The following is a 144,179-nucleotide window of genomic DNA, read 5'->3' as shown; positions in this document are numbered from 1 at the left end:
GAGCCAGGTGAGTCCATAATTTTTGCCAGGAGTTGTAGTCTGTGATGGAGGGATTACCGTTGGGATGCAGGACCGAAGAAGCAGCCAATAACTGGACGACACAGGGACTGTAGTTTCCTTTACCCTTTTACTTGGTAGTGGATGGTGCAGGCCAGGGAAACTAGTTCAGATGTTAACAGAGGCCCGAGCAGCCTGGAAGCAGTTGGGGATCCACCTCACCAGGTGGGTTCGGAGGCCTTCCTTCTGCGCTGTCCCATGTAGGCCCCTGCTGCTTAAAGCTATGCTGCGGCCCTCTTCCTAGTGTTGGTACTGTTTCTCACCCATATGACAGGTAGCGCAGCCTTTTACAGGTGCCTCTCCTTTGGTAATGGCTCTGGGCTCTAATATGCTGCTGTGCCGATGGGCGTTTTGTGTGGCCAGAAGACATGCAGTCTCCTGCCCTCCAGCTGCCGGGACTTCAGTACCCGAACAATCACGGACTCCAGCATCCTGTCTCTAGCGCTCTGCCCTGGGGTGAGCTCCGTTACTGCTCCCCTCCCCAGGCTCTTTCTCCAGAGACTATCTGCTTGATTCTGCTCTGTTCTTCTCCTCCCTGTTAAACCAGGTTCTTGCGCTCCCCCTTCTGGTCTGGAGTCAGGAAAGTGATGACTACTGGTGCTACCTAGCGTGGGGGACCCCCTTCTTGCTTCCAGGCATAACATTACCCCCTGTGAGGAAGGCAACGCTACTATGGCACCCAGACCACTGGGATGCCACATAGCTATTTAATAATGTATGCAACTTTTATTGGAAAATCTGACCACAGATCCACTTTAGCCAATATAACCTTTTAATCATGAGTATTGTACATGTACAGCACTCATCGAAAGCAAGTGTATGGAGTGCGCTCAGCTATCAGCTGCCTCTGACAGCCACAGGTGTTAACCTGTTAAATATTTCTGATAGTCGCACTTACAGTACGCACCTTGGGAGTGCACCTTTCCTTGCTCTCATCCGTCCCCCACCATGGTTTGGCCATGGCAGCCGGGGGCATCTGATGAAAACCCCCATGTCTGCCATAACAGATAACGGTGCTCTTATGAAGACCACCAACCTTTGGCTGGCGTTTATAGAAGATAATAACTTGTACTATATACTGCACTAGGCTAACAACAACAAAATTCCTAAAACTTACACTTTTATTAAATATACATTAAAAAGACACTATAAGTGGATGTGATTGTTAAAAAAACTCCATTAAAAGGTAACCAACAAGTCAAGGAACCACAAAAATATAGGGAGTAGATGAAAAAAGTAGGCATATGAGATGTACAGAACATTTAGGGCCCTAAAAAGTGTCCTTAGAAGCCTGACCCTACTTTGTAGTGGAGGTCAGCACCCTAGGATGACGCAAATTGCGCCCCTGCTCACCGTAGAGTCATCCTTCAAATTCCTATAGGAATCCCTGAGCTAGAACCTGCCGGTACAAAAAAAATCCACACACACCAGTTTGGCCACACTCATCCCGGTTTTAAACTGGTGTAGTCCGCATGACCGGAAGTCTGGGTCTTCTGGTCCATGTGCAATGAGCCAAAAACCAGCGGTGGCAGCAGAGAGGTGCCTCTGACGCAGCGCATTCATTAGCATGTTAGTACACCCACAGGGGCGTACTAAAATGCTAAGGGAGCTGACTAGCCAAGGGAAATAACGCCCTTGCGACTAGTCCCTGTGCTCATTAGCATATCATAAAGGATCTTTAGAAATACTTTTTCTAAAGATCTCTTTATCTATGCTAGTGTATACAGGGACAGATAGGCAGGTATTAGCAATATGCACCCAGAACTGCTCGTGGTTCTGGGTGCATATTGACCCTGACAGGTTCCCTTTAAAGGCAGGTAGGGTGCATTAAGATATAGGTGTAAAATATCAGAGGCGCAGCCTGACTCAGGAGCTGCCTGTCATATCCATGCGTCTTCTAATGCAGTCAGCAGAGCGCTGACAGTTTCCTGCTGATAACACAGAAACCGGCGGCAATAATGTGGCATCTGCTCCCTTTAATGAGATAGATGTGTAGGTTAGATAAAACGTGATGGAGCAGATGCCAGATTTTAGCTGTTCCCTTCATCCAGTCACCAGATTATATAACCTGAGCATCGTCGGCTGACGGGGAAAGTAAGCAACTTATTGACCACTGTACATCAGGGACTAGGGGCGGCCAATGCACGAGAGGGCACCAGGCATCATGAAACTGGAAACTAAGGAGTAAGGAGGGTATATGCACATGTTAAGTGTTTGCTGCAGAAATTTCTGCACTATTTTTGCATCTCTTGGTAAGAAACAAAACGCAGTGTTAAAAGCGTGTTTTTTGACATGTCTTGCTGCTTTTTTTTTGTTTTACCATCCCTTTTTTGGTGCAGATTTTAGGGCACTCATTAGTGATGCGCCCACGGAGTCATGGGGGTTACTTGTCACCGGGCCGGTGGAGGAGAAGGGTTGGGATGTCTGAGTGGCCTGGTCCGATTCCGTGACCCTGGCGGTGTCAATTAAATGGGCATAGTGGTTATTCATTACGCTATCTGTGGTATGCGGCTACAATGGGAGCCGCCGCTGCAAAAGGTTCAGTAGTTCCCTGCTGCTGCGCAGCTATCGCACGGGAAGGAGTGGACGACATAGGTGTTGCAATTTAAGTTCTTTACACACTGAGATGTCACCGCCTTTGGACTGCAGGATTTCGCTGTGATTGGCTCCAGCCGATTCCGGATAGTTTGGATGTCAGAACCAGTGTTTCTTTCTGTAAGTCCTTCCTCCCTGGGCTGTGTTGTGTGAGTCCCTGCGGCTTGAAGCTACACTGGGACCCGAGTTCTGGGAATGGTTCCGTTCCCATCCCGTATAGCAGGCAGCGCGAGTCCGTTACTGGTGCTGCTCTTTGGTTACAACTCCTGGCTCTATATGCCGCTGTGCCCCGGGCATTGTGTGTGGGCCAGAAGACTAGAAATCCTCAGCCCGGCAGATTCTGTTGGCAGGACTTTCAGTGCCCACCAGCCTAGGGCTCCGCACCCTGTTCTGTGTACACTCGGTCCTTAGGGAGCTATGGCGCAGCTCTCCCCTCAGCAACCGTGTTATCCTACCTACGTCTCACTTGTTCCCTGATTGTCACTGTTCTGTTTGAGTGAGTGAGTGAGTGTGTGTGTGTGTGTGTGTGTGTGTGTGTCGACTTACTCCCCCGATCAGTCGCTCCACCCCCCAGGTTGCTGAACTAGTGGGTGGTAAGTCCAATACCTTGTGGTGACCGTCCTAATGACCCTACCCTAACCCAGTCCCAATGAGAGGGCAACTAATTGTGTGTTTTGGTGGATTGTGGTTGTTTACCGGCCATGACCTACTCCTTACCAGTGAAGAATACTGCACCTCTGGTGAGGTGCAGTACCCTGTGGCGACTGAAGCCTCAGGGGCGCCTCATTAGTATGGGTGAAATCTGCAGTAAAAACTCTGAAAGATGCAAATCTGCAAGTAAAAAATAAGAAACATGTGCATGAGGTTTCAGGAATCTCATTCACTTTGCTGGGACGAGGAAATCGTTAAGGTTTTGTGATAAATGTGCCCGAGGGAAAAAAGCAATAAAATCGCAAAGTGACTGAGACTCCTGAAGTCTCATGCACACGTTGCAGCAGATTTAGTTATTTGAGTGTTTTTGATGCAAATTTCACCCATAATAATGAGTGGTGAAAAGTTTGCAACAAATACACGTTAAAAAAACACATTTTGTACACTACGATTTTCCTACCAAGAGATACAGAAATGGTGCAGAAATGTCTGCTGCAAATGCTTGTGCACACATGCCCTATACTCCTATATCATTCACCATTATCATCTATTGCTGGCTACACCACAAAATCCATGTCTTCTATCTTATCACTCAACACCAGGATCCGTCTGCTTTCCCTAGAGCACTCAGTTCCGGTGCTGGTGAAGACCCCTAGAGGTAGCACGGTGTATGCAAAGCAGGGAAACTGCAGAACTAGAACATCTCGGAAACTGTTCCATTAGACAAGAGGTCAGATGAGGCCGGCGTGATGGGTTATTCTTGTGTGAGCTAAACCCATATCTCAATTAGGCTTAGTAGCCTCGTTAAACATCCCAATGAGTGCATTGCGTTTCTAGATCTCATTATAAGACATACTAGGTTATTCCAATACCGATCATTGATAAGTTACCATCTTCTTCAATTCGGAACACAATCTATGGTCATTATCTGGGGGGTTATAGACTCTATTTGGTAGAAATGTGGTCCAAAAATAATCTTAACCAAATAAATGATACCAGATCCATCTATGAAGTCAATATGGAAGCTCTGAGAATGGCTCCTATGACAGCCCCTATGCTTTTGCTCTTCCCATGGGAGAAATGGTGGCTCTATTCCTTATTAATGGTGTCGACAAGCGGCTGGTGGGTTATGTGCAAGTACTATTGTTCATATTCTCTACTTGAATAGTATTCAATTTCCTTAAAGGTGTTTTTCTCTTCTGGGGGCCCAACCAATGACTTGAATTGATTTTTAAGCCCCCTATTACGCCTCGGGGTACAACTGCAGTGAGGAGAACTTTAAATACAATGATGGTTGTACTTGTGCGGTGCTACAAAGACAATGGGATTGACCAAGGGCAATGTCACGATGTGACTGCAGGTCTCACACCAGGTGCGGGAGGACTCCCAGTGATTGGCGCAACACAGAGTTACTAGTACCAGGGTAGAAATACAGTACGTCGTACCATGAGCGACACAACACAGAGTTCCCGGGTACTAGTACCAGGGTAGAAATACAACTGAAGGCCCTGGCACTAGGGAGAGGAGAACAAGTTCACTTTAAAATTCACCTGAAGCTGATCACTAAACTCCCTAACATCCCTAGATGGGTCCTTCCCACCATGCGCCATCATGTGCCGAGGCCCTTGCTGGCATTGAACTCACCCTGAATAGTAAAGTCCAGCGAGGCGGTAGTCCCACCACTGCAATAAGACAACACAAGGAAGTTAAGACAAATGGGTGGGGAAAGAGACAACAAAAAGCACTCCTTGGTTTCTTCAAAAGGAAACTTTGCAGCCGCAACAGAAACAACACCACAGCTATACAATGACGAACTCCTTCAACATGGACAGCATAGGTATGAGCTACAGCTGACATAGGGATTTATAACAGAAGGGAGTGGCTGCAGCGGAGGTTACTAGATCACTGCAGGATAGAAATGAACCGTAACCCCAATTAAATATGCACTAACTCAGGTTAAACGATAAGTGGGCAAAAAGCCGATCAGCGATCAAGAATATGCTTCTAATCCCAGATCCCTTCGAGATCACATCAGGCCGTGACAGACAAGCGGCAAGTATATCACTCGGCTATCTCCGTCAGCCCTATAGACTCTGACAATAGGACCCCACTTCTATTTGTCATAGGGGTAACAGCAGAGGGGCCACAGCAATCAGACATTTATCACCGATAGGTCAGTAATAAATGTCCATTATGAAAAAAATTTATGGGGTAACTTTTTCCAAAAAAGACTATAAAGTGAGTCTAAAAGAAAGGTAAAGTGATTAGTGTCACAGACAGGCCTCTGCGCAGGGAGTACACGGGTGTTAAATACCAACTAAGATATTTAGATTTTCATTTTACTTGCCTATGGTGGGTGTATAGACTTTGCACAGAAAATGCCAAGGTCTCCAAAAGCAACAGCTGACGGCTTGCACATGTTATTTTAAAGCAAGTTACAATATTGTAAGATTGAAGCAGAGTCCAAGGTCAGGGACAGCAGAGTTTATACAATGTGGGGATACATCCATGGGTTATGGCAGGTGGCGGTCAAATGACAAAGCTACAAAACAGTCGAGTCAGTCCAAATGCCCAAATATACATCATGGCCTTAAAAGAACCAGTAAGGTTTAGATGGCAGATATAACTTTCAATAAAGGCAGAAATTCAGTCTAAAGCATTGTTCAGACAACTGTTTTTGATGTACTAGTTGTATATCGTGTTTTTCACTAATAGAACCTGTACCCATTGTAGTGTGTGAGGCTGTGCACACGTGCATGGAAAATAAAAATTAGAACTGTGACATATCCGAATTACGGATCAATGTTGTTGCTGATTCAACTCAATGGGTTTGTAAAAAAAACAAAAACATCTGTGCGTTATCCCAGAGCTGAATAGAAATGGACTCAAAAACCAAAATGGGTGAATATTGTAACTGTCTCCTTTTTTTATGTACAAGCAAAATACTGATGTCCAGGCTTTAGCTTGAGCAAAAACTTCCATTACTGCCAGCTATAGTTTATCTTAGCTGGTCTGGTGAGGTGTTGTGATCCAGACTAACTGCTGGTTGTAGTACTTGTTCTTGTGTGCGGTTGTGGAGTTAACGTTTGTTGTCTTTGTCACTACCTTCCTGCTCTTCCTTTTCTTCTCTTTGTCACTACCTTCCTGCTCTTCCTTTTCTTCTCTTTGTCACTACCTTCCTGCTCTTCCTTTTCTTCTGAGTCTCTCATTGTTGGTTCCTGTGTGTGCAGTGTGTCAGAATTTTGGATTTCCCCAGTCTGTTTTTATCCGTGATTCTTTCTCTCCTGCCTCTTCCTGATCCTGGTGGGAGGGTGGAATAAGATCAGTTCTGGTCAGGAGCTTAGCCAGGAATGGGACTCAGGCCTCTCCACCATTAGAGGTAATTCTGAGGTTAGGGATAACCTAAGGACACCTTGCATGAGAGACAGCATAGGAGCCCCTGACCCTCAATTTGCTACAGTGACATTATAAAACCCTGGGGGTCGAGGGGTTTTCACCTGACTCGTAGCCAGGCCGAGGGTGCAGATCCCCTGTGTTGTCACGGGCTGGCCTAGCCTGGTTTCGTGACCCCGAGGCGTACAGAAGGGAGGGAAGGCGGTGGTCGGGAAGAAGGATGGAGGATGGGGTACTAGTGACGGTAAGGAAAGTCTTAGATCGTGACGCCACCTGTGGTCCGCGGCTAGAGATTGGCCGCCGCTGCTGGTGCTGCTCTCTGGGGCTGATGGTGAAGGTCACAGCCGGGATGGTGTCACTCCCCACAGGTGAAGCGGGGTTACCCAGGGGAGGATGACTGAGGACGGATGTGTGTGGTGGTAGTCTCTGTTGGCGCCGCAGCGCTGGGTGACGGCGCTGGTAAATGAGAGGCAGTGGCAGGGGCTGCGGTTCCAGGTCTTTTGCTCACTGGTAGTTCAGGCGCTGCCTCAGAGTACCGATCTCTGCCATGATGGGCTCCAGCCGATTCCGAATCCGTGGAAGGTCAGTTCCGGTGTGTGTCAGCCTACGAGCCCTTCCTCTTTTGATGCGCTTAGTATCGGATCCCCGTGGTGTGAAGCACTTGGGGATCCCGGTGGCAGTAAAATGTCCCATTCTGTGTGCTGATAGCGCGGTTCCGATTTGGGGCTAGCCAAAGACCTCAGCCCCGGATCCTATATGCTGTTAGACTCCAGGATTGGTGGGACAGGTCCGGTGACTTTTCTAGCCGTTCCCGCGCCCCTTGCAGACTTGGTAGACAACGTGAAGTATGCCTGCCCTAGGGTTCTGCACCCCGACCCCCGATAGTTCCGGTCCTGTGGAAGCAGCCGCCTGCTTCTCCCCAGTGACCACGTAAAAAATGCCTTGGCCCACAGAGTTGCCTCGCAGCACGTTACCTCTGCCCTGTGTCTGTAGCTGTTCTCCCCTGTTGTAGTTGTGTTGTGTGTTCTAAGCTGTTGCCCCCAGCTGCTGCCCCCAGCCGCTGCACTACTCTCACTAGGTTAACCTGCTTTTCCCACTGGTGCTCATCACTCCCCCTGGTGGTCGCCTCTCCCTGACCCCGAGTCCCAGCTCCAATGGATCGGGGAGCCCCCTGTGCGGTGGTGTCCTATAAACCCACCGCTGTTGTGACCCCCTTCCGTGACCCGACCCTGGCCCGGTCCTTATTGGGGAGGGCAACACTCTGTATATGTGCATGTATGTTGGTGGAACCGGTACCGACCTTCCTTGGACCCAGGATAAGTACTACACCCTAAAGGAGGTGCAGTACCCTGTATCGCCTGAAGCCTCAGGGGGGACACAACGTCGTGACAACGAATTCGGTCCGCAAAAGCTTCTCCCTTATGGTGCAGCCCTTGCTTCCTGACTTTGTCTCTGCTGTCAATGAAGAAGTGTGGATGGCACCAGCAGTGAGAAGTTGAAGAGGAGTCTTAAGGCCGCTTTACACGCAACGACATCGCTAACGAGAGGTCGTTGGGGTCACGGAATTCATGACGCACATCCGGCCTCGTTAGCGACGTCGTTGCGTGTGAAACGCAGGAACGACCGTTAACGATCAAAATTACTCACCTTATCGTTGATCGTTGATGCGTTGTTCCTTTCCCGAATATCGTTGCTGTTGCAGGACGCAGGTTCTTAGTCGTTCCTGCGGAGCACACATCACTATGTGTGACACCACAGGAACGAGGAACTACATCGTACCTGCGGCCGCCGGCAATGAGGAAGGAAGGAGGTGGGTGGGATATTCCGCCCGCTCATCTCCGCCCCTCCGCTTCTATGGGACGGCTGCCGTGTGACATCGCTGTGACGCCGAACGAACCGCCCCCTTTGAAAGGAGGCGGTTTGCCGGCTTCAGCGACGTCGCAGGGAAGGTAAGTCCGTGTGACGGGTGTAAGCGATGTTGTGCGCCATGGGCAGCGATTTGCCCGTGACGCACAACCGACGGGGGCAGGTACGCTCGCTAGCGATATCGATAGCGACACTGCAGCGTGTAAAGTGCCCTTAAGACTGAATGTGTACTGATTCACCCCCCAGTGTGCTTGTGAACCCAATTTGCATATCGATTATAGCCGAATTTGACTGGCACAGCGGATGGCGCTATAAGAGATATCAATCATATTGATTTACAATGAGCTATCACACACTACCTTTGCTTGTGGGATAGGGAAGGTTCCCTTTAAGAGGTTTTACAACTGCCGTATTCACAGTCTGGGAATATCTGCATGTAGATATTTTTCTTGTAACATAATATTGTTCAATACCAACCTCCCGTTCACTGTTCTCCCTCATAAGCCGATATCAAATTGACTCTTTTCTCACCCAGAAAAATATAACCCTTTTGAGTGATTGTGATTGTGTATAATAATCAATATGGCGCTGTATATGCCGAGATCAGGACAAAGATTGCTCCTTAGGATAATGTGAACATTGCTCTATTATAAAGCTAATTAGTAAATGAATGCACAGCAGAGGCTCGGGCTATAGGATCCATTATTTGCATCTTTTAATGAATTCTTCTCATTTGTTTAGCAGTTTGTTCTTACCGGGGTCTATTACCTATTTACTTCTTCTGATTTGGCAATTACTGGATGGAGTTTTCTATCTTTTTCCATGAGAAAATTCTGCATTAAAATTCCTCTATTATTGTATATATGGAATAATGAAACACAATACTACTCCAGCATCATCTCTACATACTCACGACCCTCCAGGATCCCCTTACTACGACTCATTTGGCTCAATGTATGACAATTATCAATGGTGTACTTTTTAATAGTTCTTGAAATCAGTTCTACTATCTTCCTGGAGAGCTTGGGAAGGGCTTGTGGTTATAGGCCAAAGCCAATCTGAAGAGGCCGAGCTGCAGGAGAGGCAGAGGTGGAGAGAGCAGCATAACCTATAGGTCCTAAATCACATATCAGTTTCAAGCTCAAAGCTGTATAATCGCTTTAAAAGGGTTGTCTAACTTAATACAAGATTTTTAAAAATGCAGGGAATGTTACAACATGATAAGGCAATAACATGCGCGAAGTGTCTCAATTTTTACATTTATTTCCTGAGCAGTAATTCATGTCCAATTTCCTATATTCCATGTTAGCATGCCTTAGCGTCTATATTTGTTAGTTCAGTTCACACCTTGTAACACCCATACCGGCGCCCCCGCACTTTCTTACCTCCCTTCCCCAGCTCCTTCTTCCTTGTATACTGCTGTATCCCAGGGACTGTGAATGCAACAGAGGTCTCCTGGGAATGCTCGTAGGGTGCGCGAGCGGACACACCACTTTTTTTTAAAGGACCAGCACACCCTAACCTAGAAGTGCTTCTCAGCTTGGCTGAGAGACATCAGGTATTTAAGGCACCTTCCCCTTAAGCTAGGTGCCTGGACAACATTTTTTTACATTTTGCTAGTTCTCAGGTCCCTTGTGCTGCCACTGCTGCTGTTACTCTGCTGTTGCTGATTCTTATCTATGGTTCAGTGCATGACAAACCGCTTCTGACACCTCCTACTATATGCACTGCTGCAAGTATCCACACCGGCCACCGGCTACAAAATCCACTGCTGCATCCATTCATCCATCATGGCCGAACCAAAAACAACTACTGCTGCTGATTCAACAACCAGAGACTGTTTGTATCCGTGGAGCCAGCTGCTGAGGTACCCTTGGGGCTGCCCTCTGTCAGCTACCTACCAGCGAATTTACCCATTGCTACCTCCAGTGGCTTTAGTGAAGACTCGGTGGCTGATCCAGTTCGCTCCTCCAGGCCAGTGATCTGTACCTTCGGTCCAGTGGATCCACTAACCCCATGCTCGCCTGGTGAGCATCACACACCTGTTCACATTTGTCTGTTAGGAAATGCCGTCCATTTTCTTACTTTAACATAATAAAAGAAGATATAGCCACTTTCTCTAACTCACTCCAGCACAGGACTTTGCCTTAGTTTCCACCATTAAAAAAAGTAATGACTCCCGTGACTGGGTGCATTGATTTGGTGATTTGGAACAAGACGCTGAATATTTCTTCGATGATGTCCTGCTCTAGTCCTGTGACCGCTGCAGCCAGTCAAAGGCTTGAGCAGTCATGTGACTGAAAAAAAGTTGATATAGCGTCCTTTCCCTGCAATAACAGCTTCCTTTCCTTGAATAATCTGATAAGTTTGCTGACGTAACATAATTTTGCATGCTTTAGCATCTTGAAGGAGTGCAGCTGTATACAGTATATGTTAGAGTATGTTTCATGTTCAGTTTGCACCTGTTCACATTTGTCTGTTAGGAAAGACAAATGATCATTCCAATTGCTTGCTGTCCTCTATTTTCAGGAATTTACTGTATCTCCCATGGTATTTTTTAATGCGTCACTACCAGCCATAAGGTACTACCTGCTTAGTGGAAACAGCTCTTGTTTAATTCAATAGAAGCCGAGCTGCCATACCCAGGAACAAACACTAAAGAGTATACAGAGCTGTGCTTTATCAACCTTGTAATAACAGCTGATTTTTGGGAGTGCTGGGTGTTGGCTCCTCACCGATCTGACATTAATAAATAATATTGAAGTACTGGACAAACTGTTTAACGCATTACAAAGAATTTGAATCATCTGAGCATGCTCTGCGCAAGCACAGAACAAGACAGGGATGCTAGAAGATATCAGATCAGCAGAATTATGAATGCAGCTCTGAATCAATGTACACAATCAATTCAAGATGTGTTTACAAAGTTACTCTGTGATTTCTGTAGAGGATGTAAATGGTGCTGACAACCTCACGGATGCTAAATCCACATTGGCAATACAGGGGCACAAGAGCAATATAGCAGTAACCTGTGTGAGGATTTTTTTAACCAATATGGAATATTAATAGCCGAGTTCTATTATTTGATTACTGTGTATTTGGAATTTGCCTTTAGATCTAATCTTTAAAATATTAGATGAAGAATGTAAAGACTATAACGTTCCTGAAGAGAGCACTTAGTGTAACTAAATAATGCATATATACATCTCAGAGCGCAGCGCCTGGTGTGATTAGTCAAGATCTGCTCTCAGCTGTCATTACAATCCCTCCCTACTGCGGAGTAATAGCTGGAGTCGGAGAGTACGGCACAGATTGCCTTCTACCTAGTTATGAATCAGAGATAAAAGAGAATCCCTGCCACTTCACAGATTATCAGGCCCAGACATTGCGCTATATTATCATACCATGGGCGCAACCACTATCGGATGCCCCACCAGTAACACTGACTCTGAGGGGCCACTGCACAGCTACATATAAACATTACATGACCCTCATTCACAGCTCACCTGTACTTCTATATAATAACATGAGGTGATGCTGTATGCTGCCTCTGTCTGTACATAGTGAATCAACTGTAACAGCTGCTGCTCATATATGAGGGCTGGGGGCCCCTCCAGCACAGGGGCCCACTCCAGCACAGGGGCCCACTCCAGCACAGGGGCCTACACCTGCACAGGGGCCTACTCCTGCACAGGGGCCTACACCTGCACAGGGGCCCACTCCAGCACAGGGGCCCACTCCAGCACAGGGGCCTACACCTGCACAGGGGCCTACTCCTGCACAGGGGCCTACACCAGCACAGGGGCCCACTCCAGCACAGGGGCCCACTCCAGCACAGGGGCCTACACCTGCACAGGGGCCTACTCCTGCACAGGGGCCCACTCCAGCACAGGGGCCCACTCCAGCACAGGGGCCCACTCCAGCACAGGGGCCCACTCCAGCACAGGGGCCTACACCTGCACAGGGGCCTACACCTGCACAGGGGCCCACTCCTGCACAGGGGCCTACACCTGCACAGGGGCCCACTCCTGCACAGTTGCCACACTTGCACAGGGGCCTACTCCTGCACAGTGGCCCACTCCTGCACAGGGGCCCACACCTGCACAGGGGCCCACTCCAGCACAGGGGCCCACTCCAGCACAGGGGCCCACTCCAGCACAGGGGCCTACACCTGCACAGGGGCCCACTCCTGCACAGTTGCCACACTTGCACAGGGGCCTACTCCTGCACAGTGGCCCACTCCTGCAAAGTGGCCCACTCCTGCACAGGGGCCCACTCCTGCAGATGGGAAACTCCTGCACAGGGGCCCACTCCTGCACAGGGGCCCACTCCTGCAGATGGGAAACTCCTGCACAGGGGCCCACTCCTGCACAGGGGCCCACTCCTGCAGAGTGGCCCACTCCAGCACAGGGGCCTACTCCTGCACAGGGGCCCAGTCCTATACAGTTGCCACTCCTGCAGATGGGAAACTCCTGCACAGTGGCCCACTCCAGCACAGGTGCAACTTCTGTAAAGTTGCGACTCCTGCACAAGGGCGTACACCTGCACAGGGGCCCACTGCTGCACAGGGACCCTCTTCTGCACAGGGACCCTCTCCTGGACAGGGGCCCACTCCTGCATGCGGGCCACTCCTGCACAGGGACCCTCTCCTGCACACGTGTCAATCCTTCATAGGGCCCCACTCCTGCACAAGGGCCAACTAGGGGATTCACCTGTTCTCTTATGGGTCACTAAGCTTCTATGGGACTCATTTCTCATCAAATAAAATATGCAGCTTGTGATGACTGCAGACAATGGAAGGAAGATGGGAAATGGATGCTGCCATATTATAAGTTTTAATATGAAGCCTCATGGTTACTTGCCCTGTGCGTGTTATCAGTATTTCTTTTTACAGCAATAGTTTTGCACTAAGTACTATGACTTCTCTGTATTTATTATCTACAGTGAGGAAAATAAATAGTTGATACACTAACGATTTTGCAAGTTTTTCCACCTACAAAGAATGGAGAGGGCTGTAATTTTTATCATAGGTACACTTCAACTGTGACAGACAGACTAAAATAATCCAGAAAATCCAATTGTATTATTTTTGAATAATTAATTTACATTTAATTGCATGAAATAAGTGTTTGATACAATAGAGAAACAGAACTTAATATTTGGTAGAAACCTTTGTTTGTAATTACAGAGGTCAGACGTTCCCTGTAGTTCTTGACCAGGTGTGCACACACTGCAGCGGGGAGTTTGGCTCACTCCTCCATACAGATCTTCTCCAGATCTTTCAGGTTTTGGGGCTGTCACTGGGCAACAATGAGTTTCAGCTCCCTCCAAAGATTTTCTATTGGGTTGAGGTCTGGAGACTGGCTAGGCCACTCCAGGACCTTGAAAGGCTTCTTATGGAGTCTTTTCCTTAGTTGCCCTGGCTGCGTGTTTGAGGTCATTGTCATGCTGGACAAGTACTGTGACTTCGCTTTGGGCAGTAACTTTATATTATAGCCCTATGTAACAATCCTTATATGGGAGCACATTAATACATATCAGCAAAAACACCAAAAAGAGGAAAAATGCAAGCCTATAATATAATTTTATTAGAATGTATTAAAAAGAATATAATAAAACTAGAAATTTCAACAAGGACAAATGGAAGAAATTTGGAAGACTTGAATGAAGCATTTAATTTGTGAAACACGCGTTGGGTGCGGGGGGTCCCTGTCCCTGTCTTATGAACTTTGACTGACACCGCCTTTTGCTATGTGGGTATTCTGTGATACTATGCTGTGGATTCATACATAGACAAACTGGTGTCTTTATGTTTACCACAATTACTCACTATTTTTTCGCCCTGCCATACTCCTATGTGGGATTGGGTACTTGCATTGCGCCCACATACCTGTACTTAGTGCATGAGCGTGCCCCTGTGCTGGCACTGCATTACTCTACAGGGTGCTTTCCTGGATACGATTTACCTGACCAGTTAATCTAAATTTTATTTTCACCATTACTTATTTATTCATCTATTTATTATGAATTTCTTGGTATATAATGTATTTATCTATTTATTATTTAATGGTATGTATTCACAGTTTCTCCTATACCTCTTGATTTATTATATATTTATTTTTTTTTACATCTTACCCAGCATTATATATTTTCTCATCACTGTGTCCAAGGTATCCCCCCATGTCTTCCACTTGTCCTTTTTATTGACGTTTCTGGTTTTATTATATTCTTTTTAATACATTCCAATTATTTTATAGGCTTGCATTTAATTTTTTTTCCTTTTTTTGGCATTTTTGCATTATTTTTATATTGTGACGTCACTGTGAACTTTATCCCTGTACTATGATGTAACTTTTTTCATTATCCATATACTGTGACATCATTGTGTACATAACACAGCATTGTGTACATTCTCTGTACTGTGACATCACAGTGTGCAGTATCATTGTACGGTTATATCACAGTGTGCATTACCCCTGTACTGTGATATCATTGTCCACATTATCCATATACTGTAATAGGAATGTGTACATTCTCTTTACTGTGGCATATCAGTGTGCAGTATCCCTGTACTGTAACATTACTTTGTACATTATCCTTGTACTGTGTGAATTGTCTAAATTATCTATGTACTGTCACATCACTGTGTGCAGTACCTCTGTACTATGACATTACAGTGTGCATTATCTCTGTACTGTGTTATCTGTGAAACTAGCCACTACACAACAAGCCATGTGGCAGAATAGTCAAATGTTCCGGGATCAGATACCAGGAGAACTGGGCAAGATAAAGGGAATATGCAGTGGCGTAGTCAGGTCACAGGTTGGAGTCAGAATACCTGAAGGGTAGCGGATTAGAGAAGAGGAACAAGGCAAACTGGTCAAACTAAGTGAGAGGTCAGGCAGCAAAAGATCAATTCCCAGAGCACATATACAAGAGGCCAACTAGCACAACTGAGCAGGAGACCAAGACTGGCAGTGTTCTGGGACTGACTGCTCTGCTTAATAGCTGGACAATCAATCCGAACAGGACACTCAGAACAACCCAGTCTCAGATTGGATGGCTGACCTGAGACAGAAAACATGAAAGGCTCAGCACACCCCTGCACCAGATTCAGGGCCACCACTAGGAATTTCTGGGATCCATGCTGGCAAAATTTTGGGGCCCCCATGAGACTCCGCCCAGACTTCATCCCAGCTCTGCCTCCACCCCTCAGAAAAATGTGTATGTATATATATATATGTAATTATATATATATATATATATATATATATATATTATACACACACACACACACACACACACACACACTCCTGATGTGTATATATCCCCCTCCTGGGCACATTCTGGTATAATGTTCCCATCCTGGTTTTCATCCACTTCCTGGTGTATATGACCTCCATATTATATATATGTCCCCTTCCAGGGCCCCTCTTGGTGTATACATACCCCCCTCTTGGGCACATTCTGGTATAATTTCCCCATCCTGGTTGTTGTCCCCTTCCTGCTATATATGTCCTCCTTCTTGTATATGTCCCCTTCCAGGATCTCTCCTTGTATGTTTGTTTGCCGCAAAAAGAAAAAAAAACAAACATTTTACTCATCCTCCTCAGCTCCAATGTCGTGCGGCGCCCTATGAGCTGCGATGCATTTCAGCTAGATGAGCCCCCCCAGCACCCCCGGGGATCTTCAGCTCAAAGAGCGCCTACCATTCCCTGCCGAATGCAGTGTCCTCGCCACCTCCGCGTTGCCCGCAGCACGGTCGGCCGCGATATGATGAGCCACCTCCCTGCTCTGCTCCACTCGCGTTGCTTTCGGCCACATGGCTAATTTGCATGCAATGCCTTAGCAGGGCTTCGCATGCAATTTAGTCGTGTGTGCAGTGGCTGAAGCAACACTGACGGACCCCTCTGCTGCAGCTATGACTGGGGCCCAGTGAAGAGGGGGGCCGAGGCTTCATAAAGCTAAGTAATTACCGCAGGCTCAGCCGGTTCCCCCCTTTTTGCCGGGCCCAGTACACCAGTCATGATTGTAATGCCCTGATGGCGGCACTAACCAGATTGGACACCTAAGCTGTCAATCAGCAAACCGACATCAACGCACACCCAGAATCTATAGTGCAGCAGTCACCCATTGCGTCCAAAATGCACAGGAAAAATTGTGAAAATATCAACGTCTACATTATTCCTGTACTGTGATATCAATGTGTACATAGTTCCTGTACTGTGATGATACATTGTACATTAAATCGTTAATCTCCGACAACGTCCCTTTTTTAAAAGCTGTTATAGTATCTGCCATTACTACCTCTTGTGGTCGGCATTCCACAGTCTGACTGCTCTAACTGTAAAGAACCCTTTCCTATTTAGCTGTCGGAATCGCTTTTCTTCCACTCGCAGTGAGTGCCCCCTGGTCCTTAGTATTGTCTTTGGAAGAAATAAGTCATGTGCCAGTCCTTTATATTGGCCACACATGTATTTATACATATAAATGAGATCTCCGAGACGTCTTTTTTCTAAGCTAAACATATCTAACTTTTTCATCCTGTCATCATATGGGAGGCCTTCCATTCCTTGTAGTAGTCTAGTTAGCCGCCTTTGAACTGACTCTAACTTCTGAATCTCGTTTTTAAAATGTGGAGCCCAAAACTGGATCCCATATTCCAGATGTGGCCTTACGAGTGATTTCTAGAGGGGTAACAATACGTTGGGATCACGGGATCTAATCTCTCTTTTTATACACCCTAGAATCTTGTTTGCTTTTGCAGCTGCTGCTTGACATTGAGTGCTGCTACTCAGCTTATTTGTAATGAGAATACCCAAGTCCTTCTCCTGTTCTGTAGTCCCGAGTTTACATCCATTTAATGTATACGTAGCTATAGGATTACTCCGTCCTAGGTGCATTAGTTTACATTTATCAACAGAAAATCTCATTTGCCAAGTATCTGTCCATTATGACATCTTATCCAGATCTTTTTGTAATATTGTACTATCAAGGTCAGTTTTTGATATTCTACATAGTTTGGTGTCATCAGCAAAGATTGATACTTTACTATCAATCCCAACCACAAGGTCGTTAATCAAGTGATTGAAAAGAAATGCACTTTGTGGATTATGGGACATGAATGTGTACATTCTCTGTACTATTACATCGCTGAGTACATTGTGACTTTATTGTGGCATCTCTGTGTGCATTATCCCTGCACTTTGACCTCACTGTGAACAATATCCTTGTACTGTGACATTCCTGTCTGCATTACCACTGTCCTGTGTGCGGCAATACTGGTCAGGCCTCTTTGTCCACCTCCTCATTTCCAGATGCTTGGCTAATGTTTTTTTTTTATTATTATTTATTTTTACCTATGTTGATGTCCTAATTACAGTGTTTTATTTACTTTTTTTTTTCTTCCATGTATGATTTTTTTATCTTGACCAATATTATATACTGCTACACACATTAAGCGAATTCTTTTTTTCCTATTTTTAATTATCCCTTTTAGACTCTTTAAACATTAAAACATTTAAACATTTATTGTTCTAATAAAGTTTTTGATTTGCATTACATTATTATTAGTTTTTTTAGTTTTCTATGTTCCATTTAGTGACAGAGAATGTATGATGGTGGAGAAAGGTTGGACTTGATGGACCTAAGTCTTTTTTTTAACCTATGTAACTTTACACCTTTACCCACTATGTTAGTTGGAGGATGTGGTCTGTTTTTGCTCATCATTTTCCTGGGATGAGATATGTTATCATACACATCTTTGGTGTTTTTAATGGTCTTTAATTGTTGTGTTGTATTTGTTCTCTTTTTTTTTCCCCTAGAATAAATTCTCATCATTTTGGATGTGCAGTCGTCCTTTACATATAGTTTTTGTTTAAACATTTCCACTGTCCTGTGACGTCACTGTGTGCATTACAACTGTCCTTTGGTATGCCATCATACAATATCTTTGTTAATTATGGAGGGTAAAAAATAAATCATTTTTTCTTTCTTTCTTTCTTTTAATGGCCTTTAGCTCAATCTCGAGCCATGGCGACTTGATGGATGAACACTGTAGGAAGATTGATGTTGTGTAGTCTAGATGGGTCCACCAGGGTCTTCTTCACCATTACCTTGATTGTATTACTCCATCAACTTGCTGGTCTTCCTCTTCACCTTATTCCCTATATTCTTCCAACCATGATGTCCTTCTCCAGTAATTGCTCTCTTCGTATGACATGTCCAAAGTAGGCAAGTCGTAGCTTGGTGATCCTTGTTTCCAGTGACATGTCTGGCTTGATTTGTTCCAAAATTGATTTGTTTGTTCTTCTTGCCATCGATGGTATTGATAACATCCTTCACCAGCACCACATTTCAAATACTTTTTGTCACATTATAAAATTGCTTATGTCCATGATTATGGTTAAGTAAGACACCTGTCCAAGTTTTGCTCATGTGCCCCATATGCCCCATATTTCCTTTAATGTAGTTCATCGGTCGTAATTATTAGGGATGAAGTCTTAAGGGGGCTTTACACGCTGCGACATCGCTAATGCGGAGTCGTTGGGGTCACGGAATTTGTGACGCACATCCGGCCGCATTAGCGATGCCGTTGCGTGTGACACCGATAAGCGATTTTGCATCGTTGCAAAAACGTGCAAAATCGCTAATCGGTGACATGGGGGTCCATTCTTAAAAATCGTTACTGCAGCAGTAACGAAGTTGTTCCTCGTTCCTGCGGCAGCACACATCGCTCCGTGTGACACCGCAGGAACGAGGAAGCTCTCCTTACCTGCCTCCCGGCTGCTATGCGGAAGGAAGGAGGTGGGCGGGATGTTACGTCCCGCTCATCTCCGCCCCTCCGCTGCTATTGGGCGGCGGTTCAGTGACGCTTCAGTGACGTCGCTGTGACGCCACACGGACCGCCCCCTTAGAAAGGAGGCGGTTCGCCGGTCACAGCGACATCGCCGGACAGGTAAGTATGTGTGACGGGTCTGGGCGATGTTGTGCGGCACAGGCAGCGATTTGCCCGTGTCGCGCAACAGATGGGGGCGGGTACCCACACTAGCGATATCGGGACCGATATCGCAGTGTGTAAAGTAGCCTTTAGAAACAGTCCAACTAAAAACAACACTAATGGGAGACATGGTCATTGGGGCACATCTTCAAAAGGGTATTTGTGTCAACAGTATATTGATAAAAATCATGTAAACTAAGTGAGACATGCACCAAATAAATGGGTTTTCCTGTACAATTCTATTATTTGGTCTGTGAGATCCGAGGCTTTTATCAGAATAATTGGACCCTGGTAATATGCAGATTTTGCTGTGGTCTCACCCTGAATTTTACTCCTGCTACATTGAAAGTAGTGAAACCCCCCAGTGAATATCAACCCTATAGGACAAATTAAATAAGGGAACAGAACATACAGTTCAATGGAACAAGTGAAGAGGCCAATAAACAAGCATCGATCCACTTGTACAGTGTCAAGCGAAAGGGTAACAATATTTTGAACTTTGACTTTCAGGCTCTATGTCTCACCATTACTGCCTCACTACCTTCATTTTATAGAGAAGCATCTTGGCTATCTCTTACATAAATTTGACTTGCAGCTATTTCGTATATGATTAGTTTGGCAGATTCTTGTCATGTCACTGCATTGTTACTATTTTACTTCTGGTGCTTGAAAAATCTTTTTCTTCCTGTATACTACAAGTTACAACCTGTTCTCACATTCTCTAATAGAGCCGTGTGTTACTGATTGACTCCCAAGCAAAAAAGTCACTGGTTTGAATCCATGAACATTTACCAAGAAAAGAGAAATAACATAATCTAGCTTGTCAATAGAGGTCTCTCGACCAAGAAAACTGCCAGACTGCATCATGTGAGCGCCATGATAGTTGGATGAATAGGAAGTGAAGTCCATTTATCCATTCAAAAGCCAAGAAGTGACGTCCAGGAGAAATTTTGGGGTCAATAAGTTGTCTCATCACAAGGTTTATCAGTACTAGCACGACAAACACGGCAGTGGAGGCGGCTCGTATGCTTTGTAATAGTGAGATTACAGACGTCCATGCAAGCACCGTGTCATGCACATTACACAAGTCTGATATGGTGGCCTGAATAAAGGTGAAGCCTGAACTTTCAATATCATCATAAGAAGTGTCAGCTCGTGTTTGCAAAAAAATATAAAAAATGGAAAGTATAAGATTGAAAATGGGTGATTTGGAGCAATGAGATGAAAGTCAATAGACGGCTCTGTTGGGTCGAAAGGGTTCTGGAAGAAACAAGGAAAAAAGGGGCTAACGGATCGAGACATTGAAGGAAATGTCAAGTTCAGTGGAGGAAGCCTGATGATATGAGGGTGTTTCACAGCTGAAGGCATAGAATACTTGACCGGATTGATGGTGGTCTCAATACTGAGCTATATGTGAGTATCCTACAAGATGAGTTACTTTATACACTTGAGTACTATGGGTATGAAAAAGGACAAAATAGTCTCCTTTATAGGCATAGGGCACGGTGAGGAACCAGATATTATAGGCAGTCGGCATGATAAGGGGTTGGATGTTATAAGCAGACGGCATGGCAAGGGCAGGATGTTATAGGCAGACGGCATGGCAAGGGGCAGGATGTTATAGGCAGACGGCATGGCAAGGGCAGGATGTTATAGGCAGACGGCATGGCGAGGGCAGGATGTTATAGGCAGACGGCATGACAAGGGCAGGATGTTATAGGCAGACCACATGGTGAGGGGCGGATGTTATAGGCAGACGGCATGGTGAAGGGCAGGATGTTATAGGCAGACGGCATGGCGAGGGGCAGATGTTATTAGCAGACGGCATGACAAGGGCAGGATGTTATAGGCAGACCACATGGTGAGGGGCGGATGTTATAGGTAGACGGCATGGCGAGAGGTGGGATGTTATAGGTAGACGGCATGGCGAGGGGCGAATGTTATAGGTAGACGGCAGAGCCGGACTGGAACTAAAATTCAGCCCTGGTATTTGAAGGTGCACAGGCCCACTTTTCGAGTAGTGAATGTGTAATATCTTTGTGCACTTGTAGATTGTGTAACACGACCATATAACATGCAGTCACGGTTGCATCCAGTATTTCAGCTCAGGCCTATTTATTGCTCTTAGTAGCAGGATCTGGTGAAGCCAGTATTGTCCCTACAGATCTGAGTCTCGCAGATAATGAAGAGGATGCTGCTCTCCACATAATGCTGCGGTCATATAGCTGATGGGCAGGGATGCAAAATCACATCCCCCTGAACTAATATTGATGACCTATTCTACAGATAGGTGATCAGGGAAGCTGTTGTTGTCACTGGTGATAATTTTGGACACATACCACTTAGGGAATGTGCAATGACATTTTTTGGTGGCAGATCCCACCATGGAAACTACTATGAAAAATCCTGGAATGACCCTCTGCATCTCCTCGCTGTGCACAGGTTCAGGCTTTTGAGCATCTTTTACCAACTTCAGGTTTCTAAAACAACCAAGTGATTAAAAGAAGTGACCGCTCCATTCTTCTGGCGTTTTCCACTCGGAAAACGCTCTGTATTTTACAATGCAAATCAATGGGAAGGCTCGGAAGATGCCCGGAATCTACAACTCCCAGCTTGTCCTTAACAATGGTGAGGAGATGCTGGGAGTTGTTGTTATCAGACTGCGGGCCATACAGGAACCACAATACTTATAAGACGCAGGCAATATCACAAATAATCATTTACATCCAGGTACCTTTATAGGTGACATCTTCTGTGTTGATCCCATCCCTTTTGTCTCCACGCAGTGCAGACGCCATGATGAGGTTTCGTGCCCACTGCTCGTCTCTGAAGCCCTCCATCTTTATTCTTCAGCAGCACTTCCCCACACAGCACCTTTAAAAATAAAAGTATCATTATACTGCCCCATAAATATAAATATCCCCCATGCTGTGCCCCTGAATAAATAATTGCTGTGCTTCCTTCACAAAATATCCCCCCACACTGCCCTTATCCAAAATACCTCCCACACTGCCTCTCTCAATATACCCCACGCTGCCTCTTTCCATAATGTCCCCATACACAGCTTCTCTTCATAATGTCCCCTCCACACAGCTCTCTTTATAATATACCCCCACACTGCCTCTCTCCATAATATCCCCCCATATTGTCCCTTTATTTATTTATATATTCCCCCCAAACTGCTCGTGTAATCCCCACACACACAATACAATGCACCCTCCATTAACCTCCCACACACACCCACACACAATACAATGCACCCTCCATTACCCCTACACACACACACACACACACACACACACACACTAGAATGCACCCCCTACACACACACACAATACACTCCCCATCACCCCCTCCCCACATACACTCCCCATCACCCCCTCCCCACATACACAATATAATGCACCTCCCATTACCCCCTCCCCACACACACAATACAATGCACCCTCCATTACCCCTCCACCCCCTCCCCACACACAATACAATGTACCACCCATCATCCCCACCCCACACACAATACAATGCACCACCCATCACCCCCTCTCCACACAGACACACACACACACACACACTACAATGCACAACCCATACACACACACACACACAATAAAATGCACCCCCCATCACCCCCTACAGAGACACTCATACAATACAATGCAACCTCTATTACCCCCTCCCCAGACATAATACAATGCACCCCCCATCACCCCCTACACACAAACGCAAAATAAACTACCGCATCACTATACACTCCTGCCTCCCCCCCTCAGAACACAGTAACCAACCCCTGCCTGTCACAAAGCTGTGTTATTTCACAAATATTCCCCCATTATGTGTCCTCAGCCCCTCCCCTTCATCTTCGGCTCCTCTATGGAGCGCTTACTGCTGCTTGATGTTATTCTGTGTGGCGCCTGCAGCACTGTGATGTCGTCAGCAAGGTTCTGATTTCATCACGTTGCTGCACGTCAGGGGCAGGGCCCAGTCCCGGCGTTACATTGTTCAAATGTATTTAAGTCTGAAAGACGCAAATACATTTGAATAGGAAGGAGGAAGCTGCGTTCACCGGTACTGCCACCGCCGCGCTCCTCAGCAGTGTGTGCATGCCAGGCACACTATCACAGCAGGGTCGGCACAGCACAGCGCGCTGCCTCCTGGTCCTGCTGCAGCTAGTGTGTGCATGGCAAATAATGCTGCCCGGCCTGTACACTGCTGAACAGAGCAGCGGTGACCCGGCCCTGTGGCGGGCGTGTCATTATACACTGGGGACAATTAGGCTGCATGAAAAACCTGAATTCACAGATTAAGATGTGTCCTAATACTTTTCTCCATATAGTGTTTAATAGATTTGGTCTATAAAACTTATATAATACACTAAATCTGCAGATATAATGCATTCCCTTTCTAGACATGGCGGTATATTAATTCCCTTCATAGGCTACAATACAAGGTTACCAGAAGATTCCCTTCGGGGAAGTGACATGGAAACATGAAGGTTTTTGCACAGCTGGATGGTTTGTGTCATTGTAGTAAATACAGTGTAGTGGGGAGATGGCGATGAAGGGCAGATTGTACGGAGCGCATTCCTCCCACACTGCGTCTCATCCCGGAGGCAGACACGTGCTATCTGTAGGCATGGAAAGCCTTTGTATTAATGTTATGTAACAGTCACATTACTGCCACACAACTTATTGCTTCCCATTTTAAAGGCAAATAATCCTCGAATGCCAATCCTTCTTATAAAGATTCTATTGTGGATATTACATGTTAAGACTAATGTGTCAGCGGAGCGCAGCAGTCACCGAGTCTCCTCTTACACCACAGTGTTAAAGGGGTTATCCGGCTTATTTTGACTTTTTTTGTCATTTCACTATTGGGCTGTACCGTCCTGAGAGGGGCTCGGCTGCTCCCTGCCGGGCCGAGCCGCTTGAGGTCCGGGCTCGGGTTGTCGATGGCTCGAGCGCCTCCGGACCGGGGGCCACGTCGCTCTGTTAAGGGGAGGCATTGGGGGCTGGCGGTGTAGGACGGGTTCGCAGCCGGGGGCCGCGTTGTTGTTGGATGAGTCGTGACGCCACCCACGGGTCGTGGTGACGGGATGCACCACCGCTGCGGCTGGAGTGAAGGGGGCTCCCAGGAGCAGTGTTGGGGCCGCAGCCTAGATGTTAGCCCCTCCGTGGGTAGGGGCGGTGTGTCCCGGGGCCCGGTGGGGGAAGGCGATGATGTCGGGTACAGGGTGCCGTGCTGCGGTGCCGTGCTGCGGTGCCGTGCCATGACCGGATGACACTGGTGTACTCACTATTAATTCACACTCAGAGTCACTGGTAAACCAAAGTTCCGGGATGGTCGGGTCCCGCAGTCGGCTGCTTGTGTCCCTTGTGAGGTTGATGGTGGTCCCTTTCCCTTGCACCTTCTGTTTCTTGGTTGTTGGCTCCCCTGCCTGAGCAGTGGTAGCCCGCTCCCCGGCATTTAGATGCCGGAGGAGCCCTCGGTTGCCCGCAGGCGCTGGCCCTCGGATGTTTGGCCCTTGGCGGTGGCACTCACCCGGTATCGGTGGGCTTTTGCCTTCTTTCAGGACTTTGGGTGAGAATGAACCCGTGAGGTCCAGACTGCAATCAGTGAATTTGCCTAAACTCAGTGGCATCTAAGCTAGGACAGGGTCGGAGTACCCGGTTACTGGTGCTCCGGATAGCTGTTGACTCCCCGGTTCAAGTCCGGCGGGATCCAACCCTGACCCGGTCCTTACGGTTCCGCCGGTCACTACACCGGTACTCCTGCAGGCGGCCACCACCGTCTGCCTGCCTGACGTTACGGGGATCCCAGGCTCCAACCCGGGTCCCTCACTGCTTTATTCCTTCACTTCACTTCACCTAACCACAAACTCACTGTATTTCCTGCCTCAGGACAGTAGTCTCCTCGGTGGGCGTGCCTTTCCACCTGACTCCGCTCACCTGGTGTGCCCCACTGGCCCTGAGGGAGGCATCAGGTCTCCCTTTCGGGTGACGGGTGTGTCCTCACAAGGGATGGGGGAGTGTGTGTGATGTGGTAGGTGTTGTAACCTGTGACCCCTGGGGTCCAGGGCGTCACAGGGCTACATTGGGGCAGGTAAGTAGATAGCAACTCCCTACCTGCCCTTCTGTCAGCCCCTCTCCCCAGGCTCAGAGCGGTTATGTGACCACTCCTGCCGGGATTTTGCTGCTTCCTGTGATGTCACGTCGACAGGGGCAGGAACTTATGCTCGCCTTGTAGACGGGCATCACAGCTGAAGTTATGTAGCCGCCCTGCTGGGCAGGTACAGTGCATGGCGTCCCTGACCCCCTTCTCTGCACCCTCCCACACATCCCATAGTGCAGTCGTCTCGCTGCCTGTACGCTGCACGCAGCCCCCTATGCTGCTTGCAGCGCGCAGGCCCGTGGCCCCCTTGCTGTACGCTGCCTGTGCAGGGGGCCGTGCAGTCAGTACTGTATATCAGATGACTGATTCCAGGCCGTTGCGCAGATGGAAGCGCTGTATACAGCTATGATCAGCCACTGGCCAATCAGAGGCCAGCAGTGGATCATTGCAGTAGTAGGTCCCCTCACCATTCTGTCTGCCTATAACATCCGGACCCTCACCATTCTGTCTGCCTATAACATCCGGCCCCCTCACCATTCTTGTCAGCCTATAACATCCGGCCCCCTCACCATTCTGTCTGCCTATAACATCCGGCCCCCTCACCATTCTGTCTGCCTATAACATCCGGCCCTCTCACCATTCTGTCTGCCTATAACATCCGGCCCCCTCACCATTCTGTCTGCCTATAACATCCGGCCCCCTCACCATTCTGTCTGCCTATAACATCCGGCCCCCTCACCATTCTGTCTGCCTATAACATCCGGCCCTCTCACCATTCTGTCTGCCTATAACATCCGGCCCCCTCACCATTCTTGTCTGCCTATAACATCCGGCCCCCTCACCATTCTGTCTGCCTATAACATCCGGCCCCCTCACCATTCTTGTCAGCCTATAACATCCGGCCCCCTCACCATTCTGTCTGCCTATAACATCCGGCCCTCTCACCATTCTGTCTGCCTATAACATCCGGCCCCCTCACCATTCTGTCTGCCTATAACATCCGGCCCTCTCACCATTCTGTCTGCCTATAACATCCGGCCCCCTCACCATTCTGTCTGCCTATAACATCCGGCCCTCTCACCATTTTGTCTGCCTATAACATCCGGCCCCCTCACCATTCTGTCTGCCTATAACATCCGGCCCCCTCACCATTCTGTCTGCCTATAACATCCGGCCCTCTCACCATTCTGTCTGCCTATAACATCCGGCCCCCTCACCATTCTGTCTGCCTATAACATCCGGCCCTTTCACCATTTTGTCTGCCTATAACATCCGGCCCCCTCACCATTCTGTCTGCCTATAACATCCGGCCCCCTCACCATTCTTGTCTGCCTATAACATCCGGACCCTCACCATTCTGTCTGCCTATAACATCCGGCCCCCTCACCATTCTGTCTGCCTATAACATCCGGCCCCCTCACCATTCTGTCTGCCTATAACATCCGGCCCCCTCACCATTCTTGTCAGCCTATAACATCCGGCCCCCTCACCATTCTGTCTGCCTATAACATCCGGCCCCCTCACCATTCTGTCTGCCTATAACATCCGGCCCCCTCACCATTCTGTCTGCCTATAACATCCGGCCCCCTCACCATTCTGTCTGCCTATAACATCCGGCCCTCTCACCATTCTGTCTGCCTATAACATCCGGCCCCCTCACCATTCTGTCTGCCTATAACATCCGGCCCCCTCACCATTCTGTCTGCCTATAACATCCGGCCCCCTCACCATTCTGTCTGCCTATAACATCCGGCCCTCTCACCATTCTGTCTGCCTATAACATCCGGCCCCCTCACCATTCTGTCTGCCTATAACATCCGGCCCTCTCACCATTTTGTCTGCCTATAACATCCGGCCCCCTCACCATTCTGTCTGCCTATAACATCCGGCCCCCTCACCATTCTTGTCTGCCTATAACATCCGGACCCTCACCATTCTGTCTGCCTATAACATCCGGCCCCCTCACCATTCTGTCTGCCTATAACATCCGGCCCCCTCACCATTCTGTCTGCCTATAACATCCAGACCCTCACCATTCTGTCTGCCTATAACATCCGGCCCCCTCACCATTCTGTCTGCCTATAACATCCGGCCCCCTCACCATTCTGTCTGCCTATAACATCCGGCCCCCTCACCATTCTGTCTGCCTATAACATCCGGCCCCCTCACCATTCTGTCTGCCTATAACATCCGGCTCTCTCACCATTTTGTCTGCCTATAACATCCGGCCCCCTCACCATTTTGTCTGCCTATAACATCCGGCCCCCTCACCATTCTGTTTGCCTATAACATCCGGCCCCCTCACCATTCTGTCTGCCTATAACATCCGGCCCCCTCACCATTCTGTCTGCCTATAACATCCGGCCCCCTCACCATTCTGTCTGTCTATAACATCCGGCCCCCTCACCATTCTGTCTGCCTATAACATCCGGCCCCTCACTATTCTGTCTGCCTATAACATCCGGACCCTCACCATTCTGTCTGCCTATAACATCCGGCCCCCTCACTGTGCCGTCTGCTTTTACTAATGTGTGACAGAACTGCTTGTTCTAAAGAGCTCACTGATACCAGTGCAGCCCTGGAATAGGAGCCACCAATGTAACAAGTCAGTTCATGACATTTCTTCCCTCCTAAATATTCAACCATCACCTGTGAGTGGTATTAATGAAAAGAAAGTTGTACCACCAAAGTAAGATATTTGGTAAGAATTAACCTTTTAATAATTTTTCATTAAAACCTAATTGTGTAAGGTGCCTCAATCACATTTAAATACCAAGGGATTGGCCCTACGATGAATACACAAACAGTGTCGCCCAGGACAAAAAACTCTTACATCAAAATGAACCAGATAATCAATCCAGCTCAGGACAGATGTCCCCTAGGGCAAGGTCATTAAGAGACAGACCAAAATTATGTTGTAAACAAATATGACTAGGAACCACCACTAGTAATAGTTGGTACTATGCAGATATTGTTCATATATTCAGGACAGTGGTCCTAGAATATTTGCTATGAAATAGACCAACTGGGAATTATCCTGCAGCTTATCTAATCACAGTACATTTTTTAGCAAGCCATATGCAGTACAAATCCCCCATGTCCATTAACAACATATTAAATGGCAGATATAGGAAAGATCTCATCCATTTAGATGATCTTACTGCCCGTCACAGCATTTTTTTTTGACAGGCGGAGTCACAAGGAGGCTTCATTCATACCTATCTTGCCCTGACCCCAAATGACTCCCGCCCTTACAAGGACGGTCCACACCTGGTTACCGTCCCCTCAAAAAGCCCCTTATGTCTCCCGACGCGTTTCATCACCAGTCGTTACTCATCAGGGAAATGAGGTACTCCAAAATAGGGCTAAAGCTGGTGGAATACTATCCAGTCAAGAAACCAGTTGCAGATAACGATGACGAATTGGTGGAAAATGAAAACATATAAGGATCTTGGCTAACATAGCCTTAAAGATTCATTCTTATATTCACATCTACACTTTTTTCAACCAAACTGTGGAGTGAGCAACGAGCACAGTGAGCGATATTGCAGCTATGGAGAAAAGTTATCAAGTAAAATTGAATCCATCAATAGAAAAAGCTGAAAAGATCCAGCTCCATGTGCTCAGTAAAATTTCCAAGGGTTTATTACAAGAATCAATAAAATCCAAAAAGGCAGACTTACAAAGTAAAATAAAAAATCTCAAGGCGGGCAAGTAATCATAGAAACCAGCAACGCGTTTCAGACAGTTCTTGTCCTTAGGCTGCTTTCACACTACTTTTTTTTAACATGCGCCATGAACGTTTTTTTTTTTTTGCTGCAAAAGCGGATCCTGCTTTTACAGCAAAAAAAACGCATGCAAACGCATGTGTTATTTTACAGGATCCTGTCACTGGATGTTTAGGGGCGGGCATTGGGGTCATGTGATTGGGAGTGAGGGGAACTGAACATCACAGACTGGGAGCCTGCATCTGACAGCTGCAGAGGCTCATAACCAAGGTAAACATCGGGTAACTTGCTTGGATACCCGATATTTACCTTGGTTACGAGCGTCTGCACACGTAACCAATATAAACATCGGGTAACTAAGCGAAGTGCTTTGCTTGGTTACCCGATATTTACGTTGGTTACGAGTGTCCGCAGCTCTCAGACGGGGGAGAAAGAGAGGAGAGGGAGGGGGAGAGAGACCGAGAGGGAAGGAGAGAGAGAGGCTGATCACGGAAGTCTGGTTTCTGGGCATGCTCAGTAAAGCAAGCAGGATCCTGTATCAGCATGCCAGCGTTCACATACCTTTGCATGCAGCATAGTGAGAATCCAGCAATTTGCAGTATTTGGACGCAGCAAAAAAACACTACAAGTAGCGTTTTTGAAACATGTTAAAAAAATGCAGGTCGCTGGATCCTCACTATAACGCACGCAAACGCATGTTGACGCGAGTCCATTGCAAATGCATTGAAATGAAAACGCATTTGCAATGGATCCGTTTTTCCATTAAAAAAACGTACAGCACGCATGTTAAAAAAACGTAGTGTGAAAGCCGCCTTATCGAAGCGGTTACTGCTTGAATCCATCAATGATTGCTGATTACTACTGGGCAATTTTAAGAGATGATGTGATGCAGGAGTACAAGAGACCAACAAAAGATTTGTCACTGAATGAGGACCAAATGTGTATGGCAAATTCTGTAACTGCTTACAATGCTCAATAGTATTTAGACGTGATTCAGTTATTTGAATTGTTGCCATCTCTAAAAGATTAGAAAATTGTCATAAAATATTCTGCAGCTTTATATTTGCAAAAATAATAATGTTTTAAAGTACTGAAACTTTTATGCATTAATTATATGTAGCAGTAAAAAGTAAACCCTTTGATATCCTAAAAACAAGAGCCAACAAAAAAATGCTCATTTTCAGATTTGAATTCAGGAGGTCAAAATCATTAGGAAATGGGCCATTTTATAAGTCAACCTGCCAACTCTTAAAGGGAACCGGTCACCACTTTTTTGGCATATAAGCTGCGGCCACCACCACCGGGCTCTTATATACAGCATTCTAACATGCTGTATATAAAAGCCCAGGCCGCTGTGACAACATAAAAAACATTTTATAATACTTACCTAACGGTCGCTCTGCGGTGGAATAGGGCCTCCTCCGCCGCTATTGGCCGCCTGCCGTGTGACGTCACTATGACGCCGCACGACCCGCCCCCTTAGGAAGGAGGCGGTTCGCCGGCCAGAGCGATGGTCGCAGGGTAGGTGAGTGCATGTGAAGCTGGCGTAGCGACAATGTCCGCTACGCCAGCTATCACAAGATATCGTACCTGCGACGGGGGCGGGGACTATCGCGCTCGGCATCGCAGCATCGGCTTGCGATGTCATAATGTGCAAAGCCCGCCTAACACTTCTGTGCAAATTGTCTCTTCAGAACAGTTTGGAGAAGGCCTTTTTCTGTTCCAGCACGATTGTGACCAGTGCACAAAGCAAGGTCTATAAAGACATGGTTGGAAGAGTTCGGTGGAAAAACATGATCAGCCTCACAAAGTCCTGAGCTCAACCCCATCCATCCAACACCTTTGGGATGTACTAAAATGTAGATTATGAGCTTGGCCTTCTCCCCAACATCAGTGTCTGATCTCACAAATGCTCTTCTGGATAAATGGATAAGCATTGCCACAGATACCTCCAAAATCTTGTAGAAAACCTTCCCAGAGGAGCAAGAGCTGATATAGCTGCAGGGGAACCAACTCCATATTAAAGGGAACCTGTCACCAGATTTGGTAACTAAAAGCTGCGGCCACCACCAGTGGGCTCTTATATACAGCATGTTAGAATACTGTATATAAGAGCCCAGGCCGCTGTGTAGAACATAAAAATCACTTTATAATACTCACCTAAAAAGTTGCTGCAGTGGAGTTGGGTCATATGAGCGTCTCCGTTCTCCGATGCCTCCTCTTTCGGCCATATTTCTCATCCTTCTTCTGAAGCCGGGGTGCATGACACGTCCTACGTCATGCACACGCGCCAGCATTGAGGTCCCGCGCAGGGCAGACCAAAGTATTGTACTGCGCCTGCACGGGACCAGCAAGTGTGTATGACGTAGGACACGTCATGCACACAGGTTTCAGAAGGAGGACGAAGATGGCCGAAAGACGAGGCACCGGAGAACGGAGAAGCCCATATGACCCAACTCCACTGCAGCGACCGTTTAGGTGAGTATTATAAAGTGATTTTTATGTTGTACACAGCGGCCTGGGCTCTTTATATACAGTATGCTAGAATGCTGTATATAAGATCCCACTGGTGGTGGCCGCAGCTTATAGGCCCCAAATCTGGTGACAGGTTCCCTTTAATAGCTACAGAATTAGAATGAGTGGTCACAAAGCTCCTGTAGGTGAAATGTGTAGGTGTCCTAATACTTTTATCCACATATTGTATCAATGGAGTTAGTGTATTATATCTTATCTATGAACAGGGCCGTATTTGCCATTAGGCACTTGAGGGCACGTGCCTAGGGCGGCGCCTTCCAGGGGGGCGGCGCCCAAACCAAAATTTAAAAAAAAAAAAAAAAAAATTTTTTTAAATCTTCCTCCCTCCTCCAAACTCTTTATTAAATCCGGCGCCTTTTTGGAGGAGGGAGGGAGCGCACAGTCATTTATAGTCGCGTCTATAACACGCGACTATAAATGAAACTGTGAGCGTGCCGGCACTTACTTCCGGGGTCAGAGGAGCTGTAATCAGCTCCCCGCCCCGACGTGCTGCCGTGCGCTCACTGTGCAGAGGTCACAGGAGCGTGAGGCAGCGCCGCGCAGAGGAGAACGGGAAATGGAGCCGCCGCCGCCGAGGAAGATGAGATGATCCTGCCACCACCACCGCGGAGAACGGGAGGTGCAGCCGCCGGAGATGCCGCCTGGAGCAGGTAAGCGCTTTACAGCCGAAGACAGCGCCGAACAAGCAACCCGGGGGGGGGGATGCCGGAGGATGTGGGGGCGCAACATGGAGGATGGGGGGATGGAACATGATATGGGGGCGCAACATGGAGGATGGGGGGATGGAACATGATATGGGGGCGCAACATGGAGGATGGGGGGATGCAGCATGATGTGGGGGCGCAACATGGAGGCTGGGGGGGGATGCCGCATGATGTGGGGGCGCAACATGGGGGATGGAACATGATATGGGGGCGCAACATGGAGGATGGGGGGGATGGAACATGATGTGGGGGTTCAACATGGAGGATGAGGGGGATGGAACATGATGTGGGGGCGCAACATGGAGGATGGGGGGGATGGAACATGATGTGGGGGCGCAACATGGAGGATGGGGGGGATGGAACATGATGTGGGGGCGCAACATGGAGGATGGGGGGGATGGAACATGATGTGGGGGCGCAACATGGAGGATGGGGGGATGGAACATGATGTGGGGGCGCAACATGGAGGATGGGGGGATGGAACATGATGTGGGGGCGCAACATGGAGGATGGGGGGGATGCCGCATGATGTGGGGGTGCAACATGGAGGATGGGGGGATGGAACATGATGTGGGGGCGCAACATGGAGGATGGGGGGGATGAAGCATGATGTGGGGGCGGAGGATGGGGGGATGAAGCATGATGTGGGGGCGCAGCATGGAGGATGGGGGGGATGAAGCATGATGTGGGGGCGCAGCATGGAGGATGGGGGGGATGAAGCATGATGTGGGGGCGCAACATGGAGGATGGGGGGGATGAAGCATGATGTGGGGGCGCAACATGGAGGATGGGGGGGATGAAGCATGATGTGGGGGCGCAACATGGAGGATGGGGGGGATGAAGCATGATGTGGGGGCGCAACATGGAGGATGGGGGGGATGAAGCATGATGTGGGGGCGCAACATGGAGGATGGGGGGGATGAAGCATGATGTGGGGGCGCAACATGGAGGATGGGGGGGGATGAAGCATGATGTGGGGGCGCAACATGGAGGATGGGGGGGATGAAGCATGATGTGGGGGCGCAACATGGAGGATGGGGGGGATGAAGCATGATGTGGGGGCGCAACATGGAGGATGGGGGGGGATGAAGCATGATGTGGGGGCGCAACATGGAGGATGGGGGGGATGAAGCATGATCTGGGGGCGCAACATGGAGGATGGGGGGGATGAAGCATGATGTGGGGGCGCAACATGGAGGATGGGGGGGCGCAACATGGGGATGGAGCAGAACGGCAAAATGGGGGGGGGAGGGAAAATGGGCTGCTTAGTGTAGTTTTGATAACATCACTGTTTAATCAGCAGTAGTTATCATTACAGGACTACTTGGTGTGCTGCAGGTAGTCCAGCATATTCATGAGCTCTGTATAACTGCGAGATCTGCAGCAGAGAAAATGACAGCAAACAGCTCAGTAAGTGACACATCGCTGGAATCAGGGGCTCTGTCTCTACATTATGCTGCTCTCAGATGGGGGAGCAAAACCTGGTGACAGATTCCCTATACGGGCACCATTGCAGTGTTTGCTGCAGCAGACCAAATAAGAGGGGAGTCTTGGGAGACGCAGGACAATGTGTTGCTAAGAGCTTACTTTTACTCCCAAAATGGCAATTAATCTGCAGACACATTTATATAGGGGACGTCGCTCTGGCATGTACAGTTTTAACTTAATATTTTATTATATATATGCAGACGGTTCTGTCCCCCCTGGTGCGGCCGATGTCTTGGTGCAGATGTGCACCCTCCTATTTGCATATTAAAGACAGTCCCTCGCCCTTAGGTGAGAGTCAGTGCTGTCTAAAATCACTTAGCATTTCTGCACGTGTCCTGACACTGGAGGAGCAGAGTAGCACGCCAAGTGTCAGTGTGGGTGCGCCTGCAGTGTGACTGCAGTGTCTGCGTGGGTACGCCTGCAGTGTGACTGCAGTATCTGCGTGGGTACGCCTGCAGTGTGACTGCAGTGTCTGCGTGGGTACGCCTGCAGTGTGACTGCAGTGTCTGCGTGGGTACGCCTGCAGTGTGACTGCAGTGTCTGCGTGGGTACGCCTGCAGTGTGACTGCAGTGTCTGCGTGGGTACGCCTGCAGTGTGACTGCAGTATCTGCGTGGGTACGCCTGCAGTGTGACTGCAGTGTCTGCGTGGGTACGCCTGCAGTGTGACTGCAGTGTCTGCGTGGGTGCGCCTGCAGTGTGACTGCAGTGTCTGCGTGGGTACGCCTGCAGTGTGACTGCAGTGTCTGCATGGGTACGCCTGCAGTGTGACTGCAGTGTCCGCGTGGGTGTGCATGCAATGTGATGCAGGTACGTTCTGACACCTGGTTGCTGCCTGTATTTGACTGCTGATTCAATGAGGAAGGTTGTTGAAATGAGCAGACAGCACATCACAGCGCCGTGTCCCCCTCCTCACTGTGCTCCTCCTGTGTTGGATGCACACATGCACTGACGCTTGGAGTGTGCCACTGTGCTCCTTCTGTGTTGTGTGCACACCCGCACTGACGCTTGGAGTGTGCCGCTGTGCTCCTTCTGTGTTGTGTGCACACCCGCACTGACGCTTGGAGTGTGCCGCTGTGCTCCTCCTGTGTTGGATGCACACCCGCACTGACGCTTGGAGTGTGCCGCTGTGCTCCTCCTGTGTTGTGTGCACACCCGCACTGACGCTTGGAGTGTGCCGCTGTGCTCCTCCTGTGTTGTGTGCACACATGCACTGACGCTTGGCGTGTGCCGCTGTGCTCCTTCTGTGTTGTGTGCACACCCGCACTGACGCTTGGAGTGTGCCACAGTGTTGGGTGCGGTGCAGTCAGGAGATTTGGTGTTATGGTGCTCACTCTCACCAATGGATCACTATTAATCAAGACAAGGGCCTGGCTAGTATTCTCCTATATTCGGTGGTAATGGTGCACCAGGCTTAGGCCGCGCAGAAATGTCCTCATTTTCATATCAAATGTGGCTTTTTCAGTGAACATTAAAGGGAACCTGTTACACCCTTTTTCAATTTTAAACTGCCCCCAATGTCTTGTAGGTGACGCAACGTTAAGTGATGCACATTTTCTGACTAACAAGACAATGGAGCAGTTTAATATTAAAGGTCGTGACCAGTTCCTTTTAAGCTGAACTATATGGGTGGGTTTATTTCTCCACAGATCATGTCCCCCATATAAATATTTCCGCAGTCTAGGTGTCATTTTGGGGTGACAGATTCCCTTTAAGTCAGCTTAAAAATCATCTCACCTGACGAATTAAAGTTTTTTGCTCGTGCATCGGGTGATGGACACTGTTTAGATAAATCAGTTTCCCATCTTTGGCTGCAGTGTGAATGCTGCTTTTAAAGGGGTTTTCTCACATTGGGAATTTACCCCCTATCCTTGGGATGGGGAATAACTTTCCAATCGCTGGGGGTCCGACTACCGTGGCCCCGAGTGTTTCCCAGAACCAGAACATGCAGACAGAATGGATTCCGGGAGTAAAATTTCATAGTCCTGTCTCCTGAGCTGTGCACTTAAGAAGAGGTCTTTTGAGCAATTGGTGGGGGTCTCAAGTCCCACCCCATGATGCCCCTTCTCCCTACTGAGCCCACCTCTGCCCTACTAATCTCCTCAGAATTAATGGACCTAAACCTATAAGATCTCGTCCAAAAGTTAAGTCTACTGCCTGGGACTAATCAGTATTGTGGTTCTTATATGGTCCACAGTCTAATGATGGCTGGTAACAACTACCAGCATCTCCTTACCATTGTTAAGGACATACTGAGAGTTGTACGTTAATGCAATACATAGATGTATATGGGTCTAACCTGACACTGCACTTGATTGATGTGTGAAGTTGGCAATGTATTCATGTACTGATGGTGGTTTTGGCGATGTATTGTCTTCAGGGTGGGTTTGGTGATGTATTATTGTATTTAGGGTGGTTTTGGTGATATTACTGTATTGACAGTAGTTCTGTTGATGTATTACTGTACTAACTGTGGTTTTGGTTACGTATTCTTGTATGTAGTGTGGTTTTAGTTATGTATTACTGTACTGATGGTGGTTCTGGTGATAGTCATGTGGCTGTTGTAATCTTTACTTATCAGTCTTGATCCAAAACATAGGGTCAGCGTGCTGGACTAAAAATACAGCTATCTGCATGTCTGTCAGCCGAAAAAGTAATAGCCTAAAGCCCCCATACACTATAGTCTGATTTTTAGGCCGGCAGCTATCTTGCTCGGCTCTCCCATATACAGGAGCACTCATTCTGCCAAGTGTTTCTGTGTTCTTTATTAGAGCCGCTGCTGGACATCTCCGACAGCAGCTTATCATTTAGAGGATAATAGGATCTACACTCCGTAATTGGACATTCTGGATCCTTATTCCCCCGACAATCAGAAGTTAGAGCCCCCATTCACATTGGGCTATCAGCAGAACCTGTCGATATTGGCGGGTTTAGACAACTTTAGGTTAATGTGTATGGAGGTCTTAACTACTATCTGAAGGCTCTGGGCTCTATCAGGGAATGTGCACACGTCTTGTAGTGGTCTGTAAACCCCCGGAATTATTCAGACAGAAAACACTTCAGGACAGTCATCATTTTATCCTGAAGCAAATATTTATTTTTTTTTTTGCTGTGGCTTCTTGGTTGTTTTTTCCAACATCTTTTAGCTACTGGATTTTACTTATTTTTTTAAATGAAGTAGTAAGCGGCATCCAAGCAGCAGCCGCCATATAATGGACCGGTCACAACTAGTAAGCGGCATCCAAGCAGCAGCCGCCATATAATGGACCGGTCACAACTAGTAAGCGGCATCCAAGCAGCAGGCGCCATATAATGGCCGGTCACAACTAGTAAGCGGCATCCAAGCAGCAGCCGCCATATAATGGCCGGTCACAACTAGTAAGCAGCATCCAAGCAGCAGCCGCCATATAATGGACCGGTCACAACTAGTAAGCAGCATCCAAGCAGCAGCCGCCATATAATGGACCGGTCACAACTAGTAAGCGGCATCCAAGCAGCAGGCGCCATATAATGGACCGGTCACAACTAGTAAGCGGCGTCCAAGCAGCAGGCGCCATATAATGGACCGGTCACAACTAGTAACCAGCATCCAAGCAGAAGCCGCCATATAATGGCCGGTCACAACTAGTAACCAGCATCCAAGCAGAAGCCGCCATATAATGGCCGGTCACAACTAGTAACCAGCATCCAAGCAGCAGCCGCCATATAATGGCCGGTCACAACTAGTAACCAGCATCCAAGCAGCAGCCGCCATATAATGGCCGGTCACAACTAGTAACCAGCATCCAAGCAGCAGCCGCCATATAATGGCCGGTCACAACTAGTAACCAGCATCCAAGCAGCAGCCGCCATATAATGGCCGGTCACAACTAGTAAGCGGCGTCCAAGCAGCAGGCGCCATATAATGGACCGGTCACAACTACCGTGTTTCCCCGAAAGTAAGGCCCTGTCTTACATTAATTTTACCCCCAAAAGTCCCACCCTGCCTTACTTTCGGGGGAGGCCTTACATTGGAAAAAAAATGACAATCCTCCCCCCTGCAGCCTCCCCATTGTTTGGGATCAGGCATCCACCCCTTCCTCCCCCCTGCAGCCTCCCCATGGTTTGGGATCAGGCATCCACCCCTTCCTCCCCCCTGCAGCCTCCCCATTGTTTGGGATCAGCCATCCACCCCTTCCTCCCCCCTGCAGCCTCCCCATTGTTTGGGATCAGCCATCCACCCCTTCCTCCCCCCTGCAGCCTCCCCATTGTTTGGGATCAGGCATCCACCCCATCCTCCCCCCTGCAGCCTCCCCATACAGTGGTTCTGCCCCCCACTCTGCCACCACACACACTGACACATACGGTACCGGTACAGCCCCACACGGCACCCACACATATCGTACCGGTACCGTACACACACACACACACACACACACTGACACATACAGCCCCATACAGCACCCATACACATACCGTACACACACACACACACACACACACACACACACACACACACACACACACAGACACAGTTTCGGAACTTACCGTTACTTGTGCCGGGCTGACGATTCGGATTCCGGGGACGCTGGACCAATCGGAGCAAGCCTGCAGGCGGTGACGTCGCGGCTGATTTCGGCCAATCAGCTGCGAGCCGGCTGATTCGGCCAATCAGCTGCGAGCCGGCTGACTGGCCAATCGCAGCTCGAGCTGAGGGCCAATCAGCTGCGAGCCGGCTGACTGGCCAATCACAGCTCGAGCTGATGGCCAGCAGGGAGCCTTGCGGGGGCCATTCACCGGAGGCGGACCACGGGTGGCACGAGACTGGAGAAGGCCTGGATGGAGCGAGGGAACAGCGGTAAGTTCCTGTACTTTCCCCAGGGACCCCCACCCATAGGCGGCCTTACATTCCCCGGCCCCCCCCCGCTACCCTGCCTTACAATCGGGGGGTGCCCTACATTGGCGGACCCCCCCGAAACCCCCACCCTGCCTTACTTTCGGGGGGGTCCTACTTTCGGGGAAACACGGTAGTAACCAGCATCCAAGCAGCAGCCGCCATATAATGGACCGGTCACTGTCAGCCGCTTCATGTGTGAGGAAACCTGACGCGCTTAAAAAAACTCCAAAGACTGAACATATGGACAGCAAGTCGTTTTACACTGCAGTGTATGAGTTCATTTCTTTAATATTTAGAGTTTGGGTTGTTTGGGCGGGTTATAGGGCGGATCTGTCTGGGAAAAAAAAAAAAAAAGCTGTGTGCACATACCTGTAATCTGACTGATCAGAAGGGGGCGCCACCACTGACAGTGCCTAGGGCAGCAAAAACCCCAAATACAGCCCTGTCTATGAAGAGTGTATTACATAACGCCCCTCTGTATAATGAGTATTGTGTTACACAGGATACATTCTGTACAGCAAAAGAAACAATAGAGATTGTATATTTATAAATACGGAGGGAAGAAATGGGATACATTGCTGCATTATCAGCTTTGTATTCAGCTGACCTCATATCTTCCAAGGTAATATTTTACATCTAAACCACATGTATTTGCTACAAAAATAAATCATGATTCTACCTACAAAAGCAACATTTCCATTAGGATTTATATAGGGTTATGTGTATAATCTTGCATTTGAGATCGGAAACTCAAACGTTGCAAATAGTTCTATCCCAGGCATGAGGACCAACTGGTTCTGACACTTTCCTACTTGCTTGTCACCATTGCACTACCTAATGGGGGTCAATGTCACCCCATTCTCCTGCATTGCCCTCAGGGTTGCCAACTTGACTTGTTACTTTTTCTGGACGGCTTACCAAAAATTCACAAAACAGGCAATATTTATTACGGAGACATTGGAAAGCATAATAAATCATTCTGAGTATAAGTGATACATGTCTACAGCCCATAATTCTGCTATGAAGACATCAGCTAAATTCAATGTAAAATGTTGAAAATTACAGTCAAAATATTCTTCATAAGGATTTTCAGCTTTAAAAAATAAAAAAATCAAAAAATCAAGGACACCTTAAATTTTTTTATGGACAGGGAAAAAAAAAAACCGTCCTATTTTTACGGACTGTCCAGGAATTTCTGGATGGATTACCCTGTGATGTAGCAGCCATATGGAGTGATATCTGACCGAGCAATCTGTGCCGTAACAGAAATCACCATGTAGCCCATCCTAGTACAATAGTAGCCACATAAGCAAAACAGCAAGGGGTAAATGGAGGATCCAGGTCAGGGAGTAACAACACGGTAGTTAGTCAACACGGCACCCAAGAATAAAGAAATTATATCAGCTCCCTACTTATTCAGCTCTAACATCTCAGCGTTTGGTTGACTGAATTAGTGTAAGGTAGGGTAGCCCCTTTGATGGAGCAGCAACTAATGTCCCGACTGAGGAGCGCAGCAAAAACTGTCCTAAGGAGCGCAGCAAATAATGTCCCAGCTGAGGAGCGCAGCAAATAATGTCCCGACTGAGGAGCGCAGCAAATAATGTCCCAGCTGAGGAGCGCAGCAAATAATGTCCAGACTGAGGAGCGCAGCAAATAATGTCCAGACTAAGGAGCGCAGCAATTAATGTCCCGACTGAGGAGCGCAGCAAATAATGTCCAGACTGAGGAGCGCAGCAAATAATGTCCAGACTGAGGAGCGCAGCAAATAATGTCCAGACTAAGGAGCGCAGCAATTAATGTCCCGACTGAGGAGCGCAGCAAATAATGTCCCAGCTGAGGAGCGCAGCAAATAATGTCCCAGCTGAGGAGCGCAGCAAATAATGTGCAGACTGAGGAGCGCAGCAAATAATGTCCAGACTAAGGAGCGCAGCAATTAATGTCCCGACTGAGGAGCGCAGCAAATAATGTCCCAGCTGAGGAGCGCAGCAAATAATGTCCCAGCTGAGGAGCGCAGCAAATAATGTCCAGACTGAGGAGCGCAGCAAATAATGTCCCGACTGAGGAGCGCAGCAAATAATGTCCCGACTGAGGAGCGCAGCAATTAATGTCCAGACTGAGGAGCGCAGCAAATAATGTCCAGACTGAGGAGCGCAGCAAATAATGTCCCGACTGAGGAGCGCAGCAAAAACTGTCCTAAGCAGCGCAGCAAATAATGTCCCAGCTGAGGAGCGCAGCAACTAATGTCCCGACTGAGGAGCGCAGCAAATAATGTCCCAGCTGAGGAGCGCAGCAAATAATGTCCCGACTGAGGAGCGCAGCAAATAATGTCCCGACTGAGGAGCACAGCAAATAATGTCCTGACTGAGGAGCGCAGCAAATAATGTCCCGACTGAGGAGCGCAGCAAATAATGTCCCGACTGAGGAGCGCAGCAAATAATGTCCAGACTGGGGAGCGCAGCAAATAATGTCCAGACTGAGGAGCGCAGCAAATAATGTCCAGACTGGAGAGCGCAGCAAATAATGTCCTGACTGAGGAGCGCAGCAAATAATGCCCAGACTGAGGAGCGCAGCAAATAATGTCCAGACTGAGGAGCGCAGCAAATAATGTCCAGACTGAGGAGCGCAGCAAATAATGTTCCAACTGAGGAGCGCTCCGGATGGTATTTGGGAGAGAATTCCAAGTGATGTCATCCGATTTACTCGTACCTTGGAGAAATTTTAAAAAAATCAAAAAAAAATCTCCATCTTCTCAATTCTGACACCCCTTGAAACTCAGAACGCATTCAGATGTCATCTAATTTTTTTTAAGGATTCATTGACTTGCATTGACAAGTTTGACCCAACCCTTCGATCAAAAATCGGACATGCCTCTGCGCCTTTCTGCAGAACTCTCGGTCCACGAAAAATCATGGACATGTGAATGGTTCCATAGATTATTACAGCCACGGGTGCTATCTGTAAAAAACACAGATGCATGTATGGGGTACTTTACACGCTGCGCTATCGGTAACGATATATCGTCGGGGTGACGTCGTTAGTGACGCACATCCGGCGTCGTTACCGACATCGCAGCGTGTGACACAAATGAGCAACGATCAACGAGCACAAAATCGTTCAAAAACGGTGATCGTTAACACGTCGCTCATTTCCTTAATATCGCTGCAACCACCAGTACGATGTTGTTCGTCGTCCCTGCAGCACCACACATCGCTGTCTGACACCGCAGGAACAACGAACATCTCCTTACCTGCCTCCACCGGCAATGAGGAAGGAAGGAGGTGGGCGGGATGTTACGTTCCGCTCATCTCCGCCCCTCCGCTTCTATTGGCCGGCCGCTTAGTGACACTGCTGTGATGTCGCTATGATGCCGAACGCACCTCCCCCTTGAGGGAGGGATTGTTCGGCAGTCACAGCGATGTCGCTAAGCAGGTATGTGCATGTTACGCTGCCGTAGCGATAATGTTCGCAACGGCAGCGATCACCACATATCGGCCGTACGACGGGGACGGGTGCTATCGCGCTCGACATTGCCAGCAAATGATAGCGATGTCGCAGCGTGTAAAGCGGCCTTATGAGAACATCGGATGTAGGAAGGAAGTGAACCTCATTATCATTGAATACGGCAGTGTAATATCCAGCACTATTTATTTTTTCATGTCAATTTATGCTGCAGTTTTTCACTGCAATGCATGGAATAAGATCTGAAAAAAATGCTTATCAAAATTCACAATTAAAACACAAATGCAAATTTAGATACAGATTTATTGTGGATCAGCATCAAAATCCACAGCACAAAATCTGAACGTGGGAATTTATGACACGGTGGGGTCGTGATGACGGATTATAATCTTAGCAGTGATAAGGAATTTTAATGGGGTGTAAATAACAAAGTTGCATGAAAACAAGTTTTTTAAATAAAGTTTCTGGACAGTCTATGTAAATTTCATAGGATGGAGCACCGTCTCCAATTCAGGTGTGCCACTAACAAGTAGTGCTAGGGGGGAAAAGGTCGGAAGATTATCTGGGGGTTATTACGGCAGATTCGGAGTGACTGTGCCTGACTGTTTCAGTAACTAGCTGAGGTGCTTTGCATAAGATATTATGTTAAAAAGTGATTTGTGCAAGTTTGCATTTTAATATACTGGTGGCAAACAATAGGAGAAAATCTTGCTGACCAAATTTATTTTCAAGAAGCTTTTCAAAATAACCAGTTTTGTGCATTTAAATGATGAATAAAACTGATTTTGTCCATTACGTGACCAGTATTCCGCATTCTCATCAGTACAGCACACAGAGAGGGATTCTTGCTCTTCATTAGTTTTGTAACACACAAAAACAAAGAACATCAACATGGAGGATATTATTCAGCAGTGATGAGCTGTCTGGATGTTAATCAGCTTTGTGATGAGGTAAAAGACTTGTGAGAAAGCTCAGCACAATCTGTTTATGTATCCATCTGCTTGTTTCTTCTCCTTATTTTACAATCCTTCTGGGAGCTGGGTGAGGAGACTAGCTTTAGTGATATCTCTCATACACAGTACAGCACACAGAGAGGGATTCTTGCTCATTAATTTTGTAACACACGAAAACTAAGAACAACATCATGGAGGATATTATTTAGCAGTGATGACCTGTCTGGATGTTAATCAGCTTTGTGATGAGGTAAAAGACTTGTGAAAAAACTCAGCATGATCTGATTATGTATGCCTCTGCTTGTTTCTTCTCCTTACTCTACAATCCTTCTGGGAGCTGGGTGAGGAGACTAGCTTTAGTGATATCTCTCATACACAGTACAGCACACAGAGAGGGATTCTTGCTCTTAATTAATTTTGGAACATACAAAGACAAAGAACAGCAACATGGAGGATATTATTCAGCAGTGCTGAGCTGTATGGATGTGAATCAGCTCTGGGGTGAGGTAAAAGACTTGCGAGAAAGCTCAGCACAATCTTTTTATGTATCCCTCTGCTGGTTTATTCTCCTTACTCCACGATCCTTCTAGGAGCTGGGTGAGGAGACACACAGTACAGCACACAGAGAGGGATACTTGCTCTTCATTAATTTTGTAACACACAAAGAACAGCAACATGGTGGATGTTATTGAGCAGTGCTGAGCTGTCTGGATGCGAATCAGCTCAGGGATGAGGTAAAAGACTTGTAAGAAAACTCAACACGATCTTTTTATGCCTGTTTCTTCTCCATATTCTACAATCAGTCTTCATTGAGAATAATGGCCTTTGTGATATGACACCACAAGTTATTCTGACAAGAAATGGATTTGAGCTTTTCTTCAGAGTGACTGACAAAATCAGGAGGAAGGGTGGAAAGGAAAAAGTGGCTGACAAGTGGGAAAGGCAGCTGATTTTTCTGATAACATATATTACAAGGTTTCTTACATGCATCTGTACTATTGAATTATATAAGGTTTGAAAATACAGTTCATATAGTTTAGATAGATATTACCATGAGCAGATCAATGAGAAACGCAAGAAGCTAAAGAGCAACAGTTGTTCAAGTTGTCAAAGGGTAGAATAGAAAATAAAACACAAAAACAGAGTACAATATCTGGGGTCATAAACATTTTTTTGCTTTAAGGTTTCGTTCTCCCCCGAAAACAAATGTCTCGTCTATAATTAAATTGTCACATTGGAGACAGCTCAGTCAGACACGAAATGCAGCGCTATTATCTAATCACAGACATCTATTCTCTAAGAGCATTAGATCGAGTAAAGGAAATCTTATAAATCAAGTCGTAAAATTATCATGTCATCCTACACATCAATTTATAAAAGAAGGAAAGCGTTAAGTGTCTGCCATTGTCTCAGGGTCAGCCCTTTTTTTGAGTTGGGTTGCACATTAACATAAATCCACATATGTACATATGGTTATATTGGTTTACTTTTTTATATTTGTACATTTGCATCTGTTTAGATGTTATTTACAAAAAATAACACCATCAATATTCAATTTAATCTTATTGCACATCTGCAGGAATTTGTATGCAATGTTCGTTCTATAAGACTCTTAAAAGGAATCTGTCCTGGTTTTTGCCACCTCATCTGAGAGGAGCATGATGTAGGGACAGAGATCCTGAATCCAACAATGTATCACTTAGATTACTGGCTGCAGCCGTTCTGACACAATCAGAATTTTTAGATTTAGCCATGTAGCAGAGCTGAGAGAGCTGTCCCCGTCCACACCAGGCTCTCTATAGAGATTGCACATTGACAGTGAAGTGTCAATCAGAGGAGGGGGTGTGCCGGACTACCGTGGCCGTGACTTATTAGTCTGAGCAATGAGAAGTTCTGCTGCTTAAACAATAGCTTGTACTTTGACAAGACAGGCATCCCTGAGTTTTCAGGGTTAACCCCTGCAGCATGCAGTCTTCAAATTACATAGCAAAAACCTGCTGACAGATTCTCTTTAAGAGTCACAAAAGAGTCCACAAAAGCAGACAAATTTACTGTAGGCTAAATGCATTTGCTGCATTCCTACTTTTATAGTTTAGGCTTTTTCCCAAAATTAACAATTAGGGAAGGAGCCAATTTTGACCTTAATGACCAGGCCAAATTTTAGAATTCTGACCAGTGTTCCAATAACTCTGGATCGCTTCAATGGATCCCATTTATTCTGAGATTGTTTTTGTGTTATATTGTACTTTCATGTTAGTGCTAAATTTAGGAAGATATTTTTTGTGTTTATTGTGAAAAACTCAGATATTTGAAGAAAATTTAGAAAATTTAGCAATTTTTAAACTTTAAAAGAGTTTGTATGCCCTTAAAACAGAGAGGTATATCACACAAAATGGTTAATAAGTAATGCGGGCTTTACACGAGACGAGCTATCGTGCGTTGCATCGTCGGGGTCACGGTCTTCGTGACGCACATCCGGCATCGTTCACGACGTCGTCTCGTGTAACACCTCCGAGCGACGCAGAATCGGTCACAAATCGTGAGTCGTGTACTTAAGTTTTAAAAAATTATTTATTTAACATGGCGCCGGTTGTTCATCGTACCCGGGGTAGCACACGCCGCTCCGTGTGACACCCCGGGAACGATGAACACAGCTTACCTCCGTCCCGCGGCACCCGCCGGCTATGCGGAAGGAAGTAGGTGGGCGGGATGTTTACGTCCCCACTCATCTCCGCCCCTCCGCTTCTATTGGGCGGCTGCCGTGTGACGTCGCTGTCACGCCGAACGTCCCTCACCCGTCAGGAAGAGGATGGTCGCTCAGCAGGTAAGTACGTGGGACGGCGGTTTAATGACTTTGTGCAACACGGGCAGCGATTTGCCCATGACGCAGAAACAACGGGGGCGGGTACGATCGCTTGTGAAATCGTACGATAGATCGTAACAAGTAAAGCCCGCATAACACTGCCTACATGTCTACTTTACATCACCACCATGTTTGAAACAATATTTTTAGGAAGTTAGAAGGGTTCAAAGTTTATCAGCAATTTCTCATTTTTCCAACAAAATTTACAAAACCATTCTTTTAGGGACCACATCACATTTGAAGTGACTGAGAGGCCTAGGTGACAGAAAGTACCCAAAAGTGATCCCCATTCTAAAATCTACATCCCTCAAAGTGCTCAAAACCACATCCAAGAAGTTTATTAACCCTTCAGGTGCTTCAGAGAAATTAAAACAATGTGCAAGGAAAAAACAAAAATGTTACTTCAGCCTCAAAATTTGGCATGGGTAACAGGAGAAAATGTACCATACTATTCGTTGTGCAATTGCTTCTGAATACAATGATACCCCATATGTAGTGGAAATCTACTGTTTGAGCGCATGGCAAGGCTTAGAAGGGAAGGAGCGCCATTTGCCTTTTAAAAAGTTAAATGGTCTGGAATTGAGAGCAGACGCCATGTCGCGTTTGCAGAGCTCTTAAAGTGCCTAAATAGTGGAAACCCCCACAAGTGACACCATTTTGGAAAATAAATCCCTAAGGAATTAATCTAGATGTTTGGTGAATAATACCTTTAACCCCCAGGTGCTCCACAGAATTTTCTAACGTTGCGCAGTGAAAATAAAAAACACATTTTTCCTACAAAAGTTTTGCTTTAGGCCAATTTTATTTCACAAGAGTAACAGGAGAAAATGCACTATTCAATTTGTTCTGCAATTTCACCTACACCCCATATGTGGTGCAAAACTACTGTTTGGGTGCACGACAGGCCTCAAAAGGGAAGAAGCACCATTTTGGCTGGAATAGATCGCTAACACCATGCCACATTTGAAGACCCCTCACATGCTAAAACAGTAGAAACGCCGAAAACAGACACCATTTCGGAAACTGCACCTCTCGAGGAATTCACCTAGGGGATTAAAGGGAATCTGTCACCAGGTTTTTGCCACCTAATCTGAGAGCAGGCGGCATGATGAAGGAAAAGAAACCCTGATTCCTGCAATGTGTCACTTACTGGGCTTCGTAGTGTAGCTGTTATAAAGTCAATGTTTAGTTAGCTGGAGATTATCATTAGAGGACTACTTGGTGTGCTAGATGCATGAACGTATTATAGCCCTGTTCTACATTCAATTAACTGCTAAATCTGCAGCAGAGAAAATATTGATTTTATCAAAATGATAGCAATCAGCTCAGGAACTGACATCACTGGAATCAGGGTCTCTGTCCCTACATTATGCTGCTCTCAGATGGAGGAGCAAAAACTTGGTGACAGATTCCCTTTAATTAGCATTTTTAACCCTCAGGCGATTCACAGAATTGTATAACTTTGGGCTGAGTAAAAGAAAATTACTATTTTTTCCACTAAAATGTTGCTTTGGCCACAAATTTTTAATTTTCAAAAAATGGTAATGTGAGAAAACGAACCATACAATTTGTTCTGCAATTTCTCCTTAGTACGTCAGTACCCCTTATTTGGTGGAAGACTACTGTTTGTGTGCATGGAAGGGCTTGAAAGGAAAGGAGCACCATTTTTGTCTGGAACAGATTGTGGATGTCATGTCAAATTTTGAAGAGCCCATGACATACCAAAACAGCAGAAACCTCCACAAGTGACCCTATTTGGGAAAAAACACCTCTTGAGGAATTTATCTCGAGGATTAATGAGCATTTTTAACACTCAGGGAATTCCCTAAATTGTATAACTTTGGGTTAAGAAAATGAAAATTACCATTTTTTCCACTAAAACATGGCCTCTTGTTAAAGGGCATCTGTGAGAAGGTTTTTGATGACTCATATGAGAGCAGAATGTTGTAGGCAAAGGGACCCTGAATCCAATGATGTATCACTTAGATTACTTGGTGAAGTTATTCTGAGACAATCAACACTTTTAGATTTAGCCATGTAGCAGTTGAAAGTGCTGTCCCCACCCACACCAGGCTCTATAGAGATTGTACTATCAGAGGAGGGAGCATGTCAGAAGTTAACTTTGTAGTCCTTAAATGATAAGGATCCTGCTGCTTAAACAAACAGGTGTTTTCTGTGTTAACCCTTGCAGCTTACATAGCAAAAACCTGCTGACAGATTCCCTTTTACCTTCTATGAAAATTATGGGAGAAAATTAACAATGTAATTTGTTATACAATTTCTCCTGAGTTTGACGTCAGGTGTTATGAATGTGGATGACCAGGGACCTTCACCAATCACTGATGCAAAGGGGCTAAAGAGGAGCCAGATCCATAAAAAGCATACGACTTCATACTGTTAAGAGCTAACCTGGTGAGATGAATTCACTAAGTCGAGGGTCTGGGTAAACAGCACGGAGCAGAGGCAATCATGCATCAGAGCTGGTCCTGATAGACGTGAGAATTGAGGTCCAAGACAGCAGGGAATGCCGGATGACAGAAAAACAAGTGGAACAGATAGCATCAATGAAGCTAAGCAAAGTAGGCATATATACATGGGATCCATAACAATACAGGAAACTGGTATCTCCAAGCAGGGACGGAGTTAATTATAGGAATGACAGAGGAGGAAATGCAGCCTGAACTCTTCCAGCAGGGCAATGGTTGATAACAGCGATAAATGGAAATTGGGATCTGTAGCCAAGAAATGGTTAACTGCATTACAGAAATTGGTTGAAGATGTGTGTTACCTTAATTACAGAGGCCAGGTGTGAACAACAAGTTTAGAATTTGCTTGCAGAGTGGTAGGTGTGGGCAACACCTTGTAAGTTGTTCGAAGCTTGGAAACAACGCTGGTTGATGTCAGGAATAATAGAGATTTTAGACACTTAGCTGAAGCAGGGAACATTGAAGAAGCAAACTCCTGAGAAACCTGAGACAATTACTACTTAAAGGGAACCTGTCACCAGATTTAGGCCTATTAGCTGCAGCCCACCACCAATGGGCTCTTATATACAGCATTCTAACATACTGTATATAAGAGCCCAGTAGAATGTAATAAACACTTTATAATACTTACCTAAACGGTCGGTTCGGTGCAGATGGGTCAGATGGGCGTCTCCATTCTCCGGTACTGGCGCCTCCTCTTTCGACGATCTTTGTCCTCAGTCTTCTGAAGCCTGGGTGCATGACGTGTTCGACGTCATCCACACTAGCTGACATGGGTCCTGCGCAGGCGCATCTTGATCAAAGTATTGTACTGCGCATGCGCGGAACCTCAATGCTGGCTATTATGGATGACGTCGGACGTTATCCACACTAGCTTCAGAAGAAGGAGGACAAAGATGGCCGAAAGAGGAGGCGCAGGACCCTTTAGGTGAGTACTATAAAGTGATTTTTACGTTCTACACAGCGGCCTGGGCTCTTATATACAGCATGTTAGAATGATGTATATAAGAGCTCAATGGTGGTGGCCGCAGCTTATAGGACCCAAATTGTGAAAGGTTCCCTTTAATACCCAAGGACCTGGCGTCTGAGCCAACCTCATAAGAACTTGGGTGATGATGTCAGAGGGGTTACCTGAAAAAACTCATTTTCTGATTTCACCATAAAAATGCAAACCAAAGTTTGAAAAGTTAAATAGGAAAACACTAATTTATCAGGACATTTTCAATCAGACATTACAGGACTGCGAGGTTTAACATTACAATTTATATGTTTAATGAAGTCAACATAGAAATAGGTCGCATCATTTATACATTCTCAGAATTTGGAAAGATATAGAGAGACATTCAGACAAACACAACGGATAGAGCAAATATTAATAACAGTATAGTATACCATGGACCCCCAAAAAAGAGATATAGGCCTCACATTCCTGCAATGCATTATGGGACAATCAAAAGGTAAAGTACAAGGCACATGACACTAAGCTTATCAACTCATTGTATGTATGGACGTTACCCAAGTCATAAAAAGTCCACGTATGACATTATTTTACCTTACATGTGGAATTTACATACATAAAACATTGAAGTGTTATTCCCATCTCCAAGATCCTATCCCAATATGTAATAGATGTAATAATAATATTAGCAAATTCCTCCAATTAGAAATGTAGTATAGTTTCCTGATTAGCTATGTTGTTTACCTCTGGTGCAGGGCATTACAGTAGCTTAGGTATCCATGGTTACGTTCCCTCTATAGTAAGGCCTCCTTCACACAGTGTCTTTGGTCCGTGTGACGTTAGTTTTCACATGTATCTGTGACACGGACACATGCAGACCCATTAAAATCAATGACTCTGCGCACACGTCCGTGTTTTGACATGGATTGTGTGTTTTGTTGAGCACAAGTATGTTTGTGTGCTCCACACAGCAACACGGGTGTCACACAAATGGCACACTGCTGTGATCAGTGTGACACAAATCGGAGAAAGCAGAGGTCACATAAAAATAAAAGAATTTTTACACTTAGCAGACTCCAGCGCTGCCGTCTCTGCCTCTGCTGTTGCTTCCGGGTCCTGCTTATTATACCTCATGAATATTCACTGCACTGACTGCGGACCCGGAAGTAACAGCAGCGCTGGAGACAGGTAAGTACGGTATGCCAGCTCATGCTGTCAGTGTGCCATCTGGATGTCTCATGGATAGCACAGGGACAGCACCATGAAAAACGTTTGTTTTGCACAGATGTGTGAATGAGGCCTAAGATAGTTGCTTGTGGTTGTAGCTATGGATACCTAAGCTGCAATGCCCTGCACATGAGGTAAGAGACATGGCTATATCAGGAGAACTATACTACATTTCTAATTGGAGGTATTTGATAATATTATTATTACACCTACTACATATTGGGATAGGATCTTAGAGATGGGAGCACCCCTGTAAGTCACTTGTATATGCATTGCATTACTCATTTTGTACTGATCCTGCTTACATGTGACGATAATTGCCTGAATCCTAATTCCCGATTGCCCATGTAAACAGAACAACAACCAACCAGCCGTTAAACGTGCAACAGGCTGATCTGTATGAAACCTAAAAATCAATCATCCTGGGAGTGTGCTGCCGAAAAGAGGCAAACTGTAAAAGGATCAAATGATCATTACTACGATCGCTCATCCCCATAGGCTGGGTTCACACGTTGCGTATCTGTAAGCTTTTAGTAAGGCACCACTACCCATAGCCACCTACGTATTGGCAACTGACAAATACATCTATAAAAAGATATAGAGAGAAGAAGTGACGCACAAGGAGTACGTCCGTATCTTGTCTCACATTTGGCACATCAAATGCTAAAACAATAATGGAGTACGCCTCCGCTCATCCTTCACCTAAATGTAAAAAAAACCCCCAATGGATTGATATAATGAAGAGATGGGGAAGTGGCATCATACTACTGCTGCTTTACGTCAGGACAATCCCACCAGGCCATGTGAGCAGGACAATCCCCACCAGGCCATGTGAGCAGGACAATCCCCACCAGGCCATGTGAGCAGGACTATCCCCACCAGGCCATGTGAGCAGGACAATCCCCACCAGGCCATGTGAGCAGGACAATCCCCACCAGGCCATGTGAGCAGGACAATCCCCACCAGGCCATGTGAGCAGGACTATCCCCACCAGGCCATGTGAGCAGGACAATCCCCACCAGGCCATGTGAGCAGGACAATCCCCACCAGGCCATGTGAGCAGGACAATCCCCACCAGGCCATGTGAGCAGGACTATCCCCACCAGGCCATGTGAGCAGGACAATCCCCACCAGGCCATGTGAGCAGGACTATCCCCACCAGGCCATGTGACCAGGACAATCCCCACCAGGCCATGTGAGCAGGACTATCCCCACCAGGCCATGTGAGCAGGACAATCCCCACCAGGCCATGTGAGCAGGACAATCCCCATCAGGCCATGTGAGCAGGACTATCCCCACCAGGCCAAGTGAGCAGGACAATCCCCATCAGGCCATGTGAGCAGGACAATCCCCACCAGGCCAAGTGAGCAGGACAATCACCATCAGGCCATGTGAGCAGGACAATCCCACCAGGCCATGTGAGCAGGACAATCACCATCAGGCCATGTGAGCAGGACAATCCCCACCAGGCCATGTGAGCAGGACAATCCCCACCAGGCCATGTGAGCAGGACAATCCCACCAGGCCATGTGAGCAGGACAATCCCACCAGGCCATGTGAGCAGGACAATCCCACCAGGCCATGTGAGCAGGACTATCCCCACCAGGCCATGTGACCAGGACAATCCCCACCAGGCCATGTGAGCAGGACTATCCCCACCAGGCCATGTGAGCAGGACAATCCCCACCAGGCCATGTGAGCAGGACAATCCCCACCAGGCCATGTGAGCAGGACAATCCCCACCAGGCCATGTGAGCAGGACTATCCCCACCAGGCCATGTGAGCAGGACAATCCCCACCAGGCCATGTGAGCAGGACTATCCCCACCAGGCCATGTGACCAGGACAATCCCCACCAGGCCATGTGAGCAGGACTATCCCCACCAGGCCATGTGAGCAGGACAATCCCCACCAGGCCATGTGAGCAGGACAATCCCCATCAGGCCATGTGAGCAGGACTATCCCCACCAGGCCAAGTGAGCAGGACAATCCCCATCAGGCCATGTGAGCAGGACAATCCCCACCAGGCCAAGTGAGCAGGACAATCACCATCAGGCCATGTGAGCAGGACAATCCCACCAGGCCATGTGAGCAGGACAATCACCATCAGGCCATGTGAGCAGGACAATCCCCACCAGGCCAAGTGAGCAGGACAATCCCCACCAGGCCATGTGAGCAGGACAATCCCACCAGGCCATGTGAGCAGGACAATCCCACCAGGCCATGTGAGCAGGACAATCCCACCAGGCCATGGATGGTTCCTTCACATGGATATTTTTCCATATTGTTTGGCAGGAGTATTCAGCCCTCAGGTGCCATTCCCCATCCTCTGGCCCCCCAGCTTACATTACATTATGGTCCTCCGTAAAGATCAGAAGAGGTGCACCATTCAGGATTTAGCGCCAAACAGCCACAAGCTCCTCTTTGCAGGCCATGGCGTGGAGTGATAAGCATGGCGGATTCAGAATGTTGGAGTGTTCCGCCGTTGCATGTGCTCCTGAGACAAGGATCTAGTCTATGCCTCTATGGACGTCAGGTCCGACACTGCCAGCACCACACTGCTGCATAGGTACATTTGATTTCTGGCCACCGACCCGCTGGCTGTAATTTTCCCAGGTCTGGTTTTGGGGCTACCCTGTAGTTGCAGTAGCAATGTGCACTATATAATGCTGAATTCTCACATCCATGTACTCGGGAGCCAAGACCAGCAGGATTACTGACCCGAATTTCACAGCCACATTTATGCCTATGACACTGATGAGTTTGGGTTAGGGCGACCCACGAATGGCGACAACACAGAGGTGTGAATGCAGCGTCCCTGAAGTAGGACAACAGCTTTCAATCGGCAACGCTACGTTTACATAACTTAAGTCATCCCGAACCTGTCCAAAATGAATAGCGGTCCGATCTTTGTTTTCATCCCCCTCTGCATTCAGTGGAGGCATTCACTGACATTAAAGGGAATCTGTCACCAGGTTTTTTCTCCCCCATCTGAGAGCAGCATGATATAGAGATAGAGACCCTGATTCCAGCGATGTGTTACTTACTGAGATATTTGATTTTATCAAAATGACAGCTATGTTTTCTCCGCTGCAGATCTAGCAGTTATACAGAGCTCATGAATATGCTGGACTACCTGTAGCACGCCAAGTAGTCCTGTAATGATAATCTACTGCTGATTAATCAGTGATTTTATCACAACTACACTAAGCAGCCCAGTAAGTGACACACCGCTGGAATCGGGATATCTTCCCCTACATTATACTTCTCTCAGATTAGGTGGCAAAAACCTGGTGACAGATTCCCTTTAAGTTCCTGGGCATCTTAAGACAATTCCGTTTGCTTAAATACATAAGGACACGTGTTAAAAAAGGATTAAAGTAGAAAATGGATGACTAGTGTTTTCAATAGTCTTATGTATTGAAGAAGGTCTAGAACACAAGGAGGAGGCTGTAATATCACAGTATTAAATGTTATCCGTCACGTGTATGTACAAATCCATGAGAAATCCCATTCCATCAGGTGGATATTCAGCGCTTCACTGACTTTTTACAGCAGAGCGTTCCCGTTTTAAGTAGTGCGGTGCTGCTGCAGTCACACAATCTTATTATATTTTTATTTTGGATCAAAAAGTTGCAATAGAGCCGTAACCTTACAGTGGACATGCTCTACGGTTACCTATAGGGGGCGTAACTTTAGCAGGTGCAGTCGAGGGGGGCCTTGAAATGTCGCTTTGGCCCATGGAGAAGACCAAAACTTTTAAAGACCTGTGATAGTTGGGGGCTTTGTTGGACATTTTGCATTAAGGCCCGCAAGCTCCATGTTATGTCATTCATTACCTACTCGCTGTAGAAGATCTCATTGTTCTTTTATAGGATCCACCACTCCGGATACTTCCACCCTGTCCCACCCCTGGTCCATATGCCCTATGGGGGCATAAAGACCCCCCGTATCAGATAGAGCAGAGAGTCAATGACAACCTGAAGGGCTGCTGTTTTTATTCCAAAGGGGAACTGGGACGCAGTGGAGTGCGAGAACATGCGGTGAAATGCATGGCGGACCCGGCGGCATAGCGCATCGATGCATTCCACCGCAGGTCCTCACGCTTTACTGCACTGTGTCCCATCTTTCCCTGCCGGCTGGAAGCAAATGGTTTCGCCAGATGTGGTGAGTGTGTGCGCGCGATCTGACGTGTGATTATGTGTATGAGTATGAGTGAGTGTGTGTGTAACCTGATGTGAGTGTGTGTGTGACCTGATGTATGTGAGTGTATATGAGTATGAGTGCGTGACCTGATGTATGTAAGTGTGTATGAGTATGAGTGTGTGTGCGTGACCTGATGTGTGTGAGTGTGTGCGTGACCTGATGTGTGTGAGTGTGTGCAATCTGTTTTATGTGTGCGATCTGTTGTGAGTGTGTATGAGTATGAGTCTGTGAACGATCTGATGTGTGATTGTGTGTGCAATCTGATGTATGGGAGTGTTAGCCAGAAGCAGGGGATGACCTCATGGAGCATACCTGCTGGGAGCGCCCACTGAAGATAGCAGGAGGACCTGGGAGCCACGCAGATGCCCAGGGTCTGGTAAGTATGATCCTCCTGGGAAGGGTCTACTTTTTTGGGGGGGGGGTGTAGATAAACTTACCCCCAACTGTACTCCCCCAAAAATAAGACCTACCCTGAAAATAAGCCATAATGCATTTTTCAGGGCAAAAAATAATATGACAGTTTCTTATTTTCGGAGAAGCATGGTATGATATACTATCTGATTTTGTGGAGTGTCTCAGAATTCACATTAGAGGGATTATGATTAGTCCACCCCCTTTGACTTCCATATTACAGATCCTGGACCTCTGTGGTTCTACAAAACCAAACTTGGATCACTACTAGGTTCTATGCTGATCCCGAACTCCTCTAGAATGTGCGAGGCCTATGTGTATATTCACCCCACCCAGTCCCGCAGCAGCACAGAGCCCCACCAACTCTTCATCTAGTCTCAGTCCTCATTCCTTGAAAGAAGTCATTCTTGGGAATGTGAAAAAGCAATATTGTAAAACAGCAACTGGATATCATTGGAATTTAAAGTGAAGCTGTCGGCTGCCCGCTAACCCGCCCCATGACTGTGTTGCTCCCTTTTCCTACATTCTAGTATTGCTCCCTTTTCCCTTGCGAGCGTGGAGGTCCTAGGCCTATTCCTCACTTGTGTAAGTACGCTCTTATGGGTGTGAGTGGCATGATTTCCAAGAGCGACATCACCTCCGGCTCTTTGCTAATCCCGCAGTTCACTGAGTCCAGGGTCACTACTGCCCTCCTGTGCACTCACAGCACACACAACATCACCACGTATTTCCAGACAGGCAGAACATGGCGCGCATGCGCAAGATATTCATACTGCCGATGGTGACGACACTCTGGTAAATCAGGCCACTCACTGATATATGCCCTCATCTGCCATGCAGGTATAGTCAGTAGGCACCCATAGACACCAGACTGACCCCATTAATGCCAATTTCAACAATGGAAAACTCTGTGCTATCTTTATACCATGGGGTCCCTCATTAACGCTTTCCAAACACCTGTATATATTCCGCTGTATCCATATGTAGTCCTCTAGGCGGGTATAACGTAAAGTGTTATTCCCATCTCCAAGATTCTATCCCAATATGTAGTAGATATAATAATAATATTAGGAAATACCTCCAATTAGAAATGTAGTATAGTTCTCCTGATTCACTGTGTTGCTTACATCATGTGCAGGGCATTGCAGGACCTTAGGTATCCATGGCTACGACCTCTAACAACCGTGACTATATGCGTGTTCGTAACCATGGATATCTAAGGTCCTGTAATGCCCTGCACATGAGGTAAGAGACATGGCTATATTAGGAGAACTATACTACATTTCTAATTGGAGGTATTTCCTAATATTACTACATATTACTTTTCTATATCCTAATATTATATAATAATAATATCCTAATATTACTACATATTAAGATAGGATCATGGAGATAGGAATGGGGATTGTTGGCAATTAGAACAGATCTTTTTTTGTTTTTGCAACAGCGCCATCCTTGTTTATAGGTTATGTCTAGTATTGCAGTATGGACACATTCAGGACTGAGCTGAAAATCCACAAGCATCTTATAGGCAACAAATACTTTATTATTATTTTTTTTAAAACAAATAAAAAAAAAAAAAACCTTTTTACTAATTTTAGACAATCCCTTATTTTGCCTAAATATACCTGTATCCAGTACCCAAAAAAACCCTCGAGTTATAATTTCATGTGAACAGAGCAGTAAAATAATGCCAGATACAATATTAATCATTAGAATACAGCCGACCATACACTTTAGATACCAGTCAGTCGAGAGCTAGTTCAGGTGAAAACTATTCCTTCACCATTCCCCCACATAGATGCACTCTCAGGAAAGGATCAGGCATGCTGAAATCGAACAGCCTGATCCTTCTTTTGCCTGATGGGCTGATGGAGGAAAGTCAGGACACCACTGTACCCATTACCAGGCATCCGATTGTGCCAAAATCAGCAGGTTCAGACAACATTAATCTAATTATGTGTATTGCCAGCTGTTGGTATAGACATCCTGAGAATGAAATGGAGTCAAATCGCTGATGACACCACCAATGTGCCACATCATCCTATGTGTACACAGTGCAATGACCTAACAGTGGCAGACACAGAGGGACTATGTACTTATGTGCTTCATTGACAAGAAAAATAGGAGAAATTGCTTAAAAAAGGTGTTGTCCGCCTCTGGGGACCTTTTTATTTTTTATTTACTTAAATACACATTTTTGAGACAAAAAAAAATTGCATTTGGATTCCATTAATAATGTTGCACCATTTGGCTCAGAAAAAAACAGATAAAGTTTGTAAACTCTGTCATATCATCATAGTGAGCTCACTGATAGATTCTCACTTAACTCATTCTGCTGCCAAGATAAACAGTGTGACAAAGGCTATAGAAGTCAAATGGTGTAAAAGTTTTAAAGAAACCCAATTGCAAAAAAAGATTTTTATGCCAAACTACATGCATTTAAAGGGTTATTCCCGTCTCCAAGCTCCTATCCCAATATATAGTAGGTGTAATAATAATAATAATAATAATATTAGCAAATACCTCCAATTAGTGAGGAAGTATAGTTCTCCTGATATAGCCATGTCTCTTACCTCATGTGCAGGGCATTATAGCTCATGTATCCATGGTTACATCCACTCATATAGTGACAGTTAATTAGTTGCTCAGGGTCGTAACCATGGATACCTAAGCTGCAATGCCCTGCACATGAGGTAAGAGACCTGACTATACTACATTTCTAATTGGAGGTATTTGCTAATAGTATGATTATTACACCTACTACATATTGGGATAGGATCTTGGATACAGGAAAACTTCTTCAAGACAAAAAAAATGTCCTGAATGGCGGACAACCCCTTAAGACTAGGGGATTAGTGAATGTAAACATGTGACGTATGGAATCACTTCATCTATGGTAATGTTATATATAGGCAATATGCATAAAATACTCACAAAAGAGATAATGACTCTAGTACATAAAATATCATAGACCTGGTCACTTATTAGGTAGGAGAGGACATCGAAACCCACCGAACGACAGGAGACCATGTCCAGCATAGACAGGGCAGACATTAGACAGACTTCCATCTTCAAGAATTAATAGGGTGGGTTTCAAAAAGTGGTTTGGACCCAGGGCTAGATGTGATGCACCATACTGGGTTTTTCTGGGCCTCAGGCGTCATACCTTTCTGTAATATGGCCGCCTAACTTGGGTCGTGTGAGGGTTTGACTTTGATTGTCCTCCCCACTTCAGTCTGGGAAAGCCCCCCAGGACCTCCCATCACAGGCCAGACCAGCCATGCCAAGCATGGGACAACTGAGAGGCAGGCATATAAACACCAAATGTGTCTGTATTGGTAACTTTGGGACCATTATAATCCTCCCACCGCCAGCTGCATCGTACCCTCGCCCAGGAGCGCCCAATCCAGGGAGGGGTGTGTGTAAACTGTGCCCTTTTATGAACAAGGATACTGCAAATTTGCCAGAATTGTCTTGTCAATAGTGTTGGAGTGCATATATATTGTCTTAATGTGCGGAAAAAAGGGTATGAATTAATAATTTTTTTTATTCTTATTTTTTTTAAACTTTTTTTTGTTGTACACTATTTACTTTTTTTCTAGCCCCTTAACGGGAGTCGAACCTGTAATCTGTTGTATATACTGCAACAAATCTGTAATATATATATATATATATATATATATATATATATATATATATATATATATATATATATCACTAAAACAACAGAGTCATGGGGGTCTTCATCAAGGTCACCGCTGCTATGGCATCGATCCACTAATGGTGCACCACCTGGACCGTGTGCTGTAACTGCAGCTGCTGTTACAGGCATATGCCAGGTGTGTAACACAGACGGCACCTAACTGGTATGGTGCCGGGTCAGCTCCTCAGCCCACTCCATATATCAGCACCCAACATATGCCAAACATGTATGTCAAATGTTGGGAAGGGGATTAAAAATGGGTCGGGCCTAGCAGGATGGGATTTTGCCATTCAGTTCCAGGAGAAGTACAGTAATTTCCGCCAGTTTTTGATGCACTGACAGCCCATAATACGACTCTTAATAACTTTTAGATCTGAAAATAAGGAGCGCTGATAGTGTAACACCAAAGTGATCAGTGGGGTATACCTGGAAAATATACACTCACCTGGATCAGTTGTGACAGTCACAACCACTAATGCGCATGAGATAATGGCGTCTGCTGCAGCCCCACGTGGATGAGCATACAAGATAGGGTAGAGAAGGGGTTAATGCCGCGCATCAGCCTAATGAAGACGTATAATGTTGATGAAGATGAGTATTCTTTTATTTCATAGGTCTACGCGTTTCGAGGTGAAAACCTCTTCCTCAGGACCAGTGCATCAACAACAAGTTATTAACTTTGGCACTTTTGCCTCTTAACTGTCCAGTGGGCTGTTAAACGGAATCTATCAGCAGGTTTTTGCCACCTCATCTGAGAGCAGCATGATATGGAAAAGAGACCCTGAATCCATTGATGTATCAGTTAGATTACTGGGTGCAACAGTTGTGACACAAACAGAATTTTAAAGGTACCGTCACACATGAGATCGCTAGCGAGATCGCTGCTGAGTCACGGTTTCTGTGACGCAGTAGCGATCCCGTTAGCGATCTTGTTATGTGTGACATCTACCAGCGATCAGGCCCCTGCTGTGAGATCTCTAGTCGTTGCAGAATGGTCCAGGCCATTTTCTTCAAAGGCGATGTCCTGCTGGGCAGGACACATCGCTGTGTTTGACACTGTGTGACAGGGTCACCGTGACTGCTGAGATCGTTATACAGGTCGCTACTGCGACCTGTATTGTTCCTGCATCGCTGGTAAGGTCTGACTGTGTGACATCTCACCTGTGACCTCCCAGTGACTTACCAGCGATCCCTATCAGGTCGCATCGTTTTCGGGATCGCTGGTAAGTCGTTGTGTGTGACTGGGCCTTTAGATGTTGCAAAGCTCATAAATTTAACCCTGCCCACACCACAGCTCTCTATGTGCACTGTCTATTGACACTAAGCTGCTTATCAGAAGAGGGGGCCGTAATCAGACAACTACTCACAAGCCCAATATTCCTGGCTGTGATAATCACCTGGTGATAAGATCTTCATGTAAGTTAACAGCAGCATACAGTGTGATAAATGACAATGCTGAAATCTATGTTTTGGCCCCTATGTCCTGCTGTCTTCAGGTTACATAGCAAAAACCTGCTGACAGATTTCCTTTAAGGCACCCTCCCCTATAGGAAGGTGCCTGAGCAACTTTAGTTCCAACTGGCGTCTGAGAAGATATACTCTTTCTTTAATATCATATTGTAATATAAAAAACTACAGTTTTTTTTTTTTATAGAAACAATAATTAGATAAAACTAAATTAATCCGTTACACTCATACAAATCAAGCAGACATAACACCGTCCTGATCAACAACCCCAAAAAATCAGCTAAATGAAGTATAAAGAGCAGCGAGATCCGGCACATCAGAGGCACACGGCGACACCGGAGTCACTTACAGCAAAAGATTTTAAAAAAAGCAGCGCAGTAAATACAGCACCCTAAATTACTGGCTAATCACATGAGCTTCAAGTGTTCTAGTGCAAACAATTCCCTTTATAGAAGTGTAAAAACAGTAAATCCTTCCAAATACAGAATAAATCGTATGTACATCGCAATGGAGTCATCCTAAATCCCGGTCAGCAGGTGAAGGCATTCCTACCTAGAGACGGCTATAGGTGCACGGCCATAAGGAGTTTAGCCATGCAGGATTTAAAAGGCTCATCGGCTCCATAAGGCAAGATGCCAGGGTGCCCATTATCATTATCCGGCACTGATGAAGGAGAATAAGTGCCTCTACATCCCAGGATTATCTCAAGTAGACAATCTCTTGGTAATAAGATGGCAGCTGAGTCCAAATTCTCAAAAGATGCATCTCCCCAAAATCAAAGAGGCCGCGACAACTAAAATGGGAGGAGCTCTTACATAGCGCCTCTCCATGGCCTCTATATACCTCACTATGGCATATGGATAGGAACTGTCCTCACAAAACAACATTTTTTTATTTGTATTTTTTTAACAGAAAATCCCTTTAAGGTTGTATCTATTTTAAGAAGAAGGATGTTTACATTTCTTTAAAGAATATAAACATCTTCGGAGTAATATGTATATTTTTCATTAGTATCATTTAGTTGCATTTTATTAAAAAAAAAATAAAAAAAAAAAAAATAAAAAAATTTTGCAGCATCTGTGTCTCACTGTCTGTCTTACTGCGCTTTGAGTTAACTGAGGATCCATCAGTGAGTTCTTACTGAATGGAGAGTTTATAACCTTTACCTTTCTTCTGCTGATTTAATGACCCTAAGGATATGTGCCCATGGACAGGGTTCTCAGAAATTTAGACGGAGCATATTATCGCTGCGATGTACAATACAAGCACAGTGGATGGAATTTCAAGAAATCCCATGCCCACTGTGCTTGTTTTGCCTGCAGCGTAAACTGACATGAGGCGCGGCTTCCCAAGCCGCAGAATATCAATTTGTTGTTGTGGGGCCGCAAGCGTTTTCCGCAGGGAGAACAGAGAGAAAGACCGCAGCGCCCCAAACCATGATCGTGGGTAAGAATGGCTGCGGTCTCAGGTGGAGCGCCCTTGTGGGTGCACAGAAGAGGACGTGCTGTGTTCAGCATGTCCGGATCATGGGCACGGTACATACACCCTAATTGAGCTGAACTTTGAGGTCATAAATCAGATAAGAGAAGCTCAGAAGAAGCAAGATAACAAAAACGCTCCCATCAGAAAAATCTCACTGATGGATTCTCAGTTAACTCATTCTGCAGCCAGCAATACACAGAGGCTGTAGAAGGCAAAACTTTTAATGAAACCCAATTGCAAAAATGAGTTTTAGGCAAAAATAGATGGAAAAATAAAAAAATATCCCAAACGTGTTTATATCTTAAGTCTTACTGACCACTATCCTAGAGATCAGAGAGAAGAAATGTAGTAATTCTTATCAAGAAACATATTAGTTTCCATGACGTATGATATAGAACTGTATACATGTATACTGTGTTATTGATATGTATGAAGGGTGAAGGCCCCTATGTTACCAAACAGCTACATCCGATCATAGAAAATATACTCTGTACACATGTATCCAGACAATGAATACCCGCTCAACAGATACTTGCCGAGGGCGCCGAAAACGGAAGTAGGAGAACCTGGTGAAATAGGGTGTACATGTTATGTTAGTGACCCTATAGATTAGAATCACCCCCTTCATTACCTACACGTGTTAGATTATAGAATCACCCCCTTCATTACCTACACGTGTTATATTACACTTGTCGGAAATGTCTGAACCCTCCTATATACATCATTCTTGTATCTGACCCCGTATATAGCAGCAGCGTCATATAAGGGGCCCTCGATGACCTGCCCACAGGTTCTTACCAATCACCCTATACTTTTTCCCGATCCTCCTCCTCGTCTCACATAGACAATCACTATCCGTGCTACGTCCCCGTGCCCTGCGCTCCCGACACCAGGCAATCTCAGTACTCATAGATTAACTAACTCGCATTTTCGCAACTCCAAACTCCAGGCTGACGATGGAGGGCTCAGCCTTGGTTATCTCCTGTGCGTAGTCAGTATAGCGGTTGTCTTCAGTGGCACTGCCCTCTAGGGTTCGGTTTGGGTCCTGCAGGGGGTGAAGACCTTTTTCTTTCTTGTAACAAGACGACTCCTTTAGCTTGGGGGACACTCGGCCGGTCGGGGAGCTGTTGCCGGCATATTCTCCTTCTTTGTGAAGGTTCTTGATTTTCTACAAGAAAATAATAATAAAAAAAAAAAAAAAATATATAAAAAATAAAAAAACAAAATACACGAATGTTGTTGTGATACTTACATGCAATCATTGAGGTAATAGGGCATAAAAAAGTTGTACACTGCAAACACAGAACGTTAAAGGAGCTGTTTCATAACATTGGAGTCACTGTAAAAAGTATCACAAAAAGGAAATACAAATGGACGACTATATACTACATGTCACGACAAGGGGTGTTCTTGCATGACACCTCTCCATTCTTGCTCTTATAGAGGGTCCCTACCAGAACACTTCCCTCCAAGACCTCCATATACCCCAACGAAATATGGATACGGGTTCTCTTCATGAGACAATCTGTTTACTCATTAAAAACACACAAAACTAGAACTAAAAACATGGCACTGCTTGTGTCTATCAGTAATCACATAAACACGGTCGCACCATTATTCCTTAGACCTACCGTGTTTCACTGAAAATAAGCCGTAGCAGGATTTTTGGAGTAGGCTTGAAATATAAGCCCCAGTCCAAAAATAAGTCCTAGTGGTGTACTCAAACTAATCGTATCATGACATGGGGCTTGTGCAGCCCTATTTCAGGATACATAACTTTTATTGTTCCCTTGTGTTGCTCTAAGCCCCGGCTAATTAAGTGAATGAATATTCACCCTCCTCTCCCATAATCCCGCCCACCGCTTTGAGTCCTGAACTGCACCCACATTCTGCCTGCTGTATTACCAGTACTGACAGCCCGAGGATCGCATCGCAATCATTGGTGACTCTCCTGAGCTGAGTGTAACAATTGCATAGACATACACGCTGCCACTCTCAGATCAGGAGTGCCTCCAATGATTGCAGTGAGCAAACACATGGCTAATTAAGAGAATGAATATTCACACTCCTCTCCTGAGATCCCACCCACTCATCTGAGTCCTGCACTGCACCCACACTATGCCTGCTGCATTACTGGTACTGCCAGCCCGAGGATTGCATCGCAATCATCGGCGACTCTCCTAAGCGGAGAATAACAGCTGCATAGACATACACGCTGTCACTCAGGTCACGAGTGCTGCCGATGATTGCGGTGAGCAAGCGCATGGCTAATTAAAAGAATGAATATTCACCCTCCTCTCACGTAATCCCGCCCAGAGCTCTGAGTCCTGAACTGCACTCACACTCTGCCTGCTGTATTACCGGTACTGCCAGCCCGAGGATCGCAACGCAATTATCGGTGACTCTACTGAGTTGAGTGTAACAGCTGCATAGACATACAGGCTGCCACTCTCAGATCAGGAGTGCCTCCAATGATTGTAGTGAGCAAACGCATGGCTAATTAAGAGAATGAATATTTACAATCCTCTCCTGAGATCCCGCCCACTATGAATCCTGCAGTGCACCCACACTCTGCTTGCTACATTACCGGTACTGCCAGCCCGAGGATCCCATCGGTAGCACTTCTGAACTGAGCATGCATGTCTATGCAGCTGTCAAACTCCGCTCAGAAGAAATGCCAAGGATTGTGATGCGATCATCGGGTACAGCATTCCAGAATACTGTATATAAGAGCCCAGGCCGCTCTGTAGAACATAAAAATCACTTTTATAATACTCACCTAGGGGTGGTCCGGTCTGATGGGTGTCATTGCTCTCCGGTCCGGCGCCTCCTCTCTTTGGCGATCGCCATCCTCCTTCTACCCAGAAGAGTATGGATGACATGTCCTGCGCAGGCGCATTTTGATCTGCCCTGCTGAGAGCAGATCAAAGCATTGCGGAGTGCATGCGCGGGCGGTCTTTAAACTTTCCTTGCGCCTGCGCAATACAGTACTTTGAACAGCTCTCAGCAGGGCAGATCAAAGTGTGCCTGCGCAGGACACATCCATACTCAACTAGGTAGAAAGAGGACGGCGATCGCAGCAGAGAGGAGGTGCCGAACCAGAGAGCAGCAACACCCATCGGACCGGACCGCCTCCTAGGTGAGTATTATAAAGTTTCTTATTTTGCCTTTCCTTTTCAATTTTTATTATTTTTCTTCTCAATAAAAACTTTTTTTTTCTATTTTTTCAGTTATTTAAAAAAATTTGTGTGTTTTTCTTGTTTGATATTAGAATTAGGGTGAAGATCGCTATACTGCCCTCAGCAATCATGAATTACAAGCACGTTCATCACTCTATATGCCATTTTATTTGGCTCATATTTAATAATATAATATTGTATATTTTATATATTTGTATCCACTTATTATGGGATAATATGTATTTCACAATTAATTTTTAATGTATTTTTGTATGTATTTATATATTTTATGCACAATGTATTTAATATTTATGTATTATCACAATTCATAACTATGTAAACTCTCAGATCACCTGTTCACTGGTTCACGTTACTAATTTGATTGCTGAAGCTATGTGGTGATCGTGGTGCTCGCTTTCTGCGCGTGCACGCCGCTACCTGTTTGTCAGCTCATCGCTAAAGGTCTCTTTAGATGGTGTGGGCGGTATATAGTGATGCACCAGGGAACTTTCCCTGCACCACCGCATCATCGTAAGGTCGGAAGTGATGAACGCGCAATGTACGCTTGTCACCGCGATTATTTTCACATGATTATTTGGGTAAATATAGCTGACGGTACACAGTGCTGTATGGCCCGAGAAGCCCAACACGAAACGCGCGTCGGGGCTGTGCGTTGTTTACATTCCTGAGGCAGGATAATATGGGTAAGCTGGATCATTTTACTAAGTGACCTAATAATATATTTGTTGTACTGGATTGCCCTCCAGTGGCCGTTGGCATTTACTACAGGCCTTGTGTTTCACATTAGATCTACTGGCCTACCTATTATACTTCTTTCCTGTGATTCTTATATTTATATTTTATGTCTATACTTATATCACAGGTTAATATATGGCATAATGGGTTTAGTGCAATACTGATACTATATATGTAGCTGGGCATTGTACAACATACATTACTATTCTGATATACTAATACACCTTTTTTGATCCATACTATATACCCCATCCTTACCATGCTCTCAAGGTTATGCATACAATTTTTTTCTGCACCTTATATTCCCCATTGTTTACATATATTTCTTGACTGTCATTTATATGTAGTGTTTTTTTCTTTTTGCATAATAAAATTACTATTCTTGATTATTTTTGGATTCTGACTCCATGCTTTTCTGAGGTTAATCCATACTCAACTAGGTAGAAAGAGGACAGCAATCACCGCAGAGAGGAGGTGCTGGGCCAGAAAGCAGCAGGACACATCGGACCGGACCGCCCCCCTAGGTGAGTATTATAAAAATGTTTTTACGATATACAGCGCAGCCTGGGCTCTTATATACAGTATTCTGGAATCTAATATATAAAGCTGAGTGTATGTGTGTGTGTATGTCCGCTAAAGGAATCGCACCGTCGCATTTACAATCACGAAATTTTGCACAGACTCCCCATGTGACTCAGGGAACGTCGTAGACTATGTTTTGACAGAAAAATGTAACCCGGCGCTTTACAGTTAGTCTCTAAAATCCTGCAGCCATTAAACTGAATGGAGCTGGGAGCTGCAGGCTATAAATAGCAACTGTCAGTGGTTGCTATAGGAACAAAATAAACTGTTAGTATAAGAAGCTTATGTGTGAGGTAATATGATGTCGGTGGAGAGATGGATAGAGAGAGGCCGCCCGGGGAAAGAGACCGAGAGGCTGCCCGGGGAAAGAGACCGAGAGGCCGCCCGGGGAAAGAGACCGAGAGGCCGCCCGGGGAAAGAGACCGAGAGGCCGCCCGGGGAAAGAGACCGCCCGGGGAAAGAGACCGCCCGGGGAAAGAGACCGCCCGGGGAAAGAGACCGCCCGGGGAAAGAGACCGCCCGGGGAAAGAGACCGCCCGGGGAAAGAGACAGCCCGGGGAAAGAGACAGCCCGGGGAAAGAGACAGCCCGGGGAAAGAGACAGCCCGGGGAAAGAGACAGCCCGGGGAAAGAGACAGCCCGGGGAAAGAGACAGCCCGGGGAAAGAGACCGCCCGGGGAAAGAGACCGCCCGGGGAAAGAGACCGCCCGGGGAAAGAGACCGCCCGGGGAAAGAGACCGCCCGGGGAAAGAGACCGCCCGGGGAAAGAGACCGCCCGGGGAAAGAGACCGCCCGGGGAAAGAGACCGCCCGGGGAAAGAGACCGCCCGGGGAAAGAGACCGCCCGGGGAAAGAGACCGCCCGGGGAAAGAGACCGCCCGGGGAAAGAGGCTGGGTGAGAGACAGAGAGACAGTTACTATCCCAGGCAATGCCCGGGTACTACAGCTAGTTCTGTATATAAGAGCCCACTGGTGGGGGCTGCAGCTTATAGTCGCCAAATCTGGTGACAGGTTCCTTTTAAAAGAAGCGATTCTCACCCTCACTGTTCCCCCGTGATTTTGCCGGTCTCTACTTCTTGGTCCCGCCTTAATAGCAGGAAATGCCTTCTCAGCCAATCACTGACCACAGCGGTGACAAGCCTCAGTCAGTGATTGGCTCTAGAAGCATTTCCTGTGCATACTGTGGAGTCCAGACCACAAAGTAAAGAAGAGGACAGACCTAGAAAGTGTCAGAACGGGGGTCTTAAGAGGATCAGTGGGTGTGAGTGTCACTTATTTTTTCATCATCTAGTTTGAGCTATTTTAAAAATAAATGCATGACGCTAAACCAAAACTTGCGATTAGGCGATAACCTGAAAAGAGCAGCGATCTCTAATTACGCCGACCTTACCAGTTGAAGTTGCTTCAATTCGTCTTCCAAATCCTTATTTTCAGATGATATTTTCAAGAGCAGATTGGGGACGGACTGCCTGGGGTGCAGCAGCGGGTCATACTGGTGATACATGTTCCTCCAAAACCTGTATACAAAGATGAGCAATGCAGATGATCAGACGTATATAAGAACGGCCCGCAGTGTGAGGCCAGGATGGAGAATACACTTACTTGAAGTTAAAGAAGATGGTGTTTGGTTCCAGAACGGGCTGCGTCTCCAGGGAGTGCAAGTCAAATAATGGATTCTTGTACTTGCTCTGCTCGCTCAGAAGATAAGCCCATAATGAATGTGTTTTATCTTTTAGTCTGTAACATAAGAGGTTAAGGAAAAATGATCCGATGGAGAATTGACACCAATCAAAAAGTTTCATCCGAAGTCTCAAAATTCACATCTTTTTTTATTTTTCAATTAATGAAGTTATATGAGGTCTTGTTACAGGCTGTCCATCAGCACAAAATGACTGTACAAACCAAGCACATGTTCTCAGTGCACACCTGGCCTGACCAAACAGGTCAGTGCACCTTGCCATCTATCTCCATCATGGTCTGGTTGTCACGCTAGGTACAGGGAAGTACCAAGCGAATGGCGAAAGGTAAGGGAAACCCTGTGTCTAGGGAAGGGGGAGACAGTGAACTCTGAACAAACCTACTGCTGGTCCCTGGGGTCTCTCAGCACCCTAGATAGGTTCCGCACCTATGCGCCAAGCTGGATACCTGACCCTAGGTGTCCTAGTGCTGGGCCCTAAATAGGGAATGGGTGGGATAAGCTCTGCATCAACCCCACTATATACTAGAGAAGACACAAGGAGGACACACAGGGGAAAGTGCATGAACTACATATCCACAGATGACTCAGGTAGAAGTTCAGCAAAGTTTCAGCAATGATACTACAGAGGAGTACAAGCCACCTGTTTGCAACCTGAGCTTGAACGAGCTGAATAATATCACCAGCACCAGTCTAGGGAAGATGGGAATATTTAAGCACCAGGGGAATACTGATAATTAGCAGCTAGACAAAAGGAAGGCTCCGCTGGGTCATAGGGGAAGAAATGAAAATCCAGCAGGAAAGCTATCTGGTACAATGAATACTAACAGCAGGAACGATAGAAAGTCAGGAAGCATTCTGAGCAGCCAAACAATGTGACCTTCTATGGCCAGAAACCACATCACTGTTTGTCACCTGTGACACACCCATGATACTGGCTCCTGTAAAGCCAGAGCTGTCAATCAAGTAAGAAGGGAGTGGAGATCGCTAAAAAAATAAAACAAGAAGGTGGGAACGTCAGCGTACTGCTCAACTATGGCATGGGTACACCCATCGTCTGTGCTAGGTTTGAACAGTCATTTTGTGCTGTCAGAGTCTATTAGATCAGATTTTTAGAAGGGTTGTACTGTAAGTGGAAGTTATTTCTAATCCACCGGAGGGAACTTGCTTATTGCTGTCTGTCTGGGACCCCCATACTTGGAGTAGGGAACTCCACTGTAAGCAGCCCCCTCCCCTATCCCAAAGGCAGTGAATGGAGAGGGGTGTATATATAGACCATTACTGCAGAGCCCTGTTCTCGGGATTGGTAGGGCTTCCAATGGTAGGACCTCTAGCAATCGGCAAATTATCACCTATCCTCTGTATTACATAACTTTTTATTGTGCGGTCATTGAGTTTTCGGAACTGCTTACATTTGCTGTAGCTTCCATTGGTACCATCAATGTGTCTGTGGAAAAGACTGTGCCTGATAGAGGGGGTCTTAAGCTTAATAACACCTGTAAACAGGGGGGTCTATGCTAAAAGATCACAGAGGAGGAACTGCGGCTAAAACAACCAGTGTAAATGCAGATTTAAAGGGAACTTGTCACCAGATTTTGGCCTTCTAAACTAAAACTAGCACCTTAAGCAGTGCCTGTGCTGCATTCCATGAAGTTGCTAGTTACCCCAAGACCCCCCGTAGCCCTCAAAAATACCTTTATAAAATCTCCTGCCCGGTATGTAACTTATCCAGTTGGGTCTGATGTGCATCCTAATCTGCGCCTCTTGTCCTTCCTTTCGCCGTCCTCCTGTGCTGAATAACGCCTTGGATGCCATCCAGGTAGGCAGGCAAAATCTCTATATTCCCGTATCGCGCAGGCGAACTTCACTTTGCCCTTTTGTGGGCAGAGTAAAAAACATACCTGAGCGAACCGGCTAGTTCTCTGTGCAGGCGTGAGATTTTGCCCAGCGATGTGAATGAAGCAAGTGACGTCATCCACATCGCCGGGTAAAATCCTGCGCCTGTGCAGAGACCTAGCCGGTTCGCTCAGGTATGTTTTTGGCTCTGCCTACAAAAGGGCAAAGTGAAGTGCGCCTGCGCAAGCTGTGAATGTGTTTTCGCAGTCGAGAGATTTTGCCCGCTTACAAGGATGGCGACCGAGGCGTTATCCAAGTCAATCAGCGCAGGACGACTGTGAAAGTACAGGCAGGAAGCCCAGAATAGGATGCCCATTGGACCGGACAATTTACATACAGGGCGGGAGATTTTATAAAGCTACTAGCTGTAGTACCCGGGCGTTGTCCGGGATAGTAACTGCCTCTGTCTCTCTCCCTGTCTGTCTGTGTCTCTCTCTCTGTCTCTGTATCAGTCTCTCTGTCTCTCTCTATTTCTGTGTCTGTCTGTGTGTGTATGTCTGTCCCTGTCTCTTTGCCCGTCTGTCTCTCTTTCCCAGGTCTGTCTGTGCCAGTCTCTTTCCCTATCTGTGTCTGCCTCTGTCTTTGTCTGTCTGTCTCTCTCTATCCGTCTCCCCACCGATATCATATTATCTCACACATAAGCTTGTTATACTATGAATGTCTTTCGTTCCTATAGCAACCAATCATAGCTGCTAATAATTACCTGTGGCTTCCAGCTCCATTTACTCTAATGGAGGCAGGATTTTTGAAGAGTAACTGTAAAGTGCGGGGTTAAATTTTCCGGTCAAAACATATTCTATGACGCTCCCTGAGTCACATGAGGCATCTGTGCAAAATTTCGTGATTGTAAATGCGACTGTGTGAATTCCTTTAACGGACACACACACACACACACACACACACACACACACCTTTATATATTAGACTAGCTGTAGTACCCGGGCATTGCCCGGGATAGTAACTGTCTCTCTCCCAATCTCTGTGTGTCGCTGTCTGTCTCTCTCTCTGTGTCTTTGTTTCTACCAGTCTGTCTCTCTCTCTGTGTCTGTCTGTCTGTCTCTCTCTCTGTGTCTGTCTGTCTGTCTGTCTCTCTGTGTCTGTCTGTCTGTCTCTCTGTGTCTGTCTGTCTGTCTCTCTGTGTCTGTCTGTCTGTCTGTCTCTCTGTGTCTGTCTGTCTCTCTCTCTGTGTCTGTCTGTCTCTCTCTCTGTGTCTGTCTGTCTCTCTCTCTATGTCTGTCTGTCTCTCTCTATGTCTGTCTGTCTCTCTCTCTATGTCTGTCTGTCTCTCTCTCTATGTCTGTCTGTCTCTCTCTCTATGTCTGTCTGTCTCTCTCTCTATGTCTGTCTGTCTCTCTCTCTATGTCTGTCTGTCTCTCTCTCTATATCTGTCTGTCTCTCTCTCTATGTCTGTCTGTCTCTCTCTCTATGTCGGGCTGTCTCTTTCCAGGGCTGTCTCTCTATGTCGGGCTGTCTCTTTCCAGGGCTGTCTCTCTATGTCGGGCTGTCTCTTTCCAGGGCTGTCTCTTTCCAGGGCTGTCTCTTTCCAGGGCTGTCTCTTTCCAGGGCTGTCTCTTTCCAGGGCTGTCTCTTTCCAGGGCTGTCTCTTTCCAGGGCTGTCTCTTTCCAGGGCTGTCTCTTTCCAGGGCTGTCTCTTTCCAGGGCTGTCTCTTTCCAGGGCTGTCTCTTTCCAGGGCTGTCTCTTTCCAGGGCTGTCTCTTTCCAGGGCTGTCTCTTTGCTTATCAGTTTCTGTCTGTCTGTCTCTATCCGTTTCACCACCGACATCATATTACCTCACACATAAGCTTCTTATACTAACAGTTTATTTTGTTCCTATAGCAACCACTGACAGTTGCTATTAATAGCCTGTAGCTCCCACCTCCATTCAGTTTAATGGAAGCAGGATTTTGGAGAGTAACTGAAAAGCGCGGGGTTAAATTTTCCCGTCAAAACATAGTCTATGACGTTCCCTGAGTCACATGAGGCGTCTGTGCAAAATTTTGTGATTGTAAATGCGACGGTACAAATTCCTTTAGAGAACATACATACACACACACACATACATACACTGAGCTTTATATATTACATTTTTGGGGGCTATAGAGGTGGTCAGGGGGTAACGTGCACCTTTATAGAGTGCAGCACAGGTGCTTCTTAAGGTGCTAGTTTTAGTTTAGAAGGCCAAAATCTGGTGACAGGTTCCCTTTAACCTGACCAATCTCCAAAGAAAGGTTAAACTGTTTACCTTATAGGTTCCTATGTAATATCACTAATCTATCTAGGTAGTATTGTATACCATTCTGATGATATTGATACATGTAATATCTAAAATGACTTCCATATTGATCTATGCTATGGTGAGAGCAGGTCAGTGTCGCGTCACACAGCCCAGTTCCGATGGTTCCTCACACCGGTGTATGAAAACTTAAAAAACTAAATTAATATGATATATATTATATTCACTGTATATGCTGTTTTGTTTTTTGTTTCACTGATTATATAAAGCTTTTCCTTTAATTTCATCATAATCATCATCCAATTAATTAGAAAATTAGCCAGTTCCTGCCAGGAGAGGGTGACCTTAATCTGAGCCTTGATTAATCCAGAAACCTATCGTTTTAGTACATTAGCCTAATTGCTGCCAATTGTCAAAACAGCGAATGAAGGAGCATTAATCATTCTAAATACTTCTAAATCAAGGCACTGATTTTCTGTAAGTAATGTTATAAGATGGATGTAATTGCTCTCGCCAACAAGAATCGTGGTCACTTCATGGACACTCATTATATAGTGCTGATCAGAAATCTATTACACATGTAATAAAGGGAACCTGTCGGGAGTTCTCATGCATCGCGAACCAACAGGCCACACGCTCCATCGATACAACAAGCTACAATCCCCTTTCCTCAAAGTTGACTTTCCACCTTTGAATAGGTCACAGAACAAGTTTCCTGGCTCCTCGCTTCTTTTCGCCCTACTACCTTCACCAGTATTCTCCAACATCGTCTTCTGTCTCTTCACAGTTGTCACTACCCAACATACTAAAATATTTAACCTCACTCTTTCTTCTGGTATCTTGCCTGTGTCATTTAAACACATTGTCATAACCCCTTTACTAAAAAACATCGCTCAACCAGAACTGCGCTGCTAACTACAGACCGGTCTCTAATCTCCCCTTCATGTCTAAACTCCTGGAACGCTTGGTCCAGTCCCATCTAATCCACCATCTCTCAGTTTTTGTACTTTTTGATACTCTACAATCTTGTTTCCGCCCCTTAAGGCCCCGTCACACTAAGCAACATCGCTAGCAACATCGCTGCTAACGAACAACTTTTGTGACGTTGCTAGCGATGTTGCTGTGTGTGACATCCAGCAACAACCTGGCCCCTGCTGTGAGGTCGTTGGTTGTTGCTGAATGTCCTGGGCCATTTTTTAGTTGTTGCTCTCCCGCTGTGAAGCACAGATCGCTGTGTGTGACAGCGACAGAGCAACAACTAAATGTGCAGGCAGCAGGAGCCGGCTTCTGCGGAGGCTGGTAACCAATGTAAACATCGGGTAACCAAGAAGCCCTGTCCTTGGTTACCCGATATTTACCTTTGTTACCAGCCTCCTCCGCTCTCACTGTCAGTGCCGGCTCCTGCTCTGTGCACATGTAGCTGCAGCACACATCGGGTAATTAACCCGATGTGTGCTGTAACTAGGAGAGCAAGGAGCCAGCGCTAAGCATTGTGCGCTGCTCCCTGCTCTGTGCACATGTAGCTACAGCACACATCGGGTAATTAACCCGATGTGTGCTGTAACTAGGAGAGCAGGGAGCCAGCGCTAAGCGGTGTGCGCTGCTACCTGCTCTTTGCACGTGTAGCTGCGTGCACTGGTAACCAAGGTAAATATCGGGTTGGTTACCCGATATTTACCTTAGTTACCAAGCGCAGCATCTTCCACGCGGCGCTGCTGGCTGGGGGCTGGGACACTGGTTGCTGGTGAGCTCACCAGCAACTCGTGTAGCGACGCTCCAGCGATCCCTGCCAGGTCAGGTTGCTGGTGGGATCGCTGGAGCGTCGCTTAGTGTGACATCTCACCAGCAACCTCCTAGCAACTTACCAGCGATCCCTATCAGGTTTGATCGTTGTTGGGATCGCTGGTAAGTTGTTTAGTGTGACTGGGCCTTTACACTCTACAGAATCTGTCCTTACTAAAGTCTCTAGTGATCTACTAACAGCTAAATCTAATTGTCCCTGCTGATCCTCCTGGATCTCTCTGCTGCATTTGACACTGTGGATCACCAGCTCTTCCTCTCTATGCTCCACTCTTTCTGGCTCAACGACAACTCGCTCTCTTGGTTCTCCTATTATTTTTCTGACCTTCACTGTATCTTTTGCCGGCTCTTCTTCCCTTACTATCGAGATTCCTCAGGGTTCAGTCCTAGGCCCCCTGATCTTCTCTTTTTATCTTCCTATACACTGTCTCTATTGGACATACAACCAGCACATCTGGTTTCTAGTACCATCTCAATTCTGATAACACCCAAATATACACTTGTGCTCCTGACATCACCCATGCATTACTACAAAATACCAGGGATTGTCTGTACTTTGTCTCTAACATCATGTATCTATCTATTACACGGAATTTCTGTAAAACCGAACTTCTCTTATCTCGTCCCGCTACTGACCTACCTATACCCAATATAGCAATTACCTTGGGTGGTTCAACCAACATGTCCACTGTGTTGGGGTCATATTTGACACAGAACATTCCTTTAGTCCCTATATCCAATCACTCACTCACTCATGTCACCTGCAGCTAAAAAAACCATCTCCAGAGTCCGGCCTATTCTCACCTTTGAGACTGCAAAGCCACTCATTTTCCCTCTTATTCATTCTCATCTGGACTACTGCATCTCTGTACTGATCGGTTTCCATCTAACCAAACTTTCTCTTCTACACTCTATCCTGAATGCGGAGCTAGGATTGTATTTGTGTCCAGCAGCTACACCAATGCCTGCACCTTGTGCCAGAAATTACACCGATTACCCATCCACTACAGAGTACAATATAAAATGATCACTCTCACCTAAAAAGCTCTCCACAGTTGTGCACAACCATACATCTCCTCCCTCATCTCTGTCCATCACCCTACCCATGCTCTTCATTCTGCAACTGATCTAAGGCCCTGTGCCCACAGGAGCTTGCTTCTGAGGATTTTGTTGCGGAAAACCTGCAGATTTATCTGGATTTTCCAGATAAATCCGCAGGTTTCAGCATGTACAGACACTCCCCATGTTATCCCATGGGACATGGGGAGTGTTGTGTCCACGTTGCGGAATGTTCGGTTGCGGAATATGCTGCGGATGTCCCGCAGCCGCATGTAACTGCATGTCAATTATTCCTGCGGCATTACCTACGGAAATCCCCTGCTTTGGCCCATACTTATCTGCCTTGATAGCAGACACCCAATCATTTTCCCTCGGTGCACAGGAGCAGGAAGGAGGAGGTGGGCGGGGACTGCACGAGCTCCGGTCATGTGACAGCTGGAGCTAGTTCAGGCCCGCCCACCTTCTCCTTCCCAGTGTAAACACGGCCGGAGACGGGAGAGAAGTGCTGCGTGATGGAGGTAAGTATGAATGCCCCGATCACTCAGCACTTGTTCTGCATTGAGGATGCAGTGCCGAAGCCATGGTACTGTATCCTCTATGCAGAATGCCCGCAGGACATTCCGCAAATAAACCGCAGCATGGAAACAGACAAAGTTGTGCTGCGGTTTTCTGGGAGCTCCTGCGGAATGTCCTGCGGATATAACAGCAGGACACTTTCCCCCATGGGCACATAGCCTAAGACTAACATCATTCATAATTCAAACCTACCATTTCCCTCCCAAAACTTCTCTTGTGCTGCGCTAGTTTTCTGTAATTTACTACCCTGGATGAGGGGCTTAATACCTAGCCCCCACATTTTAAGTGTGCTTTAAAACACATCTCTTTACACAGACCTATCACCTCACTTCACTAATCTAACCTTCCAGTTTCCTTTTCTAATTTTTCTTCAGAATCTTGTCCCTCTTATTCACATGTCTCCAAAACCTCCATGTAGCTAATATCACTTGGAAGCTGTACCCAGATACTGGTTGATGACTGGATCATGCATCATGACAATCAAACTGGACAGGGAAAACCCAGAAAGAAGTCGCCACCTTGACTTTCCTCCCTGTCCACAGATCTACTACAAAAAAATGTGAACTGAAGTTGTTTCAAGGGCCAATTAACACACTCATTGTTTCGGGCTTTGGTACATTTAAAAGGGTTGACCACTACAGGACAACCCAATAGCAATGGTTCCAGAAATGGACAACCCCTTTAAGGGAAGTCTATCAGCATAAAATAACTGCTTAAACCAAGTAGAGGCGCTTGGTGCATCCCTGGCGGGACCGTACCGTTCCGTGAACCTTTCCACTGACTTGTTGTGTACCTGCCTCCGCCCTTCCTTTGCTTTGGTTAAAAGCTATGGCGCTAGAAGATGGCAGAAAAACAAGTAGGTGGGAAGGTCCACTGCACTGTTTGGCCTCGGGTGCACAGAGTGTATGTGCTTGGTTTGAACAGTCACTTTGTGTTGACAGTTACTTTAACAACTTAAGCCATGTATGTGTACAGTAATATTTTCTACAAAATAATGAAACATATTTTTACTAAATGTTGAGCTTTGTACATCCCTTTCTATCCAGTCCCTTTACTCAGGCAACCTTCAGCTTAAAAAATGCTTTGCAATCTATAGACTACATGTTACAAAGCAGGAAGAGTAGAACAAAATATTACCTAGATTTGTGAGATGAGGGACAGTGTAATTTGTATATTTTTTCACTGACATCCCTGCTGTGCTCTGTTATACAGGAAAGGTAGTCAATTACAGATTAGGACCGCCCACTGGACTCCTAAACTCACAATGAGTAGCTACATCAATGAATAAAATATATAAAATAAAAGTTATACTGAACCCTGTCTCACACATCTATATGCAAATCTGCTCATCTCCTCCTACTCTATATCCTACTGCCTGCAGATCGGACCGCATGTTCAATCTGACTAACTCCGGTGACCGTGCACTGCCAACGTACTCACCAGCGTGGCGTCCAAAGTGTTCCTCCTGTCCAGGCCCCTGTTGCGTCTCCCAGCGCCTGTGTACGTTGCGCCTGTCTCCTGGCAACATGCTTTGCATACGTACACTCCCTGCTTCTTAAAGGGTCAGCAAGTGCATTCTAGAAGTGTCCCCATCCTGTGGCTGGGAGACATTGGCTATTTAAAGGGAGTCTGTCAGCAGATTTTTGCTACCTAATATGAAAGTAGCATCATGCAAGCAAACAAATCCTGAATCCAACAGTATATCACTTCGATTACTGGCTGCATCCGTTCTATCACAGTGTTTTTAGATTTAGCCATTTAGCAGGACTGAGAGGGCTGCACCTGCCCCCACCAGACTCTCTGTAGAGATTGTACATTGACCTTGAGGTGTCACAGCAGGGGGCGTGTGGGACTTGCCATGTGACATTGTAGTCCGAGCAATAAGTCCTGCTGCTTAAACAAATGTAGCAAATAAACAACCCATTGGTCCTTGACAAGACAGGCATCCCTGAATTTTCTGCGTTATCCCTGGCAGCATGTGGTCTTCAAATTACACAGCAAAAACCTGCTGACAGATTTCCTTTAAAGGCACCCTCCTCTATAGGAAGGTGCCTGAGCAACTTTAGTTCCAATTTAGTTTCTGTGCCTGCTAATAATGTTGGTAACCCCTGTGTACCTGAACCCATATTCCTGAGACCCTACACCCGTCCTGTGACCGTACACCCGTCCTGTGACCGTACACCCGTCCTGTGACCGTACACCCGTCCTGCCAACCTGTCTCAAGTAAGTTTATCTAACCTGCCTGTCTGTGTTCCCAAATCTGTCCTGCCTATCCGTGTACCCAAAACTTACCTGCCTGTACGTGTACCCAAATTCGACCTGTCCATCCAGCCTGTCTCCTGTACATACTCCATCCAGTCAACCTCCACTATCCGCCCCATCTTTCCTGCCCTCCTTACTGATGCCGCTGACCTTTGAGTCAACTACTGAATTACCGGGGACTGCCCTGGAGTGGTACCTGGTGTCTACCGGCAGCCCACCCTAGCCTATCCTCACCATCAGAGGCTCTAGTGAATACCCTGTAGGCACTTAGTTATGCTCCTCAAGGGTAAGCCTTTTCTTGGCGTAAGCATGACAGTGACAATGACAAGTTCCCTTTAAACCAGTCAAAAATGTTAGACACAGTAGATTATGTTCTTTGCCTGCATGATAAAAACAAACACTGCCGGAATGTAGAGCAAACAAAGCTCAAAGGTGCATCTGTCTAATTCAATGCAATGGCTCTATCACGGGCACAACAGAATCTCAACTTCTAGGAATATTGATGGCAGCCCCAGATACAGCCATAAACCCACTGCAAAAGGACAGTGTGAACAGGCCTGAGCTTGCCTTGCTGTTCACTGCCTGTTGCAAACTCTAATCCATCTCTAGCAGAGATACAGGAATTCATTCAATTTTATGCTTTATCAAGGGCATGCTAATAATATGATTCAGTCTTGTGCTTTATCAAGTGCACACTATTAATAAATATATGATTGTATATGTCTATAGGTACAGATATAGAAGATGCAATACTGTCAATGCCTCATTTATGATTTGACACAACCAGTGCTAACACCATGTATATGCTTTTCTATATAAATCCAGGTAAAAATACTGTAATCTTAAAGAGAATATATCCAAAGAAAATGATTGTGTAAATCAAATATTTTAAATTAAACATACTTTATTATATTTTTTAGTTTTTTATTATTATTTTAATTTTCCATATCACTTTATATTTAAGCAATAACTGTGCGGCCGGATAAATCACTAACCTTAGTTCTTCCCGTTCTCTTTCACATTTTCCAATAAAGTTTCCAAACTGACAGGAGTATACGTGCTCGTGTATCTGAAGAAGGAACGCTTCACTGAATTCAAAGGCCTGCGGGAATTGCTCGGTCAGATGCCAGACACACTCCAAAAACTGCGTGAACACTGGGGAGATCTCCTTGGCATCACTGTCCAACTGTCCGCACCTACAACCAAATTCACATAACTTCATGTCTTGGATTCTTTAAGATATGTTTTGTTTTTTTTTTAAAGGGAACCTGTCGTATATACAGCCCCTAAACCAGCATCATAATGTTATACTGAATGGGAATAGGTTTCTAAAAAAATCGCTCGTTGGAATATTTATACCAGGAAAATGAAAGTAATGCATGCTACCTATAAAGAGTCATGTGGGCAGTTCTTGTTCCATGAGGAGTCATGCAGTGACCACTAACCTGTCATTACAAGGCGGCTTTATTAGCAGCTGGGGCATGCACCGATAAAGCCAAACCAAGTACATCTTGCAAGCATTAGATGACGCTGCAGTTGGCTTGTGTCATACGCCAATAAAGCCAAGCCAAGTACACTGTGCAAATGCCAAATGAGCCGGGAGTGGCCTGTGTCCTTGCGCCGATAAAACCAAGCCAAGTACACCTTGCATGCACCAGATGACGCTGGAGTTGGCTTGTGTGCATTCACCAATAAAGCCAAACCAAGTACAGATCACATGCGCCAAATGACGCTGGAGTTGGCTTGTGTGCATGCGTCAATAAAGCCAAGCCAAATACACCTCGCATGCGCCAGATGACGCTGGAGTTGGCTTGTGTGCATGCGCCAATAAAGCCAAACCAAGAACAGATCACATGCGTCAAATGACGCTGGAGTTGGCTTGTGTGCATGCGCCAATAAAGCCAAACCAAGTACAGATCACATGCGCCAAATGACGCTGGAGTTGGCTTGTGTGCATGCGCCAATAAAGCCAAACCAAGTACAGATCACATGCGCCAAATGACGCTGGAGTTGGCTTGTGTGCATGCGCCAATAAAGCCAAACCAAGTACAGATCACATGCGCAAAATGACGCTGGAGTTGGCTTGTGTGCATGCGTCAATAAAGCCAAGCCAAGTACACCTCGCATGCGCCAGATGACGCTGGAGTTGGCTTGTGTGCATGCGCCAATAAAACCAAACCAAGTACAGATCACATGCGCCAAATGACGCTGGAGTTGGCTTGTGTGCATGCGCCAATAAAGCCAAACCAAGTACAGATCACATGCGCCAAATGACGCTGGAGTTGGCTTGTGTGCATGCGCCAATAAAGCCAAACCAAGAACAGATCACATGCGCCAAATGACGCTGGAGTTGGCTTGTAAAAATGTATCTTGGCTTGTGAGAAGTCATTCAAGTCAAAACTGGGATGGGATTGCATGACTTCTTTGAAAAGTGTGACTGCCCATATGACTCTTTTGAAAAGTGGGACCGCCCACATGACGCTTCACAGGACACGCACGCTACTTTTTAACTCAATTTTTTCCTTTATGCAGCAAGTGACTATTGAGAGTGACATCTTTTATCACTCTGTATAACAACTATGGTGGTGGTTTAGGGGGCTTTATATGTGATGTCCTTTCATCAGTGGAGGACATAAATCATTTTAAAGAACACTAGAGAAAAAAAAAAATAAAGAAAATTTAGACAAAGAAAATGTGAAAAAAATCTATTCAGTTATAACTTTGCTATTTCTCCTGGTAAATGTAGGTGCCAAGCAATGGTGTTCAGTAGATGACACACGGGGTTGTGCTAAATTTACAAAGACTCATGAATGGCAGGTCTGCCTATTTATGAACACAATATAGAAGGAGATGTATCACTGCATAATCAGTAATGATTGGGTATATACGGACGGTGGAGTCAAGTCATAACATTTCAATTTAAATGCAAAATCCATACTGTACAACTGTTATAAACTATCTATGGGATTCAAAAAGTGTAAAGTGATAAATTCTTACAGTTTCATGCAGCGAATCAAGCTAGTCATTTGCAGCAGCCGATTTAACTAAGGATGGTTTTATTCACAAACTTCAAAAATAAATCATAGATATATCGATAAGCGTATATAATTTATATTGGAAAGAGATATACTTGGACGCCAATCAGCAAAAAAATGCTTACCTGTCTGCAAACTTGTGTCCAAATGATATCCAGTCTTTTTCAATTAAAACCTGGAAAAAAAAAAAAAAATAAAAAAAAAAAAAATGATAATAGCGAACTCTGGAACCCTAAAGGGGGCTTTACACGCTACGATATCAGTGCCGATATCGCTAGCGTGCATACCCGCTCCCATCGTTTGTGCGACACGGGCATATCGCTGCCCGTCGCGCACAAAATCGCGCACCCCCGTCACACGGACTTACCTGCCCTGCGACGTCGCTCTGGCCGGCAATCCGCCTCCTTTCTAAGGGGGCGGGTCGTGCGGCGTCACAGCGGCAGGCGTCCAATAGAAGCGGAGGGGCGGAGATGAGCGGGACGTAACATCCCGCCCACCTCTTTCCTTCCGGATAGCCAGTGGAGGCAGGTAAGGAGATGTTCCTCGCTCCTGCGGTGTCACACACAGCGATGTGTGCTGCCGCAGGAACGAGAAACAACATCGCTAATGAGAGGTAAACGATTTTTGGTTTTCGGACGACCTCTCCACGGCAAACGATTTTGGCCATTTTGCGATCGTTTTAGGTCGCACAAAAGTGTCACACGCTGCAATATCGTTAATGACGCCGGATGTGCGTCACTAACGACGTGACCTCGACGATAAAACATTAACGATATCGTAGCGTGTAAACCCCCCTTTAGTAATGGAAGTTTTCTCTAACCGCTTAGACGCTACAGTCACTACTGACTGCGGATTCTAAACTGTTAAACAGCCAGGATCAGAGTTATTGCTGATCTCTGCAAATCTACCATATGGGTACAGTAAGCCCATCCCAACCGTTCCATATATACAGTAGAGGGAACTACCAATTGTTGACATCAACATAGAAGTCTCTTATATCATCTTATATTATTATTATATCTTATATTAATCAGAAGAGCAAAATGTGATTTTCATGAAAAACCTCCACAGCACATAACCTAAAGTATGGGTCCATAAACATCAGACTGAGGTCAGTGGGCACAACAAATTTAGGTGTATGTGGTCCTCTTGACTGAGGGTGTTGACATTTTTACATGCCAATATTTTGCTACCTCTCTTTATTCCATGTTAGGTTGAGCTTCCATGTTTACAGATAGACAGCTAAATGTTTGCCAAACACCGATTTTATGCCCAAGAACCCAAAAATTCCCAAGTACTTGGCCATAGTGAAGCAGACATCATGGCAAAAATCTCCTGCAAACTTGGCCTTTCCAACTACTCGTAGAGCGAGATCTCTACAGGCCGAGCAGTGCTCCTCATCATCCATATACAACCTCATTCTCACCCTGATCTTACCATTATTGAGCCAAAAGTCGGACAGTAAATGGACTCTTTAAGACAAAAAAATTGACTGTTAAACTTTCCTCTGTTTCCTGACTAATTCTATGCAAATTTCTACAAATCATAAATATTCTACAAAATCCTTGTGCAGTCTGTGTCTCCTCCATGCTGCACTGCGCATCCGTCTCACGTTTACGCCAGAAGAACATAATAGGTGGCGCCAGACTTACCATGAATCCTTTGATGGTTCTGTAAAATGGATCAAGCAGTAAGGATCCCAGTGAACAGACTTGAGATGTGCGGTCCCAGCCATCGGAGCAGTGTACGAGCACGCTGGTCTTCTCATCATGTATAGCCTGGAATTAGAGAGAGAAATCGATCTGGATGTGTGGACCATACAGTCAGCTCATGGGGTTGTTGGGTCCAGTCTAGCGGTTTTATTTATTCATGATGAGTGGGCACTACCATGCTTGGGTGTTCAGTACTCGTAACTAGTGATGAGCATGCACTACCATGCTCAGGGGCTCGGTACTAGTAACTAGTGGCGAGTGGGCGCTACCATGCTCAGGTGCTCGGTACTGGTAACTAGTGATGAGTGAGCACTACCATGCTCGGGTGCTCGGTACTCATAACTAGTAATGAGCGAGCACTACCATGCTCGGGTGCTCAGTACTCGTAACTAGGCATGAATGAGCACTAACATGATTGGGTGTTCATTACTCGTAACTAGTGATGAGCGAGCACTACCATGCTCGGGTGCTCAGTACTCGTAACTAGTGATGAGCGAGCACTACCATGTTCAGTACTCGTAACTAGTGATGAGCGAGCACTACCATGTTCAGTACTCGTAACTAGTGATGAGCGAGCACTACCATGTTCAGTACTCGTAACTAGTGATGAGCGAGCACTACCATGCTCGGGTGCTCAGTACTCGTAATCAGCAGTCAGACGCTTGACTATAGAGGAAGTCAATGGGAAGCTCGAGCATTTTTCCGGGAAAATTGCTGGTAAGATGCTAGAGTCCTCCTTGACTTCCATTATAATCGAATCAAACCCATCTGAGTGTTCAAATGCTCATTAGGAGTACTGAGCACCCGAGCATGGTAGTATTCACTCATCACTAGTTACGAGTAATGAGCACCTGAGCATGGTAGTGCCCGCTCATCACTAGTTACGAGTACTGAGCACCCGAGCATGGTAGTGCCCGCTCTCACTAGTTACGAGTACTGAGCACCCGAGCATGGTAGTGCCCGCTCATCACTAGTTACAAGTACTGAGCACCCGAGCATGGTAGTGCCCGCTCATCACTAGTTACAAGTACTGAGCATCCGAGCATGGTAGTGCCCGCTCTCACTAGTTACAAGTACTGAGCACCCGAGCATGGTAGTGCCCGCTCTCACTAGTTACGAGTACTGAGCACCCGAGCATGGTAGTGCCCGCTCTCACTAGTTACGAGTAATGAGCACCTGAGCATGGTAGTGCCCGCTCTCACTAGTTACGAGTACTGAGCACCCGAGCATGGTAGTGCCCGCTCATCACTAGTTACGAGTACTGAGCACCTGAGCATGGGAGTGCCCGCTCATCACTAGTTACGAGTACTGAGCACCCGAGCATGGTGGTGCCCGCTCTCACTAGTTACGAGTACTGAGCATCCGAGCATGGTAGTGCCCGCTCATCACTAGTTACGAGTACTGAGCATCTGAACATGGTAGTGCCCGCTCATCACTAGTTACGAGTACTGAGCACGCGAGCATGGTAGTGCTCGCTCATCACTAGTTACGAGTACTGAGCACCCGAGCATGGTAGTGCCCGCTCATCACTAGTTACGAGTACTGAGCATCTGAACATGGTAGTGCTCGCTCATCACTAGTTACGAGTACTGAGCACCCGAGCATGGTAGTGCCCGCTCATCACTAGTTACGAGTACTGAGCATCTGAGCATGGTAGTGCTCGCTCATCACTAGTACTTTTATTTTTACCAGACAGGTTTATTTTCCATGTATGCCTCTCCACATTTCGTCAGCCATAAGTGCTTTTTATTTATTTTTTCATTTGTGTAACTGTATAAGGCCTTGTTTTATGTGGGAAATAATGTATTCTTTTTCAGTGTTGTTTTGTGGTACATAAAGATTACAGTGTAATTTATAAAAAATAAAAATAAAATATATATTTTTCTTTTTTTCTGTTTAAAAGGGAGATTACCTTTTATTAAGCTGTGGTCAGCACATTTTATCCTTCCTAATTGGGATCTGTTCTCTGTGGCCTGGCCTAGTTTCATAGATTCATAGTTTTATGGTTAAAGGTAGACATAAATCTATTAAGTTCAACCCATAGCCTAACATGCTGATCCAGAAGAAGGCAAGAGCTCTATGGGGCAGATGTTAAGAGCCCCATATTAGGGGAAAAATTACTTCCCGACTCCACATACAGCAATCAGACTAGTTCCCTGGAGAAACGCTGAATCACAGAATCTAGTGCTCATAATCTGTAATATTAGATTTTTCCCAAAACGCATCCAGACCTTCTTAAACTTTAGCAGTCAATCAACAATTACTACATTATGTGGCAGAGAGTTCCATAGTCTCACTGCTCTTACAGTAAAGAATCTGCATCTGTGATTATGATTAAACCTTTTTTTCTCTAGATGCAGAGGATGACCAATTGTCCCATCGCAGGCCTAAGTGTAAAAATACTTCGAAAAAAAATAATAGATAAAAAATAATGATGGAGGTAACAAAAGATCTTTCGGGGACAACATTTTTTATTAATCGTGGGGGGGGGGGGGGTTGGTTTCACACAAGCACCAGGAGCTCCTGTTCTAAGTGGTTGCGATCCTAACGAGCAAATAATGGGGTCACATAATTTCTACTTATACCAGAGTCTATCATAGATAAAGCTTCAGCCAATGATATTGAATAAACATGGAAATAATAAAGTAAGGCAGTGTAAGGATGGCCGAGGAGCTTTTATATTCCTGGTGCAAAGTCTGTACTAAAAACCTACTATTTTATGTCTACAGCTCCTATGCGAACCTATGAACCTTCATGATTACAGACCCCGTGTACTCTGATCGTGCAGTCACGCTTCCTTTCACATATTCCTTACTAACTTACTCGGCGTACATATTCCAGCAGGAGGAAACAATGCTGGAAGATTAGACATATCAAGATTTGTTTCTAGTTTGTTATAGACACATATATATGCTTAAAGGAAATCTCTCAGCAGGTTTTTGTTATGTAATATAAAAACATCATTCTGTAGGGGTTAAAAACAAAAATCAACTGTGCCTCTCTTATCAGGCTGTGTGCGGTTTACTTTAACTAAAGGCTTTATCACCTAGTGATAATTATTGCTGGATTACATTGTCTCGTGCATGCCCCATCCTGTGATTGGCACTTCACTGTCAATGTACAATCTCTATGGAGAGCCTGGTGTGGGCAGGAACAGCTCCCTGGACTCCACCACATGGCTAAATCTAAAAGCTTTGATTGTGTCAGAATGGCTGCAGCCAGTAATGTAAGTGATACATCATTGGATTCAGAGTCTCTTTGCCTACATCATGATGCTTTCAGGTGAGGCAGCAAAAACCTGCTGACAAATTCCTTTTAAGAGCTGTATACATTAAAAGGAACAATATTTTTCAATTAAAGGACACCTTTAAAAAGAAAAATGATCAAAGTACATCCACATGGGACATATCTGCTTTGGAAATTTTGTAGATGTACTGTAGATATTTCCTGTTCTTGCTCCTACTATTGTTGCCTAACCATTTAAATGCCAATAACAACCTCTGACAGTGACACACAAGGGACAAGATACTAGTGGGGCGATCACAGGATAGAGGTGTGCGCATGGTTATCATTAAAGATAAGGGGATCGATTCGTAGGACCTACGCCGAGTGGCCAGGTCAGTATTCCATAACTGCTGGACGGGAGCCCTGTGTACCAACTCCTACCTCCTTCCCCTCCAGCTCCTTTTTTGGCTAGATGGTGTGATGTCATAGTTGCAGAGTGGATGCTGTTATGTCCCATGAATGGGAACAACCTGTTGTATATATTTCTTGCATTGCATATTTTTCCTCCTATCAGGAAATTCCTTTATTGTTACTAGGTAGATTAGACTGTATGAAGTTTGTCCCTATGTTCCTCCCTTAGTTGGCTTCTATATAGAATGATCCTCCCTTCTTCCTCAGTTTAGACTAGAGGAACCATTGCTGAAGACACATGTGTACACCCTGTACAGATTATTCCTTTTCACCTGCCTTTAATTTGTACTTAATACAAGATTGTAGAAGAAAACTACAGCGTTTCTCCTTGTCTTCCTACAAGTCATCATTTCTGGCTGAGTTTAAAACTATCTGTGGATGCCGGTAGTGTGAGTACAAGCATACAGTTATCTAAGGGACTGATAATTAGAGCGCTTGGGATTCACAGCTACCAGGAAGAGACAGAATAGATGCCGTGCCAGCATGGCCAACCTAAAAAGGTGCCGCTGATGCCGATAGGTAGAAGGTTCACAGAGCTCCTGTCCAGAGGTCAAAGAATACGGACCTGGCCACTAGACCCAGTCAAGTCTTATCATGATGGGGACTGTCCGGATGATGTCAAGGGAACGTGATTATAGGGTCCAAGGTAGGACGAGTCTGGGGACATCAGAGCCGTTACACTACTCCCTGACTTATTAACATAGGTCGAAATCTAGATTTGAATGTTCAAATTTTAAATATAGAAAAGGATAATCTGCATTCTAAAAGACCATTAGAAAACAGCCAACGGCCGATATAATCCTATAGTTATGGTTTACATTGGTTAAGGGACCTGACAGCTCCCCTTTAAAGAGGATCTGTCACCAGGTCAAAAGAGTCCAGTTTCTGCTCTTACTTCATTGTATTGTTCGCAGTATTGCCGCGTGCGGGTTGGTACATGTGCTTTAATGCATTCAATGCAATAAAGCACATAGAAGAAAAAAAAAAAAGTAGTCATTTCCTTCTGAGATAGTAGATAGATAGATAGATAGATAGATAGAAGAATAGATAGAGGGATAGCTAGAGTCCCTGTGAGCACACGCTGCATTTCTCCCGAGCGGTAATGTGGTGTTCACATTACCGGCCGTGGGAAATGACCGGTTATTACCTCTGCAGGCTCATTGCGAGGCTGCATTCAGCAGTGTCAGTCGCGGCTGGATGCAAGTATCGTAGTATGTGGATTACGATGGAGCTGTGTGTTTCGGGAGGGTTAATAAAGGGGTGAAACAGGGGCTTTTTTTGTGTTTTAATTAAAATAAAGGATTTTTCTATGCTCCATTCTATTGGCCTAAAGGACACTGTGCTCTCCTGGTTCTCTTCCTATCTTTCTGGCCGTTCATTCAGTGTATCATTTGCTGGCTCCACATCTTCTCCTCTTCCTCTCACTGTTGGGGTCCCTCAAGGTTCAGTCCTTGGCCCTCTTCTTTTCTCCCTCTACACTGCCTCAATTTGGCAGACCATCAGCAGATTTGGCTTTCAGTACCATCTTTATGCTGATGACACACAGCTATACACCTCATCCCCTGAGCTCACCCCCGCTGTACTACAGAACACAAGTGACTGCCTGACTGCAGTTTGCAATGTCATGTCTGCTCTCTATCTGAAACTTAACCTTTCCAAAACTGAACTTCTTCTTTTCCCTCCATCTTCCAACCTTCCTCAACCTGACATCTCCCTCTCTGTGTGTGGCACAACGATAAGTCCTAGGCCGCAAGCCCGCTGCCTGGGGGTTATACTTGACACTGATCTCTCCTTCACCTCCCACATACAATCTCTTGCCCGCTCCTGCCGCTTGCACCTCAAGAACATCTCTAGAATCCGCCCCTTTCTCACTATGGAAACAACAAAAACCCTCACCGTGGCCCTGATCCACTCTCGCTTGGACTACTGTAACTCTCTATTAATCGGTCTCCCCCTCACTAAACTCTCTCCTCTACAGTCCATCCTTAATGCAGCAGCCAGGGTCACCCATCTGGCTAACCGCTACTCGGATGCCTCTGCACTGTGCCAGTTATTGCACTGGCTGCCCATATATCACAGGATCCAATTCAAACTGCTTGTTCTCACCCACAAAGCTCTCCACAGTGCGGCACCGCCCTACATCTCCACCCTCCTCTCTGTCTATCACCCCACCCGTTCTCTACGCTCTGCAAGCGACTTTCGACTAACATCCACACTAATTCGAACCTCCCACTCCCGAATCCAAGACTTCTTCCGAGCTGCACCAACCCTCTGGAACGCTCTACCCCAAGAAGTTAGGACAAATCACAACTTACTCAGCTTCAGACGCACCCTAAAGACGCATCTTTTTAGGGAGGCCTATCACACTCACTAATCAGATTCGATTCACATAGTCCCTCTACAACTTCTCACAACATAACTCCACATCAAACTCCATGGCACCCAAAGGCTTCTCAAGGCTCTGGCCCACTGGTCCAGGGAACCACTATCTAGCCCCATTTCCGTGAGATGGCTGGATTGTCATTGTAAATAAGCACTTGAACCTTGCCTCTCCCCCCCATCTCATTGTAGATTGTAAGCTCTCACGAGCAGGGTTGTGTTTTTTCTTTTTTTTTCCTCTAAACATTGTATTTCTATAACTGTTACTTATTTGTATATGATCCTCCTGAATTGTAAAGCACTGCGGAATATGTTGGCGCTATAGAAATAAAGATTATTATTATTATTTTTAGGTGTGTATTTTTTCAATTTACTTATGGGTTGATCATGTCAGCTGTCTCATAGACGCTGCCACGATCAAGCCTGGACTTAGTGGCGGCGATCCGCCGCCATTAACTCCTTATATTACCCTGATTGCCACTGCATCACGGTAACAGGAAGAGCCGGGGACACTCCGGGACAGCCGCATAATGGATGCAACAGTCCCGGGGCAGCTGCGGGCTGATATTCTCGGCTGCGGGAGGGGGGGGGGCATTAACCCTGCCTCTCGCCCTCCCCAGCCTGAGAATACCGGGCCGCCGCTGTGTGTTTACCTCGGCTGGACGGTACAAATACAGCGGAGCCCACGTGGTTTTTTTTTATATGTCCGTTTGATATGTATGTGTAGTCTATATGTCTGTGTGTGAGTGTGATGTGTGTGTGTTCTATATCTGTGTCTGTGATGTGTGTGTGTTTACTCTCAGTTTTGCTTCCTGTCATAATGACATCACTTCCCTGCAAACCGCAGGCAGCGATGAACATTATGTCCTGAAACCGCGAAATACCGGAGGGCATAACGCAGGTAAACGCAATGAACCGCACAGAATTTGCTGCCTGCGTTATTCCCTGCGGGATTTCATGATTACATTGCAGTCAATGGAGTGAAATCCCGCAGCGACGTGCGGAAAAGAAGTGACATGCAATTGTTTTTGCTGCGGGAACCCAGCAGCAAAACATGCAGCTGTCAAAATCCGCATAGTGCGCACAGGATTTTTTTTCCCATAGGTTTTGCTGGTGAATCACTGCAGAGATGTTATGAACATAACATGCAGCGAAACATGCAGCAAATCCGTGGCAAAAACCGGAAAGTGCGCACAGGGCCTAAGTATTCTGTTTTTTTTTTTACAAATCCGCCGTACTGTTCCAGAGATTTGGGCCTTTTTATTTAGTGCTGTTTTTAGGCTACATGCGCGCGCTGCGTTTTTTCTGCGTTTTTGGCTGCAGTTTTGTTGTCAGAACTTTCTGACATTTGACTTCCCAGCAAAGTCTATGAGAAGTCAGATTTGTCATGCGCACATTGCAGTTTATTTGTCAGCGTTTTATTTGTCAAATGTTTGTGACAGAAAAAATGCAGCATGTTCATTCTTCCTGCGTTTTTGGCAACATTTGTCACAAAAACGCAGCAAAAACGCATGTTGTGAAAAACGCACCGAAAACGCACCTACAATTACAAGCATTTTTTGTGACATTTCCAGGCTCTCTCTGACAAGGTGCAGTTTTGGCTGCAGTTTGTGAACAGAAAAAGATGCAGTGTGCGCATGTAGCCTTATATTTTCTTTACAAGAGGGCGGAGCTCACAGGATTCTCTGGGGGCGTGTTTATAGCTTACTCCGCATAATGCACCTGTGAGCCACGCCTTCTTGGTGAAGACCATTAAATTAGAACTAAATAAAAAGGCGCGTATCTCCAGAGCAGTACGGCCGATTTAAAAAAAGTACAAAAATCAAATACTCAGGGGAGTGTTGGGAATAAAATAAGAGTAAAAATGAGCCGCTTTTGACTTGATGACCGCTTCCCTTTAAGTAATAATAATAATTTAAAAAAAACTGTAGCTCTTGGTTATTGGGAAGGAATAATAAAAAGGGCCATATTTGGGGTCATATATAAAGCAATAATTTTACTCTACAGACAGTATAGAGCGATGTGACCTTTTCTCACTGTTTCTTCCGAGTTTGCTGTTCTCAGCTCGGAGACATATAATGGATATCTGGGGCCGGAGGGGACTTGAATTCTTTCCCTAATTGTGATTCCAGGCAGGATTGAGTGCAGCGGTCAGCACGTTCCTCGCTCAGTATCGGCACACATACTAAGGAGTGTTTCCAGTCCCTGGTTACTCCACCTGTCAGGAAAAAGCTGCTCTCCACCTATTTCACATTACAGCATCAGATACCTCCTGATTGGAGGGGTGCACGATGCCCACTGTATGTGTAATTATTTCCAGCCATTATTTTTAGGTGACATTATTAGGCCTTGTGCACACGGTGCGTTTTGTTATGCATTTTTTGAGAAATCTGCCCCAAATCTGCATGCCAATCTTAAGGCGGCTTTCACACTACATTTTTTTTAACATGGGTCCTGAACGTTTTTTTGCTGCAAAAGCGGATCCTGTGCAAATGCGTTTTAATTTCAATGCATTTGCAATAGACGCGCGTCAACATGCGTTTACGTGCGTTATAGTGAGGATCCAGCGACTTGCAGTATTTTAATATTTTTCAAAAACGTAAAGCCAGCAAAGTCTGAGATCTCTGAAGTGCTGTGCGCACATTGCTTTTTTTTTCCTTGCATGTCAATTATTAGATTGTGGGTACATGCTGCTTTTTTATGTGTTTTTTTTTCTTGCAGATTTTAAATCAATCTGCAAGGGAAAACGCATCCCCAGCAAAGTCTATGAGAATCCTGAAGTACTGTGCGCACGTTGCAGATCCGATTCTCGCATGTGAGAGAATGAGATCACTGTATAATGACACTTCGCTCACGCTGGCAGCAGAGATTGAGCCGAGTGTCATTAGTATATTGCATCTGATACTCTTGAATCTACAGCCATGAGATGCTGGCTGTGTAACACAGGCAGCATCTGCCAGGTGCGGTGCAGATTCCGCTCCTGAGCCTGCGTCATACACAAAAAGAGGTGACATGCCAAATACACATATGGCGGAAGTCAGTAAGGGTTAAAGAACCACTGCAATGTTTGTTTGTTTTTTAAATCTGACGCAGAAGTGGTGCTTCAAACTTAAGTCACTTGCCACCAATCCTATACTCACCCTCCGGCGTCTTCAGTGTTGCTCCGCTTGGTCTTCTCCAGTTTGTGACCTGCCAATAGCTTCAGTTTTTCAAGGAGTGCTGGGGATCACGATTCAATAAAAAAGTCTATAAGAGCCTCATTCTTGCTCCCATAGACTTGCATTGAAGGTTTGTGATGTAACTTCCCAGCTCTGGACAGTCAGACGTTGTGGTCGCAAGATGGCGTCAAACAGGTAGAGCTGCTCGGAAGCGGAGCTTGTATCATAGTATCATAGTTTTTAAGGTTGAAGGGAGACTCTAAGTCCATCTAGTTCAACCCGTAGCCTAACATGTTGATCCAGAGGAAGGCAAAAAAACCCCAATGTGTCAAACAAGTTCCAATGGGGAAAAAATTCCTTCCTGACTCCACATCCGGCAATCAGACTAGTTCCCTGGATCAATACCCTGTCATAAAATCTAATATACATAACTGGTAATATTAAATTTTTCAAGAAAGGCGTCCAGGCTCTGCTTAAATGTTAGTAGTGAATCACTCATTACAACATCATGCGGCAGAGAGTTCCATAGTCTCACTGCTCGTACAGTAAAGAATCCTCGTCTGTGATTATGATTAAACCTTCTTTCCTCAAGACGTAGCGGATGCCCCCGTGTTCCAGTCGCAGGCCTAGGTGTAAAGAGATCTTTGGAAAGGTCTCTGTACTGTCCCCTCATATATTTATACATTGTGATTAGATCCCCCCTAAGCCTTCGTTTTTCCAAACTAAATAACCCCAAGTTTAATAACCTGTCTTGGTATTGCAGCCCCCCCATTCCTCTAATAATCTTGGTCGCTCTTCTTTGCACCCTCTCCAGTTCAGCTATGTCCTTCTTATATATCGGTGACCAGAATTGTACACAGTATTCTAAGTGCGGTCGCACTATGTATGTCTATATGTTAAGGCCACATGCTGGTTAATCCAAAAACTATTCTCTCTGAATCCCCTATGCACATGCATGCTCACCCAGGTGAGTGTGCATAGTCTTTTTTGGGGAAGAGTGTAACAAGCAGACACTGCTTATCTCTTGCAGGGCTAAAGGACTGATCCTGGCTGATTTCAGCCTTCATTTCCACCACATCTGGCATCAGGCTGTCATTGGGTTTGAACAAATAATATTTAAAGGGAACCCGTCACATTGAAAATGCCGTCCAATCTGAAGGCATCACGATCTAGAGCAGGAGGAGCGGAGAAGATTGCTTAATTACTGAAAAAGATTCAGGATAACTTATGCTTAAAGGGGTGGTTCACCCATTTTTTTATTTTCTGTAGGAGTTCTACTTACCATTCTAGGCGTTTTCTCCATTGGCTTCTGTTTCCAGTTCTGGCACTGAGCGGTGCTATGCTGCACGCTCAGTGCCGGTCACATGATTCCCTGGAGCTGTGGCCGCCAGTATCCTCTGACGTCCCGGCATTTCCGGGCTCTCAAACTCGTCAGGTACGTCAGAGGAGGCTGGCACCACTCAGATTGAGTGACAGGGCTGTGGGCGGTAACTACCGCACATCACAGCCCAGCATCGAGGGGAGGATCCGGAGGACGTCAGTGTGGAGCCGGCGTCCTGCAGATGGTGAGGCACGGGGCGCCAGTGTGCAGTACAGGGGGGGGGGTTTCTTCAGCTGAATCCCCCCCTGCACGTAAGTATGTCATCACACTGTCCACCCGCCCGCTCTGCTGCGATGTCAGGAGAGCGGCCGGTGTCGGGCAGTGTGATCATCTGCTCCTCCCAGCAGCAAGACACTGACAGGCATGTCACCGCTGTGCTCTGCCATCTGTCCTGCTGCATGGGACCAACTGTCTGCACTCTGTCACCTGCACCACAAGTCACAGAGTGGAGACAGTTGGTGACAGAGCACCTCTGCCCCCCCCCCTGTTCTTTCCCCACTCTCTTCTCTCCCCCCACTCTTCTCCCCCTCCCCTCTTCCCCCTCTTCTCTGGCACCCTCTTATCCCTCTCTCCTCTCCCCTCTCTTTTCCTCCCCACCGCGCTCTCTTTTCCTCCCCCCCGCGCTCTCTTTTCCTCCCCCCCTCGCTCTCTTTTCCTCCCCCACTTGCTCTCTTTTCCTCCCCCCCCACTCGCTCTCTTTTCCTCCCCCCCCACTCGCTCTCTTTTCCTCCCCCCCCACTCGCTCTATTTTCCTCCCCCCCCACTCGCTCTATTTTCCTCCCCCCCCACTCGCTCTATTTTCCTCCCCCCCCACTCGCTCTATTTTCCTCCCCCCCCACTCGCTCTCTTTTCCTCCCCCCCACTCGCTCTCTTTTCCTCCCCCCCACTCGCTCTCTTTTCCTCCCCCCCACTCGCTCTCTTTTCCTCCCCCCCACTCGCTCTCTTTTCCTCCCCCCTGCGCTCTCTTTCCCCCCCCTCGCTCTCTTTTCCTCCCCCCTCGCTCTCTTTTCCTCCCCCCCTCGCTCTCTTTTCCTCCCCCCCTCGCTTTCTTTTCCTCCCCCCCTCGCTCTCTCTCTCTTTTCCCTCGCTCTCTCCTGGCATGGTCAGTACAGAAATCTCTCCATCGTGGAGGGGTGAGAGGGAGTAATAAACATGGAGTCCCTACTGTGTCTGTGTATTTATTTCTAATAAAGTATTTTTCTCTGTGTGGTCTTTTTTTTTTTTTTTTTTTAAACCCTTTATTGGAGATTCTTAATGGCCAGGTCAAACTTGGCCTGACATTAAGAATCTCGGGCTTTATACCAGCTGGTAAAACATAGCTGGTATTAACCCCTTATTACCCAGCGTGCCACCTGCCACCAGGGCCACTGGAAGAGTTGGATACAGCGCCAGAAGATGGCGCTTCTATGAAAGCGCCATTTTCTGGGGCGGCTGTGGACTGCAATTCGCAGCGGGGGGCCCAGAAAGTTTGGGCACCCTTCACTGCGGATTCCAATCCCCAGCTGCCTAGTTGTACCTGGCTAGCATACAAAAATATGGCGAAGCCCACGTCATTTTTTTAAAAAAGTTTTCAGGCAAAAACCTTTATAAAAAAAAATGCTTCCCTGGATTTCTATTGCCAGTGAAAGTAACACCAAGCAGCGGTGGTTAGCAGCCAGTAGCTGCTTGGGTTACCCTTAACAATAGAAAATGCAGCGGGAGCCCACAAACAATGTGTTTTTTTTTTTTATTTTTTATTTTTAATGAATTTTTTAAAAAAAAAAAAAATCGACATGGGCTTCGCCCATTGAGCACCAGAGCATTTTACTGCTCAATTCATCCCAAGTAATCAGATGACTCCAGTGTCGGCCGATTACTTGTTCTGTGTCCCCCTGCATCCATTGCAGCGTGTACGGGCTGTGAGGTCAGCGGAGTTCACTCCAGCACTGGAGTCAGCTGATCTGAACTCAGCTGAACTCCAGCCTGCACACGCTGCGATGGATGCAGGGGGACATAGAACAAGTAAGGTCTAAGCCACACAGCGAGAAAAACAGTGCGAGTGGAGTGCGATCAAACATCGCATTCCACTCGGACCAATATTAGCCTGTGTGTCAGCGCACATGAGCGATTATTTTCTCCGCCCTAATTGGACCGAGAAAACAATCGCAGCATGCTGCCACTGTAATGCAAGACTCTCTCTTTTACCCATTCAAGTGTATGTGGTGAGAGAAAAATCGCACTGCACTTGCGGTACATCGGTGGACTACGGAGGAGAGAGTGAGAGAAATCCCTCCCACCCCTCCTCAGTGCTGGCCCACCCCTCGAGTGCCGGTCCGCCCCCGCTGCTTAGGTCTGCTCGCAGAGTCGGACCTCAGTCGCAGGGACACACGCATGACACTCAGCTCTGCTGTACTGAGCGTGAGCCGAGTGTAATGCGAGGGAATCGCAGTAATCCCCGTGTGGCCCCAGCCTGATCGGCCGACACTTGAGTCAACTGATCTGAACTCAGCTGAACTCCTGTACACACAGCCTGCACACGGTCACATGTGATCGGCAGCAGGCAGCGACTGCTGTTAAGGCTACATTCACATGACTGTTCCGTTTTTGCGGGCCACAAAAAACGGTCCTTTTTTCACGGATGCATCCTAGTGGCATCCGTGTGACATCTGTGTACCTTCCGGTTTTTTTTGCGGACCGCAAAAAACGGAAGCAGCAAGAAAGATAAATAGATTAGTAGATATAGAGATGAATAGATAGATATAGAGACAGAGGGATAGAGGGATGAATGAATGAATGGATGGATAGATAAGAAATACATATATAATGTCTTACCCCCTGCATATTCTAAGCTGGCACCCATTTGTGACTTTCATGTGGCACTAAGGGGTGCTTAGCCTTGTATTTAGCCAAAAAATAAATAATTTAAAAAAATGACATGCGGTCCCCCTATCTTTTGTAGCCAGCTAGGGTAAAGCAGACGGCTACAGCCTGCAAACCACAGCTGGCAGCTTCACCTTGGCTGGTAATCCAAAACAGAGGGCACCCCACGCTGTTATTTTAAATTAAATAAATAATTTAAAACAAAAAACACGGGGTCCCCCAAAATTGGATCACCAGCCAAGGTAAAGCGGACACATACACACACACTGTATATACGCGCACACATACACACACACTGTATATACGCGCACACATACACACACACTGTATATACGCGCACACACACTTTCTTCCCCTGGCTGTGTAGAGCTGCTGCTGTCTCTGTGTGATTGATCTCAGTGCATCCACTGGGAAGAGGCAGGGAGGAGGGTTTGGGTGGGAGCAGAGTGGGTGTATTAGACACAATGGGTGTGTTAGATAAGCCAGACACCGCCCTAGAGCCACAAAGAATTCTGGAACTTGTAGGAACTGAACACAGGAAGTCAGAGGAGAGATTAACCCCATCAGAGCTGGAGCCAGCAATGAGCATGTGCTGCTAGTGCACAATAAAACCTAATTTTGCTGAAAAAACATAATAGATGTGTTGAGGGGCACATATTAGCAAGATTTATCAAGAAAAAAAAAAAATCAGTTTTGGTAACTGGACAACTTCTTTAATTAATTTAAAGATCAGTTAATTCTGGGCACTGTAGTCCAGTGGGAGGTCCTATTAGTATAAGAACCGCCCACTGGACTGATAAAGCCCAGAATAAGCATGGATAGACGTGAGTAGCACACGAGTTATCCCAAATCTTCTCCCCCAAAACTGTTTATCTGATCAGCTCCCCCCGCTCTATAAGATGTCACCTGCAGATTGCATGATCTTTTTGATGTGGCAGTCTCACCCTATGGACACCTATATTCAGGTTCCTGACTAATAAGAGCATAAGTGAGATATTTTAGGCTTTGTGGGGCCTGTAATGTTCTGCAGCAGTGTGAAAGGCATCTGTCATGGGGGTGCCCCACTCTGAGGGGATCTCTGGCTTGTCTGGGACTAGAAGGTCACAGAGCCTTATTGTGCGCAGGTCTTCACATTATGTTTAAATGTATTAGATTTCATTGGTGCTGTAGGGGTTAAGGACTCTTTTCTGACTATCCTTTGGAGCCTTGATCCCAGGAGCATCTCTTTGTGACCATTCCCCTTCACTATAAATAGTCACGTGTCTTAACATCTGATGCCAGTTATAGATTCTCATATCTAAGCTGTCCACTTTGGAAAGAGCCAATCTCTGGAAGAAGCTGAAGTTTTGTGACAACTGCAGCTGTGGTGTTAGCTGCTTTGGAATTGCTTCGAGTGTTTTCTTATTTGTGTTTTGTTTCCCACTGTTTGGCTTCCTACCCTTGTGTTGGATTATTGCAGAGGTGAGACTAGTGATCTCACCAGCCTTCTCACTAGCCAGGGTGCGTTCAGTGCAAGCGAGGGACCAGGCACGTGATCAGCAACGGGATGAAATAACCCGTATAGGGATGTTAGGGAGTGCAGGAAATAGCCTCAGGTGACCTTGCTCCCCTCTCCCTAGCACCAAGGCCCGCCGTTGTTCTTAGTGTACAGCATGCAGCGCTTGCATGACAGCACCGACAGGCACAGTGACCAGTGGCTTTGGTGTTTGGGAATTAGTCAAAGGATTATTCTCAGCATCCAAAAAAAAAAAAAAAAAAGAACCATTATTGTCTGCCCACTGAGGCAGATCTTCCCATATTGACAATGTTGAGATAATGGGTTCTTTCAAGACATGCAGGACTATAGATCGCACTGCCCAGATACAGCCAGTCTGTTCATCTAGATCATTGTGTAAGGGAGATCTGTCACCAAATTCCACAATACAAACTGCATGCAATATTAAGTAGCTACCTTAGACTTCATGGGACTGGTGTACTTACTTTGAAAATCCAAGTCAGAATGACTGTATAATCTGTTTTAGAATATTTCCTGCCTGATATCAAAATTAACATTTTACGAGCCCATCTCATAAAACTCCCATCTTAATATATCAGGATTGTACAGTTATCCTGACATAGGTTTCCAAAGTAAGCACACCAGCCTCATCAGGTCAATGGTTTCCAAAGTAAGCACACCAGCCTCATCAGGTCATAGGTTTCCAAAGTAAGCACACCAGCCTCATCAGGTCAATGGTTTCCAAAGTAAGCACACCAGCCTCATCAGGTCATAGGTTTCCAAAGTAAGCACACCAGCCTCATCAGGTCATAGGTTTCCAAAGTAAGCACACCAGCCTCATCAGGTCAATGGTTTCCAAAGTAAGCACACCAGCCTCATCAGGTCATAGGTTTCCAAAGTAAGCACACCAGCCTCATCAGGTCATAGGTTTCCAAAGTAAGCACACCAGCCTCATGAGGTCATAGGTTTCCAAAGTAAGCACACCAGCCTCATCAGGTCATAGGTTTCCAAAGTAAGCACACCAGCCTCATCAGGTCATAGGTTTCCAAAGTAAGCACACCAGCCTCATCAGGTCATAGGTTTCCAAAGTAAGCACACCAGCCTCATGAGGTCATAGATTTTTATTCATTATGTAAGCAGCTTGTATTGTGAAATCTAGTAGAAGATGCGCGCTAAAGTTATTTGACTCTGTAATATACTTTACACTCCTCAGCACTTTTAACTCTCTGCTTGCTTTCATTGAATGGAAACCTCTTTGTTTACTATTAGACTTGGCCTGGAAATGTGATTGACAGCATAGTTACATAGTTACATAGTTTCTTAGGTCGAAAAAAGACCTAGGTCCATCTCGTTCAACCTTCCGCCACCAGTTCTACATTTTGTCACTAAGTCATTTATAACCAACAATGTTGTGTGTACTGAGGAAATCATCCAGCCCTTTTTTGAAAGCTGTTATAGTATCTGCCATTACTACCTCTTGTGGTAGGGTATTCCACAGTCTGACTGCTCTAACTGTAAAGAACCCTTTCCTATTTAGGTGTTGGAATCGCTTTTCTTCCACTCGCAGTGAGTGCCCCCTGGTCCTTAGTATTGTTTTCGGAAGGAATAAGTCATGTGCCAGTCCTTTATATTGACCACACATGTATTTATACATATAAATGAGATCTCCTTTGAGACGTCTTTTTTCTAAGCTAAACATATCTAACTTTTCCAACCTGTCATCATATGGGCGGCCTCCATTCCTTGTAATAGTCTAGTTGCCGCCTTTGAACTGACTCTAACTTCTGAATGTCCTTCTTAAAATGTGGAGCCCAAAACTGGATCCCGTATTCCAGATGTGGCCTTACAAGTGATTTATAGAGGGGTAATAATACGTTGGGATCCCGGGATCTAATCTCTCTTTTTATATACCCTAAAATCTTGTTTGCTTTTGCAGCTGCTGCTTGACATTGAGTGCTGCTGCTCAGCTTATTTGTAATCAGAATACCCAAGTCCTTCTCCTGTTCTGTGGTCCTGAGTTTACTTCCATTTAATGTATACGCAGCTATAGGATTACTCCGTCCTAGGTGCATTACTTTACATTTATCAACATTAAATCTCATTTGCCAAGTATCTGCCCATTCTGACATCTTATCCAGATCTTTTTGTAATATTATACTATCAAGGTCAGTTTTTAATATCCTACATAGTTTGGTGTCATCAGCAAAGACTGACACTTTACTATCAATCCCATCCACAAGGTCATTAATAAAGAGATTAAAAAGAATCGGTCCTAGCACAGATCCCTGCGGCCCCCACTGCTGACTATGGCCCATTTAGAGAATGTTCCATTTATGACCATTTACGACAATGCAGCATAGTTGAGAGCAGTTTCTTTTAATGAAGTCTTCAGCTGCGTGAGCCTCTGACCCTAATCTATGAAGGTTTGCCTTCACTGACAGCAAGCAGGGAACTTGAAAACTGAAGAATAGTTACATTAGACGTTCATCATACCCGGATTCAGCGAGATCACGGTCATATCATTAATTCTGTGCAGACTTTCCATACCTTTGCCAACCAGACTGAAGCGTCCAGCACGGCCTTGATGTGACGCAGCCATCCGCAGCTCTCTAGGCCACTAAGGAAGTCATTCACCGATAAATTCTTTGATCCACAAACTGCAGAAAAGGATAAATAAGAAGAATAATATAGCAGTGATATAATAGCAAGTCAGGAGGACAAAAATCTTCACTGTGAAATGTGTCGATGGTGTAATATGCTGCTCTGAGCGGTAGGGGAGGGTCATCTGACAACAAACTTGCTGACGGTTTCCACTAAAAGCTGCACCTCTGGACTATGAGGCACGTACAGAACACTGCAGGTTTCCCACCTTTTCTGCAGGTGTTTTTTATTTCCTTTTTTTATGCAGTTTTGATGCAGTATTTTTTTAATGCAGAAAGGTCAGGCTTTTGCACTTACAAATCCAGCTCCATTTTATAAAAAAAATGTTCTGGCTCCCCAAAAAAATCCTACAGGAAACAAACAAAAACCTTAGTTTTGCAGCGTTTTTAGAAGCACAAGTGGGGCCACAGGCTTCAATCTCTGCTGTTAACCATTAAAAGGAATCGGTCACCAGGTTTTTGCTACCTCATCTGAGAGCAGCAAGATGTATGAAAGAGGCCCTAAATCCAATGATGTATCACTTAGATTACTGGCTGCAGCCATTCTGACACCAAGCTTTTAGATTTAGCAATGCAGCAGAGCTCAGAGAGCTGTCCCTGCCCACACCAGGCTGTCTATAGAGATTGTACATAGACAGTGAGGTGTCAATCAGAGGAGGGGGCGTGCCGGACTGCCCTGCACATGACATTGTAGTCTGAGCAATGATAAGTCCTGCTGCTTAAACAAACATAGCAAAAACAACAGATCGGACTATGACAAGACAGGTATCCCCTGAATTTTCAAATTTTCTATGCTAACCCTTGCAGCATGCTGCCTTCAGCTTACATAGTAAATGAAAAATATAAATATTTGGTCTCGCAATGTCTGTAAAAGTCCAAAGTATAAAGTGAAAAAACATTTAGTAAATGCTGTAATGACAAAAAATAAAATGAAAAAAAAAAAAATATATATATATATATACCGTATATATATATATATATATATATATATATATATATATGTATATATATATATATATATATATATATATATATATCTATATATCAATAACGCATCAATGGTTTTCAGTAACCAAACTATTCTAAAAAATACAACTAAACAAGGCCTCACATATCTCACTCAATGAAAAAATAAAAATAAATTACAGGTCTTGGAAAACAGTGACACAAAGCATAACTGTTTTTTTGTTTTGTTTTTTTCCTCGCTTTGCAGTATCCTGTATGGTAAAATAGATTGTGTTATTCAAAGCTACAGCTTGTAAGGCCCCTCCCAAAAAAAATCCATCCCATGTCAATGTCAGGGGGGGGGGAAAAAATGATGGCTCTTGAGAGAAGGAAAGGAAAAAACAAAAACTGGAAAATCAGTTGGTCATGAAAGGGTTAATCAGCACTGCGGTGCTGACTGCGCTATTCTGTGATGTCCCTTATTCTCTGCGCAGTAGATACAGTAACCAGAGGGGCACACTGCCACCTAGTGGATGGAATACAATATACAGCAGTCTTCTATTTGACAGTTATTTTACCATTACAGACCCATATTTTCCATTAGGAGGGCAACAAAAACCTTCCAATTTGTCATCTGTTTCTCTACTGAAGAAAACTAAGATTTTAACTCCCTTAAGACAGTAAAGTGCTTCTTAAAGGGGTTGTCCGAGAAAAAAGAAAGGTTCCCTAGGATCTTGAATCTGTAAAAATGAATGAATTAATTGACATTCACCTATCGGCAACCAAACTCTCCAACAGGAACAGAATAAGTCCCCATAACACCAGCTGCAGGACTACTGCAGCCTGCGATTGGCTGCAGTGGTCAGTTGAATAGAGCAGTAAGTTGTCAGAAAAACATCTATTGCACAAGTCATCAGACCGCTGCAGCCATTCACAGGCCACAGCAATACGACAGCTGGCCATTTCTTGGCAATACGACAGCTGGCCATTTCTTGGCAATACGACAGCTGGCCATTTCTTGGCAATACGACAGCTGGCCATTTCTTGGCAATACGACAGCTGGCCATTTCTTGGCCTGGACTGGATCCATTTGGATGCTGGTAGGTGAGACTCAATTACACTACTCACGAAACTTAGGGATATTTGACTTTTCAGTGAAATATATGTAAAATGTAAAAAAGTTCACACTCCAGTGATATTTTATCATGAGAGTCAGGCATTTAAAGGGGTGGTTCACCCATATTTTTTATTGTCTAGATCGATATTATATTGAGAAACAATGTTTCTCTCAAATACCTTGTGTTGTCAATAGTGCCTGTGAGAGGCGCTATTGCAGACCGCTGCTCCCCGTCCAGTGACATACCCGTCCAATGCTGCCACGTCACATCCGTGCGGCCGGCTACAGTCTTCCAGACTCTGAGCTGTGAGCGGTGTTTCACTGCTGTCACAGCCCATTTGCTCCCCCCTCCTCCTCCCTCCTCGCACAGCACGTCTCCTGCTCCCCCCTCCCTCCTCGCAGAACGCTGCAAGCAAGAGACGTGCTGTGAGGGAGGAGGGAGCAGATGGGCTCAGAATGTAGCCGGCTGCACGGCTGTGACGAGGCAGCATTGGACGGGTACGTCACTGGACGGGGAGCAGCGGTCTGCAATAGCGCCTCTCACAGGCACTATTGACAACACAAGGTATTTGAGAGAAAAAGAGAATTTTGTTTACTTACCGTAAATTCTTTTTCTTATAGTTCCGACATGGGAGACCCAAACCATGGGTGTATAGCTACTGCCTCCGGAGGACACACAAAGTACTACACTAAAAGTGTAGCTCCTCCCTCCGAGCATATACACTCCCCGGATGACAAATCCAACCAGTTTAGTGCCAAAGCTGAAGGAGGACATCCACCCATAAGTAGAGATAGAGTAAAACCCGGAACAACCGGAACTTCTGTCTACAACAACAGCCGGTGAAAACACACGGAACAAGAAAGCTGCCAACAGGCAACAGGGAGGGTGCTGGGTCTCCCATGTCGGAACTATAAGAAAAAGAATTTACGGTAAGTAAACAAAATTCTCTTTTTCTTTATCGTTCCTTATGGGAGACCCAAACCATGGGACGTCTCAAAGCAGTCCATGGGTGGGAAATAAACCAAACTGAGAAGTAGGCGAAACCTAACTTCACAAATGGGCGACAGCCGTCCGAAGGATGCGTCTGCCCAAGCTCGCATCTGCCGAAGCATGAGCATGCACTTGGTAGTGCTTCGAAAGAGTGTGCAGACTAGACCAAGTGGCAGTCTGACAGACCTGCTGAGCCGTAGCCCAAGAGGCACCGACGGCTCTGGTCGACTGCGCCTTAATCCCCGGCGGGGGAGGCATCTGAGAACATTGGTAGGCATCGGATATGGCCGACCTATTCAATGAACTAGGGTCGGTTTAGAAGCCGAGAGACCCTTGCGCTGACGTGTGGTCAGCACACAAAGAGAGGTGCACCGCCTAAGAAACAGCGGTGCATGACACATAGATCCTGGAGCGTCCGCACCAAAGCTAAAGCATGCAACGCTTTCTCAAAGCGATGCATAGGGGCCGAACAAAGGGAAGACAATGAAATGTCCTGGTTAAGGTGGAAAGGAGACACCACCTTAGGGAGAAGGCCCGGAGTTGTACGGAGAACCACCTTGTCTTGGTGAAAAAAAACAAAAAGGGAGACTCCGAAGAGAGCACAGTCAAATAAGAGACTCTCCTGAGTTAAATTATGGCCACCAGAAAGACCACTTTCTGTGAAAGACTAAACAACGAAACCTCCCTAAGAGGCTCAAGGGGGGTTTCTGTAAGGCCATGAGGACCAGAGTAAGGTCTCAGGGATCCAGAGACCGCCGGTAAGGCGGAATGATGTGAGATGCGCCCTGCATGAAAGTGCGCACCTGGGCCAGTCGGGCGATATGCCGCTGGAACAATGCTGACAGAGCCGAGACCTGTCCCTTGAGGGAATGAGGGACAGACCTAGCTGCAGGCCGGACTGTAGAAAGGACAGGATGGTCGGCAAGGAAAAAACGGCCAAGGAGCATGGCCGGAAGAACGACACCAGGACAGGAAAATTCTCCAAGTCCTGAGGTAAATCCTGGCCGAGGAAGACTTCCGAGCCTGAGTCATAGTGAAGATGACCTCGGAAGGAATGCCTGAAGCCGTAAGGATTCAGGGCTCAAGAGCCACGCCGTCAATCTGAGAGCCGCAGAATTGTTGTGGAAAACGGACCCTCTGAGAGAACGTCTGGCCGGTCCGGGAGATGCCACAGCACCTCTACGAACAGACGGAGCAGGTCTGGGGACCAAGCTCGCCTGGGCCTGGGGCGATGAGTACGACCCGACGGCCCTCCATCTTGATCTTGCGCAGGACTCTGGGCAAGAGAGCTAGAGGGGGAAACACGTAGGCCAGACGGAACTGGGACCAATCTGAAACCAGCGCGTCCGCTGCCAAGGCCTGAGGATCGTGGGAGCGAGCCACGTAAACCGCCACTTCCGGAGTGCCCCGCCTGCTAAATTGACCGGAACACTGCCGGATGCAGGGCTCACCCGCCGCTGTCCACGGTTCGACGGCTGAGATAATCTGCCTCCCAGTTTTCTGCGCCTGGGATGTGGACTGCGGATATGGTGGACTCGGAGTCCTCCGTCCACTGAAGGATATGTTGAACTTCCAACATCGCTAGGCGGCTGCGAGTCCAAGGACTACAGCCCTGATTTCTAGCACATTGATCGAGAGGGCTGATTCGGACGGAGTCCAAGTGCCCTGTGCTCGGTGGTGGAGAAACTGCTCCCCAGCCGGATAGACTGGCATCCGTGGTGAGAATCACCCAGGACGGGGCCAGAAAGGAGTGTCCCTGGTACAGAGAGAGGGGCCGAAGCCACCACTTAAAGAGAGCTCCTGGTCTGTGGCGACAGAGCCACCAGTCTGTGCAAGGAAGAAGTCCCTTGCCCCAACAGCGGAAAATGTCCAGCTGCAGGGGACGCAGATGGAACTGGCAAGGGGAACCGCTTCTATTGACGCCACCATCTGACCCAGCACCTGCATGAGGTGCCTGATGGAATGACGGCGGAGCCTCAGCAGAGAGCGAACCGCCAGATGAAGAGACTGCTGTTTGACTAAGGGCAGCTTCACAAGTGCCAGCAGAGTCTCGCATTGCATCCCTAGGTACGTAAGTTCCTGGGTCGAGGTCAGAGTGGACTTGCAAGCGTGGCGAGAGTGAGCGAGACACTCCGCTGACAGTCTGCACTGGATGAAGCCCTGACTAGAAGGGCGTCCAGGTAAGGAATCACTACCAACCCCTGGAGGAGCAGCACCGCAACTGGTGAATACACGAGGGGCCGTGGCTAACCCAAGGGGAGAGCCACGATTGGAAATGTTCCTCTCTGATTCCAAAACGTAGCCAACGCTGGTGGGAAACTGCGAATGGCACATGCAGAGAGACATCTCTGATGTCGATGGATGCTAAGAATCTCCTTGGGTCATAGAGTGATCGCAGAGATTTCTGCAAAATTGCCGCACCTGAACATGCTTGTTGAGAAGCTTGAGATCCAGGTCGGAAAGCACCGTCCTTTTCGGGGACTAGGAAGAGATTTGAGTAGAAATCTCAGAACCGTTCCCAGTCGGGAACTGGTACAATTACTCCATTGGCCTGCAAGAATGCCACGGCCTGTGAGAAGGCGGCGGCCTTGGAGCAGGGGGGAGTTGTCAGAAAAAAAATCTGTCTTATAGCCGTGGGAGAGGGTAACCCACACCCACTGATCGAAGACGTGTTGCAACCACACGTCGCCCAAGAGGGAGAGCCTGCCACCGACCAAGGACGTTACTGGCGCGGCCAGATAATCAAGAGGAGGCTGCCCTGGTGGCAGCAGCTCCTGCCGACTTAGGACACGGCTTCATGCGCCAGTTGGTTTACGGACCTTGGCTGAGTTAGTGGACGAGGCCGAGGGCTTAGAGGACGACCAGTTAGAGGAAACGAAAGGAACGAAACCTCGACTGGTTCCTGCCCTGGAAGGTTTCCTGGGTTGTGGCATGGAAGTACTCTTCCTGCCAAAAGCTTCCTTAATAATTTCATCCAGTTGTTCACCGAATAGACTGGTCCCAGCAAAAGGGAGTCCAGCAAGGAACTTTTTAAGAAGCATCTGCCTTCCACTCTCGAAGCCACAGGAACCTGCGGATAGCGAGGGAAGTAGCCGAGGCCACCGCAGTGCGGTGACAGTCTCCAGCTATAGGATAAAAAGACTGAAGCCTGGAAGTTAAGGCAACCAATTCGGGCATAAAGGCCCTGGTGAGGGAATGCATCTCCTCCCGAGAAGCAGAGATGGCTTTGAGAGCCCGCACTGCTGCAAAGATGGGGAGAACGAGGCCCCTGCCGCCTCATATATAGATTTGGCCAGAAGGACAACCTGGCGGACAGTGGGATCCTCAGAGAGGAGCCGTCAGCCACTGATACAACTGTCCGGGCTGAAAGTCTAGACCCCGGAGGGTCCACCCTTGGTGAATGAGCCCATTCCTTGACCACCATTGGTGGAAGGGGGAAACAGTCATCAGAACCACGCTCTGGGAAGCGTCTGTCAGGACAAGCTCTGGGCTTGGTCACAGTGACCTGAATGCTGGAGTGGATAAGGAACACACTCCTTGTTCTCTTAGGCAAGGTATACTGATGCTTTTCTGCCAAAGAGGGGTGCTCCCCTGATACAGGCGGATTGATACATGGAGAGCGTCCGAGCCCCCAGTAAGTCAGAAGTACGCTTAAGAAAGCGTTTGTCAGGACGGGCCCTGGGTTTAGTCACAGTGGCCTGCTCTCTTAGGTGAGATAAACTGGTGGTTTTCTACCCAAGAGGCCTGTTCTTCTGACACTGGAGGGTTAAGGTCCAGAACGGAGTTAATGGACGCTATCAAATCGCTAACATCTGCATCACCATCGGTATCAATGGGGTACATAGACGAAGCGTCTGAGCCCACAGTAAGGGCATCCTCCTCGCCTTGTGACTCGGCCCGTGAGGCAGAGCCGTGGGACGAGGAAGGAGAGGAGTCCCTGCGTCTCCGTTTAGGAGGACGGGGTCTGGGATTAGATGAAACAGACTCTGTGAGCTCTGCAGAGCGAGCTGGAGCAGCAGAGGCACCCTGAGAAGGGGGCTGATGCATGCTTAGCAGCGTCCGAGACAACTGTCCAATGGAGTCTGCAAAGGAATGGGAAAGCATTGGAAAAAGATGCTACCCAAGCCGGGGGTTCAGCCTGGGGGGACTCCAGGCTGAGGCACCACCACATTAGAACAGGCATTACAGTGTGGGTCTGCGCCCGGTTCAGGCAATACGAGCTTGCATGCAGAGCATGTAGTGTACAGCCTTGGAGCCTTGCTCCTAGTGTGAGACATGCTGCTGAGGAGGAGGTTCTATAATAAAGAATTAACTCCTTCAGACTGCCCTGAGAATGTATAAAAGTGCACAACCAGAGGTTGTGACTTATCAGACCGCTATTATGTGTACCCTCCGGATTCCAAGCCTGGACCCCCAGCCAGATATTCACTCCTTCTGCAGTGCAGCCAGCGCCGACCAGTGTACTAAGAACGCTGAGAAAATGGCGCCAGAGTGAGGGAAAGGGGGCGGGGTTAACCCAGGAGCGGGAATCGGAGGGCTAAGGAGATGTACAGGGGAGGGAATCATCTCCTCAAAAAGGAGTGCCCTCCCCTGTGCAGAGCGGCCAGCGGGCGGCGCTGCAGTGTCCCCCTGCATGACTGACATGCAGGGGAGCGAAACGAAACTAGGCCGCGGCTGAAGCCGGGGCCTAGAGTTATGCATGCGGCCGACAATCAGGCATCATCGGCGCGGTTCTCAGTAAAAACCGTGGAACCGGCCGGAAACACAGTAAAAAGCAGCAGTATTAAAGTAAATCACTGTCCCCCCCAATAAAAGTGCCCCACATTGCAGAAGGACCCTCTGGATAACGTCTCTATACTTAGCTTTGAGAAGGCAGGGGCCAGTCCCTGGGTGGGGTGGGGGTTCAGTGCTCCGTCCAGCAGGGTCCTGCAAAAGGGCTGCGGATGGAGGCCGGTCTCCTGCAAGGCAGTGAGAACCGTGTTGGCTCTAACTTCAAGCCAGAGCCCCTAAGGGATGGTGAAGGAGCGCGGCATGAAGGGCTCCTGCCCTGAAGTCAACCTTAACAGCACCACCGCCAGGGGGGTGAGAAGGGACATGCCGGGAGTCCAGTGGACCCGCTTTTCTTCCAAATCTTTAGAAAAAAAGGAAAAATCAAAAGAAGATGCATGTGTGTGTTGATCCTCCTGACACAAAGCATGAAACTGGTTGGATTTGTCATCCGGGGAGTGTATATGCTCGGAGGGAGGAGCTACACTTAGTGTAGTACTTTGTGTGTCCTCCGGAGGCAGTAGCTATACACCCATGGTTTGGGTCTCCCATAAGGAACGATAAAGAAACATTGTTTCTCAATATAATATCGATCTAGACAATAAAAAATATGGGTGAACCACCCCTTTAAGTAAAATCATGCAATGGAGATTTCCTCATCTCACATTTTATTGAAAGAAAAGCCAACAACAGTGATGGCACACCCCCCGCCAAAAAATGTCAATGTCTCTATAACTTGTCATGTGGCCTTCAGCAACAATTCCAGGTGACGACGACGCGCCCTGTTAATCAAAAGTGGAGTTATTGTCTGCGGAGGCCGGCATCCGACTCTTCTTGAAGGGCGGGCCTCAGGTCATTGAGGTTCTGGGGTACAGCGTTACGGCCTCTGCACAGTGACTCAGCTGATCCCATAGGTTTTCTATGGGGTTCAGGTCTGGATAAAGTGCAGCAGCTCTATTTGAGGTGCCCCAGTCTGCAGCAGCCGTTCCCTAATGATACAAACTCAATGAGCTGGAGCATTGTCATCCATGAAGATGAAATTAGGTCAGTGTTGCTCATGCAGAGGCATAATGACTGGATTAACCTTCGTCAGGCTGCATAATTTTACAACGTTAACAGCGACCCCTTATCTTGGAAGGGGGTGGAGATATTTTATTGAAATTTGGCCAATATATTCTGGACCAAAACTGCAGAGATGTCACGAAATTTCATCTCGCTACGGCTTTTGGAAAAAAAAATGTATTGCAATTTTAAAACGGAATAGTTACAATTCAGCCGGACAAAGGTTAATGATGTTATTCCATAGTAGGGGCCGTCCCACAGTGTAGGGCAGTTCTGTACTGACTAGACACATCTGCCCACACTGTAACACCACCACTGGCTCACTGACAACAGTGGCTGATGCATAGCGCTCTCCTTGACGTCTCCAATATCGTTGGTGGCCATCATTTATACTCCGAGCGAATAGACTTTCATCAGTGAACAGTACTGAGGCCCACTGGTCCCCTATTCAGCATAGATGACTGCTGTGTCTGGAGGTGTGGTCAGGAACTCCTGCAGATCGTTTAACACACAGACCACACTGATGTAAACAGTTTCAAATGGTCTAATGTGACACTTGGGCTCCTCTCACCTCCATTAATTGTGTCGGGAGTTGTGTGGTATTCATCATTTGTTCCAAAGGGCATTGCTCACACTGATACCATCATCAGTGTGGGATGTGGCCAAAGGACGTCCACTTCTCTGCTGTTCTGTGACTCTTTAGTCTCTCTGTATCTCTGTACAACCTGGTGGTGACACTCTATGACACTCTAAGCTCAGTGGCCAATTCTGTCTCAGAACATCCTGCTTGAAGCCTCGCAATGGCGAGATACTGATGCTCAATTGTTAGGTTCGTCTGGGTCTCATGATGTCAAAATTTTAACAGCATGATAAGGACTGTTTAATACTAATTCTAATGAACTCCGAAATTATTGGGCAATTCATGGATCAAACACCTCTTGTGAATTTTGTCATTAGGCTCCTTGTTAGAGAATAGAAAGTTGTGCAAAAAGTCCTGAAACATTGAACAGTCTGAGATGTGCAGTCAGAAGATTAGAGAAGGTCACATTAAGGTCACCTGAAAAGGTTAGAGGACAGTTTAGGATCACAATGAAATTTCGCCCGAAACCCAAAAGTCCCTAACGTCTTGTGAGTAGTGTAGTTTATTCAATACAGATCCAAACAACTGGGAAACTTTTCTTTTTTTACCCCAGACAACTCCTTTGAAGAGAAGCAGTGGGCAATCCTGACCTTTCCTTTTAAGTATATACGTGTATTCCCAAAAAATGACAATCCTTAAGTATCTTCTCTAATAACAGTTTGTTCTGCTGCTGCTCTCTTATTCACCCTTCAAATGTAAATTGACAATTGGATGTTACCATGCCCCTTCCCTTTAACTAGTAGTAGTCACCACCGGGTCAGAAGGAAGGAATAATAGAGGAAGGACACAATGTAAAGTATTTAGAAAAAGAAAAAAATTTCAAGTCTTTTGCACCTCCTGAAAATAAACAGTGAAATAGAAAAAGTAAAATTCCATTAATATCAAAAAAAGAAATTACTTTAAAAATACTTCACCTGTCTAATTAGAGGGCATTCCCCACCATAAAAAGTAATGGATGGACAGGCCCCCAGTGAGTAGTGGGGCTTCCACTTAAATGAAGCGTTTTCTCTGCACATTGGTACCGGGAACTACTGTAATGCTGTCTAAGGAAGTGATGCACAAGGAACTTTACTGTGCAAGTGACATTTTTTTTTACTTCTCACCATACTGAAGAAGTTAAAGGGGGTTATCCTTTCAGATCGGAGGGAGTCCTGACTGCTAGGCCCTGCACTGATCTGCAGCATGATGCACTTTTGATTGATGGAGGCCGGAAAGGCCTCGGAGGCTCCAAATTGCTAGGGGAGGTGGTGCAAATACATTTTATTTTAAGCTTGGTAGAAAAAAAAAAAGTATTAAAAAAAAACATCTTTTTTCGTGGTTCGAAGAAAATGTGATTAGTTATAGAGTTTTTCCACTCCATTGATGTCAATAGGGAAAATCCTTAAACGGGTTCTCTGGTGAAAACAACTTATCACTTATGCACAGGATAGATGGTAACTAGTGATGAACGAGCACTGCCATGTACTACCGGTACTCTTAATTAGTTATGAGCGGGCACTACCATGCACGGGTGCTCTGTACTGGTAACTAGTGATGAGTGGGCACTACCATGCTCCGGTGCTCGGTACTTGTAACTAGTGATGAGCGATCACTACCATGCTCGGGTGCTCTGTACTTGTAACTAGTGATGAGTGGGCACTACCATGCTCAGGTGCTCTGTACTTGTAACTAGTGATGAGCGGGCACTACCATGCTCCAGTGCTCGGTACTTGTAACTAGTGATGAGCGGGCACTACCATGCTCGGGTGCTCTGTACTTGTAACTAGTGATGAGCGAGCACTACCATGCTCCGGTGCTCGGTACTTGTAACTAGTGATGAGCGGGCACTACCATGCTCGGGTGCTCAGTACTCGTAACTAGTGATGAGCGGGCACTACCATGCTCCGGTGCTCGGTACTTGTAACTAGTGATGAGCGGGCACTACCATGCTCAAGTGCCCAGTACTAGTAACTAGTTTGTTCTTCTAGCCCAGTACAAAATTAATGGAGAGGTGGTTGGTCATTCCACCTGCTGCATCATTTTGTAATGGGTATAAAAATTCCCAGTTCTGCAGATCAGTGGTGGTTCCAGCTGTCACAAAATCACTGATCAGTAAGTTACAACCTATTCTGCAGATAGGTAGTAACTAAAGAGATTCTGCAAGGAAAGCAAAAGGGAACCAAACATCAGGATTTTGGTATAAAAGGTGCAGCCAGTGCAGTACTGGCACTATAAGGCACAGGCTGTACATACCATTAGTGGACAGCTCGGATGTTTAGGCTGTGAAATTCATGTTTATGAAGTTTGAAAATTCATCCACTTATTGATTGACGTGTGCACCTCTCCAGATAATGTCCGGGCGGGTTATGCACATGTATCCCCGCGCCCCCCCCCCTCCCACCGCCTGTTCCTCCCTCTCTCTGGCTGTATGCAAATTACTAATCTTCAGTTACACGGCATCGGAGTTTGCGCCTGCGCACAGCGCTTATCTCCGGCGCCATGTTTTTGAAGCCTGCATACAGTGTTTGGTGTCTGAGAGGGCGACGCTTGCGCCCTCGCTTCTTCATATCTCGTTGTGACAGCAGGAGTGCGCGCGGTCACAACAGGACTGGAGAACAGCTGATCTTACCGATTAATTGCAGCAGACTATATCGTAGCAGACGTCTGCTGCAGCTAATCGGAAAGATCAGCTGTTCTTCAGTCCTGTTGTGACACCGCGCGCACTCCTGCTGTCACAACGAGATATGAAGAAGCGAGGGCGCAAGCGTCGCCCTCTCAGACACCAAACACTGTATGCAGGCTTCAAAAACATGGCGCCGGAGATAAGCGCTATGCGCAGGCGCAAACTCCGACGCCGTGTTTCTGAATAGAGAAATTTGCATACAGCCAGAGAGAGGGAGGAACAGGCGGGGGGTGGGGGTTGGGTCGTTTAATCATGTGCATAACCCGCCCGGATATTATCTGGAGAGGTGCACACGTCAATCAATAAGTGGATGAATTTTCAATTTCATAAACATGGATTTCACAGCCTAAACATCCGAACCGCCCACTAATGGTATGTACAGCCTGTGCCTGATAGTGCCAGTACTGCACTGGCTGCACCTTATATACCAAAATCCTGATGTTTGGTTCCCTTTAAAGGGAATTTGTCAGCAGCTTTTTCTACCTCAACTGAAACAGCATGGTGTAGGCAAAGAGATCCTGAATCCAATGATGTATCAATAGATTACTGGCTGCAGCTGTTCTGACACAATCAAGAATTTTTAGGTTTAGCCATGTAGCAGAGCTGAGAGAGCTGTGTCCGCCCACATCAGGCTCTCTATAGAGATTGTATATTGACTGTGAGTTGTCAATCACAGGAGGGGGCATGCCGGACTTTGTAGTCTGAGCAATGATAAGTTCTGCTGGTTAAAGAATCATAGCAAGTAAACAACAGATCGGACCTTGACAAGACAGGCATCCCTGAAATTCTGTTTTAACCCTTGCAGTATGCAGTCTTCAGCTTACATAACAAAATCCTGCTGACAGATTCCCTTTAATAAACCAGTGGCTTCCATTACAATCTGACCACAATTACGCTCCATTGCTGTACGTCCACATTACACCAGAATAGACCCCAGCACGTACCTTCCATCAGCTTCTGCAGACTCGACCTCATAACATGAATATTCTCAATTCCCACAAACTGGAACTTAATATTAGAGTAATTGTCCGCGTTCTCGTAGCCTTTTCCCGCCGCTCTGTTTGCCATGGCATTCAGCTATAAAGTGAAAAAACGTGTTCTCATGAAATAGGCCAGGACTCAGACAACAAGAAATATGCAGAAGCCGCGGCACTTACCTTGGGTCTAGTATCCATGACGTACATGGACCGCCATTCAGGATTGGCTTTACTGACTGACTGCAGCATGTTCTCATCTTCCAGACACCGGGCACTAAAACCCGACAAGGGCTGACTACACCGGCAGATGGCCACCTAACCAGAATAAAACAAAATCATATGGATGACTAATTAATAAGAGTGACTCAAATATGGATTGATTAATTGGATTAATTGATCACTCTGCACAATATCACCAATAGTACTGTACAATGGCACACAGTGCTCACTTAAAGCGCACCAATCACCAGAATTTTCCTATATAACCTAAAGCCAGTGCTATACTGGCACTATCAGGCTGATTCTATACATACCCTTAGCTGTCAGCTAGGATGTTTAGGTTTAGAAAGACAAGCAAGTAAAGTTTGTAAAATGAGTAGCTTTATGAATGGCAGCAGCTGCCAATCGGCTGATAGCTGGATGGGTTTTGATTCCCAACACCTGCCTGTCCATCCTCCCTCTTATTTTTGCTAATTATTTTATAGAAGCGTTTTACTAAGTGGCTAGAAGGACCTTTGCTGATGTCATACCCATGTGACAAGAAGGGGCGGGGTCTAAGCCAAAATAGCTGATACCAGGAAGCAACATTATTTTTCTGTTAGTTAAGACCCCGCCCCTTCTGGTCACATGGGTATGACATCAGCAAAGGTCCTTCTAGCCACTTAGTAAAACACTTCTATAATAGAATTAGCATAAAATAACAGATAGGGGGAGGAACACCAGTCAGGGGGCGGGAATCACTATCAAAACCCACCCCAGCTATCAGCTGCTGCAGTTGCTGCCAATCAAAAAGCTGCTCATTTTACAAACTCTACTTCCTTGTGTTTCTAAAATATTACATCCAAGGTGACAACTAAAGGTCTCTATAGAATCAGCATGATAGTGCTGGTGCGCTTCAGAGGGGCACTAATAACAGGGAACTAAAAAACTGAAAATAACCCATTGTTTAAATGAGGTTTTTGTGTTAAATTTACTTTATAAATATTTTTGGCAATGATTTTTTTTCCCCCCATATCACAATCTGTATTAAAATATAAACCTTGCAATATTCACACTGACCACTGGGGCTTTTGAACTCTAACTCTAACTTCCTGTTGTTTCAGTAAACAACACATGTACATAGTCACAAGAAACAGTGCGACCCGATCTTTTGTATTGAAGGTTTTAATGAGCATGTGCAAAAAAATGTTTTTGAAAGGAAGCAGCTCAGCTGTGATATCCCCTACTGTGATTGGAGGATCCAGTGCGATCAGCTGTGTATAGAGATATTACCGGTCATTGTAATTCTGACTATGATGATAACGAGCCTGCAGAAAAAAGAGAATTTTGTTTACTTACCGTAAATTCTTTTTCTTATAGTTCCGTCATGGGAGACCCAGACCATGGGTGTATAGCTACTGCCCCCGGAGGACACACAAAGTTACTACACTCAAAAACGTGCAGCTCCTCCCTCCTAGCATATACACCCCCTGCTAGCCAGATCTAGCCAGTTTAGTGCAAAAGCTGAAGGAGGACATCCACCCACAAGAAGAGACAGAGTAAAACCCGGAAGAACCGGAACCTCTGTCTACAACAATAACAGCCGGTGAAGACACTCGGAACAAGAAACCTGCCAACAGGCATAGGGAGGGTGCTGGGTCTCCCATGACGGAACTATAAGAAAAAGAATTTACGGTAAGTAAACAAAATTCTCTTTTTCTTTATCGTTCCTATGGGAGACCCAGACCATGGGACGTTCCAAAGCAGTCCATGGGTGGGAATAAACAGACAACTGAGAAGCAGGCAAACCTAACTTCACAAATGGGCGACAGACGCCGGAAAAATGCGTCTGTCCAAGCCCACGTCTGCCAAAGCATGGGCATGCCTTGGGAGTGCTTCGAAAAAGCATGCAGACTAATTTGAGCTGCAGTCTGACAGACCTACTGAGCCGCAACCTGGTGCCTGAAAGCCCAAAAATAAAGGCGCCGACAGGTCTGACCAAATGTGCCCCGATCCCCAGCGGGGAAGGCACCTGAGTACACTCATAGGTCTCGGAAATGGCCGACCTAGGCCAACATCAGGGTCAGCTTAGATGCCGAGAGACCATTACGCTGACGACCAGTCAGCACTAGAGAGGTGCACCGCCTAATAACGGCGGTGCGAGACACATAGATCCGGAGCGCCCGCACCAGATCCAGGATATGCAACGCTTCCTCAAGCGATGAACAGGAGCCGGACAAAAGGAAGGCAGGAAAATTGCCCCGGATAAGGTGGAGGCAGAAACCACCTAGGGAAAAAAGTCCGGAGTCGGACGAAGACCACCTTGTCTTGATGCAAAAGACCAAAAAAGGGGGACGACTCCGAGAGAGTGCAGCCAGAACTCTCAGGCGGGAAATTATAGCCACTAGAAGGTGTACCTTTCTGTGAAAGATGAAACAACGGAACCTCCCCAAGAGGCGCAAAGGGGGGTTTCCGGGAACCGGGAGGACCGGATTAAGGTCCCAGGTCTCCATAGGCCGCCGGAAAAGCGGAATGATGTGAGATGCGCCCTTAAAGGAGCGCACCGGAGCCAGCCGGACGATACGCCGCTGGCACATACTGACAGGGCCGAGACCTGTCCCTTAATGAGGGATAGTCCTAGCTGTAGACCGGACTGTGGAAGGGACAGGAGGGTCGGCTAGGCCAAAAAGGTCAAAGGACACTTTGGAGCTCGAGTCAAGGCAGAGGTGACTTCGGGAAGGATATCAGAAGTCACTAAGATCCAGGACTCAAGAGCTATGCCGTTATTCTGAGATCCAGAATTCTGACGGGAAAAACGGACCATTTGGGAAAAGGTCTGAACGGTCCGGAAGATGGCATGGCAACCCAACGGACAGAAGGAGCAGGTCAGAGGACCAAGCCCGCTTGAGTCAGTCTGGAAGAATGAATCGACGGCCCCCTTTACCGATCCTGCGCAGGACTCTGGACAAGGGGTAGAGGGGGGATTGTGGACCGCGGTTGGACAGCTGAAATAGCCTGCCTCGTAGTTTTCACATCTAGGATGTGGACTGCGGATACAGTGGACTAGGAGTCCCTTGTCCACTGAAGAATGTTGAGCCGCCAAGATTGCCAGGCGGCTGAGCGTCCCGCCCTGGAAGCTGAAATAGGAAAACGCTGTCTCGTTGTCCGACTGGACTCGAATGTGCCTAGCCGCCCACAGATGGTGAAGGCTTGGAGAGCCAGAAATACAGCAGTGATTTCCAGCACATTGATCCAGAGGGCTGATTCGGACAGAGTCCAAGCGCCCTGCGCTCCACGGTGGAGATATCCTGCTCCCCAGGCGGATAGGCTAGTATCCTGGTGAGGATCACCCGGGACGGGCCAGAGAGGAGCGCCCCTGAGACAGAGTGGCCGAAGCCACCACTGAAACGAGCCTCTGGTCAGTGGCGAAGCCACCACCCCGTGGGAGGATTGAGTTCGCTTGTACAGCGGAAAACATCCAGTCTCAGAGGACGCAGGGGAAACTGGGCAAGGAACCGCTTCCATTGACGTCCCTGGTTCGAAGTCAGAGTGGACTTTGACAGAAAGACAAGCCACCCGCATAGGTCAGAGTGGCGAGAGTGAGCGAAGCACTCTGCTAAGGGTGAACACTGGATGAAGCCCCAACAAGAAGGCTGACCAGGGCAAAAGATCACTGCCAAACCCTAGGGGGGCAGGACCGTAATCACAGCTGCCTGGATGATAATACTTGAGGGGCCTTGGCTAATCCCAAGGGAAGAGCCACGAATTGGACCACTCCGATTGTCAAAACGTAGTCAACGCTGGTGAGAAACTGCGATTGACTCCTGCCGATAGGCAGCTCTGATGCCGATGGCTGCTAAGGAATCTCCTTGGGCTCTTGATTGATCCGGTGAGAAAAACACACGGAAAAAAACCGAGACTCCTGTGAAAACGCCCCACCTGGCTATGCTTGAAAAGCTAAGGATCCAGGTCGGAAGGCACCGCCCTCATCGGGGACTAGGATAGATTTAAGCAAAAATCTCAGAACCGTTCCCAGTCGGGAAGCGGTACAATTACTCCATTGGCCAGCAAGAAATGCCACAGCCTGTGAGAAGGCGGCGGCCTTGGAGCCGGGAGGAGTTGACAGAAAAAATCTGTTTGGCGGGTGGACAGAAGTCCATCCTGTAGCCAAGGGAGATATAATCTCGCCCCCACTTAACGGAGACGTGTTAGAACCCTACGTCGCCAAGTGGAGAGAGCCTGCCACCGACCAAGGAGGTTGTTGGCGTGGCTAAATAGCTCGGAGGAAGCTGACTCAGTGACAGCATCTCCTGCGGTCTTCTGAAGACGCAGCTTCGAGCCATTTGGTTCCATGAACCTAGGCTGAGCTAGAGGACGATCAGATGGAGGAACGGAAACCATCGAAACCTCAACTGATTCCTGCCCTGGACAGGTTCCCTGGTTTAGGTTTGTGGCGAGGAAGAACACTCCCCGCCAAGAGCTCCTTAATTTCACTTAGCTTGGTTCCGGGGAAACTGGTCCCACCAAGGGGGAGCCCAGCCAGGAACCTCCATAGAGGCATCTGCCTTCCAATTCCGAAGCCACAGGAGCCTGCGGATAGCGAGGAAGGTAGCCCAGACCACCGCCGTGCGGCGTCCAGCATGGCAGACCTGGCAGAGGATGAAAAGACTGAAGTCTGGAAGTTCAGGGAACCGTTTTGGGCATGTGAGAGAATGCATCTCCTCCAGAGAAGCAGAGAAGGTACAAAAAAACCGCACTGCTGTAAGCTGAGGAGAAAGAAGCTCCTGCCGTCCCCATACCGACTTGGCCCAAAGGACAACCGGGCGGACCGCAGAACCTTAAGTGAGGAGCCATCAGCCACTGACATAACGGTCCGGGCTGAGCCACCTGAAGTGAATGAGCCCACTTCTTGACCACCATTGGTGGACAGGGGAAACACAGTCCTCCGAAACACGCTTCGGGGAAGCTCAGAGCGGATTAAGGTCCAGTACAAAATTAATGTACGGTAGAATCCTATAGAGGTGCCGTCAGCCACTGATACAACTAACCGGGCAGTCTAGACCGGAGTGGCTACCCTCTCTGATGGGAGGGGGAGACAGGCAGCAGAACCCCGCTGTGGGGTCTGCAGGATAGGCTGTGGGCTTGGACGCAGCAGGCTGAAAACTGGAGTGGTTAAGTAACACACTCCTTGACCTGCTAAAGGTAAACTGTGCCTTTCTGCCAGCGGGGAATACTCCCCTGATCAGGCGGACACAAGAATAATGGACGCAAGCCATCATTCGCATCTGCGTCACCTACGGACGGATCAATGTACATAAAGTAGCGTCCGTGTCTGTGGTAGAGACATCTTCCTCGTCCGGTGAATCAGCTCGTAATCGGAGCTGCGGGACGGGGAGGACAGGGGACCCTGCGTCTCCCTGTCAGGAGAACGGGGTCTGAGCCCAGAAGGAGAGTCCCTTGTGAGCTTAGCCGAGCGAGCAGAGAACGCCCTGAGAAGGGGGCTGGCATGCTCAGCAGATGCCGGGACAGCCGACCCCTGGAAATAGGATTCCCATGGGGGTCAGCCACCGAAACCGGAGCAGCTGGAGGGACCATTAATGAGCCCCCATGCTGAGGGGCCACAGTGGTTAGGAGCTCGGTATAGCCGTACGAGACTACCTGCAGTGGATAATAAAAAACAGCCTGCAGGCTCGCTCTGTGAGACATGCTGCAGAGGTGGGGGCTCTGTCTAGAATGCCTAGAATACCCAAGACAGGGGTTCAGCCTGGGGAGACTCCCACCTAAGAACCATTACAGTGTGCCGGTTCAGGCAATATGAGGTTACATGCAGAACATGTAGTGTACAGCCTTGGAGCTTTGCTGCTAGAGTGAGACATGCTGCTGAGGAGGAGATTCTATGATAAAGAATTAACTCCTTCAGAATGCCTGAGAGTGTATAAAAAGTGCACAACCAGAGGTTGTGACTTATCAGGCCATATTATGAGTGCCCTCCGGATTCCAAACCTGGACCCTCAGCTAGTATTCCCTCCCTCTGCTGCAGAGCAGCCAGCGCCGACCAGTGTCTAAGACGCTGAGAAAATGGCGCCAGAGTGAGGGGGGGAGGCGGGGGTTAACCCAGGAGCGGGAATCGGAGGGCGAAGGAGATGTACAGGGGAGGGAATCATCTCCTCAAAGAGGAGCGTCCTCCCCTGTGCAGAGCGGCCGGCGGGCGGCTCTGCAGCGTCCCCCTGCATGCCTGACATGCAGGGGAACGAAACGAAACTAGGCCGCGGCTGAAGCCGGGGCCTAGAGTTATGCATGCGGCCGAAAATCAGGCATCGTCGGCGCGGTTCTCAGTAAAAACTGTGGAACCGGCCGGAAACACAGTAAACAAGGCAGCATTATCAAGCAATCACTGTCCCCCCCAATAAAAGTGCCCCACATTGCAGAAAGACCCTCTGAATAAGCGTCTCTATACTTAGCTTTGAGACGCAGGGTCCATTCCCTGTGGGGTGGGGGTCAGTGCTCCGTCCAGCAGGGTCCTGCACAAGGGCTGCGGATGGAGGCCGGTCTCCTGCAAGGCAGTGAGAACCGAGTTGGCTCCCACTTCAAACCAGAGCCCCTAAGGGATGTTGAAGGAGCGCGGCATGAAGGGCTCCTGCCCTGAAGTCAACCTTAACAGCACTGCCGCCAGGGGAGTGTGAAGGGACATGCCGGGAGTCCAGTGGACCCGCTTTTCTTCCAAATCTTTAGAAAAAATGAAAAATCAAAAAAAGGATGCATGTATGTGTGTGGATCCTCCTGACACAAAGCAAGAAACTGGCTAGATCTGGCTAGCAGGGGGTGTATATGCTAGGAGGGAGGAGCTACACGTTTTTGAGTGTAGTAACTTTGTGTGTCCTCCGGGGGCAGTAGCTATACACCCATGGTCTGGGTCTCCCATAGGAACGATAAAGAAATTCTTCATGAAAGAACAGCAAGTTGAATAAAAGTCCTAGTGGCCAGATTTCAAGATTACTAATTTTGTTCTTTATTAAAAAAAAAATCTGGAAGTAAAAAAAAACAAAAAAAAAACATTGCCAAACATTTAAAAAAAAAATTCCATGTAACACAAAAACCTCTGTGATGGTGTGATATGGGGGCTGTGTACCATTCTATGTATGTTCATATTTTAGGAGCCTTGCTCCATTCATTCAAGTTAAGTAACTTAGCTCACTTACCATTTGCTTTCTTTTTGTTAAACCCCCATTTCTTGACTATCCATTGTTTACTCCCCAGTTCTCCAAATACTGGGACTCACCCCCTACAGTGTTTCTGTCTATAGGTCTAGGGGAGGGGGCCTGGAATCCAACCAAACTCGCTGTTTACTTGGGGATTACTCAGTCTGTCTGAGAACTACAAGACAGAAGCAGGAAGATTCATCCTCTGTGGGACAAGCTGAGGTTCCCCAGAGAGACCTGGACATTTATCGCTTAGGCCGCGCTCACATCAGCGGTATTTTTGCCGCAAAACCGGATCCATCACAAATGCGTTTCAGCTCCCTTCATTTCCTATGGAATTGCGGCAACATGTGATTCCATAGGAAATGAAGGGAGCTGAAACGCGTTTGTGACGGATCCGGTTTTGCGGCAAAATACCGCTGATGTGAGCGCGGCCTTACTGGACTATATTCGTGTTTCTGGACGATATTGCCCTCTGTGTGGTGGATTATTTTATGAACTCCCTGATTTGCTTGGAATAAATGTTATTTTGATTGTCACTCATCTCTGTGGATTGTGTGATACCGGAGAAGGACCCCGTGACAACCTCATTAAAACAATAAGTCATTTTCTAATGATACTTTCGCTCTAAGTGGACATGAAACGTAAACGTATGTAAAACGCAACGAATATTTGTCAGCCTGAAGGAATTCAGTAACAAATAGCCTGGATTCTTTAGAAAGAAAAAAAAACAAAATAAAACAGCTTGTCCACTACTTTTACATTCATGGCCTCTCCTTAAGGGTACTTTACACACAATGATATCGCTAATGATATATCGTCGGGGTCACAGTGTTTGTGACGCACATCCGGCGCCGTTAGCGATATCGTTGTGTGTGACTAAAAGGAGCGCAGAAGTGTCAAAAATCGTTGATCGTTGACACGTTGCTCCTTATCATCATATCGTTGGTGGTGCATGCCGCTGGTTGTTCGTCGTTCCTGCGGCATCACACATCGCTATGTGTGACACCGCAGGAATGACGAACATCACCTTACCTGTGTCCATCGGCAATGAGGAAGGAAGGAGGTGGGCAGCATGTTCCGGTCGCTCATCTCTGCCCCTCCTCTGCTATTGGGCGGCCGCTTAGTGACGCCGCTGGGACGCCGAACTAACCTCCCCCTTAGAGGAGAGATTGTTCGGTGTCTCCAGCGACATAGCTAAGCAGGTATGTGCGTGTGATGCTGCCGGAGCGATATTTTTCGCCACTGCAGCGATCACCCCATGACGAAAGAGCGACGTGGGCGGGTGCTATCGCGCATGACATCTCTAGCTATCGCTAGCGATGTCGCAGCGTGTAAAGCACCCTTTAGGACAGGTCATCTATGTCTGATTTGTCAGGGTCCGACACCCTGCACCCCCACCGATCAGCTGTTCTCGGTGGCGGCAGCAGCGCTTAGTTCCAGAGCTGCTCAGTCAACTGATAGCGGCGGCGGGGTACTGCATATCTGCTACCTATTCAGATCAATAGGGGGCGGATGTGCAGAAGACGACCGCAGCCACTATCAGAAGACGGTGCAGCTGCGGAACCGAGCATGTCCAGCTGCTGCCGACACCGAGAACAGCTGATCGGTGGGGGTGATGGATGTCAGACCCGGGCCAATCGGACATTGATGACTTATCCTAAGGATAGGCCATCAGTGTAAAAGTAGTGGACAATGTCTTAAATTTCCCTTTCATCACCTCTATTTCAGCTGCAATTACTAAAAGAATAGGGCTCTGATTCTGTTTCTATGAACAGAGGAGGACGGTCTCCCCGGCGGCTGCTTCATTACATTCAGTGCCATATGAAATGGTTTGCTTCTTGAAGTATTCATTGTTTGATATAATTCATATTATAAAAGAGTTCAGTTACGACTGAACCCTAATGCAGGCGTCACATGAGACGATCTATCGTGCGATATGTCGTCGGGGGTCACGGATTCTGTGACGCACATCCGGCATAGTTAGCGACGTCGTTGCGTGTGACACCTACGAGCGACTCTAAATGACTGCAAATCGGATGAAAATCGTGGATCGTTGACACGTCGTTCATTTTTAAAAAATGGTTTGCTTTTGGGGATGCAGCCGACATATTGCTCCGTTTGACACCTTGCCAACGACGAACAACATTCATACGACCGCCTGGGTCAAACAATTTATCGTTGATAGCTGATGCGTCGTTTTTGAGATCGTTACGTGTGACAGCAAATAAATGACCTATGAGCGATCTCGGCAAATCGTAAATACGATCTGGGCGTGTCACGTCGCTCATGAGATCGCCCGATATATCGTCCCGTGTGATGCCCGTATAACACGCTTGAGGGAATGGGCAAACCAAGGGAGATTTAAAACAAAAAATCCACAAGTCCCAAAACAGTCTAGTACTTGCCCTAAATCTCAACCTGATTTGTCCCTGCCTGGCAGCAGAAGTTGGCACCCTACGATCATGTAATGACGCCATCACTTGTCGTCGCCCCTGAGTGTCCTTAACTGTCCCTAAGCTATAAACAAAGTATAACACAAAAACTGTTGATACAAAAACAACAATAAACATAAATGAAGTGCACACAATCAGAGGGTGAGATACAGGGCTAGGAACATGCAAACACAGTCATACAGGAATGATGGAATACAAGAAACAAAAAAGAATAACATAATATGTGGAAACCCTCCCAAACTTAAATAAAACAAAATAGGAGTCTCAGTAAAAAAAACCTTAACCGAGGAGCTACGACTCCAGACAACCATCCATCTAGAAATATAGCCAGCACTGAGGCATGTGAGTAGTGAGTATAAATAGCCCCTCCCAAAATGTGATTGGGCAAAGCAAATGAGAAAGAGCACACATGTGAATAGAAGTAAAGCAGAGAATACGAAAGAAAGACATGAGATCATTCAGCAGTTGGACCAACACACAAGAGGCTATGGCCAACCAAGAGGGAAACCGAGTAACAACCAGAGACCACAGGTTCGAACCCCGGAGTGGAACCATGACAAGTTCTTTAAATAAAGTTAAAAAAGGGCTCCAATTAATATTTTTTATTCTGAAATGTGTGTCCATGTAATGTACTACAAACAAACACATCAAAAAGACTGACCCGCACATCCAATATGTGTGAACAGGTGCTAGCTGAAAACACAACTACGAAACATATACAGCTGCACTCTAGAATGCTACAATGATAACAATGAATAAGGGAACTCTGGTATTGCATTACTGCTATAGGAATATTTTGAAGAAAAAAAAAAAAACACCAAAAAACGCATGTGAGCCCGGTCACCATGGCAAGATATATCTTTGTATATTGGTACCCTAACTTTTGATGTGTCTGAAGTGCATCTCTTTCTGATTGCGCACTTCGCCCTATAACCAGGCTGTGGTCATTCCCCTTTATAGCTGGAATCTGGCTGCCCAGACATGGTGGTTTTTAACCCAGAGAGTGACATTTCGAGTTAGGTTCACGGCATACAGAGATATACCCGTCACCAATTGTGTGGATATCCCGGTATATACAGGATATTTGGACTTCTGCATCAGGAAAACAAAACTGATGTAGTACCTATTCTCCACATTACCCCAGCCATCAAAAGAAGATTTGTACATCTCAGAAATAGATACCTGTGTCTCCTGGTGATAGTAAGACAGCACTGGAAACCTGCCTTTACTTCTGAACTTTGAGCTTCCCACAATGATCGGCTTACTAGCAGTAACCGGCACGTACAGGTCTCTGGGGTAAGTCTCACATACCTGAAAAGTAAAATATAAAGTAAGGACGGGGTCACTCACCCGTGATATACAGGCCATGCTCAGATCACAATACGGGCCTGACCGGAGGGTCTCCTGACTTGAATTGTCAGGAGACCCAACGGTAAGGCCGGGTATTGCAATCTAAACACAGACCAGAGGTTATAGACTAGTGAATCAGGACTAACACGGTTAGAGAGATGCTGAGAAAACTCTAGGAGACGAAGCGTGACGTTCACCTTGTAGTGAGAAGATGGTGGCTGATCTACGCTAAATTCATGTCCTATCTATAGCACAAAACTGCAGCCAATCACTGGGCTCAGCAGTCTGGTCACCCTCAGCATCATCGATGAGTAAAGTGATTGGCTGCAGCAGTCATGTGTTGTAAAAGAAGATGCCCCTACTGCAGTCCAGCGAGGAGCCGCAGAGGAGGAGCCGCAGGGGCTACAATAGATCTGTAAATTATTATTCTGCTTTATAAAGTGTTATTAGCATTTGGTTCCATTGTTTCATAAAAATGGACAATTCCTTTAAGGCTACATGCGCACGCTGCATCTTTTTGTGTTCACAAACTGCAGCCAAAACTGCAGCCAAAATGCAGCCAAAACTGCAGCCAAAATGCAGCCAAAACTGCACCTTGTGAGCGAGAGCCTGGAAATGTCACAAAAAATGCTTGTAATTGTAGGTGTGTTTTTGGTGCGCTTTTGTGACAAATGTTGACAAAAACGCAGGAAGAATGAACATGCTGCATTTTGACAAATAAAACGCTGACAAATAAATTGCAATGTGCGCATAGCAAATCTGACTTCTCAGACTTTGCTGGGAATTCAAATGTCAGAAAGTTCAGACAAAACTGCAGCCAAAAACGCAGCGTGCGCATGTAGCCCAAGGCGGGCTTTGCACACTACGACATCGCAGGTGCGATGTCGGTGGGGTCATGTCGAAAGTGACGCACTTCCTGCGTCGCTCTCGACATCGTAGTGTGTAAATCCTAGATGATACGATTAATGAGAGCAAAAGTGTCGTAATCGTATCATCAGTGTAGCGTCGGCGAATTTCTTAATTACGCTGACGCGACGGTCCGATGTTGTTCCTCGCTCCAGCGGCAGCACACATCGCTGTATGTGAAGTCGCAGGAGCGAGGAACATCTCCTACCGGCGTCACCGCGGCTCCCGTCTGCTATGCGGAAGGAAGGAGGTGGGCGGGATGTTTACATCCCGCTCATCTCCGCCCCTCCGCTCCTATTGGCCGCCTGCCGTGTGACGTTGCAGTGACGCCGCACGACCCGCCCCCTTAATAAGGAGGCGGTTCGCCGGCCAGAGCGACGTCGCAGGGCAGGGGAGTGCATGTGAAGCTGGCGTAGCGATAATATTCACTACAGCAGCTATCACAAGGATATCGCAGCTGCGACGGGGGCAGGGACTATCGCGCTCGGCATCGCAGCATTGGCTTAGTGTGCAAAGTACCCCTAAGTCTACCTGGTAGAATTTGAGAGCTGTTAAAGTATAGGAAAAAAAGATATACACACCTCAAATATGGCTACACAATACAGTGAACATTCCCCCCAAAAAATACGGATATGTCTGCAATGTATGACCTGATATAGTCAAGCTAAGAAGATATGAAGCTGCATAAATAGCAGTTGCCTAATGTGTTGTTAGTTTTGGAGACATTTCCGCATTTCAATAACCCGACTCCGGGCCCCCAGAGGTGCAGTTACCTTATACCCTCTGTTCACATCGGAGAGATGCCAGTAAGTATTAGGGACTCCCATCCGCCTGTACTCCTCTTTCAGGTCTATGCATTGCCAGCCCAGCACCCGCTCTGCCTCCTTTTGCTTCGGATTGTAGGAAAACGCGTAGAGCTCTTCATATCGGACTAATAGAAAAATAAGGATTACTGACATATTAGACTATGATGAGAATGTTTTCTGTGGGGTTTTTTGGTGGGTGCATGTAAACTCATATGACTGCAATACAATTTACCATATTTTTCGTTTTATAAGACACACCGAATTATAAGATGTACCCCAAATTTAGAGAAAAAAAATGGGTCTTATAATTCGGTGCTGTCTTACCGGAGGAGGGAGCGGCAGCAGTGGTGGAGTAGAGCGATGCTGCGGGTGGTGCGCGGGTGCCCCAGATACTTGCTGCGGGCACTGTGAGGCAAGAGGAGCATCCAGAAGCTGTCGATGTTGCTGGCTTCAAAGACATGGCGCCCAGAGGCGGCGCAAGCGCAGATTGAGCTCTCGGCTCAATGACAAACCAAGATCTTATCTGCGTACGCGACACCTCTGGGTGCCATTTTCCTTAAGTTCGCTGCTGGGACATCAATGGGCCGGAGGCGGTGCGTGCGCAGATGAGATCTCGGCTTGTCATTGAGCAGAGAGCACTATCTGCACAAGCGCCGACTCTGGGCGCAATTATCTGAAGCCCGCACCGATGACAGCAGTCCCTGCCTGACTACAGCGCCTAGCACCAAGCTCACAGCACAGTCTGCCGCCCGCAGCACAGCGCCCGCAGCATCTACCCCGCCTCCTGTGACCCCTCCCCACCACCCCCAGTAAGCTACATTCAAATTATAAGACGCACCCCTCATTTTTCTCCCAAATTTTTGTGAGCAAAAAGTGCGTCTTATAATCTAAAAAATACGGTAATAGAGAGTAGCTTTTTGGGTTTATACCAAACAGGATTTAACCACTTTTCACTACATATACTATGGTATTATGTCATGTAGTGACTGCAGATGTATGCAGCGGGCTCAAGAGCTGAGCCTGCGTCACACATGGCAGGTGCAGCTGGGTGCTGCCACCTGAGTAAGTGCCAATAACAATGACAATCAAGTCACCGCATCCTGGTGGAGTGTTCATTCAGGCATCCACCATACCTACCAGCGAATTGGTGGACATTACCCCCATAACAGTGCCAGCAGCAGATCCCTCATTTTTTGCTTCAATTTTTCCTGTTTTCCTCCTCTAAAACCTAGGTGTGTTTTATGGTCTGGTGAATCTTATAGACCGAAAAATACGATATGTGTCCCTAATATGTACTGTGTAATGGTCGTGTCTGACCGTACAAAGACATGGTCTGATCATACCACAGCTCCTGGGCCAGGGAGGAGGTAATAAAGCATAAAGACATTACAGCACGGGATCGTAAAGTATTCTTTCTTTGAGTTAAAACATCTTTTAAAAATAGTCAGGGAATGTTTTACCTCACAAAAATAATCAACTATGATCTTGTGCTGTAATGTACTCTCTTGTGTCCTCCCCCGCCCAGGAGATGTGGTATGATCAGACCATGTCCCTGTACGATCAGACACGGCCATTACACAGCACATAGCAGGGACATATATATAGGATTATCTCAGCACAGGGACATTTTTTTTAAACACATCCAATTGTAGAAATTATCATCATTCCAAGATCTATTGATTAAAATCAACTTTAAAATTGCAGCCCCCGGTTGCTAATGTTCCCCCTGCACTACCACTTTCATGAACACATGCAGAGTCGCAGCAGCCGATGTATATATAGATATATGCCCTCTCATATAAAGACTTGGATGTGCTCCTACCTGGCCTGGACAGCTGAAGCAGAGAGTTGTAGATGTCATGACAGTCTCGCTCTTTGGGAACTATGAAATGCACCACGCGGAAGTTCTTGCACTGGATCACTAGGGGGCAGCCGGTGGTGGTGAGGGCGAGCTTCTCCACCGCAGCAATGTGATGGTGCAGGATCTAATGTGGAGCAGGAACACACGTCAGGTGGACAGAAACCTCAACTGTGGAAAAAAATTCTGGTACCTTTGGGCTTTGTTCCCACAATGAGTATTTGGTGAGTTTTTTACCTCAGTATTTACAGCCAAAACCAGGAGTGGAACAATCAGAAGAGAAGAATAATAGAAACACAGGCACAAGTTCTGTATTTTTGACTCACTCCTTGTTTTGGCTACAAATACTGAGGTAAAAGACTCACTGAATGTGTGAAGGTAGCCTCATTCTGCAAAACAGATTTCAATTCCCCAAAATCCAAACCATTTCATCAGACACACAGAATTTCATGAGGCGGCAGATTTCATCCTGATTTTGGAATAAGCAACATACTATTCTATTTTTCTGTTTATACAGCTTTCTTTTTTTTATTACATATTTTTTTACCTTTGTGTTTACAGAGGAAGATTTCTCCCACTCCTTACGTGCAAAGACATTATTGACTGTGGTATTTGGGGGGTTAAACAGCAGGGAGTAGAGATAACTCTGATCTTGCCCGTTTCAATGTGATGTCAGCTGTACAGTATATTACAGCCGGAAACCAATTGCCTGTGTCATCCTCTGAAAATGATGGTGAATCCCAGTGCCATAAGAGAACCACATTTGGGACATAATGGACCATTTGTAGGAAGCAGTTAATGGGGTCTCATCAACACCTTTCTCAAATGAAGCCAACCCGGCAACAAGCCTTCGAAATACACAGACAGAATGAGAGCCGCTCTTTATTGGTGGCTATGGCTGAGATGAGAGTCCTAAGTTGGACCGCTGTCTCCAATGCCCATATGAGATAAGGGTCCTAAGCTGGAGACCGCGCTCTGCGATGCCCATATGATATGACAGTCTTAGGCTGGAGAACACTCTCTTCGATGCCCATCTGACATGAGGGTCTTAGGCTGGAGACCGCTCTCTGGGATGCCCATATGAAATAAGGGTCTTAGGCTGGAGACCGCTCTCTGGGATGCCCATATGAAATAAGGGTCTTAGGCTGGAGACCGCTCTCTGGGATGCCCATATGAAATAAGGGTCTTAGGCTGGAGACCGCTCTCTGGGATGCCCATATGAAAAAAGGGTCTTAGGCTGGAGACCGCTCTCTGGGATGCCCATATGAAGTAAGGGTCTTAGGCTGGAGATTGCTCTCTGCGATGGCTATATGAAATGAGAGTCTTATGCGGGCGTCACACGAGACGATCTATCGTGCGATATGTCGTCGGGGTCACGGATTCCGTGACGCACATCCGGCACCATTCGGGACGTCGTTGCGTGTGACACCTACGAGCGACTCTGAACGATTGCAAATCGGATGAAAATCGTGGATCGTTGACACGTCGTTCATTTTTAAAAAATGGTTTGCTTTTGGGGATGCAGCCGACATATTGCTCCGTTTGACACCTTGCCAACGACGAACAACATTCAAACGACCGCCTGGGTCAAACAATTTATCGTTGATAGCTGATGCGTTGTTTTTGAGATCGTTACATGTGACAGCAAATAAACGACCTATGAGCGATCTCGGCAAATTGTAAATACGATCTGGGCGTGTCACGTCGCTCATGAGATCGCCCGATATATCGTCCCGTGTGACGCCCGCATTAGGCTGGAGAATGATTTCTTCGATGCCCATATGAGATGAGGGTCTTAAGCTAGAGACCGTTCTCTACGATGCCCATATGAGAGAAGGGTCTTAAGCTGGAGACCACTTTCTGCAATGCCCATATGAGAGAAGGGTCTTAAGCTGGAGACCACTTTCTGCGATGCCCATATGAGAGAAGGGTCTTAAGCTGGAGACCACTCTCTACGATGCCCATTTATTCAGAAGGAGATATGTAATGGGGATATTGGCATTGGAGAACATGGTAAATTTTACACAGTTCTTCCAGCCTATAACAAGTGAGTGCATGACATAAGGGGGTTCTCCGACTGCACATACCCAGATCTCTCTCTGCAGCGCGTCTATATACAGTAAGTGAGTGGCTGTGAGATGCAACGTTCCAGAAGTCGACTTGTTGCTTGGACTAAAACGATCCAATAACTTCACTTGCTCCACCTATGAGAACAAACAAAGCATAACTGTAAAATAAGACTATAAAAGTCACAAATCATGTGAACCTCATCTGGTTAGATAGAGCACAGCATGCAGGGAGGAAAGGGCAATCAAGGAAAATAAAAAAACAACAACCAAATAAAAAATCCAGTTCCATGAACCATTAACAAAACCGTCATCTGTTAGTGACCAAGCCCCAATCTTTCAACTCTGACTGGTCACGTCATGGGCTAAGGACTGTGGAACGCGTCTAGATATCACAGTGATTTTGAGACTTGCTTTTTTGTGACACATTGTACTTCATGTTCATGGAAAACTTAGGTTCATATTGTTTTTCTTAAATACCTAAAATTTGGCAAATTGAGAAAAATGTGCAATTTTCAATCTTTTACTTACCGTATTTTGAGCTTTATAAGACGCACCTGATTATAAGACGAACCCCCAAATTTGATGAAGGAATTTTTTAATAAATTGGGTCCGTCTTATAATGCCAGTGTCCGTCTAACAAATCATATAGGGTATATGTCCCTCATAGCCCCCCCATCCTAAAATTAGCCCCCTTAATCTGGATATGACCACCTTATATTGAAGATAGACCCCTTGTGCTGGCACACGTCCCCCAGTGATGCCACATGTCCCCTATGGCTGGCACACGGCACCCTGTGGCTGGCACACGGCACCCTGTGGCTGGCACACAGCACCCTGTGTTAGATATCGCCCCCATGCTGCTGCCTTTAGTAAAATAAACTCTTTCCTTACCTTCTCCAGCACTGTCCTGTCTCGTGACTCCCTCCTTGGGGTTGAGCTCCGGCTTCCTGCATTTCCTGGTTCACAGCAGAGTGACATCTCTGCGTGCATGATCACAGCAGCAGGAGGGAGACCGGGAGATCAGCGCTGGAGGAGGTGAGTAAAGAGTGATTTATTTTACTATGGGCAGCAGCATGGGGGCCATAGCTAACACAGGGGGGGCATGTGCGATCAAAGGAGGGCGCAGGCAGATATAATATGCGCCGCTGCCCCAGCCCATTGCCGCGGTGCGGTTTCCGCACCACGGTGATGGACAGCGGCTGTGCATATTATATGAGCAGGAGCAGGAGATCTAATGCTGCCGCCCGCAGCTTTCACCTGCCCCCAGCAGCGCTCCAGAGCTGCCCCCACCTCCCCTGGACTCTGTAGTGTGTACGTATATATATATATATATATATATATATATATATATATATATATATATATATATATATATATATATATATATATATATATATATATATATATACACACACACACACACCCCCCCCCGTATATTCGGATTATAAGACGCACCCCCTACTTTCCCCCAAAATTTGGGGGAACAAAAGTGCGTCTTATAAAGCTGAAAATATGGATACACAGTAATGGCCGAAAGTGTTGGCACCCTTGAAATTGTTACCGAAAAATAAGTATTTCTCACAGAAAATTATTATAATTACACGTTTATTTCCTTTATGTGTATTGGGAACAACACAAAAAACAATGAGAGAAAAAAAAAGACAAATTAGACATAATTTCACAGAAAACTTCAAAAATTGGCCAGACAAAATTGTTAGCACCCGCAATTTAATATTTAGTTGCATACCCAGTAAATGACTGCAATAACTTACTTCATATAACCATCAACAAGTGTCAGAGTTCCGGGATTTCCAGTTTTCCTCTGAAGGATCTTGCCCTTTGTTAACATGGAGTTTTCTGTTCTGTTGCCCTACTTCCTGTTCATCTGTTTAAAAGCCCGCCCCTAAGCTTAGTCTAGTTGCCTGAGTATACTGCTTCCTGTGTACTCCTGCCCTGCTGCTCTCATCTCCTGATTGCTGTTTGGATCCAGTGGAAACACCTGACACCAGCTCTGGACTTCACCTCTCATCAAGCTGTGCTCGGACTCTGTTTGCCGTCTCTGGTCGGCACTTCTGCCCGGTCCCTTCCGTTCATATCCACCCTAGGACTCACATCACGTACGGACATTTTTTGGACTATTTCTGTTGCCCTTTTGTGTCCCGGCTGTGTACATTTGGGCCTTCTGGGGTGATTGCCGGACAGCCCCTGTATAGGGGTTCGCTTCTGGCGGTCTCCCTGGGGGAGTCCAGTGCGCGGCCCCGGGAACTCCCCTTTGCTCTGAACCCAGCAGGTATTTACTGTGTTTATGTTCCACTGTGTATATTTTGTTCTGTGTACATATTGCGGTTACATCTTATTGTGTATATTCTGTTCTGTGCACATATTGCGGTTACATATTATAAAACGTCTTTTGCACCAAGAACTCGTCTCTGGTTGTCATTGCCCTAACGCAATCGAAATCCTCAGTACATACAATAGTATTACAACAAGCTTCTTACTCTCACCAGGAATTTTGGACCATTCTTCTATTGCAAACTGCTCCAGGTCTCATATTTGAAGGCGCCTTCTCCCAACAGCAAATTTAAGATCTCTTCACAGGTGTTCAATGGGATTTAGATCCGGACTCATTGCTGTCACGTCAGAACTCTCCAGCACTTTGATTCTATCCACTTGTGGGGGCTTCTTGAAGTATGTCTCGTGTTATTAACCTGCTGGAAGACCCATGACCTAGGACAGAAGCCCAGCTTTCTAACACTGGGCACTAAATTGCGACCCGAAATCCTTTGGTAATCTTCAGATTTCATCATACCTTGCACACAGTCAAGGCACAAAAACAACCCCAAAACACCTTTGACCCTCCACCATATTTGACTGTAGGTACTTTGTTCTTTTCTTTGTAGGTCTAATTCAGTTTTTGGTAAACAGTAGAATGATGCAATTTACCAAAAAGTTCTATCTTGGTGTCATCTGTTCACAAGACACTTTTCCAGAAGGATTTTGGCTTACTCGTACATTTTGGCAAACTGCAGTCCAGCTTTTTTATGTCTATGTGTCATCAGTGGGGTCCTCCTGGGTCTCCTCCATAGCGTTAATTTCATTTAAATGTCGATGTATAGTTCGCGCTGACACTGATGCACCTTGAATTTCTTTGGAACTTGATTTCAGCTGCTTTTCCACTAAACGGACTATCCTGTGTTGCAACATTTCATCAATTTTTCTCTACAGCGCACGCCCAGGGAGCTTAGCCACAGTTCCATGGGTTGTATACTTCTTGATTATGTTGCGCATATCAAGATCTCTGGAAAAGGACTTGTGACCTCAAGATTGTTATTTTTTTCAATTTGGGTTTTCAAGTCCTCAGACAGATCTCTTCTCCTCTTTCTGTTCTCCATGCTTAGTGTGGCACACACAGACACAATGTACAGATTGAATCAACTTCTCTCCTTTTTATCAGTTTTAGGTGGGATCTTCATATTGCCCACATCGATTACTTGCCACAGGGGAGTTTGAAAGACCATCACATGCTTCAAATAAAATTGTTTACCCACAATTTTGGAAAGGTGACAATAATTTTGTCCGGCTCATTTTGGGGGTTTTGTGTGAAATTATGTCCACTTTGCCTTTTTTTTCTCTCTGTTTTGTTTTTTTTGTCCCAATACTCACACAGGAAATAAACGTGTAGATAAGACTAGAAGAGCGCACCAACGGAAAAACATAACAAACAAACTAGTTAATAAATAGCATTTACTATATATCTACTTTCTCGGCCGCATTTTTTTTTTTTTTTTTTGTAACGGCATTTTTCATTTTTTGCACAAAACAGACCCATTTAGTTTTGACACCAAAGGGACAATATTTTAGAAAACTGACATTTCAAAAACTTCACCCCTCAAATTATTAAAAACTGCTGGCATGGAGTTTTTAAACCCTTCAAGCCTTTCAAAAAAAGTAACAAAAAAATTAAATATTACAGTTTTTCCACTAAAATTTTGCTTTATGAGTTGCCATGGCATGTCGGGCTTTGTTTAAAGGATTCCCCTCCCTCCATTAACCATCTAGAAGCCACTGTCGCTATTGAGAAGCATCTAGGGGGTTAACCGACCACAAATGGTGATGGACGATGCAGCAATAATGCACAGCTGACATCCATCGGGGCGCTATATACTTATTTCTGAGAGCTTAAGGTCTCCTTCACACGTCCATATAAACCACATATCTGAAAAAAGGGTACCGATGGCATCAGTGCTTTGGATCAAGGTGTAGTCCAAGTGTTCGTTTTTACCATCAGTGGTTTCCAGCATGGATAAAGAAAGAAAGAAACCTGCTCCAATATTGTACAATGTCAAACACACCTTAGGGTACGTGCCTACGATCAAGAGCAGCTGCGTCCTGGACGTGGCGGGTCTTGACCGGCGGGGGCCACGAGTCTCCTCTGTAGGAGAATGCTGGAGACCGCAGTTGCTCGTGCCCTCAATCAGGGTTCGGGGCGCCGTGGTTTCTCACTTGTGTTCTCCGTATGGAGGACGCTTGCAACTTCGCAAAGAATTTAAATGCTTGTGGCTCAGAAAGACGTCTGTTTTTGCTGAGGACCGTGTACGTACAGTGGGCACGGGATTTCTAGAAATCCCATCCGCTGGGCTTGTACTGTACAACGCAGCGAAAACACTCTGCATCCAAAACGCTGCAAACACTGATCGTGGCCACGCAGCCTTAAGGTACCGTCACACTAAGGCTAGGTTCACATTTCCGTTGTTTTGTATCAGTCACATGCGTCGCTTGACGCATGTGACTGATGCGCTGTGCAACGGATGACAAAGAACAGAATTCTTTGTCAGACTCCGTTGTGTGCGGAGGGCGGAGCGCGAGGGGGCGGAGTTCGGGGTGGGTGGAGCCGAGCGGGACATGGCACTGAGGACATCAGTGCCGCATGGACTGCAGGGCTGGGGACAGGTGAGTGTGTGTTTGAGTGTGAGTGTGTGTATAAATGCTGAGTGCAGGAGGAGGCGGAGCCGAGCGGGGAAGTGTCGGGCTCCCTGCACAGCCAGGGTAAATATCGGGTAAAAGCAAAGCACTTTGCTTGGTTACCCGATATTTATCTTGGTTACCAGCATACACCGCTCAGCGCTGGCTCCCTGCACACGTAACCAGTGTAAATATCGGGTAACTAACCAAAGCGCATTGCTTAGTAACCCGATGTGTATCCTGGTTACGTGTGCAGGGAGCCAGAGAGCGCATGCGCAGCGAAATCCTACGGATCGCGCTGCTCAAAAATGTTACATGCTGCGTTCCTCCCGCCAGGCGATCCGTCGTTCCGCGACTGGTCAGTCGGGTGGAGGGTGCAATGCAGCATCATCAGTCACAATCCGCCGCTCATGCAAGTCTATGGGAACAACGGAATCCGCCAAACGGATTCCGTTGTTTACCAGAGCAGCGGATTGTGACTGATACAATTTAACGGAAATGTGAACCTAGCCTAAGCAACGCTCCAGCGATACCACCAGCGACCTGACTTGGCAGGGATCGCTGGAGCGTCGCTACACGGGTTGCTGGTGAGCTGTCACACAGGTAGATCTCACCAGTGACCAGCCCCCAGCCAGCAGCTACGCGCGGAAGCGATGCTGCGCTTGGTAACTAAGGTAAATATCGGGAAACCAAGCAAAATGCTTTGCTTGGTTACTCGATATTTACCTTGGTTACCAGCGCACACCGCTTAGCGCTGGCTCCCTGCACTCGTAGCCAGAGTACACATGGGGTTAATAAGCAAACCGCTTTGCTTATTTACCCGATGTGTACTCTGGCTACGCGTGCAGGGAGCCGGCACTGGCAGCCTGAGAGCGGCGGACGTTATTAACCAAGGTAAATATCGGGTAACCAAGCAAAGCACTTCGCTTGGTTACCCGATGTTTACCATGGTTACCAGCGTCCGCAGAAGCCGGCTCCTGCTCACTGCACATTCAGTTGTTGCTCTGTCGCTGTCACACACAGCGATGTCTGCTTCACAGCGGGAGAGCAACAACTAAAAAATGGTCCAGGACATTCAGCAACAACCGGCGACCTCACAGCAGGGGCCAGGTTGTTGCTGGATGTCACACAGAGCAACATCGCTAGCAATATCGCTGCTACGTCACAAAAGTCGTGCCTCAGCAGCGATGTTGCTAGCGATGTTGCTTAGTGAGACGTGGCCTTTAGACTGAAGCCTTCACTCTTCCGTCAGAGTGGATTTTAGCTCTTAGGCAGTGGGGAACCCTTTTAATACAAATCTATCAGTTACAAAAAGGGATTTTCATGTAGTAAAGAGGGACAAAGGCATCTGGGTGAAAAGTAGAGACTGCGCCTCCAAAAGAGGAACATTTACAAGGAATATACTTGAGCATGGAGGTCCACATTGCACGGGTCAGTCCTCACCACTCTCTCGTTCATGGCGCTCTGAAACACAAGAGAATGGGAGTAGTAGTCCCCGGTCCCAGCTGATTAGTCTGCGGCCCCAACAATGAGGCCATTCATCTGAGATTACAACAAAGAAAGCAGCCGAGTCTGAAACGGAAGCACCGGCCAACAACAGACGTGGTCACCAGTACAACCACACAATCAGGAGCCCGAGCCAAGTGGCCGAGCAACGCACACTATGCCAGCAGGTGTCACTGCCGAGTGTGGGGCCGGATCCTGGGGCCATCATCACAGAAGTGTCACTAAGGCCTAGCACACGGCGAGTAATACAGAGCGAGTGGAATGCGACAGAAAAATCGCATTCCACTCGGACCAATATTACTCTATGGGGCAGCTACCATGAGCGATTGTTTTCTCAGCCCTAATCAAACCGAGAAAAGAGTCGCAGCATGTTCCACTCTCTGCCATTCAAGTCTATGGGGCGAGAGAATCATCGCATTGCTCTCGCAGTACACCGGTGTAACGAGAGTGCAGTGCGATTCTCACATCAGCCGGCAACGGAGGAGATAGGGAGATAAATCCCTCCCTCCCCTCCGCAGCTGTGGTCTAATTGCACGATCGGACCACAGTTGCAGTGACACTCGCATGACACTAGGCTCTCGCTATGCTGCAAGCGTGAGCCGAGTGTCATGCGAGGACTCGCACTAATGTCTGTGTGGGCTCAGAATAACAGGAAGAATCACCTCTGACCACAACCAAACAGTCAAAGCAGAGAGGTAAGCTACTAAGTTGAGAAAAGCATAGAACTTCTCCTATAAAAACCCAGAGCCACATCCTGTATCACAGTTATAGCCTTAACCCCTTAGTAGCCAACCAAACTCTTCATTTTGTCTCTCCGCATTAGAGTGGCCATATACAGTGAGGAAAATAAGTATTTGATCCACTGTCAATTTTACAAGTTTTCCCACCTCCAAAGAATGGCGAAGTTTGTAATTTTTATCGCAGGTACACTTCAACTGTGACACAGAATCCCCCCAAAAATCCAGAAAATCTCATTATATGATTTTCTAAATAATCAATTTGCATTTTATTGCATGAAATAAGTATTCGATCACCTACCAACAAGCAAGAATTCTAGCTCTTGCAGACCTGATATTTTTCTTTAAGAAGCCCTTTTACTCTGCACTCATTACCTGTATTAATTGCACCTCTTCAAACTGTATAACAGACACCTGACCACACAATCACACTCCAACCTCTCCACCATGGCCAAGACCAAAGAGCTAAGGACACCAAGGACTAAATTGTACACCTGCACAAGGCTGGGATGGACTACAGGACAATAGGCGAGCAGCTTGGTAAGAAGGCAACAACTGTTGACGCAACTAATAAAAAATGGAAGAAACACAAGATGACTGTCAATCTTACTCGGTCTGTGGTTCCAAGCAAAATCTCGCCTCGTGGGGTAATGATGATTCTGAGAAAGGTCAGGGATCCACCCAGAACTACACAGGAGGACCTGGTCAATGACCTGAAGTGAGCTGGGACCACATTCTCAAATATTACCGTTAGTAACACACTACGCCATCAAGGATTAAAATCCTGCAGGGCATGCAAGGTCCACCTGCTCACGCCAGCACATGTCCAAGCCCATTTGAAGCTCACCAATGACCATTTGGATGCTCCAGAGGAGGCACGGGAGAAGGTCATATGCTTAGATGAGACCAAAATAGAACTTTTTGGTATCAACTCCACTCGTCGTGTTTGTAGGAAGAAGGATGAGTGCAACCCCAAGAACATTTGTCCTAACTGTGAAGCTTATGGGTGGAAACATCATACTTTGATGGAGGTTTACTGCAAAGGGGACAGAACGACTGCAGCATATTGAAGGTAGGATGGATGGGGTCAGGTATCGCAAGATTTTGGCCAACAATTCTCTCCTGGAAGAGAATCGGACCGATTTTCCATTGGCTCGTGTGTCCCAGCCTAAAAAGAGGTACTCCCAACGTGAACATTTACATCTGTATGGAGGACAGGGTAGTCAGCCACCACATCAAAGAAGAATGAACAGAGAGCTGGCGGCTCTGTCCACTCACTTATACAGGAGCCGGCGGCTCTCTCTCTCTCCCTCCGTTCACCTCTGTGGGAGCCGGCGGCTCTCTCTCTCTCCCTCCGTTCACCTCTGTGGGAGCCGGCGGCTCTCTCTCCCTCCGTTCACCTCTGTGGGAGCCGGCGGCTCTCTCTCCCTCCGTTCACCTCTGTGGGAGCCGGCGGCTCTCTCTCCCTCCGTTCACCTCTGTGGGAGCCGGCGGCTCTCTCTCCCTCCGTTCACCTCTGTGGGAGCCGGCGGCTCTCTCTCCCTCCGTTCACCTCTGTGGGAGCCGGCGGCTCGCTCTCCCTCCGTTCACCTCTGTGGGAGCCGGCGGCTCGCTCTCTCTCCGTTCACCTCTGTGGGAGCCGGCGGCTCGCTCTCTCTCCGTTCACCTCTGTGGGAGCCGGCGGCTCGCTCTCTCTCCGTTCACCTCTGTGGGAGCCGGCGGCTCGCTCTCTCTCCGTTCACCTCTGTGGGAGCCGGCGGCTCGCTCTCTCTCCGTTCACCTCTGTGGGAGCCGGCGGCTCGCTCTCTCTCCGTTCACCTCTGTGGGAGCCGGCGGCTCGCTCTCTCTCCGTTCACCTCTGTGGGAGCCGGCGGCTCGCTCTCCGTTCACCTCTGTGGGAGCCGGCGGCTCTCTCTCCATTCACCACTGTGGGAGCCGGCGGCTCTCTCTCCATTCACCACTGTGGGAGCCGGCGGCTCTCTCTCCATTCACCACTGTGGGAGCCGGCGGCTCTCTCTCCATTCACCACTGTGGGAGCCGGCGTCTCTCTCTCCATTCACCACTGTGGGAGCCGGCGGCTCTCTCTCCATTCACCACTGTGGGAGCCGGCGGCTCTCTCTCCATTCACCACTGTGGGAGCCGGCGGCTCTCTCTCCATTCACCACTGTGGGAGCCGGCGGCTCTCTCTCCATTCACCACTGTGGGAGCCGGCGGCTCTCTCTCCATTCACCACTGTGGGAGCCGGCGGCTCTCTCTCCATTCACCACTGTGGGAGCCGGCGGCTCTCTCTCCATTCACCACTGTGGGAGCCGGCGGCTCTCTCTCCATTCACCACTGTGGGAGCCGGCGGCTCTCTCTCCATTCACCACTGTGGGAGCCGGCGGCTCTCTCTCCATTCACCACTGTGGGAGCCGGCGGCTCTCTCTCCATTCACCACTGTGGGAGCCGGCGGCTCTCTCTCCATTCACCACTGTGGGAGCCGGCGGCTCTCTCTCCATTCACCACTGTGGGAGCCGGCGGCTCTCTCTCCATTCACCACTGTGGGAGCCGGCGGCTCTCTCTCCATTCACCACTGTGGGAGCCGGCGGCTCTCTCTCCATTCACCACTGTGGGAGCCGGCGGCTCTCTCTCCATTCACCACTGTGGGAGCCGGCGGCTCTCTCTCCGTTCACCTCTCTGGGGAGCCGGCGGCTCTCTCTCTCCGTTCACCTCTATGGGAGCCGGAGGCTCTCTCCATTCACCTCTATGGGAATTAAGGAAGCTGTGAGCACATTGGGACCCGTCAGATGTTTATGGCATCACCGATGTAATATACCATAATTGTCTGTGGAGAATACACATTTACCTTCTCACCATGATTTTCAAACCCACCCAAACATTGAGGGGTGCAGACAATCTCTCTATTAGGCCATATACAGCTTTCGTATGCAATTTTGCTGCAGATCTCCAGGAAAATAACCCAATACGGCGGTGTCTTATGCACACTGGACCTGTGCAGGGCAGATCCTGGATACTTAGTAACTAAAGCTGCACCATAAAGTGACAGTAAACAACAATGAGCACTGGACATGCCCATGCAATGTCCCCATCCAGTGCACCCTGGAGCTCAGCTGCTCAGCACTGACACTGCTCCACAGCTGCAGACTCCAGCCCCAGCCCAGTACCTTGGTGGTTCGGATGTGCTCCATCTCTGGGCCCCTGTATGGGATGCACCATGGAGCTGGTGATCGGCCGGATCCTGCTCGCTTCCTGCTGCTGCTGGAGCTGCAATACACTTCCTGCTATGATCAATGCAACAAGGAATGACACAGTGTGATCTGCGGCGGCGCCGTGAGCAGTGTGTACGCCGGCGCCACCGTGCGCTCATATTGCGGTACTGCACTCACTTGTCTCACTGCCTGAAAAATACCGTACAAGTGTAATATATGACTTCTATAAAAGCCAAAAAGAGGAATAAAAGCTGAAAACGTGGTCACATATACCGGCTGATTTCACACATCCGGTTTTTGCAGTGCGGCTCAAAAACCTATGCAACGGATGCGGCGAAAAAAATGGATCCGTTGCATAAGTTTTTTCATGCGGCCCGTCCGTTTTTTGACGGATGCGGCTTGATACTGAGCATGCGCAGTGCAAAAAAACACATCCGGCGGCCGGATGCGGTTTTTGCCGCAGGACGCCGCATCCGGCGTCCATAGACTTGCATTGTAAATCGCGCCGCATTGCGCCGGATCCAGCGCGATGCATTTTTTTCTCCGCACAAAAAAGTGCCAGGCAACGTTCCATCCGGCCGCCGCATGGGCTAAGGCTACTTTCACACCTCCGGTTTTTGCAATGCGGCACACTCCGGCACTTTGCAGGAAAATCACAACCGTTTTTTTTTTGCTGCCCGTTGCGTTTTTTCTGCATAGACTTTAATTAGTGCCGCATTGTGCCGCAAGGCCTTGCGTTCCATCCGGTTTTTGCCGCATGCGGCAGATTTAGCCGATGCGGCGGCTGGATGGAACGTTGCCTAGCACGTTTTTTCGTGCGGCAAAAAAAAACCGCATCGCGCCGCATTCGGCCGATGCGGCGTATTTTTCAATACATGCCTATGGCGGCCGGATGCGGCGTGATGCGGCAAAAACCGCATCCGGCCGCCGCATGCGGTTTTTGCCACTGCGCATGCTCAGTAGCATGCCGCAAGCGGCAAAAACCGGACGGGCCGCATGGGAAAAACGTATGCAAAGGATGCGGTGTTTTCACCGCATCCGTTGCATAGCTTGCACAGCCGGATTGAGCCGCAGAGCTCAAGCCGGATGTGTGAAAGCAGCCTAAATATGTCACATGCGGCAAAAACCGGACGCAACGCAAGGCCATGCGGCACAATATGGCGCTAATGCAAGTCTATGCAGAAAAAATGCAACGGCAAAAAAAAGGTTGCGTTTTTTCTGCAAAGCGCCGTATTGTGCCGCTCAGCAAAAACCGGATGTGTGAAAGCAGTCTTACAAAATATAACAAATGACCGTACTTGCCTACCTGGGTTGTCTTTTTTTCATGGCTCCCTTCAGTCTCTGTACAACCCTGCCACCTGCAGTGACATCTCCTCACATGTGACCGCTGCAGCTAATGATTGATGGAGGCTGACAAAGTTCCCGAGAGGGGAGTAAACAAATTTTGTTTTAAGCTTTGGGGAAAGTATTTTTTTTTACACTTTTTTTTAAGTCTTTTGGTGTTTTACAGAAAATAAGGTTTGTTACAGACTGACTTCCCCATTGATTTCAATGGGGAAAATCCACAAAATAGGTATTACCTACACACAGGACATCTGATAAGTTATTGGTGGGCGAGTGTGTGACCAGTGGGATCAGCACTGATTGACATGATCGATGGAGCCTGTTTATCCCTGTTGGGATGGAGCAGCATGGTCTATGGGGCTGCCGAGCAATGCACTCAGCTTTTACCGTCAGACCCATAGTAAATAAATGTTGTGGCAGTCTAGCATGCACATTACAGCTCCACTCTAATAGGGATAAAAGTTCCTCGTCTGGCATATCACAGGTATTGGACTCCCACCGATCTTGACGTTTTCACCTGCGCTATGGATAGGCGATAACTTTCCCTCTGAACAAGTCTTCAACTGTTCCTCAAAACAAATTCACTTGCTGTGGATTCAAAATCAACATCAAAGGTAAAGGCATCAATACACATGAGACTAAAGTCAGCTGAACCATCTATATCAGCACAAATCTGGACTAATAATCCAGTTCATCCTCTCCCCGTGAACATACCCCAAGGTCTGAGCGACTTTCACAAGGGCCAAATTGAGATGACTGAGGAGATTTCTTGGGGGTTGTTCTCAGTAATATTTCCCCAAATGGTCCATGGAAGGACAATGGGTGGATGGACAACAAGGTGGAGGCTCAATGCCATGATCGGGGCAAAATTCTGCTGGGAAACCTTGGGTCCTGACATCACGTTTATGTAACACATACACTACGGTACAAAAGTTTAGGGTCACTTAGATATTTCCTTATTTTTGAAAGAAAAGCACTTTTTTTTTTTTTCAATGAAGCTAACATTAAATTAAACAGAAATACAATCTATACATTGTTAATGTGGTAAATGACTAATTAGCTGCAAACGTCTGGTTTTTAATGCAATACCTACATAGGTGTATAGAGGCCCATTTCCAACAACCACCACTCCAGTGTTCTAATGGTACATTGTGTTTGCTGTGTTAGAAGGCTAATGGATGTTTAGAAATCCCTTCAAAACCCTTGTGCAGGTATGTTAGCACAGCTGAAAACAGTTTTGCTGATTAGAGAAGCTATAAAACTGACCTTCCTTTGAGCTAGTTGAGAATTTGCTGCGTTACATTTGTTGGTTCCATTAAACTCTTAAAATGGCCAGAAATAGAGAACTTTCATGTGAAACTCGACAGTCTATTCTTGTTCTTAGAAGTAAAGGATATTCCATGCAAGAAATTGTCAAGAAATTGAAGATTTCCTACAACAATGAGTACTACTCCCTTCAGAGGAGAGCACAAACAGGCTCTAACCAGAGTAGAAAAAGAAGTGGGAGGCCGCGCTGCACAACTGAGCAACAAGACAAGCACATTAGAGTCTCTAGTTTGAGAAATCAAAGCCTCACAGGTCCTCAACTGGCAGCTTCATTAAATAGTACCCGCAAAACACCAGTGTCAACGTCTACAGTGAAGAGGCGACTCCGGAATACTGGCATTCAGGGCAGAGTGGCAAAGAAAAAGCCATATCTGAAACTGACTAATAAAAGGAAAAGATTAATATTGGCAAAAGAACACAGACATTGGACAGAGGAAGATTGGAAAAAAGTGTTATGGACAGAC

At 46.8% G+C, this 144,179-nt stretch overlaps 1 protein-coding gene across 1 annotated transcript; it reads right to left on the bottom strand.

The window, feature by feature from the left end:
• Positions 1 to 60,727: 60,727 nt before the first annotated feature.
• MTMR6 (myotubularin related protein 6) lies at positions 60,728 to 141,120 on the bottom strand. Its single transcript, XM_075337377.1, has 14 exons — positions 141,001 to 141,120; positions 130,650 to 130,766; positions 128,527 to 128,689; positions 126,672 to 126,829; positions 124,825 to 124,953; positions 113,970 to 114,104; positions 113,757 to 113,889; positions 100,516 to 100,625; positions 82,941 to 83,066; positions 81,414 to 81,463; positions 79,249 to 79,449; positions 68,333 to 68,467; positions 68,121 to 68,247; positions 60,728 to 63,383 (listed from the first exon to the last, which is right to left on the bottom strand). Exons 1-14 carry the CDS (start codon positions 141,022 to 141,024, stop codon positions 63,129 to 63,131), a joined length of 1,863 nt encoding a protein of 620 aa, XP_075193492.1. The 5' UTR covers positions 141,025 to 141,120; the 3' UTR covers positions 60,728 to 63,128.
• Positions 141,121 to 144,179: the final 3,059 nt, after the last annotated feature.

Source organism: Anomaloglossus baeobatrachus, chromosome 2 (assembly GCF_048569485.1).
Source record: "Anomaloglossus baeobatrachus isolate aAnoBae1 chromosome 2, aAnoBae1.hap1, whole genome shotgun sequence".
Lineage (NCBI taxonomy): Eukaryota > Metazoa > Chordata > Amphibia > Anura > Aromobatidae > Anomaloglossus > Anomaloglossus baeobatrachus.
The sequence above is the reverse complement of the archived record's forward strand: the minus strand, read 5'-3'. Positions and strand labels throughout refer to the sequence as shown.

Excerpts from the sequence above, each read along its gene's own strand:
- MTMR6 (XM_075337377.1), bottom strand. The coding sequence starts at position 141,024 with ATGGAGCACATCCGAACCACCAAG. Across the intron at positions 83,067-100,515 it reads CTTCAGTCTGGTTGGCAAAG|GCTATACATGATGAGAAGAC; the intron begins GTATGGAAAGTC and ends CTCTAATTCCAG. Across the intron at positions 63,384-68,120 it reads AATTGAAGCAACTTCAACTG|AAAATCAAGAACCTTCACAA; the intron begins GTAAGGTCGGCG and ends ATTTTCTTGTAG.